The sequence below is a fragment of the Oncorhynchus nerka genome, linkage group LG2 (genome assembly GCF_034236695.1).
Source record: "Oncorhynchus nerka isolate Pitt River linkage group LG2, Oner_Uvic_2.0, whole genome shotgun sequence".
NCBI lineage: Eukaryota > Metazoa > Chordata > Actinopteri > Salmoniformes > Salmonidae > Oncorhynchus > Oncorhynchus nerka.
This window is the reverse complement of record NC_088397.1, coordinates 52,066,264-52,185,658: the sequence shown is the minus strand read 5'-3', so window position 1 is coordinate 52,185,658 and position 119,395 is coordinate 52,066,264. Positions and strand designations below refer to the sequence as shown.

The window sequence follows — 119,395 nt, the reverse complement described above, 5'->3', positions numbered from 1 at the left end:
CAATTCAGGAATACATAGACCTTGTCAATCACTTTAAAACATAAATGCTGGGTGTTATTTTAAATATTAAGAATCAATGTCATGATAAGTAAGCCAATTAGACTTGTTCTTGTAGTTTTATCATCATATAGCGTAGCCTGGCCTAGTGTCACTCATAGGCCACTTGTGTGTGTAAAAAAAGAAGGCTCCATCCAGTATGTGGTATTGAGAGGCATATGAGGCACATTGCGTTCATCATTTGAATTTCGAGGTTAATTATTATTTTCACTGTCAACAACACTAGAGTTTCATCTTTTGAATTTTCAGGCATAACCTATACTAATCTCAGTTAACCCATTTGTTCCCACGTTTTTCCCAGACATGCCACTGCAAATCGTATACCATTAGTAACCTTAACATGTATTTTCTTATATATATACATATATATATTAAAAAGTATGTTTAAAAAATATATGTTTTATTATTGATGGGAACATAAAAAAAGAAGGCAGGTAGCCTAGTGATTAGAGCGTTGGACTAGTAACCAAAAGGTTGCTAGATCGAATCCCCGAGCTGACAAGGTAAAAATCTGCCGTTCTGCCCCTGAACAAGGCAGCTAACCCACTGTTCCTAGACCAGTTAACCCACTGTTCCTAGACCAGTTAACCCACTGTTCCTAGACCAGTTAACCCACTGTTCCTATGCTGTCGTTGAAAATAAGAATTTCTTCTTAACTGACTTTCCTAGTTAAATAAAGGTAAAATTAAGTGCTCTGCTTATAATACCATTTACAGACTTGTTTTCCTATTCCTCAGCCCCAATATCTATATACCTCAGCCCACTTTTCCACACACCTAAACCCAAATAATTACCAACACACCCCAGCCCTGTTACCCCCATGCCCTAACACCCACATTCCAATACCCTAATATTGATATAATCAAGTAGCCTACCGATACACCCATCGCCTAGCCCTAAATGTAGCGTGTCCACCCGGTGAAAACTTTAGTGATGACATTTCCATATGTTATAAAATACATTTTACCAAGACAAATATGATTATTCATGTTCTGAATCGTTCAGTGGGGTCTTTCTCTGACATATCATTAACATTATATCCAAAAGTCAGATTTCGTAACCTAATACATCTGATAATAGCCAAAGCACCAAACTTTGTTGACAGGGCTTAGCAGCTTTATCATAGAAACTTTTGAGGATTTTACATTTTGTGGTTGTCGCCTTCCACGTTGTGTCAGGGGGTCGCAAATAGCAAAATTAGCATGGCACGAGCTGAATTAAATGTCAAATGCTTTGAAAATGAAAAGCTTGAGGTAAGCTCAGTGCTCCGTTGACATTTCACTGAGTACACTTGTTTTGGTGAGAAGTCTTCGAAAAAGAACAGGAACTTAGCATTAATATGAACAACGTATACTAAAATATGAAAATACTACAAGTCATGTCTCTAAATCAATATCTATCTTATCTCTATATTGTTTTATGTCCTCTGGATTTGAGAAGAAAAATTACAAGTTCAATAGTAAGTCTGTCAGGAAGCCTTAATTCTCGCTCAGCATCCAGCCTAGCTGACACGATGCTATTTTCCTGATTTATGGCCACATTTTTTCCTCTGGCCTCCATTGATTTAGTCACCCTGATTTTGAATATGCTACACGGGTAACAATTCCAATAAATTTGAAATGTATTATGAGAGAGACCTGAGATTATACCCATTGGTCAAAATATGCTTTTTTTTATTGGATAACCTACCAAATGCCCTATTTGTTACTCATAGACTCCAGTTCCTTTGCCAATATACCTCATCCCTGTTACTTGCCTATCTCATCCATGTTACCCACTTTCCTTATGGCTGTATTCCCCAAGTCACCAACAGTAGCCTATATCCAGCTATACACTGCACACCCCAACCATGTTATTTACATATCTTAGTCTTGCAACCTCTGACTTGTATACAGTAATACTTTCATAGATAAACTCATAGTACAGTGCTATAACACATGTGCCCCTGCCCCATTCAATCTTTTAGTACCAGAGATTTGAATGGGCAATAGAGGTTCATCCAGACCCATTACCCGTATGAGCCTTGTGTATCCCCACACCCCATTACTCATATAAACCAGGTAAATCCATGGGCATACTCACATTAAACAGGTCTGCCCCAGTGTCCAAGTCTCAACATTCATACAAACCAGGTCTACTCTTGTGACTATTCTGCAAAACTCACTTAAACCGGGTCTATCATTGTGCAACAAACAAACCTATTGACATAAAATGTTTGTTAAGTTATTACACTAACTCAGTGTATGGGTCTATACATGGCCGATTCCCACTGAAATAACCAAATATGACGTTTAACAGTCAAAATCACTGATTTAAACATATGTAAAGACTATGATAAGACTATGACTATATGATATTGATCAAGTATATTCATAACCCAACTCAACTTCAATCTACTGAAAAAAGAAATCATCTGCTGATGAAATATATATAATAAGTTAGAGCCAATGCATTTTCCCATTGGTCAAAAATGTGACCTCTAGGATATAGTCCTACCACAAGCATCATGGATTCAATGTATTGGAAATTAAAGGCACAGACAGTACCAGTCAAATGTTTGGACACACCTACTTTCTTTATGTGTACTATTTTCTACATTGTAGAATAATTATAAAGACATCAAAACTATGAAATAACGCATATGGAATCATGTAGTAACCATATATATACAAAATACTTATTTTCCAACATAATTTGCAAATACATTTATAAAAAATCCTACAATGTGATTTTCAGGATTTTTTGTTTCATTTTGTCTGTCATAGTTAAAGTGTACCTATGATGAAAATTACAGGCTCTCATGTTTTTAAGGGGGAGAACTTGCACAATTGGTGGCTGACTAAATACTTTTTTGCCCCAATGTATTTTATATTTGAGATTCTTCAAAATAGCCACCCTTTGCCTTGATGACAGATTTTCACACTCTTGGCATTCTCTCAACCAGCTTCATGAGGTAGTCACCTAGAATGCCTGGTAGCCTGGTTCCTCTCTAGGTTTCTTCCTAGGTTTTGGCCTTTCTAGGGAGTTTTTCCTAGCCACCGTGCTTCTACACCTGCATTGCTTGCTGTTTGGGGTTTTAGGCTGGGTTTCTGGAGAGCACTTTGAGATATCAGCTGATGTACGAAGAGTTATATAAATACATTTGATTTGAATGCATTTCAATTAACAGGTGTGCCTTGTTAAAAGTTATTTTGTGGAATTTCTTTCCTTAATGCATTTGAACCAATCAGTTGTGTTGTGACAAGGTAGGAGTGGTATACAGAAGATATCCCTATTTGGTAAAATACCAAGACCATATTATGGCAAGAACAGATAAATAAAGAGAAACGAAAGTGCATCATTACTTTAAGACATGAAGGTTAGTCAATCCGTAAAAGTTTCTTCAAGTGCAGTAGCAAAAACCATCACGCGCTATGATGAAACTGGCTCTCATGTGGACCGCCACAGGACAGGAAGACCCAGCCTCAGAAATTGCAGCCCAAAGAAATGCTTCAGAGAGTTAAAGTAACAGACACATCTCAACATCAACTGTTCAGAGACTGCGTGAATCAGGCCTTCATGGTCAAATTGCTGCAAAGAAACCACTACTAAAGGACACCAATAAGAAGAAGAGACTTGCTTGGGCCAAGAAACACGAGTAATGGACATTAGACCGGTGGAAATCTGTCCTTTGGTCTGATGAGTCCAAATTTGAAATGTTTGGTTCTAACCGCCGTGTCTTTGTGAGACGCAGAGTAGGTGAACGGATGATCTCCGCATGTGTGGTTCCCACCGTGAATCATGAAGAAGGAGGTGTGATGGTGTGGGGGTCCTTTGCTGGTGACACTGTCTGTGATTTATTTAGAATTCAAGGCACACTTAACCAGCATAGCTACCACAGCATTTTGCGATATGCCATTCCATGTGGTTTGCGCTTAGTGGAACTATAATTTGTTTTCAATAGGACTTTGACCCTAAACACACCTCCGGGCTGTGTAAGGGCTATATGACCAAGGAGAGTGATGGAGTGCTGCATTAGATGACCTGGCCCCCACAATCCCCCAACCTCAACCCATTTGAGATGGTTGGGGATGAATTGGAGTGAAGGAAAAGCAGCCAAGACTATTGGAAAATAATTCCTCATGAAGCTGGTTGAGAGAATTTCAAGACTGTGCAAAACTGTCATCAAGGCAAAGGGTGGCTAATTTGAAGAATGTCAAATATAAAATATATTTGGATTTGTTTAAAACTTTTTGGGTTATTACATGATTCCATATGTGTTATTTCATAGTTTTGATGTCTTCACTATTATTCTACAATGTAGAAAATTGTAAAAATAAAGAAAAACCATTGAATGAGTAGATGTGTCCAAACTTTTGACTGGTACTGTATGTTAACTAGATCCTTTAAACATTATATTTACAAAGAAAATATTTTAACATTTCAACAATGTATTACGTTTTTTAATCTGTTCAATATAGACCTCTGGTGCCAAATTCGTCTGTAAAAGTACACCTTGGAGGATATGCTTGTGGCCTTGTGACCATTTTGAGAAATCATATGCAACTCCTTTGAAACATACTAGATACCTTAATAATGCATAATAAATTACTTATAAGTACAACTTAACTTCTCTAGAGCCTGTAAAGTACAACAAAAATATTTCACTATTGTGACCGATGGGATTAAATGGGTAAACCCAAATCTCAAATCACACGTTGGCCTAATTTGTCAGATGCTTTACGTATAGTCTGTCCACAAGAGATTAAGGCTACACAGTCATGATCAGGGTGACCACATGTCCCAGATTTTATCAACATATATTTTTTTTAATGGTTGATTTGCGCTGTATTTCAGTCAGACATTCCAACCTGTCTCGTTGCGCTTATGGAAAGAAATTATAAGGATGTGGTAGCCTAAATTGACTGGTGATAAACACTTCTCCAATCATTGTGGAGATCTGATATTCTGTGCAATGCAAGACAAGATGTAGGCCAATGTCATAGGCCTATCATCAACCAATCATATTTCTGAAATCCTTTTGGGCTAAATTCCAGCTAAGCCCCACTAACAAAATGCATGCTTCTGAGAGCTACAAAAGAAAGTAAATAGTGAGTGAGGCTCTCCATGCTCATTACTTGCTTATTCAACATGTTTTCTGCTACTTCGCTCAATTCCATTTTAAGTCTCCCTTCCTAGCAGTGGTGTTATAAAGTAGGCTACGTGAGTAAAAAAATATGTTAAAGTAACCTGCTACACTGAACAAAAATATAAACGTAACATGTAAACATGCACCTTATGCTGGGGACAATAAAAGGCCACTTTAAAATGTGTAGTTTTGTCACACAACACAATGCCACAGTTTTTAGGGAGTGTGCAATTGGCATAATGACTGCAGGAATGCCCACCAGAGCTGTTGCCAGGGAATTGAATGTTAATTTCTCTACCATAAGCTACCAATGTCATTTTAGAAAATTTGGCAGTACGTCCAACCGGCATCACAACCGCAGACAACGTGTTAACACGCCAGCACTGGACCTCCACATCTGGCTCTTTTTTACCTGTGGGATCCTCTGAGAGGAGTATGGGTGGTGCTGAGGAGTATTTCTGTCTGTAAAAAAACAAACACTTTTATGGGGAAAAAACAATTCTGATTGGTTGGGCCTGGCTGCCAAATGGGTGTGCCTATGCCCTCCCAGCCCACCCATGGATGCATCCCTGTCCAGTCATGTGAAATCTGTAGATTAGGACCTAATAAATTCATTTCAATTGGCTGACTTCCTTATATGAACTGTAACTCAGTCAAATCTTTGACATTTTAAAGTTTACATTTTTGTTCAGTATATTTAATTTGTTTTGGGGGGTATCTGTGCTTTACTTTACTACTTATATTTTTGACTATACTATAACTCCACTACATTCCTAAAGCGAATATTTACATTTTACTCCAAAATGGTCAGGCAGGACAGTAAATTGGTCCAATTCACACACCTAACAACATTCTGTATACATCTGGCCCTTCTTTGGACACTGTGTTAACAAACCTCCAAACAAGCTTCAATGCCATACAACACTCCTTCTGTGGCCTACAACTGCTTTTAAATGCTAGTAAAACTAAATGCATGCTCTTAAACCGATTGCTGCCCGCACCCGCCCACCCGACTAGCATCACTACTCTGGACAGTTCTGACTTAGAATATGTGAACAACTACAAATACCTAGGTGTCTGGTTAAACTGTAAACTCACTTTAAGCATCTCCAATCCAAAATTAAATCTAAAATTGGCTTCCTATTTCGCAACAATGCCTCCTTCACTCATGCTGCCAAACATACCCTCGTAAAACTGACTATCCTACCGATCATTGACTTCGGCAATGTCATTTACAAAATAGCCTCCAACACTCTACTCAGCAAATTGGATGTAGTGTATAACAGTGCCATCTGTTTTGTCACCAAAGCCCCATATACTACCCACCACTGCGACCTGTATGCTCTTGTTGACTGGCCCTCGCTTCATATCTGTTGCCAAACCCACTGGCTCCAGGTCATCTATAAGTCTTTGCTAGGAAAAGCCCTGCCTTATCTCAGCTCACTGTTCACCATAGCAACACCCACCTGTAGCACACGCTCCAGCAGGTATATTTCACTGGTCATCCCAAAGCCAAAACCTGCTTTGGCCGCCTTTTCTTCCAGTTCTCTGCTGCCAATGACTGGAACGGATTGCAATAGTCACTGAAGCTGGAGACTTATATCTCCCTCTCTAACTTTAAGCATCAGCTGTCAGAGCTGTCCCTGTACACAGCCCATCTTTAAATAGCACACCCAACATCCCCATATTGTTCTTTTTTTGTTGTTGCTCATTTGCACCCCAGTATCTCTACTTGCACATCTATCACTCCAGTGTTAACACTAAATTGTAATTATTTCGCCTCTATGGCCTATTTACTGCCTTACCTCCCTAATCTTACTACATTTGCACACACTGTACATAGATTTTTTGTATTTTGTTATTGACTGTATGTTTGTTTATCCCATGTGTAACTCTGTTGTTGTTTTTGTCGCACTGCTTTGCTTTATCTTGGCCAGGTCAAAGTTGTAAATGAGAACTTGTTCTCAACTGGGCCTACCTGGTTAAATAAAGGTGAAATAAAATAAATAAAAAATAATGCATCCTAAAACATTATTCATGTAGACTATATGAATATCCCGCCTAAATCGCCCTGTTGTCCCGCATTTGGGTATTTTAAATGTGGTCTCCCTAGACATGATCAGTTACTTGATAACACAACTAACTTAACTTGATAGCACACATGGTTAACTGCGGTAATGATTACCTGGTTTAATTTTAAAAACTGAAAACGTCAATGTCATGGTAAGTTCAGGCAAATAGGCTTTTGCTTATTTTTTTATCACCATATGATATACAGTACTTTAGGGCAGGCCTACCTATAGGCCGTCGTGTCAAAATATAGCCTGCCATATACTACGGTAGTCCGGGAATTTGGGGTCGTGATTTGAAAGTGGATACTGGATACTGGGGTTTGTTTGGCTTCAAATTCAAACTGCTGGCCAATGAGCGAGCGCGTTTAGCAGAGCGCTCTAAAGCGCAGGCCTGTGTACACAAGTCTGGTTGCACAACTTTCGAGTAACCAATGCCTACTACGGATGGGCCGGAACTGAGTTCAACGCAAAATACAAATGTGCTTTTTCTAGCTACATTGTTCCACACGTATAGGAGGATCCCTTAATTGAATGGTTACTGCATATTCTAAATAGTAACATTATGGCTCAATCGCAATGTTTGGACGATTCACCTGAAAGGTGGCCGTCAACAAGACAGGGAAATTATTTGAATGTACAGGAGTTGTACAACGAAAAGCACCGATTAGCGTTAGAGGAGCTTATTTCAGGTGGAGTTGATTCCTTTCTGGATTTTCTAAAAAAAGAACAAATTCCGAACTTTCTCTCAGATGACGAGATCAAACAGATTGGCCGTGTTGCGGCGGTCCCACGCTGTGTGTCCCTTCAGGGTGAAGACGTGATCATTGAGCAGTCGGTAAGTAGCTCCATGGACTGCTCCTCGGTGACTTACTTCCCAGAGGTCTCAGACGTGGAGCCACCGCTGTTGGAAATCGGCTGGCCCGCCTTTACATCGGGCTCTTACCGAGGAGTCACTCGCGCTGTCGCACACTTCCAACCCAGCTATGGGGAATGCATCTATAGTTGTAAGGAAGCTGCGAGAAGAATGATCAAAAGTGCCAAGGAGGTAATAAATGAACAGAATATTAAAATGGTCACCAATAGGCATACCACGTGTTGAGTTTTATGTGTGTTGTTTAGTGATACATATTAATGTTATAGGCATGTATGGAAGGACCCATTTTGTATTTGCCTGAATTTGGCACACCTCCAATGTAAAATTCAAACCAGCCATGCAGGGCCGGCTCTAGCCTTTTATGGGCCCTCTTAAGCGAGATTTGGTTTAGATAGCTGGCTAGTCTTATTTACCAATCTAAACATTGTTAGCTGACATGGCTAATTGAGTGACTGACATAACAATCGAGAAATTGCTGAGAAACAATCAAATTTCAAACTTTCACATTGTGTGTTCAACTATTATGACTCACAACAGTAAGTTGAGACCCTGACTTGATTTCTCCGTTTTTAAAGCAAGTTTTTTGCAGTTCTACACATTTTACAATGGGGCGGAGAGAACATTTTTAAATATTCTACTCATTTTGGGGTGGAGAAACATTTATTTATGTTTTAAAGCTGTTGGCAATTCTGCACATTTTGCATTGACTTATGCCATGTTAATGATATCTTAGTAAGAGTGACTAACAAAATCAATGCCATGCACCCTGGAGGTCAGAGGTCACCTTGGCACGTAACCGGTGGTATTCGGCCATGTTTACTACAAGGTTAGATCGTAGGCTAGACTAATTTACCAATCTAAAAATTGTTAGCTGACGCCTATGTTTGGTTTGGGCTAAATCGAGTCCGGTCCAAAAAAACATCTGTGGTCATTGAAATCAAGGCCAGAATGGACGGACCAAATTTGTATGTCTTTTCAACATCCCTGGAGGTTGGAGTCGGACGGTGCTCCCTGGGTGATTGACAAGGTCTCGTATATAAATATTTGTGAGGTCTGGATGAACCTTTATACGGTTTGATGTTCAGCTTCTCAAAAGCATAGTTTTTCCCCCTCCTTTATAATTCACAGATGCTTATAGAAAACGATATTACCCATTTTGAAGAGCAGTAGATACTTGCTCATAAAGGTCAGACAAAAGAAAGAACCCCATTAATGTTAGTCACATGTTCAACCTCAATACATTTCTGGACATGTTGGAACTGTCAGTTTGATGCAGTTTCCTTACCATCCCGATGAGTCGACGTTCCAGAAAAGAGAATGAAGAAAAGGCTCCAAACTACCAAGTCTGTGGTTCAGAGGAGCACCTACAGTAATAGTACATCAATGAATGTGTCTGAACATGCTTTTCACAATGTTTGTGTGCTCTTTTTTTCGTGCTTAGCCTTGGGTGTTGATCTGCCTATGCGTGCAGGTGCGCTGTAGGTATGTTTACAGCTAAAGTGGAGAAATCAGGTTTGAGTTGCAGTAAATTGAATTTCTCTCTGCTTCAGGCCTTATAGTTGCGCAGCATCAGTTTGAGAATAACAATTTAGAAAATGCCCCAAAGGGCCCTTGATCTGTACGCTATTGAGTTATTATCCCTGAGAGGGCACTAGAAAATACAATTTTATCAAGAAATGCTAACATCGTTGCAACAATTTTCTAACCTGCTTCTGGAGAACATGAACTCAGCAGGAGTTCTAAAAGCACCTCACAATGAGCCTGATTGTCCCTGTCAGAGACACTCATTTGTTTGCTGACCAAGCATTTACATATGATTGCAATGGCAACAGACCACAGTTGACTGCAAGCGAGGATCATTTAAGTACACATGACAGAGAAAGTGTGGCCAATAAAGGAGTTGGCTCAGTGTTTTTTTTCCTTAATGTTTGATTAAGACCTGGTTTTTGGGCACCAGCAGGTATAAGAGCCCATTCAGAGTGACCCTGCCTCACAAATAGTAAGTCAGAAGAGCAGCCTCTTTAAAATTGTAAACCGGACCTGAATGGTGCTTTGACTAACCAATGATTGATGTACCATTACAGGTGATTGCCATAGTGACAGACTCTGACAGACCTGGACATATTCAAGGATCTTCAAGAGGCGTGCACGCAGCACAGAGTTCCAGTCTACATCCTGCTGGAACACTCCTGTGTTCCCGCATTCCTCAAAATGTGCAACAACATCAATGTGCGCCTGGACGAGCTTCTGGTATGTGGGTGTGATGACTCCACCTTTGTGTCGTATCTCCGATAAGCCATGATTACAGTTTCAATGCATACCTAGTTAAGTAAAGGTTCAATAAAATGAAACTGATGGTCATATAATGCATTGTTTTCATGATCAATGGAAACATGGCTTGTTTATGACTTACTTAGTAGCATGATCATGCTGTCTGCATGTTTTATAAGTGACCAGTGACTGGCTTGTATTTCATTCTGTTTTTGTTTCATTCCTCATTAAAGCAAATGCGAGTGAGGACCATAACTGGTGGTACGTACTTCATGAGATCAGGGGCCAAGATTACTGGAAAGGTACATGAACGGTTCATGTTGATTGATGGGAACCGAGTGGCTACAGGCTCCTACAGGTAAAGACTTCCTGCTTTACTAACAAGGCATTATACAGTATAGCATTGAAAAACGTCCCAAGCAATAAAACATTACTAAATACTTTCCCCTTGTATGAATCAAGCTACTGTAAGTGATGTAGCCATCCTTATTTGACTGAAATGGGGTATACAACAGTAAAGCATTTTGGTTAATTCTTAGGTTCAATTGGACTGATGGTAAACTAAACAGCAGCAACCTGATTGAGTTGTCTGGCCAGATCACTGAGAACTTTGATGAGGAGTTCCGCATCCTGTATGCTCAGTCCATGCCTGTTATTACCAGGGGCCCAGCCAGTGCCCGAATCAGTCGCATCTACGACCACCTGCTCATCAAACTCCCCGTCACGTCATCCCCTCAGCCGGCCAGAGAAAGGCCCCCAGTCGAGTCTGTCTGTCTGGAAGTATTGGACAAAATTGTCTGTCTGACCAGCACACCCAGCCGGGCCCAGGCTGTGGCAGTGCTGCCCCCCAGAGAGGACACTGGGGCGAGGGGCCATAAGAGCAGCCCGGTCTCAGACTCCTCCACCATAGGGGAAGACTGGATGGAGCAGCAGCACATGCAGGAGATCCTGTCTGGAAGTGCTGCCCAGTGCCTGCCTACAGGTGACCCTGCCACTGTTACAGCAGCAGTGGATGTGCTGGTCACACCCCTCGTCACTCCTTGTCATGTCTCCACCCAGACCAGCTTCACCACGGTGGACAGTGGAGTGCAGACAGATCTGACTCGGTACACTAACCTTCTCTCCCCCAACAAGGCTACAGTTACCCACTTTGCCACCACCAATAACCAGACCGACAACATCCAGAATGAAGCTGCCTCCTCAGATTCCATCTCTACCTCCCCCAGGCAGCACCTCGCCCCCCATGGGGTGGACCGTCGCCCTGCAATCCGTCACTGTACCTCGCCCCCCGATGGGAACCTGAGGGAGTGCTTCCACAAGCTGACCAAAGAGCGTCAGTATCACTACTCCAACATCCGCTCCAAGCTGGAGCACATGGGGACCATGCTGTCCCACCGCCGTGAGCTAGTAGACCTCACCAACATGGCCCTGGGGCCCGGGCTGCATAGAGCATGCAAGTCCCAGAAAGAGTGGGAACAGAGGCAGGGGCATAACCCTGGCCTGCTGATGGACAGTGTGGGCATGGACCCTTGGCCAAGGGCCAGATGTTTACAATAAAATAACTTATTGAGCTGCAGGGCCTTGGAGATGATGGGTGTTGTGGAAAGGGTTCTGTGTTTCGTAGGTATACACTGCCTGAAACAAATGGGTTTAAAGGGCCATATGAAATATCTGAGGCTTATTCTTCCTTAGTCTTAAGATTTAGAAAGTACACTACATGGCCAGAAGGATGTGGACACCCCTTCAAATTGGTGGATTCGGCTATTTCAGCCACACCCGTTGCTGACAGGTTAATGAAATCTAGCACACAGCCAAGCAACCTCCATAGACAAACATTGGCAGTAGAATGGCCCATCCTCAAGAGATCAGTGACTTTCGCCACCTTTCCAACAAGTAATTTCATTACATTTCTGCCCTGCTATAGCTGCTCCAGTAAAAACTGTAAGTGCTGTTATTGTGAAGTTGTTTCTAGACGTTTCCACAACGGCTCAGCCGTAAAAGTGGTTGGCCACACACGCTCACAGAACGGGACCGTAGAGTGCTGAAGCACGTAGCATGTCAAAATCTGTTGCAACACTCACTACCGAGTTCCAAACTGCCTCTGGAAGCAACACCAGCACAAGAACTGTTCATTGGGAGCTTCATGAAATGGGTTTCCATGGCCGAGCAGTCACACACAAGATCACCATGCACAATTCCAAGCATCGTCTGGAGTGGTGTAAAGCTCACAAATCTGGGTTTGGAGTACACTACCTGCATGAGTGCATAGTGCCAACTGTAAAGTTTGGTGGATGAGGAATAATGGTCTGGGGCTGTTTTTCATGGTCCGGGCTAGGCCCCTTAGTTCAAGTGAAGGGAAATCTTACGCTACAGCATACAATGACATTCTAGATGATTCTGTGCTTCCAACTTTGTGGCTACAGTTTGGGGAAGGCCCTTTCCTGTTTCAGCATGACAATGCTCCCATGCACAAGGGGTGGTCCATACAGAAATGGTTTGATAATATCCGTGTGGACGAACTTGACTGGCCTGCACAGAGTCCTGACCTCAACCCCATTGAACACCTTTGTGATGAATTGGAATGCCGACTGCGAGCCAGGCCCAGCTGCCCAACGTCAGTGCCTGACCTCACTAATGCTCTTGTGGCTGGATGGAAGCAAGTCCCCGCAGTAATGTTCCAACATCTAATGAAAAGCCTTCCCAGAAGAGTGGAGGCTGTTATAGCAGTAAAGGGGGACCAACACCATATTGAAGCCCATGATTTTGGAATGAGAGAGTCTACGAGCACGTGTCCACATACTTTTGGCTATGTAGAGTATGTGTTATTGTGATGCAGCCTTCCTCTTGTTATTGTCAACCTGTCCCCTTTCTTTCAACCCTGTTTGAACATGACTACTAGAAATTGACATGAAATGGCAAGAGATCGGCCACAGATAGACTGTCATTTGCCTTGACCATTTTTGCCACGAAATGGTACGTTTTTAAGCACGGACATTGTGCAATAAGACACAATCTGTATAGTTTTTATGAAAATATTTTATTGAACCATGATTGTCCAATGATTCATTTGAGAAACACTAAGTACAATTTCATAAATTGATATTTTATGGCAATTTTAAGTGAGCCATTTTGTCTGCTGTAACTAAACTTAATTATGCTGGATTCTAACATGCAGTCTAACTTAACCTGAGTACTGAGAAAGTATAGGTTTTATGATATCGATTGATGTACTTCATTGCTGACACATGGAAATAAAGGAGTACTTGATTTATATTATCTGTTTTCAGTCATCACTTTTCTTAATACTTTTACACTGTCCCATCCCCATAATGAGTACTTCAAACCAGTGACCATTTCTTAATGCTGCTTTTCATGAAATTGCTGATCGTTATATTATGCGACGTGATCACTATGGAAATGAACCAACAAGTGACAGTGGAATCACTTACATTTTTATGAATAATCATGTTGAGGGCAAAAGCACTTTAAGTCTCGTTCATCAGAATATTGTGTTTATGTAGTTATCTTATTGATTGATTGCTATACAATATCTATTAGCCATTGTGTGGTGGTTGGGTGTATTGGCACCCTCTGCCACTGGTCTCAATTTAACAGCTGGGTGTGGTGTGGGCCACTTTGCATGTGGTAGACATTCATCCAGCAAATATTTTCCGAGTATATGTCAAAGGAAGCTAAGCAACAGCACAAATGAAGTAATGACACAATAACAATACAAATATTACACTAATGTATGTCCAATATTACATCATATGTATAAGGCCTTGTACTATACTGCCATAGTTCAGAGTGCCATTTGGGTTTGGCAGGAACATGTTGTTTTTTTTCTCATCTGAGCACAAAGGTCCTGAGATGATCGAGCCAAGATCTTGGCTCCTTTAAGAAAATGCCGCCCTCAAATGTGTTACTCAGAGTTTTTGTGTGAGTAATATTTAGCCACATTCAGGATGGACACCGTGACGGGCACTATGGGTTAAACTGTGTCCCAAGATTGAAGTCTGAAGTTATAAACCAGTTTATTGTTTGGGATTTCCCATTTATTTGTAGATACTTTGGATATAGTTTAGGCAATTTTACAAAAGGAATACATTGGATGGCGTAGAGTTGCCTACAAGTATGATAACACCCCTTCATTATTTTGCGAACTGTGGCGAACATTATCACTGTAGGCCTATTGCCTCATAACTAGAATCTCCATAAAATATGACTGTATTATTGTGGTAATAACAATGAAAAAGACATTAACAGCAAAAAATCAGTTTGTATTTTGTTTATTTAGAAGCCAGCAGGCTCAATTTACTTTCCCAAAATAAGGCAGCCATTTTACCAACTCACTTTCAGGCTTGTATATTCATCCCCCACAGGGCAGCATATCAGAACCCACTCTATTAATTTATGCAAATGGTCCCAACCTAAGGGATTTGATCTGTGAGTAAATGCACTGGATGTATTGTGAGAGAAATACATGAGATTCTAATTGGGTGCTGTAAGACAACCAATGTGTTTGTAATGAAAAAAGTGGCAGGGGCTCCATAGCGTAGTGCTCGTTGCCTTTTAGGTTTTTACTCATTTGTAAATAGCATCTTCATGGCAAGATGGCGTCGATAGACATGGTCGCCCTGTTCATGGCTCCTAAGCAACTTTGCAGTATTTGTTTTAGCGTGTGTGTGTGTGTTATTTCTCACATTATTAGCTCATAAGTCTTTTCCATTAATACATACAGCCGGAAATAACATTTTAAGAAACATTTCTCTACACCCGCAATAACATCTGCTAAATATGTATATGGTACCAATAACATTTGATTTGATTTGCATATCCTGCTACACAGTGACAGTATGAATGAAATGTATATCATTTAGTCTATAATTGAATTACTTTTCAATTGCAAGTATATCCTATTTTCAAAGACTGATAGGCTGCTATTATAATAATTTGTTTGTTTTAGTACTTTGACAGGAAAGACAGGCATTCAAAGATTGAAATTAACAGTAGGCTGTGAACTGGCTCTTGATAAGCAATTCAGGTAGTGAAAGCCAGTCTCTTCACAGTTCAAATCAAAAATTGATTTGTCACATGTACTGAATACAACAGGTAGACTTTACCGTGGAATGCTAGCTTACGAGCCCTTCCCAACAATGCAGTTCTAAAATAGAATAATAATAAAAATAGTAACACGAGGAAAAAAATTGAGCTATATACAGAGAATTCCAGTCGCAGATCAATGTGCAGGGGTACAAGGTGTTTGAGGGACATGCAGTATGTCCATGAAGGCAGGGAAAAGTGACTAGGCATCAGGATAGATAATAATAAAAGTAAAATAGAGAACAGAGTAGCAGCAGCATATGATTGATGAGTGTAAAAGTGTGTATGTGTATTTGTGTTGTCGGTGTGTGTGTGCAGTGTCTGTGTGTATATATAGTGTGCTGTATGTGCCATTCAGAAGGTGAATGGGCAAGACAAAATATTTAAGTTACTTTGAACGAGGTAGGTGCCAGATGCACTGGTTTGTGTCAAGAACTGCAACGCTGCTGGGTTTTTCATGCTCCACAGTTTCCTGTGCGTATCAAGAATGGTCCGCCACCCAAAGGACATCCAGCCAACTTGACACAACTGCAGGAAGCATTCCTGTGGAACGCCTTTGACACCTAGTAGAGTCCATGCCCTGACGAATTGAGGCTGTTCTGAGGGCAAAAGGGGGTGCAACTCAATATTAGGAAGGTGTTTGTAATGTTTTGTACACACTGTGTATAGTCTTGTGAGTGTGCATAAAGTCAGTGCAAGATAGAGTTAGTGCAGATAGTTCATGAAATGGTTACCCAGACTATTTCGCAGTCGAATTAATATTTTGCAGTCTTATGGCTTGGGGGTAGAAGTTGTGACTCTCAAAGTTTGACCATGTTCAATCAAAGCATTCATTATGAACTACTATAATGATCTATCATTTCTAAGTTACTAATGACTAAAACCAAGAGTGAGTGCTGTCTGAAACAGGTATCGTGTGGGGTTAAAGGGATCTTCCTAATGGCTCATTTCATCAACAGTACCGTGTCTCTGCCACCAGAGAGAGCTCTATCCTTGTTTATATCAACATTACATACTGTATGTTGTGGTCTATTGTGTCTGTCTCCAATTTGTCTAAAAACTCGAGGACCGTTTCTTTTGTCTGGTTACCACAACAGTCCATTGATACATGCATTTTCAGAATGACCAGCTACTGTAGTAATTTATTCCGATGGAGAAAAACACTGCAATTTGTACACAATCATTGGATCTTAACTTCTTTCTAAATTGACAGATTTTTTAAATCTCAGGTAAATGACAATTAGAGTCCTTTTACATGTCCTCTTTAGGTCATTTCTCTAATCCCAGGAGGGCAGAATCTTTCCTGGTGCATGCTGGGTAATGTCATTTTGGCTGTCATAGTGTCTGACAGGAGGTGTAACGTTGTGTCCCGACACAAATTGAATTAAAATATAATCCGATTTGTAACTAAGAGTATACCATTGTCTATTACCTTGAATCACAATTATGTAAATGAGAATTAACATTGTGCTCGTTTTTTTTTTTTTAAAGCAACATCTCAATCTCCTGTATAATCACTGTTTTCAATCTATAACTGAGGCAGACATGATGCATGCATGCCAGGCATACTAATGCTTTGTGAATGAACCTTTTTGTGTCCGATAGGTCACAATTCTTCATTTCTGGTTTCATTGGTCAGATAAGGTGCACAGTGTTTGCGCGTGTGTGCTAGGGAATTCCTCTCACTCATAACATCAACAGTGTAAGTTCACACACTCTTTTGCAGGAATCTTTAGGAATAAGAGAAGTTCCCTTGTCTTTTACTTTGTCAAGTATCTCAGTACCAACCCCACCCTGTCCACCCCCCACTGATCTCTTATTGAACAGCAATGATGGGGGTGAGACAGACAGTAACAGCCATCCCCATTGATTATTGGATTGGTTTCCATCTCCCTGTAGATGTATATACGCTCCCTTGGTGCCTGGGTGCTGAGGTATTAGCTGCTCTTCTCTCTGTCGTCTAAGTCACACATTTGCAATGACATTCATTAGAGGGGGATTTGAAGAGAGCACAGCAAGGTATGTACACTCATCCTCTGTGCAATTTTACTCAAACTGTTTTAATACCCATTTCAAATTTGGGGTTTATACTGTAAACCTAAATTAAGGCCGTTTCTGGTCGCCACAACTATCTGGTTTACCCTGCTTGTGTAATGTTTATTTAATTTGACAGACATAAAATGGCTCTCCTGATGGCCAAAGTAAACCTCTCAATTACCCTGAACACTTTTGATGAGATTAGCTGTTGATTGCTTGACCTCTAGTTGGCCAGACTGTGAGCTACAGTATGGACATTCCCACAGGCATCACTCTGTATTTTGCAATTGCCACTAAATTTCATCTGTATTTTTACTGCATGTTTAACCAATTATCCCTCCCTCTCTCTCTACACACACACACACACACACACTTTCTCTCTCTTTCTCTCTCTCTTTCTCTCTCTTTCTTTCTTATCTGGTATCAGCCTGAATAACTTGGTCTAAGCATTTCATTTCAGAAGGCTACTAACTGTTAAAACACCCTGACATATAAACACTGATAAAAACCTGCTCAGTTGGCTGAATCCTGCTTTGTTTGACTGTCCCCTGTCACGATTAATCCTGTTTGTAATGCCATCTCTGCTTTGTTTTCCATGAGGGAGTGCAAGGGCGAGTCATTGCCCTGGATTGGGAGTGTTCTGCCTTGGGCTCCAAAACATAGATAATAAATGTTCAAGTCATTGGAAAATGAAGCGAGCCTAAAGCATGTAGTCAGGTTTAATGTTGTCGTTCTATGGTTGTTTGCGATGGGTGAGTAAGATAGAGTGGCATGTATTGTGGTTCAGATGCATGAAATGTTGTCACTTCCTGGTCTCAAATGCTGATGACACACTATAGTAACGCAGGCGGATGGTATTGTTGATAGACTCTCTGTGCTAACTGCATGCTCTGCATTTACAGACTGTCCAACAACAGCATGACTGCTATTTTTAGACCAGCTGCTCCTCTGCAGCACCCTTTAATCAGCTATTCACCAATGATTTATAGTAAGAGCCTATGTGAAACAGCTGTAGTGTTGGGAAAACCATACGTAGGCTTATATTTTACATATTTTGAAGTTACTACATTTTTATTTGTAATTAGGTACAGTAAGCACCAGGAGAATGCCCGCTAAAGTGGCAACGGTTGTAATGTTTCTGTTGTCCTTGCTGTCGTGGAAGTGCTGGCTCTGGTTCTGCAGATACACACTTGCTGACAGTGAACAACCATGTTTGAGACCTCTAAAACCTGGCATAGGATGTCACACAGTCAGAGTAATGGTGAGTCAACCTGGCCAACAGTACCTTGACCCAACCCGAGTCACACACTTCTGGTCATTCCATGGAATCCCACAGACAAGGCCTTGCACAAAGAGACATGAGTCAGTTAGTTAGTAACACTCACTAGGACAGCACGTTTTATTGTAACAAAGATGAACTAGAACAATATTTAAACATGCCATCTGTTTGTGTCAACCTCCACACTGGGCAAAACTAGCTGAATCAATGTTGTTTACACATCATTTAAACCCATAAATGTATTATGATGTTGTTGAATCAACTATTTTTGGACCTGCAAAAATTCATCAATGTAAGGGAATATTGTATTTCATCCAACTTTTAACCTAAATCCAATGACTGGGGGTAATTTCTGATTGATTTCATGTTGAATTCACGTTAGTTGACAAGTCAACCTAATGTAAATTCCAAACTAGACTTTGAACTGACGTCTGTGCCCAGTGGGCTCCTTCGCTCAGTGAGACCAGGATACTTGGATCACATTGGTTGGCAAGAAACACTAGATCATTCAGTTACTATCACACACACACACACACACACAATACAGTACATGCATGTACTTTCATTTTGTAATGACTCAAAGTGCAGGAAATCCAGCCATCGTTTCAGCCAAAGCAACTAGACAGCGTATTCTGTGTGTGTTCTGTGTGACACCTCCTCTGGTGTCTATTTCAACAGCTCTATCCATGTATCGATCTGTCTTCCATTGATCCAGGCATTGATTTGCCTTGCAATCCATAGCCCGTCTGTTTGTTTCAGCAGGCTTTTAAATGATCAGCTATTAAGGTAAGTCCAAAGGTTAGTGATAGCCTTTATATGTATACAGAGGCATGGTGGATAGTGCAGGGATAAAGGGATTGAGAAGAGAGTGGATTAAATTTTCAATGAGAAAAGTGGGGATTTCAAATAAGGTGTGTGATATGTTGTCACCAGTAATGTGAAATAACAAATTCAGAGGTACGCAATAATTGCTTTTATGTTGTCTAGTTTTCTTGGGCTGTGTTTGCACAGGCAGCGCAAATCTGATATTTTGCAACTAATTGGTCTGTTGACCAATCAGATCAGATCTTTTGCCAATAATAGAGAGTCCAGAGGATAAACTCTGACCCTGTTACTGAGGCCAGTCCATCCACGGGGGGGTCAAATGGTGGATGTGCCCCGTCGGATGGATTCATGGGTAATGGGATTGCTATCATTACTCCTTAGATGGTCGATTATATGTTTAATTAACTGATGGACCTTGGATAATTGAACTATTGACAGGCTTTTAATAACATTTGTGTTTTATAATAACGAGTAGGTGCCGATAAAGCTACATATTATGGGGTCATATATGTGTGGTTCAGAACAGTATGGGGTTGTTAGAGAAGCGTGAGATAATACTGAAATGTGATTCTTTTGAATGATCTGGTGCACTCATAATTGAATCAGGACCCAATTTTTCAGTGGTTTTATTTTCCTTGTACAGTTGAAGTCAGAAGTTCACATACACTTAGGTTGGAGTCATTAAAACTCATTTTTCAACCACTCCACAAATGTCTTGTAAAACAAACTATAGTTTTGGCAAGTCGGTTAGGACATCTACTTTGTGCATGACACAAGTAATTTTTCCAACAATTGTTTATTGACAGATTATTTCACTTACAATTCACTGACCCACAATTCCAGTGGGTCAGGAGTTTACAAACACTAAGTTGACTGTGCCTTGAAACAGCTTGGAAAATTCCAGAAAATGATTCATAGCTTTAGAAGCTTCTGATAGACTAATTGACATCATATGAGTCAATTGGAGGTGTACCTGTGGATGTATTTTAAGGCCTACCTTCAAACTCAGTGCCTCTTTGCTTGACATCATTGGAAAATCAAAAGAAATCAGCCAAGACCTCAGAAAAAAATTGTAGACCTCCACAAGTTTGGTTCATCCTTGGGAGCAATTTCCAAACGCCTGAAGGTACCACGTTCATCTGTACAAACATTAGTACTCAAGTATAAACACCATGGGACCACGCAGCCGTCATACCTCTCAGGAAGGAGACACATTCTGTCTCCTAGAGATGAACGTACTTTGGTGTGAAAAGTGCAAAACATTCCCAGAACAACAGAAAATAACCTTGTGAAGATGCTGGAGGAAACCGGTATAAATGTATCAATATCCACAGTAAAACGAGTCCTATATCGACATAACCTGAAAGGCCGCTCAGCAAGGAAGAAGCCACTGCTCCAAAACCGTCATAAAAAAGCCAGATTACGGTTTGCAACTGCACATGGGGGAATAAGATTGTACTTTTTGGAGAAATGTCCTCTGGTCTGATGAAACAAAAATAGAACTGTTTGGCCATAATGACCATCGTTATGTTTGGAGGGAAAAGGGGGAGGCTTGCATGCTGAAGAACACCATCCCAACCGTGAATCATGGGGGTGGCAGCATCATGTTGTGGGGTTGCTTTGCTGCAGGAGGCAAGGAATGTACGAGCTAGGATCGCCTACAAACCTGACTCAGTTACACCAGCTCTGTCAGGAGGAATGGGCCAAAACTCAACCAATTTATGGGAAGCTTGTGGAAGGATACCCGAAACATTTGACCCAAGTTAAACAATTGCAAGGCAATGCTACCAAATACTAATTGAGTAGCTAAAACTTCTGACCCACTGGGAATGTGATGAAATAAATAAAAGCTGAAATAAATAATTCTCTCTACTCAAAATAAAGTGGTGATCCAAACTGACCTAAGACAGGGAATTTTTAAATGTCAGGAATTGTGAAAAACTGAGTTTAAATGTATTTGGCAAAGGTGTATGTAAACGTCCAACTTTAACTGTATATACTGCTACATCCCCACATTTTATTATGTTGAAGGAGTTCCAAAAACAACAATGAAACAACCATTTCTAACCATTAATCATGTTCTGCTGGTTACATGTCTGCAGCTGTCTCAATAATTCTGACAATGGAGCCCGTTTCTGCCCAACAGCTCACTGCCTCTGTGTGTGAACTTGGATTTAGCTCAAGGGTATATCCACCCAGCTAATGTGACGTTGCTGGAAAAAGGAAAACAAATTGGGCTGACATCTCATACAGTAGCTTGTCTTGATTGTGTGATGGCTGCTGCTGCTAATGTGTTAGGATGGGTAGACCTGCGCAGGGAGAGGGGGGTGCAGGGATGGGGGAAGGGGCACAGACTGCAAGATCAGCACAACTGGAATTGCATTGATTCAGTCAACTGCAGAGTTGGAGCTTGATGTGGAATTCTGTTTATTGGAGTGAGGTTTACACGCTGGTCTCCATTTTGTTCTCATTTCTTACAATATAGCCATAATCATCTTATCCTCTATTACGGTAAGCAGTAGTGTTATACAGTGTGGTGTAGCTGCATACGTGATTGACAGGATTAGCGTAATACAATGATGTGTGGATGATGTTGATTAAATGTTTTTGGCATGTAATGCATTTTCCCAGGGTCTTTATTTCCTAGCAAGCACATAATTAATACATTGATTGGTTAAAGGCCTTAATCTACTGCAAATGTGCCTCTCGGTCAACAATATTTAGCATAAAGACTGTGGGCTATCCTTTATGTGTTAATCTGCAATATTGTAATTATTCGCCTACCTCATGCCTTTTGCACACATTGTATATAGACTCCCCTTTTTTCTCTACTGTGTTTTGACTTGTTAATTGTTTACTCCATGTGTAACTCTGTGTTGTCTGTTCACACTGCTATGCTTTATCTTGGCCAGGTCGCAGTTGCAAATGAGAACCTGTTCTCAACTAGCCTACCTGGTTAAATAAAGGTGAAATAAAATTTTAAAAAAATATGGTGGAAGGTCTGATACTAGTATTCTATTTCAGTTTGTCTAAAGGAGACAGAGACATTTTCAGCCTGGTCTCATAGACTACACTTAACATAGTAAACATAAATCCGGGACACTCAAATTGATACGTTTGGAATGGTTACAAAAGACAGATGGTTACTTAATGCAAAAACGAAAGTAGGGGGGCTGTTCGGGGTGGATGGGTAGGCTTAATGAGAATGTCTAGTAACCAAAAGGTTGCGAGTTTGAATCTCACCACGGACAATTTTAGCTAGTTAGCAACTTTTAAATTACTTACTACTTTTTTGCTAGTTTGCAACTACTTAGCATGTTAGCTAACCCTTCCCATAACCCTAGCCTTAACCCTTTAACCTAACTCCTAAACTTAACCCTAACCCCTAGCCTAGCTAACGTTAGCTAGCTAGCTAACATTAGCCACCTACCTAGAATTTGTAACAAATCATACGTTTTGAAAATTCGTAACATATTGTATGTTACAAAAATGTGCAACATATTGTACGTTTTGCGAATTCGTAACATATAATAGAAATTGTAGTTCATAACATATCATACGAAATGGGTGATGGGCAACCACAAAATAATACTAAATATACGAACTGTAACATATCATGCTAAAAGGTGTGTCTCAGATTTACGTACAGAATATGAGACCAGATTGACTTTTTATGAAAACCTTTCCCAACAAGCCCCCACCCCCAGCCTCCATCTACCTGCAGGGATGTTTGTTTACGCCTGAAGGTTTATTCTGATTGCCTCGTATTTTCCTTGCAGTTTGTCGTCTTGCTGATCCAAACATTTCTCGTATTTCAATATTCTTATCATCCACCAGCAGTAAAATTATCAATTTTACGTCTATCTAATAAGTGTGACTATGAGTCAATATTAATTCCAGGAATCCAGCAAAATAGAGAGGTAGCAGAGGAGGGACAGGCAATAGGAGTAGTCGTAGTGCCTGACTCTGATTTTATACAGAGTCAGCAAGGGTGCAATATCAACCATCTCCATAGGCTTCTATTGGACGCTTTAATCTTAATTGAGAGCATCACATATTGATATTCCTAAGGCCTTGCTGCCCTTCCCCTTTCAACTACACTGCACTAGAGCATGGTGGAATGCTTTGTCAGGCAGCCAAGAGGCCAAAGGCAAGGTCAACTCTTCTTTATAATGGCAGGTGACTAGGAAAGTTGGAATTACTGCTTTGATGATGCTGCTGCTTTCTCTATTGGAATGTTCTGAACTTAGTGCAAAACAGAGTTAAATGTTACTCTTCTCCTTTCTCTTATCCATTATTTTCCTCTTGTTGGAATGCAATGATGCATTTAGCTGGAATCAAATATTAGAGACTGTGAGCGTGTTTGTGTGTAATGTCTGTAGTTGCTTGAGTTATAAACAAACAGCTTTTCCCCACAACTCAAGCCAAGGCCAAGGAGAATGGTGATGTAATGCAGTGCCAGTAAAAACAAAATAATAATTTGCATCCATTTGTAAATCAAACCTAGTTCATTATAGCCGCTGGTATGATCTGATGCTAAGTGTCTGCTTTCTGTCTTTGTCTGTCACAGCTCCCTGTAACGTATTGTCACATGCACACAGTAGGCTAATATCCCAAATATCAGTTTTGTTGTTGCACTGAATAATGTATTACTTTTGAGGCTGCACAATTTCAGTGGCTGTACTGTGTGTACATACTTGAGCATGAGGTTTTAGCAGTGATACCAGCATTTAGGAGACAACTGACTGTCTTGGGTCACAAGCAGAAAGCCCTAACAGGCCCTTTAACTGTTATAAACACCACAAGGGTGCAGTTTCTGCTCTTTAATCCCCAAACGCCTCTGTGGAGAGACCAAGATCTGCTCTGTAGATCGAGGTAGTGATAAGTCACCTGTCAGACTGGGGAGTGAGGAGAGGAAGGTGTGGGACTGTAGCTCTCTCTCCACTCCTGTGGGAAGGCTCCTCCTGCCACCTTTCCAATGACAAAAACAAACAAACAAACACACACACACACAGTGTTAATAACACAGCCAAGGGTGGCAGCTGAGTTGACAGCCCCTATCTGTGAGACTGAGGACTGAGTGCTCCAATGTTTCTCAGGCGTCACAACTACTTGTGGGGGGAGTCTCTGGGTTGATTTTGACAGGTTTATCAACTGATCAGTGCCAGATAAAAGTTCAGCGGCTGCTCCTACTTCAAAGTATCTCCCCTGATCCTGTGGGAAAGCCCAATGTCCCTGCTTTCCACAAGAAACCACAACTCACAGATCCAGTCATCATATTTTTTGTTTTTTACAGAGTCAGCCATTGCCGTACAGCACCCGTGAAGCAAATTAGAGTTAAGCGCCTTACTCAAGGACACATGGACAGATTTTTCACCTTGTCCACTTGGGTATTCGAAACAAATGACCTTTCGGTAACTGGCCCAACGCTCTAAATGCCGCCCTATATGCATTTTTTTATCTTCATGTCGTAAACATATAAAGTAGCTAAAGGAGTCTCAAGTATGGACTGTAAACAAAGACGGAACTTTCCATAGCTTAAATGTTATGTTCCATTGCAAATGATTTTCACACTACATGTTGTGTTAAGTAAAAGTAGCACACTTTTTGTTTAGAGGCTGACACCAAACAAATTGAGCCATTCATGATCTTTGTCACACATGCAAATAACACTAACATCGTTTAACTTTGTGTGGGTTGGTGAGGTTTATATCAAGCATCTCAGTCAGCAGAGATGTTGCGTTATTGTGACTGGAAAGGGGATGCTGTACACATGTAAGTTAGAGCCATTTCTTTCTCTGTGGACACCTGCTCGTCAAACTTCTCATTCCAAAATCATGAGCATTAATATGGAGTTGGTCCCCCCTTTGCTGCTATAACAGCCTCTACTCTTCTGTCAAGGCTTTCCACTAGATGTTGAAACATTGCTAGGGGGACTTGCTTCCATTCAGCCACAAGAGCATTAGTGAGGTTCGGGCACCAATGTTAGGCCTGCCTCGCAGTTGGCATTCCAATTCATCCCAAAGATGTTAGATGGGGTTGTGGTCAAGGCTCTGTGCAGGCCAGTCAATTTCTTCCACACCGATCTCAACAAACCATTTCTGTATGGACCTCGCTTTGTGCACGGGAGCATTGTCATGCTGAAACAGGAAAGGGCCTTCCCCCAAACTGTTGCCACAAAGTTGGAAGCACATAATCGTCTAGAATGTAATTGTATGCTGTAGCATTAAGATTTCCCTTCACTGAAACTAAGGGGCCTAGCCCAAACCATTATTCCTCCTCCACCAAACTTTACAGTTGGCACTATGCATTTGGGCAGATAGCGATCTCCTGACATCCGCCAAACCCAGATTCATACGTCAGACTGCCAGATGGTGAAGCGTGATTCATCACTCCAGAGAATGTGTTTCCAGTGCTCCAGAGTCCAATGGTGGCGAGCGTTACACCACTGCAGCTGATGCTTGGCATTGCGCATGGTGATCTTAGGCTTGTGTGCGGCTGCTCGGCCATGGAAACCCATTATACTCCCAACGAACAGTTGCAGTTGAAGTCGGAAGTTTACATAAACCTTAGCCAAATACATTTAAACTCAGTTTTTCACAATTCCTGACATTTAATCCTAGTAAAAATGCCCTGTCTTAGGTCAGTTAGGATCACCACTTTATTTTAAGAATGTGACATGTCAGAATAATAGCAGAGAGAATGATTTCAGCTTTTATTTATTTCATCACATTCCCAGTGGGTCAGAAGTTTACATACACTCAATTAGTATTTGGTAGCATTGCCTTTAAATTGTTTAACTTGGGTCAAACGTTTCAGGTAGCCTTCCACAAGCTTCCCAAAAGTTGGTTGAGTTTTGGCCCATTCCTCCTGACAGAGCTGGTGTAACTGAGTCAGGTTTGTAGACCTCTTTGCTCACACATGCTTTTTCAGTTCTGCCCACACATTTTCTATAGGTTTGAGGTCAGGGCTTTGTGATGGCCACTCCAATACTTTGACTTTGTTGTCCTTAAGCCATTTTGCCATAACTTTGGAAGTATGCTTTGGGTCATTGTCCATTTGGAAGACCCATTTGCGACCAAGCTTTAACTTCCTGACTGAAGTCTTCAGATGTTGCTTCAATATATCCACATAATTTTCCTACCTCATGATGTCATCTATTTTGTGAAGTGCACCATTCCCTCCTGCAGCAAAGCACCCCTACAACATGATGCTGCCACCCCCGTGCTTCACGGTTGGGATTGTGTTCTTCGGCTTGCAAGCCCTTTTTCCTCCAAACATAACGATGGTCTTTATGGCTATTTTGGAGCAGTGGCTTCTTCCTTGTTGAGCGGCTTTTCAAGTTATGTCGATATAGGACTCGTTTCACTGTGGATTATAGATATCTTTGTATGTGTTTCCTCCGGCATCTTCACAAGGTTATTTTCTGTTGTTCTGGGATTGATTTGCCCTTTTTGCACCAAAGAACGTTCATCTCTAGGAGACAGAATGCGTCTCCTTCCTGAGCGGTATGACGGCTGTATGGTCCCATGGTGTTTATACTTGCGTACTATTGTTTGTACAGATGAACGTGGTATCTTCATGTGTTTGGAAATTGCTCCTAAGGATGAACCAGACTGGCTGATTTCTTTTGATTTTCCCATGATGTGAGAGGCAGAGAGGCACTGAGTTTGAAGGTAGGCCTTGAAATACATCCACAGGTACACCTCCAATTGACTCAAATGATGTCAATTAGCCTATCAGAAGCTTCTAAAGCCATGCCATCATGTTCTGGAATTTTCTGAGTTGTTTAAAGGCACAGTCAACTTAGTGTATGTAAACATCTGACCCACTGCAATTGTGATGCAGTGAATTATAAGTGAAATAATCTGTATGTTAACAATTGTTGTAAAGATTACTTGTGTCATGCACAAAGTAGATGTCCTAACCAACTTGCCAAAACTATAGTTTGTTAACAAGAAATTTGTATAGTGGTTCAAAAACGACTTTTAATGACTCCAACCTAAGTGTATGTAAACTTCCGACTTCAACTGTATTGTGCTGACGTTGCTTACAGAGGCAGATTTGAACTCAGTAGTGAGTGTTGCAACCGAGGACAGATGATTTTTAAGCGCTACGCACTTCAGCACTCAGCGGTCCTGTTCTGTGAGCTTGAGTGGCCTACCACTTCACGGCTGAGCCTTTGTTGCTCCCAGACGTTTACACTTCACAATAAAAACACTTACAGTTGACAGGGGCAGCTCTAGTAGGGCAGAATGTTGATTAACTGACTTGTTTGAAAGGTGGCATCCTAGGACGATGCTACTAAGCCCTTCCGTAAGGCCATTCAACTGCCAATGTTTGTCTATGGGGATTGCATGGCTGTGTTCTCGATTTTATACACCTGTCAGCAATGGGTGTGGCTTAAAAAGCTGAATCCACTAATATGAAGGGGCGTCCACATGCTTTTGTGTGTATATAGCCCTCACCACCACGTCCCTTGTCAGAGAGTGTTATCATGACTTTTTGACCTTTACGCAACTGCACAATGGAGACTTTGAACAGATAACTACCCAGGATGTTTTCACCAACATGGTACAACACAGCAAGCGCATTTGGTTTCTTGGAAGTTATGGGAACGTATTTCTTTCATTGCCAATTGGTTCTGAGGAAGAAGCCATACATTTCCTGACCGGAAAAAAATGAATGTTTTTGAAACGTTCTAAGAACGGAAGTGAAAATGTTGCCTGTTTTGGGAACATACATTTTTAGGTTGCAGGGCAGTTCTGAGAACATTTTATTATGGTTCCCTAAAAGTTTTCTTGGGATATTTAATTAATGTTCTGAGAACATATAGGACACATTAATTTGCTTAAGCAATCATGCAAGCACATTTAGTTTTTGTTGTGGCACGGCATCAGTGAGATTCGAACCTATTATCTTCCGTACTCTATCCATGGAATTAGTCCACTGCACCACTTCAACTCATACTAAGCTGTTAATTTTAGTCTATTCAAACAGACACCATTTCAAAGGAAAAAATCACTCATTAAAATCAGGTATAGCCAAGTAGTGGGCGTCGCCAACACACTTAACAAAATAGAATATAGAGAGAGTTTGTATGATTTTAAATAACTTTCTTAGAACATTCTTTGAACGTTACTGTTTTCTTGTGGTTTTCATGGAAACTTTTCTTAAACCTGCATAAAACATTGATGTACTGAAATTGCCACAAAAGAACATTGTTTCTGAACATTCTCTGAATGTTCTGAGAACATGACTTGAAATAGAACCATGAAGAAACCTGTAGAAAACATTATGCTGAAGTACTGAATTTCCCACAGAAGAACATTGTTTCTTTAGGTTCTTAGAGCAATTTGAGAACATGACTATAAATACAACCATAAGAAAATGTTATGCTGTACTGAAATACAGTACTGTGCAAACGTTTTAGGCAGGTGTGAAAAAATGCTGTAAAGTAAGAATGTTTTCAAAAATAGAAATGTTAATAGTTTATATTTATCAATTAACAAAAATGCAACGTGAGTGAACAGAAGATAAATCTACATCAAATCCATATTTGGTGTGACCATCCTTTGCCTTCAAAACAGCATTGTTTCTTCAAGGTACACTTGCACACAGTTTTTGAAGGAACTTGGCAGGTAGGTTGGCCCAAACATCTTGGAGAACTAACCACAGTTCTTCTGTGGATTAGGAAGCCTTGGGTGCTTCTCTCTCTTCATGTAATCCCAGACAGACTCGATGATCAGGGCTCTGTGGGGGCCATACCATCACTTCCAGGACTCCTTGTTCTTTTTTACCCTGAAGATAGTTCTTAATGACTTTCGCTGTATGTTTGGGTTGTTGTCATGCTGCAGAATAAATTTGGGGCCAATCAGATGCCTCCCTGACAGTATTGCATGTAGGATAATTATCTGCCTGTACTTCTCAGCATGGAGGAGACCATTAATTCTGACCAAATCCCCAACTCCAGTTGCAGAAATGCAGCCCTAAACTTGCAAGGAACCTCCAGCATGCTTCACTGTTGCCTGTAGACACTCATTTGTGTACTGCTCTCCAGTCCTTCGGCGAACAAACTGCCTTCTGCTACAGCTAAATATTTCAAATTTTGACTCATCAGTCCAGAGCAACTGCTGCCATTTTTCTGTACCCCAGTTCCTGTGTTTTCGTGCATAGTTGAGTCACTTGGCCTTGTTCCCACGTCAGAGGTATGGCTTTTTGGCCGCAAGTCTTCCATGAAGGCCACTTCTGACCAGACTTCTCCGGACAGTAGATGGGTGTACCAGAACCCACTGTTTTCTGACAATTCTTAGCTGATGGCATTGCTGGACATCTTCTGATTGCAAAGGGAAGTAAGCATGTGTCTTTAATCTGCTGCAGCAAATTTCCTTGGCCAACCACTGTGTCTACGGTCCTCAACGTTTCCCGTTTCTTTGTACTTCTTCAAAAGAGCTTGGACTGCACATCTGGAAACCTGTCTGCCTTGACATTTCTGCCTGGGAGAGACCTTGCTGCTAATGCAGTATAACTACCTTGTGTCTTGTTGCTATGCTCAGTCTTGCCATGGTGTATGACTTTTGACAGTTTACTGTCTTCAGCAACCTCACCTTGTTAGCTGAGTTTGGCTGTTCCTCACCCAGTTTATTCCTCCTACACAGCTGTTTCTGTTTCAGTTAATGATTGTGTTTCAAACTACATATTGAATTGATGATCATTAGCACCTGTTTGGTATAATTGTTTAATCAGACACCTGACTATATGCCTACAAAATCCCTGACTTTGTGCAAGTGTACCTACAAGAATTGATGTTGTTTTGACGGCAAAGGATGGTCACACCAAATATGGATTTGATATAGATTTTTCTTCTGTTCACTCACTTTGCATTTAGTCAATTGATAAATATAATCTATTAACATGTCTATTTTTGAAAGCATTTTTTCACACCTGCCTAAAACCTTTGCACAGTGCTGTACCCACAGAAGAACTGGTAGCCTACTGATTTCTGTGTGTGTGCGTTTGTGCAAGTAGAAAGAACATGTTGACTCACCCTACTTGTAGAGAAATGCTATTGCCATCCTCCTTTTATATTGCCTAAACGGCCTACGACTCTGTCATATAGTACACGCTTTTAGTTTTTGTTGGCCTAGGCTACCTGGCTAAAATGCTTGCTTGCTTTTGTGGGCAACAATGCGCCAGGTCAACTGGTTAACATTAGCGTACTACACATATCTACATGTTAAACTTCCATCCTCTCAGGCCATGGGTACAATGTGTGAATGTAAGATTATACAGTAGAGATAATTAAGTAACCACATGTCCAAATCCCTATCTCCATCCATAGCTAATTTTGAAATGGACAATTTTAGCTAGCCACCGGATGACAACGACACCACAAGATGCAACAACTCACACTTTTTGCTGTCAATGACGTTTGGCTTCTGATGTAATGTTATTGGTGTGAAGCCAAATCATAACTGGCTTCCCTTGACACTTTTTTTTGATGAGCTAGGACCATTCACAGCTGAGCTCAATCAGTTCAGCTCAATGCTGATTGGCTATTATTATTTTATTTTTTTATCAAGAGAGGCCAAATGTTCGCTGGCTTCACTTGCATTCAATGTCCTACGGGAGACAACATTGTCATACTATTTTTGACCAGATAGAATCAGATAGACAGGCTACACATACTGAGACAGAGGGGCACGGTTTCATTTGTTTGCATGATTTCTCCGGTGAGATACATTTAGCCTGTTGCATATTGAAGGACATTTATGAAACCCAGAGTCAAAATATAAATATTTTGTATGTTTTTGTATTTTGTATTTTAGGGAAGCCTGGATTCCCTTGGCATGCATGAATACACACCGCTGGAAAGATATGGTTCTCAGAACGTTATGTGCTAGCTGGGAACTCTCAACAGAAATGTGACATTCCTAATTAAGTTAGGGAGACAAACATTACATTTCTTTGATAAAGCAATTTCTTGATGAAGCCTTTTGTTCATTCTTTGAAACATCCTTTCGCGTGCTGATTTGGTAATAGTACTATATCTCTCTGTAGCTGAATTCTTGGACATCATTTGCGAGTGTGAGGTTAAGTGAGTATATGGGAGACAGACGGTTGGGAAATTCCCACAACAATGGAGCCCTCTTGAGCGTTCCGGAACACCTGACAGGGATAGGTTAAGGTCAAAGGGTGTGGGGTCACATGTCAGGGGTCTGTAAACCCCTGATACACAGTTACACAACATGTTGTCTGTTAGGGATGTAGGCTCACTGCTCAGCCACATGTGGGCATTGTATCCACTTAGACAGACCTCACACTCCCTTCTCTCTTCTAGCATGTCCTTTGCCATGTCAACAGATTCATATTAACACGTATGAGACTGTGTGTCTTGTGTATGTGCATGCTATTAAGTAAGATAGCATACGAAAAGAAAAGTGGACAGTGGAGATCGAAAAAAAAAAAGGAATGACAGACGATAGAGGATGCATAGTGTTTAATGATATCATGTTTCCCTTCTGTATGTTCAGGTTAGACACTGCAGACATCTCTTTACCACTTAGAAAGAACGTGGTCATTCAACCTTTAATGTTCTCACTATGGGAAAATACTGCTTGGGTTTTTTCGTTCTGTTTTTAAAATCCCAGAACAAAGTACTTCCTGTATCTCAACCAAATCAAATCAAATTTATTTATATAACCCTTCTTACATCAGCTGATATCTCAAAGTGCTGTACTGAAACCCAGCCTAAAACCCCAAACAGCAAGCAATGCAGGTGTAGAAGCACGGTGGCTAGGAAAAACTCCCTAGAAAGGCCAAAACCTAGGAAGAAACCTAGAGAGGAACCAGGCTATGAGGGGTGGCAAGTCCTCTTCTGGCTGAGCCGTGTGGAGATTATAACAGAACATGGCCAAGATGTTCAAATGTTCATAAATGACCAGCATGGTCAAATAATAATAATCACAGTAGTTGTCGAAGGGTGCAGCAAGTCAGCACCTCAGGAGTAAATGTCAGTTGGCTTTTCATAGCCGATCATTAAGAGTATCTCTACCGCTCCTGCTGTCTCTAGAGAGTTGAAAACAGCAGGTCTGGGACAGGTAGCACGTCCGGTGAACAGGTCAGGGTTCCATAGCCGCAGGCAGAACAGTTGAAACTCGAGCAGCAGCACGGCCAGGTGGACTGGGGACAGCAAGGAGTCATCATGCTAGGTAGTCCTGAGGCATGGTCCTAGGGCTCAGGTCCTCCGAGAGAGAGAAAGAAAGAGAGAAAGAGAATTAGAGAGAGCATACTTAAATTCACACAGGACACCGGATAAGACAGGAGAAGTACTCCAGATATAACAATCTGACCCTAGCCCCCCGACACATAAACTACTGCAGCATAAATACTGGAGGCTGAGACAGGAGGGGTCAGGAGACACTGTGGCCCCATCCGATGATACCCCCGGACAGGGCCAAACAGGAAGGATATAACCCCACCCACTTTGCCAAAGCACAGCCCCCACACCACTAGAAGGATATCTTCAACCACCAACTTACCATCCTGAGACAAGGCCGAGTATAGCCCACAAAGATCTCCGCCACGGCACAACCCAAGGGGGGCGCCAACCCAGACAGGAAGATCACGTCAGTGACTCAACCCTCTCAAGTGACGCACCCCTCCTAGGGACGGCATGAAAGAGCACCAGTAAGCTAGTGACTCAGCCCCTGTAATAGGGTTAGAGGTAGAGAATCCCAGTGGCGGCGGTCTGTGCATATTTGTAAACAACAGCTGGTGCACGAAATCTAAGGAAGTCTCTAGATTTTGCTCGCCGGAAGTATATTGTGATAAATTGCAGGCCACACTACTTGCCTAGAGAGCTTTCAGCTATACTTTTTGTGGCTGTTTATTTACCACCACAGACAGATGCTGGCAGTAAGACTGCACTCAGTCAGCTGTGTAAGGAAATAAGCAAACAGGAAACCACTCACCCAGAGGCGGCACTCCTAGTGGCCGGATAATTTAATGCAGGGAAACTTAAATCAGTTCTACCAAATTTACATCAACATGTTAAATGTGCAACCAGAGGGAAAAACATTCTAGATCACCTGGACTCCACACCACAAGAGACGGGTACAAAACTCTCTCTCACCCTACATTTGGTAAATCCGACCACAACTCTATCCTTCTGATTCCTGCTTACAAGCAAAAATTAAAGCAGGAAGCACCAGTGACTCGGTCTATAAAAAAGTGGTCAGATGAAGCAGATGCTAAACTACAGGACTGTTTTGCTATCACAGACTGGAACATGTTCCGGGATTCTTCCGATGGCATTGAGGAGTACACCACATCAGTCACCGGCTTTATCAATAAGTGCATCGAGGACGTCGTCCCCACAGTGACTGTACGTACATACCCCAACCAGAAGCCATGGATTACAGGCAACATTCGCACTGAGCTAAAGGGTAGAGCTGCCGCTTTCAAGGTGCGGGACTCTAATCTGGAAGCTTACAAGAAATCCTGCTATGCCCTGCGACAAACCATCAAACAGGCAAAGCATCAATACAGGGCTAAGATTGAATCTGGGATTCACCGGCTCCGACGCTCCGATGCTCGTCTTATGTGGCAGGGCTTGCAAACTATTACAGACTACAAAGGAAAGCATAGCCACAAGCTGCCCAGTGACACAAGCCTACCAGACGAGCTAAATCACTTCTATGCTCGCTTCGAGGCAAGCAACACTGAGGCATGCATGAGAGCATCAGCTGTTCCGGACGACTGTGTGAACACTCTCTCTGTAGCCGACGTGAGTAAGACCTTTAAACAGGTCAACATACACAAGGCTGCGGGGCCAGATGGATTACCAGGATGTGTGCTCCGGGCATGTGCTGACCAACTGGCAGGTGTCTTCACTGACATTTTCAACATGTCCCTCATTGAGTCTGTAATACCAACAGGTTTCAAGCAGACCACCATAGTCCCTGTGCCCAAAAACACAAAGGCAACCTGCCTAAATGACTACAGACCCGTAGCACTCACGTCCGTAGCCATGAAGTGCTTTGAAAGGTTGGTAATGGCTCACATAAACACGATTATCCCAGAAACCCTAGACCCACTCCAATTTGCATACCGCCCAAACAGATCCACAGATGATGCAATCTCTATTGCACTCCACACTACCCTTTCCCACTTGGACAAAAGAAACACTTATGTGAGAATGCTATTCATTGACTACAGCTCAGCGTTCCACAACATAGTACCCTCAAAGCTCATCACTAAGCTAAGGATCCTGGGACTAAACACCTCCCTCCTCAACTGGATCCTGGACTTCCTGACGGGCCGCCCCCAGGTGGTGAGGGTAGGTAGCATCACATCTGCGACGCTGATCCTCAACACTGGAGCTCCCCAGGGGTGCGTGCTCAGTGTCCTCATGTACTCCCTGTTTACCCACGACTGCATGGTCAGGCACGACTCCAACACCATCATTAAGTTTGCAGACGACACAACAGCGGTAGGCCTGATCACTGACAACGACAAGAGGCAGGCCTATAGGAAGGAGGTCAGAGACCTGGCTGGGTGGTGCCAGAATAACAACATATCCCTCAACGTAACCAAGACTAAGGAGATTATTGTAGACTACAGGAAAAGGAGGACCGAGCACACCCCATTCTCATCGACGGGGCTGTAGTGGAGCAGGCTGAGAACTTCAAGTTCCTTGGTGTCCACATCAACAACAAACTAGAATGGTCCAAATACGCCAAGACAGTCGTGAAGAGGGCACTACAAAGCCTATTCCCCTCAAGAAACTAAAAAGATTTGGCATGGGTCCTGAGATCCTCAAAAGGTTCTACAGCTGCAACATCGAGAGCAACCTGACTGGTTGCATCACTGCCTGTTACGGCAAATACTCGGCCTCTGACCGCAAGGCACTACAGAGGGTAGTGCGTACGGCCCAGTACATCACTGAGGCTAAGCTGCCGGCCATCCAGGACCTCTACACCAGGCGGTGTCAGAGGAAGGCTCAAAAAAATGTCAAAGACCCATTCATAAACTGTTCTCTCTATTACCGCATTGCAAGCGGTACCGGAGTGCCAAGTCTAGGACAAAATGGCTTCTCAACAGTTTTTACCCCCAAGCCATAAGACTCCTGAACAGGTAATCAAATGGCTACCCGGACTATTTGCATTGTGTGCCCCCCCAACCCCTCTTTTGTACGCTGCTGCTACTCTCTGGTTATCATGTATGCATAGTCACTTTAACTATACTATCATGTACATACTACCTCAATTGGGCCAACCAGTGCCCCCGCACATTGGCTAACCGGGCTATCTGCATTGTGTCCCACCACCTGCCGACCCCCTTTTTTACGCTACTGCTACTCTCTGTTCATCATATATGCATAGTCACTTTAACCATATCTACATGTACATACTACCTCAATCAGCCTGACTAACCGGTGTCTGTATGTTGCCTCGCTACTTTTATAGCCTTGCTACTGTATATAGCCTGTCTTTTTACTGTTGTTTTATTTCTTTACCTACCCATTGCAATACCTTTTTTTCTGCACGTGACAAATAAACTTTGATTTGATGGATACCAGGCACTGCTCATCACCTGGCCAATACCATTCCTATGGTGAAGCATGGTGGTGGCAGCATCATGCTGTGGGGATGTTTCTCAATGGTAAGGTCTGGGAGACTAGTCAGGATCGAGGGAAAGATGAACAGAGCAAAGTACAGAGAGATCCTTGATGAAAACCTGCAGCAGAACGCTCAGGACCTCAGACTGAGTCAAAGGTTGACCTTCCAACAGGACAATGACCCTAAGCACACAACCAAGACAACCCAGGAGTGGCTTCGGGACTAGTCTCTGAATGTCCTTGAGTGGCCCAGCCAGAGCCTGGACATGATCCCGATCGAACATCTCTGTAGAGATGCTGTGCAGCGACGCTCCACATCCAGCCTGACAGAGCTTGAGAGGATCTGCAGAGAAGAATTTGGAAACTCCCTAAATACAGATGCGCCAAGCTTGTAGCCTCATACCCAAGAAGACTCGAGGCTGTAATCTCTGCCAAAGGTGTTTCTACAAAGTACTGAGTAAAGGGTCTGAATACTTGTGTAAATGCAATATTTCAGTTTTTAATTTTTAATGAATTTGCAAAAAATTCTCAATCTGTTTTTGCTTTGTCATTATGGGGTATTGTGTGTCAATGAATGAGAGGCGGGAGGGTGGACAAGGCTGTAACGTACCAAAATGTGGAAAAAGTCAAAAGGGTCTGAATACTCCAAATGCTCCAAATGCACTGTACATGAGTGTACTGTATAAAGGATGGCTTAGTTAAGTAGAACTCTCATAGGCTCTATGCTGTGTCAATGAAAGCCCTTCTCCATGCAGCTAGACTACAGCACAGAGTTGGTTTGTGTCTTTGGTTGCTTTAGTTGTTTTAACCAGGCTTTAACAATGGTGAGAAAACTGGGTCTGGAATCAAAGAATGGGTGTGTGAAGGGAAAAGCAACCCTTTCAACTGTTATGACTGTAGGAAGAAGAGAAAGAGGAAGCAGAAAGATGTTGAGAAGAAACCATAGGGAGGAGTGGCCTTGAGGTCTTTTTAGCTTTTCTGAGAAACACAAACTTCTGATTAAAACAATGGAGGGAGATGTATGACACATATGTCTTGGAAGGACACACCCGACTCCCAGTTAGTATATCTTAGAACCCGACTGCCAAAATATCTTTATCTAGCTAGACCATACTCATGTTAATGATACGCATAGTAACTCACTAAATGACCTTATGGGGCAGGGGGCTAATTGTGTTTTCAGAATGGCTAACTGTCTTCTATTTTCACTCTTATTCACTCTTTATCATAAGAGGAGTAATTTTACAGTAAATATATATCACCTTTGTTTCTTCCAGGGAATAGCAGATGGTGATCAAGTAAATTGCACAATCTTCTCTTGAAAGGAAGTCCTCCCTAAATCTGGGGTTTGTCATACAAATCAAATGACGCCTGTGACTAGGCTTCTTAGTGTTCATGTACCGTATATGTGAATGTAACATTTAGGATAAACAACTCACACACAAGAAATGTAACCCAGCGTCCAGGATAGCCAACCCCAGCAGCAGAGAAGGATGTATCCCTGTTCCAAACACACTAACAGACATGCACCGGCGAGAGCATGCACACACATACATATGCCAGGCGGTCACACATACTAACATTTGTTGTGACACTCTACCTTCTTATTCATTCTCACATCATCCTAATCTTAATCAGAGTCCTACTTTATTATTGAACCTTGAGGAAACAGCTCTTTAACTTTACAACAACATCCTATTTACCAATAAACAAACTCCTCAGTGACTTCAGGATGCAAGTCTCATTACTTCAAATACTAAACAGCAGTGCATACAGCCACACAGTTTGAGACTAGCTTTGAAGTTTGTGTTGAACTCAACAGGGTGCAGACTGGCGTCTGAATGGGGAATGACCCTTAATCGTCACTGCTTTGCTAACATTACTGAGAGCTCCAACTCTGCCCTTGCCATCCAGATACTGAACCAGTGCCAAGGGCCAGAGGCTGTGAAAAGGGAAGAGGCAGTCAGGGGGGAAGAGCCTGAGTTAACCTCCGTGGCTCATGTTTCTACGGGGCACTAATGGACGACTGTCATCGTTACGGACTGAAACAGGAGGGCGCCTGCCAGCTGCGTGACCCCCATAAAACAGAGCAGGAAATCCTAGCAGGGAAATGAGAGTGAAGGAGAGAGGAACTCCTGCTCGTTTCTCTTCTCTCCTTCAACTCTACTCTCTCTCTCTTTTCCCTGTTGTCTCTCTCACATGACCAGCTTCAATCTTTGACCTCCAGCTTACTGCTGCTGCTCTCTGTTTATTAAGCACTACATGAATTAACTTCCATGTTCCCCTCTCGGCCAATAAACTGCTATGTCACCATTATGAAAAGAAAGAGAAAAAAAAGAGAAATAACTGTTTACTGTAAGAACTGTCAGGAGCTTCAGAAGAACAAGGGTGGGAATTGGACACTAGGTTATTTTAGGTCTCTGAATTGTACAATGTATTTAACCGTTACATTGTGCTCATATCTAGATTTTGAGCTAATATTCAAACAATATACATAAACTCCATTGAATTCTTGTTACAGTTGAGGGCCTTTAAACTGTGAATTACTATATGCAGAGCGTTACATTTGCTCTGTCTCCAAAGTCCAGGGTCAGTAATTGTCTCATCCCTCTCAGAAGTACTCAGAGAAACGTGATTGCTGCTTTATCAGGGGGGATCCTTATCAGATCCTCAGTGACTCACGCCTGTAAACACGCAGAAGACAGGACTGTCTCCTGGTGCTCTATTACATCAAACGAGATAGCTTGCCACCTTTATTATAGCACTGGAGCTACACATTAATCTGGATCACGAGTCTCCTCTGCTGAAGCTGTCATGTGATAAACTGGGTCATTTACGGTAGTGCCATCATAATTACAATACAACCCTTCAAGATATGCATTTTATTGTAGACCCAAGGGATTAGATAAAAACACAAGACAAAACAGTGTCACTTATGACTTGAGAGACTTGACTAATACATTTAGGATTCATACAGTACTTTCAATAATGATCCTAATGTGCATGTTTGTGAACATGTTTGTGCGTGTGCATGTGTAATCTGTGCATGATTCAGATTGGCACAACTCTGCACAGATAGGACTGGACATCCTGAGCGGAAACCACCGCTGCCCGAGCTGCATTTTCCTGCACCACACAACCCACTCTCTCAAAGAGTCACTTGACTGGACCCTCATATAGGAAGTGAAAGAGGAAGCCCCCCCCCCCATCCCATCCTCTATTCCACTCTTTGCTGTGCTGTTCACGTGAAGCCACAGATAGACAGGTCATCCATTGCACAATAACAATAGTTAAGTTGGAAATAACTGGCTCTGACTGGTAATGTCCTGCTGCTGTAGATGTCAAATGTCTGGTCAGTGGATGGTATTATCATGGAAATTTCCTCAGCAAGCAGGTGAATTATGAAAAATCATACTTTTACTGTAACTGTTGGCAGGAGAGGCATTTGCTGTGACAAATATTATACCCCTGGCCTTGCTGTTGTATGGGGTTAGCTACTGATGTATGATCTTAATTTGATCCATTTGCTACAGCAGGAAAATAATCCTGCAGCATCAGGAAATGTGAATTATTTTATGTGGATTATATTTCATGGACATTTTTGTAGGGGTTAATACATTTTCTTGTAAGGGGAAATCAAGTCTGAAATTTCAACATAGACATTACAAACTTCAGAAGCCTTTTTAAAACCCAAATACACTACAAATTAAGATCCTACTTCTGTTAAGGATGGGTATGACTGTGAGGACGGTGGATTGGCTTGAGGTTTGAGTAGAAAAGGCCCCGTTTGCCCCGCACCCCTCCCTTACTGACGCCCTGGCTGTGTTCATTGGTGACACTGCCTCTCCCCACACAATGGCGCACATCCCTAACATTCCTATGTCTGTGCCCGCTGTCTGTGGAGCAGCCAGGCCTCGGCAAATCAGCACAAAGCTCCAAGAGCAGGACTCCATTTGCCTGCCCCATCCCCCATCACACAATTACCTTCACTACAAACAAGAACAGTACCCTAAAATCATGTTGTCACCTGTGTTTATACATTTTTATTGAGCAATAGAATTTAAAGTGAATCAGTCCCTTTCGATGTATTACATTACAACTATAACTAAACCAGCAGTAATAACTGATGATAACACTTTAAAATGGTCTACTCTACTGTGATGACCTGCTGGTAGGTCAACTGAAGGTCAACTGTTTGTGAATTTGAAAGGAGTAAAGGTGGCTGATGATGCTTGCCCTCCTCTCTTTATATTTTCCTCCCTCAACCACTCGTTCTCTCAATACATCTGTTTCTCTAGTTCTTTCCATCCATATGTTGTGTTTGTAAACCATTTATCTCCTTCTCTCCATCTCTAGTCTATTTTCTCTCTCCACCATTCTCTCCGTCTCTCTTCAACTCTCTCTCGCTGACGCCACAGAGAAGCAGACACCTTTCATCCTGCTGACTCAGTAATCAGCCTGAGGCGGTGGGTGTGGGGTGGGGGTGTTGGTGGCAGCGACCGAGCGAGGAGGGGGAAGTGCTTGGCTTCCACATCAGGCACACTAGCCTATCACATGCAATGAAAAAGAGCTGGCTAATGGCTTTTAGAATGGTGTCCTGCAAGCTGTGTTACAGGAGCGCAAACCGCTGTCTCCTCTCTTTCAACAATCTACTTCATACTAAACACAGTGACTGTCACATGCAGGCAGATATATAAGCGCACATGCATACACACACAAATCCACTGTAATTGCACTGGTTATTACAGTAAATAGATGGAAATCAAAGGACTGTTACATATTCAGATCTTGGGAGTGGGTCCATGCCTGATTCACATCTTTCTGCTCCTGTGTATCACATTGGTGACGACAAGCAGAAGACACTACAAACAGACCACTTGATCCTCACCCTGGGCAGTGGAATGACCTTCCGGGAATCTGCCTACTGTTTTCAGTGGGAAAGTGCTTTTGCACCTGTGCTCTGTTTCTGAGGCAGTTCACACACTGCACAGAGGGTAAGGTCAACACTCTGAGGTCATATACTGTATGAGTGGAGGAGAAACAGTCAGCCAGGTTAAAGGTTAAAGCCATTCGTATAACACCTGCTCTTCGGAAATCATGAAAAAAAAAGTTAAAGGAAAAAAGAACACAACACTTTTATTCAACATTCAATCTATTGAAAATCTCTCATGGATGCTGTTTTATTGTGTTTACTAAACAGCTCTCAGTGAGTAAATTTAAATATCTTACCAAAAACAACTGCACAAAGTTTAGCAAAAATTATACAAGCCTATTTAGGATAAATGTTAAATACTTTGGCTGGTACAGTATGGGTACACATTGTTACGTAGTACTTACAAATGTTAAATATCTTTGCAACTTGCCCAATTTCAGAGATTTACAATAAAACTAGTGTGATCAACATTGAGGGAAAGTTTAATACAATCAATTTAAGTTGGTTTGCAATTGTAATGGATGTAAAAAAATATATATAAAAAACATTATAATCAATGTGCAGTCACACCAACCATGTTGTACAAACGTGTTTATATTGTGTAATTAAGCAGTCATATAACAGTACACTTGCTTACAGTTTGTAACCACAATATAAATACATGTTTTAACAACACTTGATATAAAGTAGGACGATAGTCCACAATTTAAATTAAATGTAAATCCATTAACATACATAAAGTATTCAGACCCCTTGACATTTTCCACATTTTGTTACGTTACAGTCTTATTCTAAAATTGAGGAAATAATATTTTCCCCTCATCAATCTATACACAATAGCCCATAATGACAAAGCGAAAACAGGTTTTTAGAAATGTTTGAATTTTTTACTACTTATTTACTTAAGTATTCAATCCCTTTGAGACTCGAAATTAAGCTCAGGTACATCCGGTTTCCATTGATCATCCTTGAGAAGTTTATACAACTTGATTGGAGCACACCTGCTGTAAATTCAATTGATTGGACATGATTTGGAAAGGCACACAGCGATCTATATAAGGTCCCACAGTTGACAGCGCATGTCAGAGCAAAAAACAAGCCATGAGGTCGAAAGAATTGTCTGTAGAGCTCCGAGACAGGATTGTCTCGAGGCACAGATCAGGGGAAGGATACCAAAGCATTTCTGCAGCATTGAAGGTCCCCAAGAAAAAAGTGGCCTCCGTCATTCTTAACTGAGCAATCAGGGGGAAAATGGCCTTGGTCAGAGAGGTGACAAAGAACGCCCAGTCTGAGGTCCTGAGAGGTCTGGAGCAGGTTTTCATCAAGTATCTCTCTGCCATTCATCTTTGCCTTGTTTCAGACTAGTCTCAGAGTCCCTGCCGCTGAAAAACATCCCCACAGCGTGATTCTGCCACAACCATGCTTCACCGTAGGGATGGTGTCAGGTTTCCTCCAGACGTGACGCTTGGCATTCAGGCCAAAGAGTTCAATCTTTTTCTCATGGTCTGAGAGTCTTTAGGTGTCTTTTGGCAAACTCCAAGCGGGCTTCATGTGCCTTTTACTGAGGAGTGGCTTCCGTCTGAACACTCTACCATAAAGGCCTGATTGGTGGAGTGCTGCAGAGATGGTTGTCCTTCTGGAAGGTTCTCCTATCTCCACAGAGGAACTCTAGAGCTCTGTCAGAGTGACAATCGGGTTCTTGGTCACCTCCCTGACCAAGGCCCTTCTCCCCCGATTTCTCAGTTTGGCCGGGTGGCCAGCTTAGGAAGAGTCTTGGTGGTTTCAAACTTCTTCCATTTAAGAATGATGGAGGCCACTGTGTTCTTGGGGACCTTCAAACGACCACCCCTCAATACTGTCAAAAACGCTCCCAAAAACTCTTCTGCGAGCAGGCCTTTCTAAGGCCTGGAAGGATATTGACCTCATCCAGTCAGTTGAGGATGCCTGGTTGGTCTTTAAAAGTAATTTCCTTACTGTCTTAAATAAGCATGCCCCTTTCAAAAAATGTAGAACTAAGAACAGATATAGCCCTTGCTTCACTCCAGACCTGACTACCCACGACCAGCACAAAAACATTCTGTGGCGTACTGCAATAGCATCAAATAGTCCCCGCGATATGCACCTTTTCAGGGAAGTCAGGAATCAATATACACAATCAGTTAGGAACGCAAAGGCTAGCTTTTTCAAACAGACATTTGCATCCTGTAGCTCTAACTCCAAAAAGTTCTGGGACACTGTAAAGTCCATGGAGAATAAGAGCACCTCCTCCCAGCTGCCCACTGCACTGAGGCTAGGAAACACTGTCACCACCGATAAATCCATGATAATCGAGAATTTCAATAAGCATTTCTCTACAGCTGGCCATGCTTTCCTCCTGGCTACCCCAACCCTGGCCAACAGCTCCGCACCCCCCACAGCTGCTTGCCTAAGCATCCCCAGCTTCTCCTTCACCCAAATCCAGATAGCAGATGTTCTGAAAGAGCTGCAAAACCGTGACCTGTACAAATCAGCTGGGCTAGACAATCTGGACCCTCTCTTTCTAAAATTATACACCGCCATTGTTGCAACTCCTATAACTAGTCTGTTCAACCTCTCTTTCGCATCGTCCAAGATTCCCAAAGACTGTAAAGCTGCCGCGGTCATCCCCCTCTTCAAAGGGGGAGACACTCTAGAACCAAACTGTTACAGACCTACATCCATCCTGCCCTGCCTTTCTAAAGTCTTCGAAAGCCAAGTTAACAAACAGATCACTGACCATTTCGAATCCCACCATACCTTCTCCGCTGTGCAATCTGGTTTCCGAGCTGATCACGGGTGCACCTCAGCCACACTCAAGGTACTAAACGATATCATAACCGCCATCGATAAAAGACTGTATTGTGCAGCCGTCTTCATTGACCTGGTCAAGGCTTTCGACTCTGTCAATCACCATATTCTTATCGGCAGACTCAACAGCCTTGGTTTCTCAAATGACTGCCTCGCCTGGTTTACCAACTAATTCTCAGATAGAGTTCAGTGTGTCAAATCGGAGGGCCTGTTGTCTGGACCTCTGGCAGTCTCTATACGGGTACCACAGGGTTCAATTCTCGGGCCGACTCTTTTCTTTGCTAATATAAAGGATGTCGCTCATGCTGTGGGTGTTTCCTTGATCCACCTCTACGCAGACGACACCATTCTTTGGACACTGTGTTAACAAACCTCCAAACGAGCTTCAATGCCATACAACACTCCTTCCGTGGCCTCCAACTGCTCTTAAACGCTAGTAAAACTAATTGCATGCTCTTCAACCGATCGCTGCCCGCACCCGCCCGCCCAACTAGCATCACTACTCTGGACGGTTCTGACTTAGAATATGTGGACAACTACAAATACCTACAGTGCTGTGAAAAAGTATTTGCCCCCTTCCTGATTTCTTATTTTTGTTGCACATTTGTCACACTTAAATGTTTCAGATCATCAAACAAATTTAAATATTACACAAAGAAAACCCAAGTAAATACAAAATGCAGTTTTTAAGTGAAGATTTTATTTATTAAGGGAAAAAAGCTATCCGACCCTTCATGGCCCTATGTGAAAAAGTAATTGCGCCCTAAACCTAATAACTGGTTGTGCCACCCTCAGCAGCAACAACTGCCATCAAGCATTTGCGATAACTGGCAATGAGTCTTTCACATCACTGTGGAGGAATTTTGGCCCACTCTTCTTTGCAGAATTGTTTTAATTCAGCCACATTGGAGGGTTTTCGAGCATGAACCGCCTTTTTAAGGTCACGCCACAGCATCTCAATCGGATTCAAGTCCGGACTTTGACTGGGCCACTCCAAAACCTTCATTTTGTTTTTTTTAAGCCACGCAGAGGTGGACTTGCTGGTGTGTTTTGGATCATTGTCCTGATGCAGAACCCAAGTGCGCTTCAGCTTGAGGTCACGAACTGATGGCCGGACATTCTCCTTCAGGATTTTTTGGTAGAAAGCAGAATTCATGGTTCCATCAATAACAGCAAGTCGTCCAGGACCTGAAGCAGCAAAGCAGCCCCAGACCATCACACTACCACCATCATATTTGACAGTTGGTAAGATGTTCTTTTTCTGAAATGCTGTGTTACTTTTATGCCAGATGTAACGTGACGTACACCTTCCAAAAAGTTCAACCTTTGTCTCGTCAATCCACAGAATATTTTCCCAAAAGTCTTGGGGATCATCAAGATGTTTATTGCCAAAAGTGAGACGAGCCTGTATGTTCTTTTTGGTCAGCAGTGGTTTTCGCCTTGGAACTCTGCCATGGATGCCATTTTTTCCCAGTCTCTTTCTTATGGTTGAGTCATGAACACTGACCTTAACTGAGGCAAGTGAGGCCTGCAGTTCTTTAGATGTTGTTGTGGGGTTTTTTGTGACCTATTGGATGAGTCGTCGCTGCGCTCTTGGGGTAATTTTGGTAGGCCGGCCACTCTTTGGATCGCGGCATGATGTCTTGCTTTCTGAGATCTTTTGGCCTACTTCATTTTGTCAGACAGGTTCTATTTAAGTGATTTCTTGATTCAGCAGGTCTGGCAGTAATCAGGCCTGGGTGTGGCTAGTGAAATTGAACTCAGCTTTCCAAAAAATGTGATTAACCATAGTATATTCATGATTTAACAAGGGGGGGGGGGGCAATTATTTTGTCACATAGGACCATGAAGGTTTGGATATCTTTTTTCCCTTAATAAATAAAATGATCACTTAAAAACTGCATTTTATGTTTACTTGGGTTATCTTTGTGTAATATTAAAATTTGCTTGATGATCTGAAACATTTAAGTGTGACAAAAATACAAAAAAATAAGAAATCAGGAAGAGGGCAAATACTTTTTCACAGTACTGTAGGTGTCTGGCTAGACTGTCAACTCTCCTTCCAGACTCATATTAAACATCTCCAATCCAAAATTAAATCTAGAATCGACTTCCTATTTCGCAACAAAGCCTCCTTCACTCACGCTGCCAAACATATCCTCGTAAAACTGACTATCCTACCGATCCTCGACTTCGGCGATGTCATTTACAAAATAGCCTCCAACACTCTACTCAGCAAACTGGATGCAGTCTATCACAGTGCCATCCATTTTGTCACCAATTCCCCATATACCACCCACCCACCACTGCGACCTGTATGCTCTCGTTGTCTGGCCCTCGCTACATATTCCTCGCCAGACCCACTGGCTCCAGGTCATCTATAAGTCTTTGCTAGTTAGAGCTCCGCCTTATCTCAGCTCATTGGTCACCATAACAACACCCATCCGTAGCACATGGTCCAGCAGGTAGATCTCACTGGTCATCCCCAAAGCCAACACCCACTTTGGCCGCCTTTCCTTCCAGTTCTCTGCTGCCAATGACTGGAACAAATTGCAAAAATCACTGAAGTTGGAGACATATCTCCCTCACTAACTTTATGCATCAGCTATCTGAGCAGCTGTACATAGCCCATCTGTAAATAACCCACCCAACTACCTACCTTGTTTTTATTTACTTTTTTGCTCTTTTGCACACCAATATTTCTACTTGCACTTCATCATCTGCACATCTATCACTTCAGTGTTAATTTGCTAAATTGTAATTACTTCGATACTATGGCCTATTTATTGCCTTACCTTCTTACTTCATTTGCACACACTATATATAGATTTTTCTATTGTATTATTGAGTGTACTTTTGTTTATCCTATGTGTTAACTCTGTGTTGTCTTTTGTCGCACTGCTTTGCTTTCTCTTGGCCAGAACGCCGTTGTAAATTAGAATTTGTTCTGAACTGGCCTATCTGGTTAAATAAAGGTGAAATAAATAAAATATATATTTTTAAATGCTGCAGAATTCTTTTGGTACCCTTCCCCTGATCTGTGCTTCGACACAATCCAGTCTCAACGCTCTACGGACAATTATTTTGACCTCATGGTTTGGTTTTTGCTCTAACATGAACTGTCAATTGTGGGACCTTATATAGACAGGTCTGTGCCTTTCCAAATCATGTCCAATCAATTGAATTTACCACAAGTGGACTCCAATCAAGTTGTAGAAACATATCAAGGATGATCAATGCAAACAGGATGCACCTGAGCTCAATTTCCAGTCTCCTAGCAAATGGTCTGAAAATTTGTGAATATTTTTTCTGTTTTTAATATTTTATACATTTGCAAAAAATTCTAAAAACCTGTTTTTGCTTTGTCATTATGGGGTATTATGTGTAGGTTGCTGATCATTTAAAAAATAAATATATTTTAGAATAAGGCTGTAATGTAAAAAATTGTGGAAAAGTCAAGGGGTCTGAATACTTTCCGAAACCACTGTAAATTCATTAACACTTCCATTGTTTAACACCTCCCAAATTTGAACTGCAAACAGCCACCATGGTTTAACAACTCCCCCCACCCCTCCCATTTTGCCAGTTACCCACTGATATGTATAAAAGGGGTATGTATACCTGCAAGAAAGTGGTAAATAAGACGCTGTTTGAAGGTGAGTCATATACACGTTACAGGTAATATACCACATATTCTGTCTGAAATGGGCATTATCTCCACCACACAGCCCCAGCCAGTGAGTCTTCAGAGTCTTCACATCCAGTGGTCCCTCAGGAAGCAACCATCAATGAAGGTCAAAGGTCAGCATACAGAAAAAAATGACACTCCACTTTCATTTGTCACAAGCCAAATTAGTGCATTTGTATGCAAAAGTGTTTATTATTAGGCCTAAGTTTTGTATAATTTAAAAAAAATATCAAGTCAGTTGATTGTATGTGAAACAAATACAATTTTATATGTTCACTATATAGCCATGCTTCCACAGCTTTCTTGGAGCCTGATATACAATGCGTATGCTCCAAGTGCAAAGTTCACACTTGTTTTCTCAGACGGAATGAATCCTAGACGTTATGGTATGGTGAAAGGAGTGTAAATGGAGAGACATTTGTTTTAATCAATCACTCAATAACCTTTTTTATAAAACACATTTGTCACAGCTTTGAATTTGGTGTTTTATGGAGCTCCTTCTTGTTGTAATGACTGTCATTCTTTCCACATCAATAAGCCTAATTAAAAGTAAGCTAGATGACTTGGTTCCTTTACATTTTGTCTGCCTGTCGCACTACACTTCTCCTTTATACAGACATGAGTAAAATAATAATCGCACTGCTAAGTGTTAAAACAATATGGCCACATAAAGCAAACCTTTGTCTCTAAAAAATATATATTCTGGAGAAAGAACATTTTACGAAATCTAAAGCCATTGGCTTCCATGATCTAGTCATGTAATCAATGAAAGGATACATAAATGAGCCAGAAAAATGTTTATAAGTGGATCCAACAATTACTCAACAGACTAACACAAAGAAGTATTAATGGCTTTATTGATCTAAAGCAGATGACAAATGATTTCAACATGGCTGGATAGGTAACAAAAAAATGATGGTCATTTGCAGGCAATAATAAATCAATAATATTTTTAAAAAATCTAGTTCTTTTTCTTGAACAATTAACAAAAATGTCTGTAAAAGAAAAACAACACAATTTTAAGCCACATCTGGCCAGCAGAACCAGGTCCTCAAAATGCAATGAGAGTAAAAGGATGCCCAGCACAAGGAGATAGATACATCATCATCAACCATGTATGCATTATATTTATTAGAATAGAATTATCACAGAAAAGCACTTGAGTGAAGATCTGAACACAAATAAGTAAAACTATTTCCAAGTGTTTCGGTGGATGAATCAATGTAAGACAAGATTGAGAGTCGGCCTAGTAGCCTACATGAAGACAAAATTAATATTCTAATTCTCGTATGTAACGTAATTTCATAAATCAGACTGGTTATTCAATTTAACAAAAGTAAGAGGAACTATTTCAAGTATGTTCATGAAGATGTGTGTGTGGCAAAGTAGCCTACAACAGCCAAGTTTAGGCCTACTAAATAGACAGTTCCATACATGTCCAGCATGCATGATTGATTATAGATTAATATTACAAATCTGACTTATTATCGTAATAACTTTAAAAGCTGAATTAGATGATAGGTTTGCATCAAGAACTAGTATTAAATCATTAATATTGTTAAAACAAACAAGCATATCAATAAAAAAAATCAGTAAAATAGATTGTGTGGCTGTTACAAAGAATAAACTCACATAAAATACTCGGGCGAGGAAGGATTGTCACTGGTAGACCCAGTTTCATGGTAACCGTTAGAACCAGTCAATTTCTCGCATTTGAGTTTATATGCGTCCCTCTCGCGTGCCAGCCGGTTGAGCTCGTTCTTTAACTGCTCCACCTGTGTGACGAGGCTGGTCTTCTCATGCTCCAGAACGTGCTTCAGCTGAACACGTTTGTAGCGGCAGGATTGTGCATAACCGCGGTTTTTCAGGGTTCGGCGCTTCTGCTTCAGACGCATCACGTCGTCCTTGGTCAGACCCCTCAAGTGCCGATTGAGCTCCCTCACTGACATAGACACCAGCTGGTCGTCGGAGAAGCCGCTCTCCGCGTTGAGTCGTCTGTCGTGGCGATTCTGCTGATGGAGGTGGTGCGCACTTAGCTGCGAGTCGGGTGAGTGCTGAGCCGAGTAGTCGAGGTCGTGCTTGTTGTGGTTATATTGATTTTGGCAGTGCATATCTTGCATATCAGGGGGACCCGAGAGGGCGTCGGGTTGACGGTTAAGTCCAGGGTACTGCTGGGCATGACCGTTGAGGTTATGTGCCGCCCCGTACCCTTCGAAATCCGATTGGAGAGCCTGTTGGTGATCGTGTGGAGAGGGTTGGTGCCCGTGGACTGTGGTACCGATGAGGGCCTCCACTGCGTCCTCAGGTGTCAGGCCAAAAGTGTTGGGATACATTTGCTGAGAATAACCTCCACTGCTGGGCGTCCAGTAAAGATCATCATCAGGGTTCCTCTGCTCACCCGGATTATAACTCGGTGATGAGGGCACCGAACTGCAAGGGGTGCTGACCGGGGTGGAGGAGACTGAGTCCGGTCTCTGGAGCTCGCTGCACGGCCCAAAGAATGAGCGGTCGATCCCCTGCATTGTCTCCTTCTTCACATCGAACTTCATCAAGTCGAACGCACTGACATAACCCAAAGGGGTTTTCGGCAGACCCAGGTTTGTATGCGATTCGGCGGTCATTCTTTTCTGGATCTATTTATCTTGGCCACATCCAAGGGTCACAAAACTCAATTCTCTCATGCAGTCTTTTGCAACAATTGCACTATTGGTACGACGTTTTATACAATCAGTAAGTCCGTCAAATGAAATCTACAGTGAAAATACGCGTGCGCAAAAATGGAAAGAAACCCGTCCTCTTCACTCAAAAGTTTAGAAACACATACTATTAATCGGACAGAAGAAAAGTGCTCAGAGTCCACGGCGGGGCCAAGAGCTCTCTGCATGTGTGTAGCGCTACTGGTTTATGCTTGCGAGCGCACTTTCTTCATAAAGAACCGTTGCATGATGTCACACGATATAGACTACACCTCCATGCTCCTCTCCAATAAAAAGACGGCGAGAAGGGCAATTTGCATAATAGCTGATGTATGTGTTTTGACAATCCAGCAGAGGTTGAATGTAGAATGTAGCCCACATTTTTTTTTTTACATAGACCTGCAGACATATTGTACACGTTTTCTAGGCTACTGTGGCCTACTTCTTTATTTAATTTGTGCATACGTTTCTCTTTCCTTCACACTTTCCCTCGCCAATTGATGTATTAAAAGTGTTTATTTTGAAAGACCATTTTGAAAGACCATTTAGGAACTGATGCTGGAATGCAAAGCATCTGAGGATTAAATAGCCTATGTTAATTCTGTAGGCTATATGTCCATATATATATATATATTGTAGTCAATAGGGCTAGTAAATAAACCTTTTTTTCGCCCTAAATTACCATATGACTTTCCATATGAATAACATAAAAGCGTCACGGTTATATTTGGACAACGGTGCTTATATTTAAGGGGAAGTTCATTCTGCAAAAAGACAATTAAGAATTCTAATAGAGCTGTTGTGCTTTTTGAATAATGCACCACCACCCATAATAAACAAATAGCCCATCCTATCTCTAATCCATGAGTAGCCCATTGAAAATAAGTGTTTATATTCCACTTGCATGTGTTATGATTTCTCCTTACATTATATGAAAAGCACAAAGGCTTGATCATAGAGCTATAGGTTCATTCTAAATAACTGTATTTCTATGGGGTTTCTCCTGAGAATGGGCAACCAAATGTTCTATTCATGGATCTATGCTGACCCCTTGAGGTGATATGAGGTAAAACTTCATTCTTGCCCCTCAGTGTGTACTGAACTGTGAATGAAAACTAGTTGTCTGATAGCTACCCCGCTCTTTTGAAATTGAAACAAAATGTGAATGTTGGCTTTTTTATAGTGACCTTGCCAAAAGAATGTAAAGAGCATGCACAGTAGCCTATACCAAGTAAGTATGATAATGGTGGCTTGTGATTTTCTCAGCACATCACATATTGTACTTTCTTGTAGCCTTCTCTCCCTCGGTTTGTGTATGTGTGTGTTTATACATAACATCTATCCAACATGGTCAGAGGGTGCTGCTGGGCACTGGTTATTTGGTAAACATACAGGCTTCTAATGAAATGAGTAGTTTTTTTCAGACCAGTGACATTAAAGGAACATGGAGAAAATGGGAAGCAGCATAAACAGAAAATCAATGGCCAGACTGCACAAGGCTAAAGTTATGATTGCTGGAGAACAACTGAGGTATGAGAGAGAAAGTGTGAGAGAGAGAGAGAGATTGGCTTTCTTTATGGTTATGCTACCTGTTGAAACGTACTGTGTCTAAATCCGACAAGCTCCTTCCAGATATAGTAGTTTGCATATTTCCTTCAGCTGACCTTCCAATTTAATGTAAACATTTAATTATAAGGGATACAATATATCATGTAGAGATGTCAACTGAAACTGATTCAATTCATGTTTGAATATATTTCTTAATGTGCCCTTGTCTAGTAGTTATAGCTGCTTTATTCAACATTTTACCTCACTGCAAGGTTGAGGCTGCATGATGGCAAACTGATCAAGGATCGACGGTACCATCTGCGCACTTACCCCAACTGCTTTGTAGCCAAAGAGCTTACAGACTGGTTAATCAGCAACAAGGAAGCTCCCGATCAGGTCACAGCGGTCTGCCTCATGCAACACCTGATGGACCATGACATTGTGCACCATGGTAGGGCACCACAATAACATTCCTCGGGGGATATAAAATGCATAGTAGCTTTTCCAAGAGCTTATAGCCCTGTCACATGACAAAGTGCATATCCAACTCCTATAATGCAGTTTCTCACAAGAGCATAAGAGCTTTGCCAAGATACTAACAATGATAATTGATATGGGAGATCCAAAATGCTGAACCATAAAGTAGGGCAATATGAAGACACTCTCAGGACGTTTCCTTTGTCTCTCTTCCACTCTGATCTCTTTAGTTTGTGACAAGCACCCTATATTCAAGGATGCAAAATTGCTGTACCGTTTCCGTAAGGATGATGGCACATTTCCATTTAACACCGAGGTGAAGGTCTTCATCCGAGGACAACGATTGTATGAGCAGTAAGAACTACTTCGTTCACCCTGGGGGTCTCTATCTGTTAGGAACAAGTGCCCTTGCTGAGGTCAAACCCATCTTAGGGTAACCACATCATCTGTATTATGTTCTCAGTATGTGCTAGTTATGGTGATTACGGACTGAAACTTGAAACTTTACCAACTGTATACACAAGTTTGTGTGTAATTGTTCCATTCATTCTGTCTCTGGAGTGCAAAATGGATGTGACCTGATTTGTGTGTCTGTTTTTTGCAGTCTAATAACAGGCAGAGACTCCATTCTGCAACTAAGGGAGGAGCAGGGTGTTGCATACCAGCGCTCCATCCCTGGCTGCCAGTTGATGGACTGGTTGTTACAGAATGGAGAGACGGAGAGTAGGCGCCAGGGTTTGGAGTTCTGCCGTGCTTTGCTAGAGCATGGCATCATTCAGCATGGTGAGTTATGTTACCTTTTAACCTTTGGCTGATAACATTGGAGGTAATACTGTTTCCATAGCCTCTCGCAGTTGATCGCCTACTCAAATTACTTCTATCAGAAAATTAGTACGATGCTTTTCCTCTCTCCTCTTCCCAATTCCCATTAGTGTCAAAGAAGTACGACTTCTTTGACAGTAGATTACTGTATCAGTTCTGCATCAATTTTCGCCGCCGGCGCCACCTGTCTGAGCTCTTGAATGAAACTGATCGAGACAAAAAGGAAGGTGCATCAGTGCATGCACTGGAGGACAACCATGCCGACAGCCCCTTTGTCCTGCCCAAGATCCCCCCACAAGAGGAAAGCAGTGGTTTTCAATCTGGTAAATGCAAACATAAAAACAAAGCAAGAGCTCTAAAATACTTCATATGCACATTTCTTCCAAGGTTGCCTATACTGTTGTGACACAGTGGATGAGCTGTTTATGCATACATGCATGCATTTATGTCTGACCTCTCATAGCAGTGCAGCCCAATAAACCATTGAAGATGATACCCAATGTGCATCAGGCCAATTTGAACTCTCTGCAGCTACATGCTAGTGGATATTTACCCCCTGCCACACTCTCCTCTGCCCCAGTGGTGAGATGCAATCCAAAATCAGGTCAGATCGTCCCTCTGTTCTTTTTTGACATAATTAGTTCTGTTCAGGCTTACAAGCAGTTAGTCTCTGATGAAGGCCATTAAGGGCAAAACATAATGTTTTAACCGAAAAGTATAACAACATTTAAAAATTGTTAATATTGAGCAAGAGCGCCTACTTTTTCTGACCTGCCAAGTCTCCCAGAGGTCAACATGGTTTAGCAATGATATTGATAAAATCATGTATTTAAACACCGAAAAGAAAACTCTACATTGGTTTTGACAGTGCTTAAGAGGAATGTAACATGTGAGGAGCTACTGTCCCCTGGTGCACCCTTCATCAAGAGAGTGTTGACGGTGAGCTATAAGGCCAATATACTGTATGTCCTTCCTCTTTCTAGTCTTGTCTCTATTGGGGAAGTAAATATGTTTTAGCCCCCTCATACCAGTGTTTTGCATCTCAGGTGATGGGAGATGCAGTGGGCTGGGGCTTTGTGATCAGAGGTGTGGCTCCAGTTTACGTGCAGGCAGTCGATCCTGGAAGCCCTGCTGCTGCTGCAGGGGTTAAGGTAACACAAACACATACAAAAATAGTTACACACACAGTAATATATGAATATGTGTTTATCATGACATTCTCCTGTACTTCTACTTCTAATGCCTAGGTGCGTCAGTTTGTGTGCCAGGTGAATGGGCGGAGCGTTCTTCACCTGGATTACCGCCAGGTCACCAGGTTGGTGATGACCGGACCTCACACTGTTGTGTTGGAGGTCATGGAACCACTGGGGTGACTTGGAGTCCCTTCAAAATCTTCCAAAATCAGCCTCCAAAATCTCCTAAACTAACTCCACTATTGTGTGCTGTGTGCCAAATGGGAAAGTTGTGGTATCTTTGGCTGCATTTAGACAGGCAGCCCAAGGATGATCTTATCCACTAATTGGTCTTTTGACCAGTAAAATCAGATCTTTTCACATCAGAGTTTTTCCAGCGCAGATCTGATTCGTCAAATGATCAATTACTTAAAAAGATTAGAATTAGGATGCCTGTCTAAACCCAACCCTTGTAGCCTACAAAAAGATCTGTAAACTACTTCCAATTTCTTAGGAGTCTTGAAATAAAAATTATCCCAGTGCATGGCTTTGTTGTTGAGCTCTGGATAGCTGAGTTGTAGATTCAGCCTGTTAAATATTATTACGTCTATTCATGATTTAGCTTCAGTAGCTAGCCTAGAGAGAAATTGGCAGTGCCTGCCAAAACTATACTGAAGAAAAATATAAACAAGGCTATATGAGCTGGAAAAAAAAGATCACAGAAATGTTCCATATGCACAAAGAGCTTATTTCTCTCTTTTTTTTTTACATCCCTGTTAGTGACATTTCTCCTTTGCCAATATAATTCATCCACCTGACAGGTGTGGCATATCAAGAAACTGATTCAACAGCATGATCATTACACAGGTGCACCTTGTGCTGGGGACAATAAAAGGCCACACTAAAATGTGCAATTGAACGTTAATTTCTCTACCATAAGCCTCCAACAACATTGTTTTAGAGAATTTGGCTGGGCGTCCAACCGGTCTTACATCCACAGACCACGTGTATGGCGTCTTGTGGGTGAGCCGTTTGCTTATGTCAATGTTGGAAACAGAGTGCCCCATGGTGCGGTGGGGTTATGGTATGGGCAGGCATATGCTACGGACAACACATACAATTGCATTTTATCGATGGCAATTTGAATGCACAGAGAATCGTGACAAGATCCTGATGCCCATTGTCGTGCCATTCATCCACCGCCATCACCTCATGTTTCAAATCAAACTTTATTTATCACAAGTGCTGAATACAACAAGTGTAGACCTTACCGTGAAATACTTACAAGCCCTTAACCAACAGTGCAGTTCAAAAAAGAGTTAAGAAAATATTTAGCAAATAAACTAAAGTAAAAAAATATATAAAAAGTAACGCAATAAAATAAGAGGCTATATACAGGGGGTACCGGTACTGAGTCAATGTGCAGGGGTAGAGGTTAGTCGAGGTAATTTGTACATGGAGGTAGGGGTGAAGTGACAATGCATAGATAATAAACAGCAAGTAGCACCAGTGTACAAAACAAATGGAGGGGGGGGGGTGTAAATAGTCCATGGCCATTTGATTAATTGTTCAGCAGTGTTATGGCTTGGGGGTAGAAGCTGTTAAGGAGCCTTTTGGCCATATTCTTAAAACAGTCTATGACTTGGGTGACTGGAGTCTCTGACAATTTTTTGGGCTTTCCTCTGACACCGCCTAGTATATAGGTCCTGGATGGCAGGAAGCTTGGCCCCAGTGATGTACTGGGCCGTACACACTACCCTCTGTAGCGCCTTACGGTCAAATGCCGAGCAGTTGCCATACTAAGCGGTGATGCGACTGGTCAGGATTCTCTCGGTGGTGCAGCTGTAGAACATTTTGAGGATCAGGGGACACATGCCAAATCTTTTCAGTCTCTTGAGGGGGAAAGGTGTTGTTGTGCCCTCTTCACAACTGTCTTTGTGTGTTTGGACCATGATAGTTTGTTGGTGATGTGGACACCAAGGAACTTGAAGCTCTCGACCCGCTCCACTACAGCCCCGTCAATGTTAACGGGGGCCTGTTTGGCCAGCCTTTTCCTGTAGTCCATGATCAGCTCCTTTGTCTTGCTCACATTGAGGGAGAGGTTGTTGTCCTGGCACCACACTGACAGGTCTCTGATCTCATCCCTATAGGCTGTCTCAGCATGATAATGCACGGCACCATGTCGCAAGGATCTGTACACAATTCCTGGAAGCTGACAATGTCCCAGTTCTTCCATGGCCAGACCTGTTTGGGATGTTAGCTGGTAGGTGTATTTACGGACATATTCAACCAATCCCTATCCCAGTCTGCTGTCCCCACATGCTTCAAGATGGCCACCATTGTTCCTGTACCCAAGAAGGCAAAGATAACAGAACTAAATGACTACCGCCCCGTAGCCCTCACTTCTGTCATCATGAAGTGCTTTGAGAGACAAGTCTAGGATCATATCACCTTCACCTTACCGGTCACCCTAGACCCACTTCAGTTTGCATACCGCCCCCAACAGGTCAATAGATGATACAATCGCCATCAAACTGCACACTGCCCTATCCCATTTGGACAAGAGGAATACCTATGTAAGAATGCTGTTCATTGACTACAGCTCAGCATTCAACACCATAGTACCCTCCAAGCTCATCATCAGGCTGGTCCTGGGTCTCGACCCCGCCCTGTGCAATTGGGTCCTGTAGTTTCTGACGGGCCGACCCCAGGTGGTGAAGGTAGGAAACAACATCTCCACTTTGATGACCTCAACACTATGACCCCACAAGGGTGTGTGATCATCCCCCTAATGTAGTCCCTGTTCACCCACGACTGCGTGGCCATGCACGCCTCCAACTCAATTATCAAGTTTGCAGATGACACAACAGTAGTGGGCTTGATTACTAACAATGACAAGACAGCCTACAGGGAGGAGGTGAGGGCACTCGGAGTGTGGTGTCAGGAAAACAACCTCTCAATTAACGTCAACAAAACAAAGGAAACAGCAGAAGGAGCACCCCCCTATTTACATCGAAGGGACAGCAGTGGAGAAGGTGCAAAGTTTTAAGTTCTTCGGCGTACATATCACGGACAAACTGAAATGGTCCACCCACCCAGACAGTGTGGTGAAGAAGGCGCAACACCGCCTCTTTACCCTCAGGAGGCTGAAGAAATTTGGCTTGTCACCCAAAACCCTGACAAACTTTTACAGATGCACAATCGAGAGCATCCTGTCGGGCTGTATCACCGCCTGGTACGGCAACTGCACCGCCCTCAACCGCAAGGCTCTCCAGAGGGTGGTGCGGTCTGCACAACACATCACCGGTGGCAAACTACCTGCCCTCCATGACACCTACAACACCAGATGTCACAGGAAGGCCAAAAAGATAATCAAGGACAGCTTGGCCATCGCTCATCCATATATTTATATTTATATTCTCATTCAACTCTTTAGATTTGTGTGTATTAGGTAGTTGTTGGGAAATTGTAAGATTACTTGTTAGATATTACTGCACTGTCGGAACTAGAAGCACAAGCATTGCTCTACACTCGCATTAACATCTGCTAACCATGTGTATGTGACCAGTAGATTTTGATTTGATGTGGATGCTCTGAATCAACGTGTATGACAGTGTGTTCCAGTTCACAACAATATCCAGCAACTTCGCACAGCCATTGACGAGGAGTGGGACAACATTCCACAGGTCACAATCAAGAGCCTGATCAACTCAGAGGAGATGTGTCGCTCTGCATGGTGGTCACACCAGATACTGACTGGTTTTCTGATCCACGTGTCGCCCCTACTTTTTTTTTATATACATCTGTGACCAACAGATGCATATCTGTATTCCCAGTCATGTGAAATCCTTAGATTGGAGCCTAATGGATTTATTTCAATTGACTGTTTTCCTTATATGAACTGTAACTCTGTAAAATCTTTGAAATTGTTGCATGTTGAGTTTATATTTTTGTTCAGTATATATCAAAAAGGCAGTAGTATTCCATGGGCCCACATATCCTGGATTATGTGGGTGGGTCCAGTTCAAGTAAAACATACTTCTAATGAAACTTTCCTTAATTATACACGTAAGGATCATTGTTGTGACCTTTGAAACAATTACATACTCAGTGCTAAAGAAAGCAAGTATGTCAGAAAAAAAAATCGTAAATGAAAAACTTCTCATCCCCAAACACTCACTTCCGTCTTTTTCTCCTCGCCATTTTGGATTGTATTGTTGATTTGGTTGGGGTTAGTTGGGAACATTCAGGAGGGAAGGATTTATAGATGATTATCAGAGTCTATTGTAACAGTCCAATGTATTTTATCTAATATGCACTAGCATGTATCACAAATATTTTGCCTGTTAGAAAGTAATCTAACATATTGCAGATGGCACAGAGATTCGGCTAGCTAGCTAAGCAGCAACACCGGCTTGGCGAGGACGAACAACAACTGCATCATTGAGTTGGATTCAATCGTTGGCCAGCTAGCGAGCTAACGTTACTTGTAAACTAGCATTTGGACTCCCAGTTGTTTTGTGGTCGGGTTCGGAGACATACCAGGTAAGATTGGTTGGAGGAAAGACCCAAAATGTGATTTATAATTAGCTAGCTAACATTCGCTAGCTACGTTATGTGAGGCAACTGTCGTTAACTAGCTGACAAACATGCATGGCTACGCTAGCTAACTGATCGGCTGGACGTTGGCTAACTACTGCATGCTAGCCAGCTCGCTTTCTACTAAGCTTAACCCCAGACGTCAGCTAGAAAGTAAGTTAAATAGTAACTAGCATCCATGATGTGTATTTTCTACTTCAGTTTACAGTCATGCATTGTGTTTAACAACGTTTTCTAAATAACCATCGTGGTTAGCAAGCTTACCAACACCAGAGATCTAACGTTAGCTGGCTTCTATGCTTGCTAAAAATGATGCCCTTTCACGGTAACAATAGCTAACGTTAGCTATATACTACCCTGGCTTTTCAGTGCACTGACATTTGGAAATAGTCGCTAGCTTTACTGTTAACAATATAGCTAGTTTAAGTACCATAAGTTCAAAAGCCTAACTTGCAGGCACAACTAAGCCAAGTTAGCTAGATAATCGTCTCAAAATCTTTGACTGAACGCTACCATTATTACCACGTTTAGCTTGCTGTAAGTCACGACATCACAACCTAGCTAGCTAGGCCAAAATATATGTTGAAAATAAATAATGTTGTGCCAGAACTGAAGTCACATCACTTCTGTGCCATCCATGCGGCTTTCTTGTGATTTAGCTATGATTTTCAACTGCAAATAATCATAACTAACTTCATAGCTAAGGCATCAGAGTGATTTTATACGAAACATGGGCATAACATTTTTTGGGGAGGATTTTCACGAAATGTTATCCATAGAATGGTCCTTTTTGGAGGAACGATTGTTGACATATTTGACATTGAATCTAAAAGCTTAATTGCGAGATAATTAGTTGGTATGTTTATTGCATTTTGGCCTTACCCAGGGCTCCTTTAAACCAGTTAAAGGTAACTAAATGTAATCGAAATGTCCTCTACAATATCCTTAAAAATAATTATTTATCATGAGAGGGCCATAAACAATAACTAGTAATGCAGCATACTCAAAGGTTAAAATCTCACCTTTCTGATAAAAAATAGTTATACATTGCTGAGGTGTAGTCACCTTTGAGGACAGAAGCTCAAGTACCCAGTACAAATATGATGAAAATATGATATTTTATTCCTATTCAACAAAACTGTATGAATACGGCTTGAAATGACTTGTATACTTTCTAAATAATGCATATTCTATTTCTAAAACAACTAACAAGATTTCACCTTCTATATAACTGTAAAATGCATATTTGTATGTTTAGTGTTAAACAAAATGTGCATATTTTATAAATGTCTCTTAATCAAAATGTATTCCCCCCGATAGCTGTGAACGATTCAAAGAGCTTTAGCTTGTCTTCCTGAACTCGTTAGGAACTCGACTTTCATCTCATATTAATCTTTTCTGTCTATGACAGTGTTTTTTTGTTTAACGTGTATGAATTATTTTAGAGTAATGGCTATAATTTGATTTCTGAATGTGCTACCGTGATGAAACCACACTCTCTTGCTGCGCTACGATGTAAGGATTGCAGGCATATGCTTTGTTGGTGATGTAGGATTCAGCCAGGAGTTGAAAAGAAAATGAAATGTTAGGAGGGACACCCCAGCTTCAAGTGGTTTCAGATTTCACAGGCTGAAAAGGGGACCTTACATCAAAGAGGCATTAAAAACTCCATAATGTTTAATCTGTAAGCAGGGCCGGCTCTAGCTTTTTGGGTGCCCTACGTGGGTCCTTTAAATAAATAAAAAGTGGCCCCCCTCTTGACAGTGTAGACAGAAATTTACATTTTAACGTTAATTTCCTGCAATATCACACATTTTTCCATGGGGTGGATAATTTTTACATTTTTATAACACATTTCAAGCAATTCTACTAATTTTGTCATGGGGCGGAGAGACCTTTCTTCAGTTTTAATCCTTATCAAGCTGGCTACACCGCGAGCGTTGCAAAATACATTTAGAAATCTATATTATTCAATTATTTCATCCGGTTGACCGTTTTGGGTGTGGATTAATTGTCGGAGTAGAGGACCTTGTGCATTTCAGGTAAAATAACAACTCAATGTTTATATCCCAGGACAAATTAGCTAGCCACAGAAAGCTAGCTAAATAGGACAAATTAGCTAACAAGTGCTAGCTAGCTAAATTGCCATAAATGTTTAATGCTTTTCGACCTGTCCCCAAATTAATGTAATTGATTCAGAGTTTTTTAAATATTTGAACCTGCGTGTTGTGATCGCGTTTGGTGTGGGTGGACAAAATACATTTATGCATGATGGCGCACGCGCACAACCTGTTTGGGTTCCGTGCTAGTTTAAGTAAATAATTAAAAATCCCCATCAAAATCAGTCAGTTTAAGCTAGAGAGAGCAGTTTTTTGAGTGCCCGGTGTCTCAGTCCGCCGCGTCCGCCTATGTCTGTTTTCCACATCTGCGGTCGAAGGTGGCCAAGCTTCTTCTCACAAAAATGTCTGTAGCGTCCGAACGGTTTGGCCTATACATTCTTTGACCACTCTATGGAAAGGAGAGACTCTGACAATCACAATAGTGTTCTTTTTTGCTCTACGACCCCCCCCCCCCCCGTCAAATGTTACGGGACTTCACATTTTGCCATGACTTGTGCTATGTTAATGATATCTGAGAGTGACTATCAATATCAATGGGTTCCCCCTGGAGGTCAGAGCCCATGGGCACGTGCTGTGCTGTAAGGGCCTGGTTGGTTTGCCCATTATTACTACAAGTATAGATAACTCGCTAGACTAACCAATCTAAAGCTTGCATTGCCTACTATGTGTGCCATGTTATAATTTTTAACTAGCTGAGATCCCACTCTGCAACTTTGATATGCCTGTAGACTGGAGTCTATTATGTTCAACAATTTATAGAAAAATGTGCCGAATCAACAACAAAATCATATTCATAAATGAATGTAAGAAAATTGTTATAGATTGGTTAGCTGACAACGTCACAAACGATGCGCGCTATTCAATGTGGCAAAAGTCTGTGTGTTGTGATTCTGGGTGGCCAGATTGCTAGCAACAATGACAAGAAGCTGCCATGCAGGGAATCTTAGGTAGCTCATTTCAGCTATTTTTATCTTATTCTTGATACCATGTCTTGTTTTGACTGATGTCATGTCTATGCGAATTTAGCTCAAATTCACTAGCTAGCTAACCATCAACTGTAACGATGTAGGCCATATATGGGTTTGACATGAGTACTAATAGAATTCTCCCTGATTTATTCTTCTTGCAGACTGGAAAGATGTATCAACTCCCTGTGAACAACCTCACTAGCATACGAAGAGCAAGGAAACAGGTGAAGAAGGCACTTAGTGACATTGGACTGGAGTACTGCAAGGAGCAAGCGGAGGTGAGCTTAAATGTTTATTTTTCATAGCTTTTACCTATCACTAAGGTTTTGGTTGAAGTGTGTCTGTGACTTCTGTGTGTTTCATTTATAATTTTGTAGTCACTTGTGCTCTCAACCATTGTGGTGGTAGAAATGAATAGGCATGTATTCCAATTTGACATGATCCAGCATACAGTTTTGTGATTTCTGATCAAATTGCTCTTCCCTCTCACATAGGACCTCAAAGAATTTTGCCCAGATGAGAATTATGTGAAGAATACTGTCTGCCTGGAACTTTGTTCATGGGATCCGTCATTCTCCAAAACACAGGTAAATCACTCGCACTAGTCAATTTAAAAGATTGGTTATTCAATTACCACTTATTTTGGGCCTTGTAATGATTATAGTGCTTCTTTGTTTGTCACAATCATAAATCAAACTAGTTTTTGATGAAGGAGCAATCATTAACAAAACAATTTACAATTTTTTGGTGCAGTGTCCAATTCTTAAACTCTCCTGGGTATTTGTGTCTTACAGGAGTACCGGTCAAAGCCTTTCTGCTGCACAGAATGCCATTTCTCTTCCAAGTACTACTCAGGCTACAAGAACCACTTTCGAAATGTCCACAGGAACAACTTTGAGAGCCGCATCCTGCTGAACTGCCCTTACTGCACTTTCACTGCGAGCAAGAAGACTATGGAAACTCATGTCAAGGTCTTCCACATATCCAGTGCGGTGCGTCAGGGTCTGGGTGCCTACCAGGGGGCTGCTATGGGCGCAAATAACAAGGTGGAGAGGGCAATGTACTATTGCAAGAAGTGTACCTACCGGGACCCTCTGTACAATGTTGTGCGAAGGCACATCTACAGGGAGCACTTCCAGCATGTGGTCTCACCCTATGTTGCCATGGTCTCAGAAACATCAGTCAAAAATGGAGCCAATGCTGTCAATGGTAACAACATCCTCTGTAAGCGCTGTCAGTTCTCCACCCGTAGCTATGAGGCGTTCGTGCAGCATGTCATTGAATATCATGAGCGCATTGGCTCTCAGGTGACAACTATGATTGGACATGCTAATGTTGTGGTGTCTAGACCCCAAAGCTATGGTATGACCCAGAAGGGTTCTGTGGTGACTGGGGGTCGTACTCTGACGTCTGAACAGGTTAGCCATATGGTGGGGGCCCATCAAAAGCAGGGGCCTTCTGGACTGAAGAATATGACCAGTCAGTCCTCTATTGCTGGCCAGCGTTTGACCATTCCTGGCCATAGTGGGTTGGGAGAAGGCAGAGCCTCCTTATCCAATAACTTAACGTCACCCTCAGGAAAGCAGGTTTCTGGTGCTAACGCTAGTCTTACATCCCAAACACAGAAGTGGAAGATATGCACGGTCTGCAATGAGCTCTTCCCTGAAAACCTGTACAGTGCTCATTTTGAGAAGGCACACAAGGCTAAGAAGGTATGGGCAATTGCAAAGTTCATCATGAAGATCCACAACTTCACCAGTAAGTGTTTGCTTTGCAACCGTTATCTGCCAAGTGACACGTTGCTTAACCACATGCTGATCCATGGGCTCACCTGCCCACAGTGTCATGCCAGCTTCAATAATGTGGAGAAAATGCTGGATCATGTGGGTCAGGCTCACCCAGATGACTTTGTTGGTCCTCCAGCTGCCTCCCCGCTAACCTTTGACCTCACAATTGGGCAGGCTAAGAACAAGATCATACAGCTTATTGTTATAACCTATAACATGAAGGAACCTGTAGCTGCCCAGGAGCAGTCTATGGCTTCCCATGCTCAGAACAGCTTCCTTGCTCCAGTGAAGAGTCTGCCTTCAAAGATGCCAGAAAGAAAGAATGACATGCTTGCCAGAAGTCAAGCCACTGTATCTGGCAGCAATGAGGTTGGCAAGACCCTATGCCCACTGTGTTTCACCATCCTCAAGGGTCCCATCTCTGATGCATTGGCACAGCATCTGAGGGAACGACACCAGGTGCTTCAGACGATGCACCCTGTGGAGAAGAAGTTGACGTACAAGTGCATCCACTGTTTGGGTGTCTACACCAGCAACATGGTGGCCTCCACGATCACTCTGCATCTTGTGCAGTGCCGAGCTGTGGGCAGGGCCCAGAAGGGTCCGGGACCAAAGTCTGCCTTAACACTCAACTCTTCTGGTGCAGGGTTCTTAAAGCGTCAGCTACCCACCCAAACCATGTCTGACTCCAAGAGGATGAAGATTAACAATGATGTTGGATATTACCCCATGGACAAGCCAGGGGAGGCTGTGGATCTAGTGTTGGACCCCAGAAGCTATGAGCACAAGACCTATGAGGCACGAAAAGCCTTCCTCTCAGCCTATTTCAATCGTCGTCCCTATCTAACCTCACAGGAAGAAGAGAAGCTGTCTGCAAGCCTGTGGCTCTGGAAGTCTGACATTGCCAGTCACTTCGCTCACCGAAGGAGGTCATGTGAGAGGGACTGTGAGACCAGGAAATTGAAAGTGCTACTTGGCTTTGACATGCAGGCACTCAAGGGACTGAAACATGACATGGATTTTGAGGAGAAAACCAAGCTCCCTGTCACCTCAGTGGAGAAAGCCTTTAAGTCTAGGCCGACACTTAACACAGACCAAAGCAAACGATGCGAGACAATTAACTGTACCCTCAAGCTAAGTACTTACACAGAAGTGACAGAACCCATATCAATTGACTCGTCTGATAGTGAGTCAGAACAAGAGGACTGTTCTGTTAAGAATGGGGAAGTTGACACACACAAATCTGTGGATGTCACATCTTAAGAGAAATCAAACCTGCCAGAAGAGAGAACTCCAAGCATTGATGGGCCTTCAAGAGAGAAGGTGCCTTGGTTTGATAACATGAGACATCAAAATGAGATGTCTAAAAGACCTGCGGTACACAAAGTATAACAGGGGTTTGGTGCAGGTAATCATTGCACACTACAATTATTCGGTTATAGGAAAGTATGAGAGACTGACGGGACAAATGGAAGACTTCATAAAGTCAGTGGGATGCGCAGTTTAAGTAAAGAACAATGACTTTGAATTAGGAACTACACAAGTATAGAAACAAACTTAACTTCTGGCTCCAGATAAACGTTTGCTGAAGTGAGCTAAACAATGGTGCAAAATAAAATGTATGGCATCTGTAACTAATTTTGGCTGTAACATTGTACATATTTAGTAGGCCTACGTTAGATTATGCATACATTCAGACTAATGTCACAGTTTTAAGTGTAATAAAAAAAACATTCACTCTTCATATAGGCATATGGGTTGTCCACCCATATGATGTATTATTGTCATTTACATTTTAGAGATAGCAGGGTAATATGTATGCCTATGTTCACTTTTGTTTAATAAAGCTGTTTGCAATTAACCTTCTCATTTGACCAACACTAGTATCATGTCATTGTGCCCTTCTGTTATGCAAATATATTCCATTGCACAATTCATTTATTAAAGTAAAAATGTTTGTTACATTTTCATTAAATGTTTGGAAAAATTTAAAAGGTCAACTCGGAGTAATATACCCTCAATGAAAGGGTAAGTAAATGATTTATAAAGAGAAATATTTGTACAAAATCTGAGGGAATACATTGATATAAATATATATATATATTTTACATTGATATAAATATCAGAACACATCATATCTGCCCTGTGACATTTTGAACACAGGTCTCAACTTCCGCTGTGCCTAGTCTGATTGGTTGTTAATTTTGTGAAAAGGCGGAACATCCGATCTACTTGAGAGAACTGGCCAATGGCCAACGTGCATTAATGGCCTTTTCGCTGCTGCAAATATGTCGATATTCTGTATGCCTTTATGCACAAAAACGAATCCACCTTTGAAAAAATCGATACCTCTCCCTTGAAAGGTGCTTCAGTCTTAGTTGCAATTGTAAGTATGACAGACCATGGTATTTTTAATGATTGGGTTATAAAATATTACTATGGAGATCGGAAGCTTGTACAGTGTGTAGCTAAGCAATATATGAAGCTGTCATTTCTAGCTTGCTAGCAACGATGCTAATTTATACGTATAACTTAGCTACATATATTCACTTATTTTATGCATACCGTATTGAGAAATTATTGCTTGGTTGGCACTTTTACTCCAGGTGATATTAACTTGATCTCAATACGTTTGTTTTTGAGCTGTGAAATCCATTTATATGGCTATTGCGCAGCAGGAAAGCAAACACATTTTGACCATTTGTTACTAGTAGCTAGGTTATGCAACTTGTCAAACGTGCCATAATGTAAACAATAGTTACATTAGCCGTTTCATTTTATCTAGCGAAGAAAGCGCATTGTTTGGTGAAAATTAAACGCTTTAGATCTGTTGCGGTCGGTGCCGTTTTAAAATGAGTATGGCCTTATTACTATTACAGCATATTGGACGACTGCCATTCGTATTCCATTCACCCAGCTCAATGTAACATCGATAGGTTCCGGCTACTACATGATACTCGAATTTTCCATATACCCATCATGAGGTTGCTACAACCTAGCCTATGAATGAAAGTTTACAACGTAGGTTGAGAGAAAAATGTGAGTAATCAAGGTGACAGTGACACGTTCAATACGGTCTTGCACACGTGCCTGCATCAAGCTGATCTAAGGTGTAATCATTAGTCCAGTTGCAATCGAGAGTTTATATTTGACAAATGCAGTGATGTTTATTCCCGTTTTGTTCCGTTTAAGAAACGTTTTTCAACAGAATCGGCTAAATTAATACACCTCTGATCAAACACAGTTCACTTTAATAGCAGCCACATCCTCCTCTCACATTTTCTCTTCATGTGTGGACTTCAGTGCACAATCAGCTGCCTGTGACCAGGTGAAAAGACTTTTCCAAGCCAAACCTTCATATCATAACTGCTAACCGCTACACACAGCCTACATTGTTGTCACCATATTAGCCAATGTCCTAGTCAACATAGCTAATGGAACTAACTTGTTACTAAACCCGCTACAATCATGCAGTACAGTGAGTGTACAGTCAGGAGGCAGTTTAGCTAGCAGTTACACCAGTGGGCCCCGGTAGCAATAAATAAACAAAACCAAACGTTTACCTTGACTTAGAAGAGTTCCAGTGTTGGATAGACACAGCTAGCTAACATAGTTTAGCCTACCCAAACAGAGGGATGCTTACTAGCTGCATTTGCTAGCTAAGTAAGTGAAAGTGAAAAAAATACAACAAAATGTATAGCTCCCTCTCTCTCGCTTCTCATTCAGTTGGGAATAAATTAATTAGTTCACTTTTAAGCTATTGTTTTTCTGAGTTGTTTTTCTCACCACATTTCATGCACTGCAATGCTAGCTAGCTGTAGCTTATGCTTTCAGTATTAGATTAATTATCTTATTCTTTGATTGGTTGGACAACATGTCAGGTCATGCTGCAAGAGCTCTGATAGGTTGGAGGACATCCTCCGGAAGGTCTCATAATTACTGTTTACGTCTATGGAAGGGGGTGAGAACCATGAGCCTCCTGGGGTTTGTATTGAAGTCAGTGTAGCCAGAGGATGATGGAAACTAGCTGCCCTCTGTGTACATTGTGGTGCTACCCTACAGAATGCTTTTGAGGCTACTGTAGTCCTTCATTGCAAAACAGTGTTTTATTCAATTATTTGGTGACATGTAAATATATTTAGTATAGTTCTATCAAAACATGTAGATTTAGATTTTTTTTTAAACACAGGCTGGTCCTCCCCTTCTTCCTCTAAGGAGCCTCCACCTCATTTAGTTAACAAAAACAGCTAGCTTGCTACCTGACATCAATGATATTAATTGCGTAATTAGTTTCATACATGTGTCAGCGGCTTATTTGGAGATGCATGTTGTTTTTTCTACCTTACCCAACAGACCTGGATTTAGCAAGACTTTCTATATTGGTTTATGTAAGGACTAGTAGATCATAACATTGATTTACATTATTTCTAGGTGATTGTGATGCTGCTGGGGCAGAGAGTTTCATTCTTAATGACAATGACCAATAGAATCCACAGTGTTTTCATGTGTTCTGCATCTGAGAATTTGTGTGTGTTTTTTTTTTTTTTCAGGGTGTGATTACTTGTTGCAGCCCAGAGGAAACTGCCAGAGGGCAAGCCTTCATTCCAGACATCCCAGTTACAGTGTTAGGTATGGCAGGAGAGCCCTGCGATTCCAAATAGTGTAGAGTCAATGGATAAAGAGGGTGCATAGAAGGAGGAAAATATGTCTTACAGTAACAGGGAACTGGTGGTGTTTTTTATAAGCTATAAACTGTCCCAGAGAAATTATCCATGTTGTCAGTTGGTGCTGGAGGGTGCAAGTGGACGGACTGAGGGGGATGAAGCCATTGCAAATGGGTCTTTGGGGAATAACAGGAACGGCAGAAGCAATTTGGGTATGCCTTCCTCTGCACAAGGGGGAATTGAGGCGGTGAAAGCAGCACTACGGGACTCAGTGGATGAGTTTGAGCTGCGTTACACCCGCGCCTTCAGTGACCTCTGCTCCCAGCTCCACATCACCCCTGCCACAGCCTACCACAGCTTTGAGAGCGTGATGGACGAAGTGTTCAGGGACGGGGTCAACTGGGGTCGCGTGGTGGGCCTATTTGCTTTTGGCGGGGCCCTGTGCGTTGAGTGTGTTGAGAAGGATATGAGCCACCTGGTGACGCGCATTGCAGACTGGATGGCCACCTACCTGGACAACCATATCCAGCCCTGGATCCAGAGCCAAGGAGGATGGGTAGGTTAGAGCTGATATTATACATTCACACATTCTATATCCTTGTTATGGAATTTTGTAATACATTCTCATTGTCAACACTATGGTGTGTGTGTGCGCCTCGTTTGCTGCACCCACTCTCTGTGAAATTGAGGATACCATGATCGACTACCATAAAAGGAGAAGCTACAGAGGGGTATTGGGATACACTGATGATTTATCTTCCTCTCTCTGTTCCCTGAAAGGACCGTTTTGCGGAGATCTTCGGCAGAGATGCAGCTGCAGACGTCCGACGGTCCCAGGAGAGCTTAAAAAAATGGCTGCTAGTTGGGGTGATGCTGCTTTCAGGAGTACTGGTCGGCACTCTCATCATGAAGAAATGCCAGTGAGTGGTGGAATAGGAGCGACATCTACTTTACCCCCAGCACATATAAACGCAAAATCAATGAAAATAGAACTGAATAGTTTGTTTACATAAGCCCAGTCTGCTTGTGCACTGACAGAAACCTGATTAGTAGCCCTGGATATTGCTGTTTTTGGGCAATCAATATGTAGCTTGGTGAGCTGTTTTACTACTCACGTCTCCTGTCCTGCGCCCTTCTTTTTAAATTTGAATAGTGATACATATAATAACATTTTATGATATTTTTCATATTGTTGGTTTTCTTTTTTTTTCTTTACGTTGGTAAAGGGTGTTGCGTTCAAGACTAGAGATGCTTTAAATGGACCTGATAAGCTAAGAGTGAATGGGAAAAATACAGCTTGTGTGATAGATTGTTTTTGTGTTTTTAGGTTTGTGTGTTACCCTGTATACCCTAGGACCAACTACATACATTCTTTCCAAATGGACACTTGACATAACATTGAAGATTCTAAAATATTGTTTTTATTTAGTGTGCTCCAAGAAGTTAAACCAAACCTGTTTTCATTTGACATTTTCTTTAAGTGTTCCGTTCCTTCCTTGCTGTGCTGAAGTTTCAGGCATGCACTAAATAATAAAACATATTCATGTTTTAAGTGTTTTTGTTTTATGTGATTCACTGACAATAGTACAACACAGAGAGTGAGAACACAGAGTAAGTGATACATTCAGATTGGCCACGCTGTATTCTCATATGCCATTAGGGGGTGCATGTGCTCAACAAATACAGTTTCTGGAGTGACTATTTTTCAGCCTCAACTCTGTGCAACATATCAGGAATACCTTGTCCTGTTTCCCAGAGAGTGTTGATCTGAAGAGTGTATCTCTAAAAATACTGCTAATGTCACATTGTCTCTCGAAGCTCTTTGCTAGTAGAGTTTGGAAATGGCTTACAACACTGATGGCAGTGAAACATCCAACTTGGCTTGGAATCCTAGTCCTGCTACCCTTGCACAATTAAAAGAAGCCATTGTAATCCCTTTGAATTTCATACTTGAATCTATAGTATGTAGTTGTAAATTATGTATATTTCCTGTTCTCATCCTACACAATGTAGTTGACTTTAGTTGACTTCAAGAGCACATACATATTTTGATAAACTTGTAGGTATTTCCAGATAATAACATACTACTGGATCTATTCTTTGGTGCCTACGATATTAAAAACACACAAAGAGATGACTTCTCAAAGAAGAAGGCTGAAAGTCTGAATGGAATAGACATGACAGATCTGGAAGGACTATATCGAGCAGGCTGGACCCAGCCTGTGGTTGCTAATCTCTCCCTGTCATTTGTTGCCTTTTCCGCAAACTATAGCTAGCCACACCAGCGGATAAAGCCAGTTAAGGAAATAAATTATGGAAACTCACCAGCTTCTCAGAGAATCTAACTCTTATTCGTCATATTCTCATGTCATATTCCCTACCTCTGCATCTGGCTTCCTTTTGAAACCTCACAAAACTGTGAGCGGAATTAGCCCGAAGCAGAGTTTTGTCTTCAAAACTATATTATTATAGAGAATATGTGTAGGGAATATACAGTATATAATATGAGTGATATTTATGGGAAATAAAGGCCTATTCTCTATACATCAGGCTTGGCCTCAATTCAGAAATTTGGAATGGACTCTCATTCAACTCATGAGTTGAAATTTGAATTTAGTTAGTCACACCCCACAGGATGTACAATTTGAGTTTTAGTAACAGGAAGAATAATTTAATTCAGTGAAGTTCAAAGAAATTCAGTCATAGCACATGAGAGTTTCATTGAATCTGACAGGTCACACTTCCATACACCAAAGAATATATCACTTTTCTCTGGAAACAATGTTGATATACTCTTTTAACCTTGTTGCTTAGAATGGACCATTATATTTCCACCAACCCTTTAATTTGTTTGGCTTATTGTTTAAGTCCTCGGGGTCAACCTGAGAGTGAAACTAATGCATTCTGGGAAATGTATTTCCCCATATTGAACAAAATGTGAATAATGAAATATAACTAAGAATAGTCACATACAGGTTTTTATTTCCTTGATCATTCATTAAGAGTTTGTCCTGAAAATCAATTGTTTCAACAAAATTTTATATGCATATACAGTACCAGTCAAAAGTTTGGACACGCCTATTCATCAAGGGTTTTTCTTTATTTTTACTATTTTCTACATTGTGGAATAATAGTGAAAACATCAAAACTATGAAATAACATGGAATCAGTAACCAAAAAAAGTGTTAAATTAAAATATATTTTATATTTGAGATTCTTCAAAGTAGCTGTTCTTGCCATAATATGGACTTGGTATTTTACCTAATAGGGCTATCTTTTGTCACAACACAGCTTATTGGTTCAAACACATTAAGAAGGAAAGAAATTCAAGGCACACCTGTTAATTGAAACGCATTCCAGGTGACTACTTTATGAAGCTGGTTGAGAGAATGCCAAGAGTGTGCAAAGCTGTCATCAAGGCAATGTAATGAACACGATGGGAGACAGAAAGCTGTTTTCAAGCGCAGGGCGCAGCAGGTGTTTGTTGTAAAGGACCACTGGAGGAGGCAGGTAGCTGGGTCCAAGGGCATGCAGAAGGTCATACACAAGGGGTCCAACAAGGCAACAGTAAAGGCAGGTAATGTCATCCGGGAGATCAGACAATAGGTTGATAACAGGAAATCCGATAGGCTAAGGTACAGGCAGGGAATATGCATCGTTAGTGAGGCACGCAAAAACTATCATACACGGGAGGATAACTTACAGGAAACCCAATGCTCCAAATAGAGGGGCGTCACAAAACAAACAATACCTCACAATGATGGGGTGCAAAAAACTGAACTAAATAGTATTTAATAATGACATACATGTGTGTGAACAGGTGATCAGAATTCAGGTGATTGGGTTCTGGAGAGTGAGCTGCGTTTAGGGGATCTATGTGTTTGAGAGTGTGAGCTGGAAAGTGACCTGCGTTCAGGGGATCTTGAGAGTGTGAGTTGGAAGCAGAGGGTGGCTACTTTGAAGAATCTCAAATATAAATGATATGTTGATTTGTTTAACAATTTTGCTTACTACATGATTCCATATATGTTTTTTAATAGTTTTGATGTCTTCAGTATTATTCTACATTCTTCTAGAAAATAGTGAGATTTAAGAAAAACCCTTGAATGTGTAGGTGTGTCCAAACTTTTGACTGGTGCTGTATATAACGACATGCTTGATGTTTTATGTACAATATGCATTTTTGTATAGACTACACCTAGAAGAGGCATTTGAATTTAATTTCACTGAATTCAATTATATTTCCTTTAATTCAAATTGAAATTGCAATTCTGTATCCTGTTGACTACTTCAATTCAAATTCAATCATTTAATTAGAATTTATGAGGCATTCTCAATTCAATTCTGAATTGAGCCCAAAGCTGCTATACATGATCTTGACACTATGGTCAGACAGCCCTGGACATAAGAGAGTCCTGGAAGTCATACTGTATGAAGTTTATTTTTTGGACATGTAAAAGCAGGCTAAAGATGATTATGACCCCTTCTCATAATGAAAGTGGATGTAAGCTTGAGCCTAGGTGGCATGTCCAGATGTTCACTGGTTCTTCTTGCAACAGGGTGGTGTGCTGACAAGGCTGAAACAGAATGTTGCATGAATAAAGACACAACTATGCAAATGAATGTTTACATCTAGATCTGGTCCATTGAATCTATTTGTGTGGATTTGTGTCCACAGCTTGTGTAGGTTGAAAGCATGACGCAGTGTGAAGTGCAAGAAATATACAGTAATACCGAAGTAAGAAAATGTCTATGCAGAGAAGTGCTCACAACTGCAGCCTTCTTTATGGTCATGCCTCATGAATAGCTTGATTTAGTTTTTGATTTAAAGTGACTGTTATCATACTACCATTTATTAGCTTTATATTATCATTGGATCACTATTACTGTAGTAATCATTATTGTTCAATTGATTGGTCTCTTTAGATTGATTAGTCTGTTTATTGTTAGATCAGGCCTATTCATTCATGCATTGCTCAGTACCTGTGTGCTCTGCGGAGCCTCTGAGTGAGTAACTGCGGGGGGAGTGTGTATGACTGGCTTTTGGCAGCAGGTGGGTGGTTTACAGTGTGTGGCTTCAGTGATAAGTTATCAGTAGTCAGACAGCCACTGTACTGAACAACCCCAACCCTACTCCCCACCGCAGACTGAAAAATACACTTTCGAGGTCACAACTTCTATATTATATTGGGTTATACTTGTCCATACCTATATGTATAATTTAGTCTAGTTCAGCTATGTTACAAAAAAAAGGTCCAGTGCGACTTACAGTTAGATATTAGCACATGATATTGATTTTGCCTTTGGCTATATCTGTAAGCAAATTTGAATCAGTATATACAACTTTGATATCATATTTGTCTCTGATTCATTACAAAGCACATTATGATTGTTGTTTATACATTACCTTTTTGCATTCAATTTTTTGAAAATGTATTAAAAATAAAAAACAGAAATACTTTATTTTCACAAGTATTCAGACCCTTTTCTATGAGACTCAAAATTGAGCTCAGGTGCATCCTGTTTCCATTGATCATCCTTGAGATGTTTCTACAACTTGATTGGAGTCCCCTTGTGGTAACTTCAATTGATTGGACATGATTTGGAAAGACACACACCTGTCTATTTAAGGTCCCACAGTTGACAGTGCATATCAGAGCAAAAACCAAGCCATGAGGTCAAAGGAATTTTCCGTAAGATCTCCGAGACAGGATTGTGTCGAGGCACAGATCTGAGGAAGTGTACATCATTCTTAAATGGAAGAACTTTGTAATCACCAAGACTCTTCCTAGAGCTGACCATCCGGTCAGCACTCCACCAATCAAGCCAAACTGAGCAATCGGGGGAGAATGGCCTTGGTCGGGGAGGTGACCAAGAACCCGATGATCACTTTGACAGAGCTCCAGAATTCCTCTGTGGAGATGGGCGAACCTTCAAGAAGGAGAACCATCTCTGCAGCACTCCACCAATCGGCCAGGCGGAAGACACTCCGCAGTAAAAGGCACGACAGCCTACTTGGAGTTTGCCAAAAGGCACCTAAAGGACCATGAGAAACAAGATTCTCTGGTCTGATGAAACCAAGTTTGAAGTGTTTGGCCTGAATGCCCTAGCGTTACGTCTGGAGGAAACCTGGCATCATCCCTACGGTGAAGCATGGTGGTGGCAGCATCATGTTTTGGGATGTTTTTCAGCATCAGGGTCTGGGAGACTAATCAGGATCTAGGGAAAGATGATGGGAGCAATGTACAGAGATATCCTTGATGAAAACATACTCCAGATTGGGGTGAAATGTTCACCTCAGGCTGGGGCGAAGGTTCACCTTCCAACAGGACAACGACCCTAAGCACACAGCCAAGACAACACAGGAGTGGATCGGGACAAGTCTCTGAATGTCTTTGAGTGGCCCAGCCAGAGCCTGGACTTGAACCCGATCGAACATCTCTGGAGAGACCTGAAAATAGCTGTGCAGCGGCGCTCCCCATCCAACCTGACAGAGCTTGAGAGGATCTGCAGAGAAGAATGGGAGAAACTCCCCAAATACAGGTGTACCAAGCTTGTAGCTTCATACCCAGGAAGACTCAAGGCTGTATATTCGCTGCCAAAGGTGCTTCAACAAAGTACTGAGTAAAGGGTTATGTAACTGAAATATCATAAAAATATATAAACAAACATTTCTTAAAACCTGTTTGTGCTTTGTCATTATGGGGTGTTGTGTGTAGATTGAGGAGGGGAAAAGCATGCAGATAGTCCGGGTAGCTATTTGGTTACCTATTTAGCAGTCTCATGGCATGGGGGTAGAAGCTGTTCAGGGTGCTGTTGGTGCATCGGTACGGCTTGCCGTGCGGTAGCAGAGAGAATAGTTTATGACTTGGGTGGCTGGAGTGGTTAACGATTTTTAAGGCCTTCCTATGACACCACCTGGTATAGATGTCCTGGATGGCAGGGAGCTCGGCCCCAGTGATGTACTTGGCCTTATGCACTACCCTCTGTAGCGTCTTGCAGTCAAATGCCAAGCAGTTGCCATATCAAGCGGTGATGCAGCCAGTCAAGGTGCTCTCAGTGGTGCAGCTGTATAACTTTTTGAGGATCTGAGGACCCATGGCAAATCTTTCCAGACTCCTTTGGGGGAAGAGGCGTTGGTATGCCTAATTCACGACTGTGTTGGTGTTTGTGGACCATGTTAATTCCTTAGTGATGTGGACACTGAGGAACTTGAAGCTCTCAACCTGCTCCACTACAGCCCCTGGTACCACATTGTCAGGTTACTGACCTCCCTATAAGCTGTCTCTTCGTCATCGATGATCAGGCCTACCACCGTCAAGTCGTCAGAAAACTTAATGATGGTGTTGAAGATGGAGAACAGTAGGGGACTAAGCATATACCCCTGAGGGGCCCCCATGTTGAGGGTCAGTATGGCAGATGTGTTGTTGCCTACTCTCATAACCTAGAGGTGGCCTGTGAGGGGGTCCGGTATCGATTTACAAAGGGAGGTGTTCAGTCCCAGGGTCCTGAGATTAGTGATGATCTTTGAGGGCACTTTAGTGTTGAATGCTAAGCTGTAGTCGATGAACAGCATTCTCACAGATGTGTTCCTCTTGTCTACGTGGGAGAGGGCAGTGTGGAGTGCAATAAAGATTGCACTCCACACATCCCCTCTCCCTAAATTCTGGGGTGGGTCCAGGGTGCCTGGGATGATGGTGTTGATGTGAGCCATGATCAGCCTTTCAAAGCATTTCATGGCAACAGATGTGAGTGCTACGGGGCGATAGTCATTTAGACAGGTTAGCTTGGCGTTCTGGGGCACAGGAACTATGGTGGTCTGCTTGAAACATGTAGGTTTCAAGCAGACCAGCGCATGTTCTGAGTACACGTCCTGGTAATCTCTCCCTGCGGATTTGTGAATGTTAACCTGTTTAAGGTCTTACTCACATCGGCAACGGAGAGCAAGATCACAAAGTCGTCTGGAACAGCTGGTGCTTTCTCATGCATGGTTCAGTGTTGCTTGCCTCAGAGCGAGCATAGAAGGCATTAAGCTCGTCAGTGGGCAGTTCGCGGCTGAGTTTCCCTTTGTAATCCGAGATAGTTTGCAAACCCTGCCACATCCACGAGCATCAGAGCCGGCATAGTAGGATTTGATCTTAGTCCTGTATTTATGCTTTGCCTGTTTGATGGCTCGTCGGAGGTCGTTGCAGGATTTCTTATAAGCTTCTGAATTAGTGTATCGCATGAAAGCGGCAGCTCTAGCTGTTAGCTCAGTGCGGATGTTGCCTGTAATGGCTTCTGGGTGGGATATGTACGTACGATGTTGTCGATGCGCTTATTAATGAAGCCGGTAACTGATGTGGTAAACTCCTCAATATTATCGGATGAATCCCGGTACATATTCCAGTCTGTGCTAGCAAAACAGTCTTTTAGTAGCTTAGCATCCACTCGAGACTTCCTTAGCATTAGAGATTACGCACCAGCTTTTCTTAACAAAGAGAAACACCCCTCTCCCTCATCTTTCCCGAGGCTGCCGACCAGTCTTGACGATGCATAGAAAAGTCAGCGATATGTATATTATCCATGTCCTTGTTCAGCCACGACTCCATGAAATATAGAATATTACACTTCTTCATATAGTTATTTTTAGTTGAGTGTGTGTGTACCAGCTTGTGTGTTGATTTTTGTTGACCTAACGGTAGGTAATGCCACATCAATCTAAATGTAGAACCTGGCACACCTTTCTCACTTGAGCTGAATGTTTTGTCACTTTACCGCTGCTTAATGGAAAACTGAGGATTTGCATGTCCGGTGCTCCCAATACAATTCCACTGTCAGTCCTTACCCCCAACAGAGCCTGGACAAAGACACCATTATATCTCAGTGAGTGAAGGTACAATGCCACTATAGTGACTCACCACAGCACCTGAAAGAGTGCAGAAAATTTAAATACCATTTACACGTTGAAAACGATAAACGTGTGCCTCAACCCCAGGAATTTGTATAGTAAATAGTCAGAAACAGTTTTCTTAATTTTACCATTCATGTTTTATTGTTTATGAGGAGCTTGTAAGAAATTACAAATATAGAAATGTAGCAAATACAAAACAATTCACATTTGAATGCCCTTTCACCTTCAACTAAAATCATAAACATTTGAAAAGGGATATGGCAACTTTAGTCCACACAATTCGGTACGTATTTACGAAATACAGATAGCTACAAGTTCATACCAGTGTTACCCGTATCAATGATTACAGTGGGAAGTTTAAACTTAACTTTTAAAGTTTTAGTTTTCATAAAAATAGAATATGCCTTTAACAAAATACAATCAAATCCTTCCATAAAAGTTTTAATTTTTTGATCTTGTAAAAATGTGCAGTATTATGTCCAGTGTTAAGACAAGATCAACTTCACACATAAAATAGGAAGGAAAAAAGTATAAATGCATTTATGTACAAGGCATCCATTGCTACAAAGAAGCTATTCCTCAGTAGGCGAGTTTGTGTCTGTACTGTATGTGCTGTATGTTGCCTTTATGGGTCTGAATGTTTCTAGGTCTGTTTCACACCAGTGTGGGCACCATGCCAGTGTTTGGGTGATGGGTGTAAGACAGGCTGACAGACGGGTGCAGGCCGGAGGGTGGGGAGAGGAAGTGAGGGGTGTGGCTGTAGGAGAGCTGTGACCCTGGACCCAGCGAGTAGGGGCCTCCGTGGTCATCGAGGGGGGGACCCTGTGAAAGGTCAGGGTACTGCTCCAACATGGCACTCTTCTTGCCCTTCTTGTTCTTGTTGGACGCTTTACGGTTTCGTGTTTGGATACCATCTTTCTTCATAGTAAGGGGTCTGTTGACCTGTCAAAAGAGAAGTGTACCTTAATTTCACATACATAAATTAGTACATTCTATTTCTTATTAACCTGATACTACTATACTACAGGGGATAGATCCAAAAAAAACTCTATTGAGGTTCAAATTTAGGGTTGAAGTTCGAATTTATGTTCAATGACTTGGGTTCAGAATCAGTAGCTTGGGGTTGTGTGGGGTTTTGCCGTTTCAATCACTGAGGAAGTGCTAGCTACAAATGGTAATAGTAGTTCTCTAGCTAATTGAGAACAGTCAATGTATCTTGTTCATTGACTCACGTTGTGCAGCTTGAAGTAGAGTCCACAGGCGTTGCACACAGGCTCACCCCTGGCGTTCCGTCTCCACAGCGTGGTGGTGCTGGTGTGACAGTTGGCACATTGAGTCCCGGCCCGCTTGCTGACAATCTGAAACAGAAAGAGAGAAAGATAAGTCAATTCTGTAGATTAAAGATGAGCTCCAATGTTTATTTGGATTCATTGTGTTTTTCGACCAATTGATTGGCATGTCAACACCATAGAATTTACAACGGATTATGATCATATCTTATCCGGTCCTTATGCCATATCATACCAGTCTTTTCTTTGGTCGGATCAGGGGACGATTTTGGCCATTCATCTTATGGTAAAGCCCACAGGCGTTACACAGGTAGTGTCCTGTTCCATCTCGACGCCATAGAGGGGTGGCAGTGGCTCCACAGTTGACACACTCTCTGGCCTCTGCCACAAATCACAGACACACAAATAATTATCTGGAATCCCACAGGACGTTCAGAGGACAGAGTAAAATTACTTAGGTGGGATAGCATGGATATGATGCATGATGCTCACCTGGGGGAGACAGCCTCATCTTATTACATAGTTTGGGGGAGTAGGAGGAGGGGCTCATCCATGCCCCTGGGGAGGAGTATAGGCCTGCCATTGTGTAGTCCTGTGGAGAGGTCATGTATGAGCTGTAAGGGCCCAGCATGTGTGAATGGGAGTGGGGAGATGGTGTGCACACACTCCCAGCAGCAGAAGTCAGATTCAGAAAACTGCTTCCACCACTTCCACCCAAAGGACTCAAGCGCTCGGCCTTCAGGGCCTCCTGAAGCCTGGGACTCTCCTTGCCATCCCTACCTGGAGAGGAGTACCCATCTCTGGAGGTGAACGAGGACGTGGCGCTGGAGGCATAAAGGGAGGTTGGGGTGTATGGGTGCAGAGGAGTCTTAGTGAAAGGATTGCTGGTCCAGGTAGAGGATGATGGGTTGTATGGAGAGCTCAGAGAGTGGCTGCCAGGGCCATCCAGCCATTGAAGGTTGCTCAGGAGAGAGGGCGAGGAGTACACCTGGCGAACTGTATGAGAGAGAAGCAGTAGAGAGGCACAGTTGTCAGGGGAGTCCCTGATTACAGAAACTGTACATTATTTTAAATTCAATATTAATTATTTCTATGAAAGGTCACCATAAATGTTTTAAAGTTATCTTGTGTTCCTCGCTTCTGACCTGAGCTCTGTCTGTAGCCTGATGGAGCCCTGCTGTGGCTGGGGTTGGAGAAGTATGAGGGAAGGCTGGTGTAGTCAGTTTCGGGGTTGGAGAAGAAGGGCTCTCCCTCCTCTCCTGGAGGTAGTAAGCCAGGCTCTGAGGAGAAGCTGGCCAGGGGATCAGAGCTGAGCAGAGCCGGAGACACCCAGTGAGACTGTTCAGAGGAATCCTCCATTCTTACAGAGATAACCACTAACTCTGAAACAACAGAAAGGATTAGGAGAAACCGAATTATTCCTAGTTGGAACCTGATTAGGAGCTATAGCAACAACCAGTACCAGCATCTCAGTAGGCTGATGTGAAGTGTTTACAAATACTGTTTTTTGTGAGGCTGCCATTTTATAGAAACACATGTAACTTCAAGACATGAAGGTCACTCAACAGCAGCAGGTTTTCAAACTTCCCTTTCAAGGATCCTCATTTGACTGTGGCTGAAAGTAGACCCTAAAAATAAATAGGCCTATCTGTAACTACAAACAGTGAACAAACGTTTTCTTACAACCAATGACCTTTATAGGAATTCCTATTTAGGGCTCACAAGTGGGGCAGCAGTCTAAGGCACTGCATCTCTGTGCTAGAGTTGTCACTACAGACACCCTTGTTTGAATCCAGGCTGTATCACAACCAGCCGTGACTGGGAGTCCCATAGGGCGGCGCACAATTGGCCCAGCGTCGTCCAGGTTTGGCCGTTGTAGGCCGTCATTGTAAATAACAATTTGTTCTTAACTGACTTGCCTAGTTAAATAAAGGTTAAATGTCAAAACAGAATGTCAGTTCTAAGGAAAGCAAATATAAATGTAATAATGAAATTGAAAACAGTTCATTAGATGACAATAATCTAGATGTTCAGCATTTAGATAATTTGATGTAGTTCAGTGACAATTTAGCATAACATAAAGTGCATAAGCCTAGTATAAATGAGTTTAGTGTGTAGTGGAGGGTAAACGCAAATAAACACAGTTACCCCCCCTACAGTTTCCACACTTTTTGCCGAAAAATACACTTAATGTATTGGAAGCGTTACTTTTTTCCCCATGACCGGCGATCACAGTTGTTTGCCCACCTATTTCTTTTTTTTTTACCACTACATCGTGATCACATGCACTGTAGTGGCTAATTGATTATATAATATAACAGAGAGTGCTTCTAACCAAAACAAATGATACATCTATGGAAATAACAGAAGTAGTGTCTGCTCTGGAACACACCGTGCATGTTGTCAGTAGTAGAGACAATGTTGACCCATATCTTTATTAACTTGTGATAAGAGGAAAGAGGAGCCTGATAGGGTCTGATAGAGTCTGAGAAAATCAGATAGAGCACATTATTGTCATACTAAATATACCCAGCACCAGTGATACGACGGAACACCAACCCTAATCTCATCTGATTAATAGAAATGTGTTGTCGCACAATTACTGCTGACTACCACCCGGCAGACCATACAAAACCACTGTCATGGAACTTCTCTGAATAACAAACGGTGCAGAATAAATCAATGCTATCACTGCAACAACAACAACAACAAAACTATTTCCTTAATAACCATGTTAGGAAAATAGTGACATTTCACTGTCATTTTGCAATGGAATTTACTCTCGTTTGTATACCAGCCATTATGGCAAAAATAATTAGACGTTACAAAAAAGTTGTAACGTAACATTTTTCTAATTAAAAAGTAAATGAATTAAATGAAAATGCTTGATAAATTCACATCCATGAACATCCATGCACCATTTCTCCACAACACATGTTGATAAGTATACTCTTGTCTGTGTAGAAATAATTCAACCATCTACTCATTGACTGTAACTGTAGGATTACAGTTGTTGTTACCAAAATGTAAAATTATCTAAAGAGGTCATTGCCACTCACCATTACCATCTCACATATGGTTGCAGCCAATCAAACAACTAATGGTCTGGAGTAATACAGAAGGCTAACTTCCACAGGTTTCAGGTAGACACCATTACACTTGTGATCCTCCACTATCATTCAGGCTGATATTGTGAACACTATTAGAAAAAAAGGTGCTATCTAGAACCTTTAAGGGTTCTTCGGCTGTCCCCAGAGGAGAACCCTTTGAATAACCCCTTCCTACACGTGGTTCTACATAGAACCCAAAGTGGGGACCTCCTATGGGGACAGCCGAAGAACCCTATTAGAACCGTTTTTTTTTTTCTAAGAGTGTACAGTGGCACTGTAATGTGACAGAAACGCTGCACCTACCTGAGGTCCTTGTGAAGAGTGGATGTCAAAGGAGAGCTGAGGATGGCCGCAGTACAGGATACCCAGCTAGGTGAGAGATTGAGAGAACACACCACCCTGAGGTTCCAGTGTCTGGATCTATGTCTGTGTGGGCAAATCGCCAGAAGAATAACTGAGGTCTAGTACCCCTGGAAAAAATGACTTAGGTTAATGTTAGAAAGGGAGCGATGGGAGGGGTTAGGAAGAACTCTTTTGAAAGACACACCTCCTGGTCCTGCTATACCAAGAGACATCTAATTTGTCTGCTTGGGTAGACTCACTATAGTCAGTCACAACTACAAATTGTCAGTAAATATACCCAGAAACTCCTTATAATCATTATATACCTCTGTGTTATTTACAGGAATGGTAAACAGGAACTTTTTAACATGATTTGTATACGATTTATGTGAAGGAACTGTTGTATAAAAAAAGGGGAGTTGACGGGTATTAAAATGACGTGTGTGTTAATGTGACTTGTTTCAGTTATATCTCGACCAATATCTTAGACTAGTAAGATATCCAAGTCAGCATTTCACTGCCTCCATTAGACTTTTGCGCTTTGGAATCTCTTCTCAGTATTTGCTCCAGAATTACAATCTTTATTGAGTCATGCAGCCAGCTTACAGCGGGGACTGTTTTTGTCTGTTGATGGATATGCATACAATGCAGATAAGACCAGACACACATGGAAAAAGGAGAGGCGGGCATTTAAACAAAGCAAGTGAAAAATGCAAAGAATACATTTCTCTGTGGTTCAGCACAGCTTAGAGTGGAGGACAGTAATGCAAATCAGGAGAGGTGCTGTAATCATGGAGAGAGATATGGTCTGGACACAGGTATGCTTCAGACAGGCCTCACTCTGTCACAGTCATTTGGTAGTCAAAGCATCCCCCACTTTCCTCCTCCTTTGTTCATTTACAGTTTTCAGGGAAATTAGGAGAGAGTTAGAGAGAAGTGAACCTTTTAATTGCACAAGAAACACGTCCTACTGTAGCTCACTGCCTGTAACTGTCTTTTTTGAAGAAGAACAGACTTTACCTGAACAACTGCTGCATAGTCCCTGTTCTATAATGGTGGTGAAAGAGAGCATTCAAATACACAATATTCAAATTCGAACAATACTGAGGAAATATATAGTGTTGATTGATGAATGAAGCATTAAATCCAAAGTCGTAGAGATCATTTTCAGCCTTATGGCTCACTCAACGAAAGGGAGAAACATTGAAGATGAGAGCGAGAGGATGAGGTGGTCCTGACTGTGTACAGCTGGGTTTGTGTGAGGAAAGGAGAGTGGTGGAGAGCGGTGGCGAGGGATGTGGCTGGTGGCACTCTGTCAGCGAGCTGCTTGTCTCTGATAAGAGGTTATCAAGATGAAAGGGGGAGGCCAGGAATTACACTGTCACCCAGTAAACACAGAGGAATAAAGGCACCTTGCAAAGCCATGCCACTCATAATACACATGTGTATGAGTGGGGAAAAAATAAAAAAAAACATTTACACACACAAATATACATCTCTGTCTTTGCACTGGCATGCGCCGTAAAACACACACACAACACACACACACACACACATAAATATATCTGAAACTGAAAAAGTATAACCTATATTATACAGTTAAGCAATTTTACCATAATAGAATTGGTTATACCATGATGATGGGGGGTGCAGGGGACACAGCGGGTGGCCATTGAGGTCAAACCTCCAATTCCCAAGAAACAGTCTTCTTTGTATGCAGTAGTCTTATCTTTACCACACAGAGGCTGCTGAGCCATTCTCAGACACTGGTATACACCCGGGACTACTGTGCCCCCACCCCCCCCTTCTCTCTTGCTAACTCTCAGACATGCTGTGTCTCTGTGTACATGAAGTGTGCGCTGTCAGAGAAAAATTGTCTAGGGCATCTATACAGTTATAACAGTAAAAACTGGGATTATTACACAAATCATTTAAAATGATTACTAATTAAATATTTACTCAATAATGGTCAATCACAAATTATAGGCTGGTACCACACCCCAACTGCCAGAAAACCCTGACACACCCCAACATATTTGTGTGTATAAAACTCTAAGCAAGGCTATTGTCAGCGCTTCATCTGATAAATACAAGATATGCGTCTTACACAGGCCCTGAAGGGCACATCTTAGCAACAGCCATATTCACAGAGCTTTGTTTTTAAGATATTTTATTGCAATACAAAAAAATACATAAATATGTGATTAAAATGTTTCACTGCCATCTTTGATTTGTTGGTTGTTGTAGTTCTCCAAGTTGTCATTATTATTCTAAATATAAAAATCAGAACAACAAATATGTGTTATACTGTTGCAAGTGCTTGAAACACCATAACATAACTTTACTGTCTAATTTGATCTTTCCTATTGGAAAAGATAAGATCTTTCCTATTTGATACTCTGATAGCCCCCTTTTTTTTCCTTTTTTTTTTTTTACAGATATTGTGATAATGATATCACATGATGAATGTATTTATCAAAGTAAGATCAAATCTTGAGTGTATAATATGATATGATATACCGTCTTGATTAATCATGGCATTGGTGATGATGACGATGGTAACAATCACCACACCTTGGAACAGTGATAGCTGATAGAACTCCTTCCAGAAATCCTTGTGTCGACCCATATATAACATCATATGACGGACCACCCTCTGGTGAAGGAACTGTTTCATTGGCTGAGGGTCTTTCATTTCAAGTCGTCTTCACTCGATGGTTAATTGGCTTCATTCACTTTCATGTAATTGGCGCCGTCGTTGAAGCACTTGCCAAGGCGCCAGGCTTCTTTCTAGCAGCTTTCTGCACTGGGATGGGATTTAAATGCAAGATTTAAATCTCCAAAAATGTAACGTCCATTGAAAGAAACTTCAGTACAAATTGTTCAAGTCAATAACCAGCTGAATAAATGTGGGCAAAAAAGGAGGAAAATTGTGTTTCGAATTGGGGTTGTGCGCACTGCCAGGAATAGGTTTTACTTCGTGTTGCCCTCTGATAAGAAACAAAGACAAACGTGAGATAAAATCTATAACATATATCTATAATTACCTCAGATATTCGATTTATTAAGTCCTTTAACCAAAGTTGTTGCCATTGTTGAATATGTTTACAGAAAGTGATGGGACATAACATAGCTGGTAAATTAAGACAGGGAAAAGGTGCACGCAGACAAGTCTGTTTTCAGATAAGATCGGCTACCACACGTCTGAACTCATTACGGAATTGGGCAAACCTAAACCTCGGCAATTCTGCATAAGTCCGAAAAATAATATTAGACAATGCTGGCCAATGTAGGTTTGTCATTATTTATAGTTGCCATATGTTCCCCTTAATGCGACTTGTCTCTGGAAAGGAGCTTGGAAAGGGTAGATCACTTTCTCTTTGGGAATCCCCTCCTTTTTTTCTGAGACGCAACATGGGGTCAAATTATGCTACTGTAAAAAAAAAAAAAAAAAAAGTTTTAAACGGTGTCAAATTACTATAAAGTTCATAGTTATTCTACAAGGTATTGTTTGTGATAGCACAGTATCAAATAACGTTCATATCACAAATGTAATTCATCAATGATAATTGCATCATTGTATCACTGTTCTGTAAAGTGAACTGTCATATAATTTTGTGTGTGACACAGTCCCAAAATGAGATGAAAGGGGAACTCAGTGTGTGCTCAGGGTGGGGAAATCCTTCTTCATGAACAGATACAGTATGTAAATTATTGCTTCACTAACATGTACCTAGCAACCACTGGGACTGACTTTCTCACCAAAGAAGTGAGCCTAGAGGGAAGTGCAGTCATTCTGCAGGTGAGTCTTGTTTGTGGTACTTACTATCAATCTGTCCCAACACATTAAATAATTCAACAGCTGCTGACAGTGGCTGCTAGTGTCTTTTCTCAGCTCATAACAAGACTCATATTAGTCTTCATTCAGATCTGAGACACTGCTGCGGTAGATAGTTTTAATTTTAATTTTACCTTTATTTTACAAGGCAAGTCAGTTAAGAACAAATTCTTATTTTCAATGACGGCCTAGGAACAGTGGGTTAACTGCCTGTTCAGGGGCAGAACAACAGATTTGTACCTTGTCAGCTCGGGGATTTGACCTTGCAACCTTACTAGTCCAACGCTCTAACCACTAGGCTACCCTGCCGCCCCGGCCAGTCTCTGGGTAAGCCCCTGTATAGGGGCTTTCACTGTTGCCTAACTATGTTTAACATCACGTCAGAGACCTCTTTCTCTGCTCTGGAGGTTTGGAGAAAATAGTGACCTGACTGACTTTCCATTCATTGTGATACGTAACAAGACTGAGCTGAGCAACAAATGTGATGTTAGTCACTAAACATTAGGGTACATCTTAATGATTTTCTGTGTTTTTTCCTCATTTTCTCCACTCCTGTGTCGACACTGATCTGATAACACAAGATAGGTGAAACATAGTAGCGGAGGCCCTGACCCAAGGCTAACCTACCAGATATTTGCCTTCACTATACACACACATACTGAAGAAGGTTGACACTGAAACGTGTCTGACTTCACTAGATATTACTTGAGTTATTTCACAATAGTGGAGGTGGAGGAAGATGAGAGGAAGCTACTGCATCGTTAGTGGAAATGTCCTCAGCCTGATCTCTGTAACCATTAAAAAGAGCTATCTGTCCAGAACAAGCTAGCCAATTGGCTTTTCCTTTTTTGTAGATGTGCCGGAAGCAAGCTGTGCTGTGAAGAGATACAGTTGAAGTCGGAAGTTTACATACACTTATGTTGGAGTCATTAAAACTCGTTTTTCAACCACTCCACAAATTTATTGTAGACAAACAATAGTTTTGTTAGGACATCTACTTTGTGCATGACACAATACATTTTTCCAACAATTGTTTACAGGCAGATTATTTCACTTATAATTCACTGTATCACAATTGCAGTGGGTCAGATGTTTACATACACTAAGTTGACTGTGCCTTTAAACAGCTTGGAAAATGCCAGAAAATGTCATGGCTTTAGAAGCTTCTGATAGGCTAATTGACATCATTTGAGTCAATTGGTGGACCTGTGCATGTATTTCAAGGCCTACCTTCAAACTCAGTGTCTCTTTGCTTGACATCATGGGAAAATCAAAAGAAATCAGTCAAGACCTCAGAATTCTTTTTTGCAGACCTCCACAAGTCTGGTTCATCCTTGGGAGAAATTTCCAAACGCCTGAAGATACCACGTTCATCTGTACAAAAAAATAGTACGCAAGTATAAACATCATGGGACCACACAGCCGTCATACCACTCAGGAAGGAGACGCGTTCTCTCTCCTAGAGTTGAACATGTTTGGTGCGAAAAGTGCAAATCAATCCCAGAACAGCAAATTACCTTGTGAAGATGCTGGAGGAAGCAGGTACAAATGTATCTATATCCACAGTAAAACAAGTCCTATATCGAGATAACCTGAAAGGCCGCTCAGCAAGGAAGAAGCCACTGCTCCAAAACCGCCATATAAAAGCCAGACTACAGTTTGCAACTGCTCATGGGGAACAAGATCGTACTTTTTGGAGAAATGTCCTCTGGTCTGATGAAACAAAAATGGTCATAATAGCCATAAAGACCATCGTTATGTTTGGAGTAAAAAGGGGAAGGCTTGCAAGCCGAAGAATACCATCCCAACGGTGAAGCACAGGGGTGGCAGCATCATGTTGTGGGAGTGCTTTGCTGCAGGAGGGACTGGTGCACTTCACAAAATAGATGGCATCATGAGGAGGAACATTATGTGGATATATTGAAGCACCATCTGAAGACATCGGTCAGGAAGTTAAAGCTTGGTCGCAAATGGACAATGAATTTTTACTTGGATTAAATGTCAGGAATTGTAAAAAAAAAAAAAAAAAAACGGAGTTTAAATGTATTTGGCTAAGGTGTATGTAAACTTCAGACTTCAACTGTAGGTGCACAGTACTGTGAGGGAAGAGCCAAGGGGGACATTGATGTGGCAAAGCCCTTTTCAAATGCAGCCAGGACAGCTTTACAACAGGTGAGCGAGTCAGCGTTAGGTCTCTTTGGGGCTTGCAGTTGTGAAAGTGATGAAGACTGCAACCACTAAGACGGGTGTTTATTCAGTAGTTTATTATCCAAACTATGGCATAAAAAAAATGTATGCAACTTTGAATCACTGTGCATTATAGTGCTAGTGTATCAAACTATCCCACAATGACTGGAAATAATGTGATGTTTAACATGTTTATTTTGATGTTAAAAGATACATTACTCCCTACAGTACAAAAAACACACATCGGGAAATACAGGACAATTCCAGATAACCTGCAAACAGCTGGAAGAAACTCACAAGTGTCAGTGCTAAGACCAGCACCTGCCCCACTGCGGGAGGTAAAGTTCTGAAAGACCTCGGCACTGTGCAAAAATAGTGACCCGGTAAAGGTACTGTGAAAGAAAAGGACACATTTGTATACCACATGAAAGGAACAAACTCATTAAATGTAAAAACATTTTTTTTTAGATCCTTCAGCTTATGGTCAAACTCAAGGCTTTTACTACTAAAATACACTGGTTGCATGCATGTATAGCTTTGCTCAACAGACACTGACACGTACAAAATCATGGATGTATATGAAACAGTGGTTTCATTATAGAAATAAATCAGGATAATCTGGAGACTAAGGTGATGCCCAGAGAAGAAATTAAACCAAGATGCAAGTACTACAATCTCAAGAGGTAACACATTCTCCCCTGACTTCACTTGTTCTCTGGTCATTTCCATTCTGAAAACTCTTTATTTCACAAACTACTGAATACAGTCATGTCCACTCCAAGATTTCCCTCTTTATAAAACTCTGTGTGATTTATCCTGAAGACAAATGTTTCGGTAATGAACCTTGCTGCGTTTCAGACAAGCAAATCTGTTAAATAAATGCAAGTCATAGCAATTGAATCAGGGAGTTTCTTTTACAAGTCTAGACACAAAAGGCAAGTGAGAGATGACCAACATGTAAAAACATTTTGGTACAGGTAATTATATAAAAATGCCAAGATGTTACTTTATTCTTGCTCTGGTACAACTAATTTACAAGCGAGTCCAAACTCTGGCTATGCTTCTTCCTTCCCACCAAAACATCCCAATTTAAAGGTATACTTTTCACAATTAACTTGCACACCTCACCTCTATAGTTGTTCAAATAAGAGCCTAAAAAAGACATGTAAATTGGATTTGGTGGTTCCTAACAGTTTAAGGAAAGAAAATCTACCACTATAATTTTTCTGTCTAACACAAGGATCACCAACTCGATTAAGCCGCAGGCTGAATTTTTTTCTTGAGTGGTTGGTCGCGAGGCCGGAATATAATTACAAAAAAATGTGTAGACTGCAAATTGACCGAAAGAAGCCCAACCAGATATGACTAAAACAATCATTTCAAACCTTGCTACATGTGTATACAATCACATCTCTATTATGCATGGAAATACTTCGGAACAGATTTCCTAAATTAAAAATCATTTGGAGCTGATTTCCTGATGTTTTTACAGTATTATGTCCAACAACAAAAATATACTCTTTTGGGGGGGGGGGCGCTAAACGTGGGCCGCCAGTTAAGGATACCCGTTCTAAAATAAATGTGCGGGAAGGGGGAAGGAGTATGACAACTGATCAGATTTTTCTTCATTAATTTTCCATGTTTGGCATACACACAGTGATACAAGCATTGAAAGATGTGGTAAACAAAGTAAAAAGCACTCCTCTCCCTGGGTCTGTTTCAAATTCCCTTCAGTCCTATTACATCTGGGGACCTAGTCAGAACAAATACAAAAGTCTTTTATTTTTCATACCCTCTGATACAACATACAACTGATCGAACCAGGATTTTAAAAATATAGTGGCTACTTCAGCACTGCCACCCGTCTTCCCACCAACACTTGAAAACAATGGAGACGAACAATAGTAAACACACAACAAAATAAAGGAGTTGACGTTTTAAAAATGCAGTGACAATGAAAAGCTTAAAAAAATACAAAAATAAACTACACAAATATCTTCTGCATCAGTGCTTGCTAATTTCTGGGGAAGATTTTTGCAAGATGTGTGTGTATGCTGCAAGTTTCAGTCCTAGAAAAGTCGGTCTCACTACATATGTTTTCCTTCGTCATTCGATTCGTTGTCCTCTTCATATAGCATCAGACCTCAGTTCTCATCTCAGGGGAAAAGCACACTGATGAGATTACTAGGAGACTGGAATCCAGTATGATATCAGAATCGATTGGTTTCTTAAATTAAGCACATTTCTCCTTGAGGGAAAAATAACCCCTTTTGTTTGTTTTCTCCATTTTGATTGTTCCTCCCATCTAAACTAACACCACCACTGCCTCTTGTTCAGCACATCCTCAAACTGTACATAAGCTCGTGTAGTCTCACTTACAACCCCCTCCCCACCAAAAAAAGAACATTAAGCTCAGGCCGGCTCACAGCTTGTGAAGCTGTAAATGTTTCTCTACAATTGTTGAACTACTGAAAGTAGCCAAAAAGATGTATAATAAAAGTAGCTAGAGAGAGAAAAAACTAAAAAAAAGTTATGAAGTAAAAGCTATAACGTGCTTTTTTTAAAAATGTGTTGCTCTAGAAATAGTGGGACAAATAGAAAAAGGGTCTTGCCTACAGAACCATATCTCTTATTGACTTCCATCTAGGGTTTCTGCTGCCATTTTGTTTATGTTGCTGGCTGGATGTAGGTTAACTTGAGAATGGGGTGAAGTCAGGATGAGGATGGAGGGATCAGTCTTCCTGGTCAAAAAGGACAGCGGGGGGTGTCATCTGTGCAATCTCACGGGTCCGTTCTTGCTTTCTTTTGACCAGCAGCCTTACTGCAGGGGCAGACAGAAAGCAAAACATTTATTGAAAATAATTTGCCATTGTTGAGAAAAATATTCATCCACAACCAGTTAGTGATGATAATGGGTGTGGAATGTAGGCTAGATTAAATGGAACCAGGTACTTACGCATCAGGCGAGGAAACTGGTCTTTTTGGGGCAAGTTTTGCCGAGGCTCCATCTTTGCTGGACTCTAAAAAGGGGGAAATCCATTAAAGAGAAACCGTACTTACAGACTTAAAAACAAGTACAACCATAATTATAGAGACGCTGCTCCATTTTGCTGAACAGCAGAATTTAAATGAAAGTTTACCCACCTTGCAGCCATCGGACTTGTGTGGCAGGGCCGTAGCCCTTCTCGTTGCGCGCAGCTATGCGGAAGATGATGGCGGGCTTGGTGGTATAGTCTATGTGGGCATTGGAGAGGCTGGAGGACTGCACCAAGCAGGAGGGGTTGGGCCCACAGTACACCCGCATGAAGGCCAGCTGGGCTGGGGTGGAGGCTTTGGGCTCAGCTGTCTGGGTGCTCTGGATGGCCAGGTACACAGAGTACTCAATTATCTTCCCTGATGTCACAGAGGGAGGCTCCCAGGTGAGGTGGGCACCATCTGGGCTCTGAGAGGGAAAGATGGAACCGTTGTTTTAACGCAAGACCAGCAGAAAAACAATCCATATTCCATCAAGACTAGAAAAACTACAACCTCTGATTATTTGTCAAGGGTAACATAAAACAGTAATTGTTCCGTTTCTAGTTTTACCTTGCTGATTTTGATGGCACAAGGTGCTCCAGGGAAGCCTGGTAAACAGGTCTTAAAAGCAGATATCTCTGAGAAGAAACCACGACCACAAGCGTTGATACCAGCGACACGGAACTTGTAGGCTGTGCCAGGCTGCAGCTCCATTTTCTTCATCTGGTTATGGTCTGGGATGGCACCCGAGTCATCCTACAACACACACATCGTTAGTGCTGCACTGAACTCTGCTCTCAAAGCCATAAAAGGCATGAATCCAGCTTTGAGGCTTACCTCCACTTGAGAATCGTCCTCTGGGATGAAGTGCGTAACCACCATGTTTGTCACCTTGACAATGCCAACGTCAAACCACTGGTTCTCTTTTTTTACAAGAGTCTTGATAGGGGCTGGTTGAGGGTTTAGCTTCTGTATATTTCCGCAACATAAAAAGGGAGTTAAAGCATGTTGTGCCATTCAACATTCCTCTCAAATTCTGATCACAGGCAGGATACAAGCAGGACATTATGGGTACTCACCCCACCCTCAATGCCATTGGCCACCTCTGCTACAGCAGCTTGCAGCTTGGCTGGACTGGCAACAGAAAATGTGCTTGAGGGGGCCAGGGCTGCAAGGGGACAAAAGGGAGAAGTCAATTTAAGACCTAGAGAAACTATTAGTAAGAACAAAGAATTACACTCCTAAAAGAGAATTTAAAGAAATACTCACTCTCAGTGGATGTGCGCGGCAGCAGTGATGCCACAGCGCTGGAGACAGCTGCAGCCATCTCGGGGTGTCCGTTGCTCTCAGACGCAGGGTCGTTGAGGCTGTCTGCGGGGGCAAGGCCCTCAGTGGGTAGGGCCTGGGCATTTCCTTGCTGCTGGGCCAGAGCCTGGGCCTGGGCCTGAGCCTCCTGGAGCTGGTGCTGCTGCTGGACCAGGGCTGCCAACTCCTGCTGGGTCAGGACGATGGGGATTGTGATGGCCTGCTGTCCGGTCGAGCCAGAATTACCCTCGTCTATACATGCAGGGGAACGCAGTTTGATTGTGAGATTGTTACAGTTGGGGAGCGGTTGTCTTCACACACATTTAAAGTATTTTGACATGAATCCATTTATCATCTACCAACAATTGCCTGGTAATAAACTGCCAATCTGAGGGCCATACTTACTCATGACTGCCTGCTGTGCTGCCTGGAGGACTGCCTGAATGGCCAGGGCCTGGGCCTCCTCTGTGGCTGCAGCCTGCGCCGCTGCCTCCGCCGCTGCGGTCACAGCCAGCTCCTCTGCAGACAGACCTGTCCCCATCTGTCCCTCTGACAGCTCTGGGGACAGCCCAGTCTCCATAGCGGTCTCTCCCCCCTCCGTGGCCGCGTCTGTCTGCATGGGCTCTTCTGTGGAACCCGCAGCATCCTCAGTGATCGACAAAATGGACTGGAGATAAAAAGGGTAGAAATTAATGAGTGCAAATTCTCAAAATGGACAAGATGAATCAATTATTTCCATATATTATTGATTTTGGGCATTAGTTGCTGATAATTTGCCTAACCATGCCAGTTAAGTAATTCTGAACTAAACTCTTACACTAGCAATTCCACAATTGTTATGCTATCAGTAGAGTATAGACTGTCAAAGCATTGTTAGTTCAGTTAGGGGTTTCTTTACAGGTACTGAGGGCCCCGGGGCTGGTGTGGACTGAGTCACAGTAGTGATGGCTCTGCTCTGGATGGTGGCTGGGGTTGTTTCTGATGCAGTGGTGGAAGGAGTCTCTGTACTGCTGGTGGCACTGTCTGCTCCATCTGCTGTAGGAAACACATGGCATTAAATATAGCCCTAAACATTCAAATAAAACCATTTTAAAAAACAGTATCTATTCTAACGGTATACCTGTGGCAGTAGTTGCCGTGTTGGTGGTGCCAGTCTCGTGGGTTTCACAGGGGGGGTTGGAACACACCCTCTGCGCCGTCCCCGTCTGGTTCCCGGCCATGTTTGAGCTGGCCTGGGACGGGGTGCTGGTGGTCCCAGTTTCGTGAGTCTCGCAGGGTGGGTTTGAGCACACCCTCTGTACAGTGCCAGTCTGCCCATTACCCATGCTGGACAAGGACTGAGTGGCAGTGTTGGTTGTGCCCGTTTCATGTGTCTCGCAGGGTGGGTTTAAGCACATCGTAGAGCCCACGGCTGGCTTGGGACTCTGCACAGTTCCGGTTTGGGCTGAGCCCATGTTGGAGCATGCCGTGGTGGGGGCGAATGTGGTGCCGGTGCTCAGGTTCTCTGGTCCCTGGTTGCCTGTGGCTGTTCCGAGGGAAGAAGAGGTGGTCGTCTGAGGAGGAGAGGACAGAGATGGGGGGTGAGAAGATGAGCTACTCTGGACAGTGCCCATTTGGTTAGACCCCATGATGGAGTGGGTGATGGTTGAGGTGTTAGTGGTGCCCATCTCGTGGTTCTCTGATGGAGGGCTTGTACACACCCTCATTGCCCCGCCCATGTTGGTGGAGGCGGTCGTTGTGGTGTTGGTGGTGCCCGTCTCGTGGGTCTCACAGGGGGGGTTGGAGCAGACCCTCTGCACCCCACCTATATCGGAGGAGGCTGTGGTTGCGGTGTTGGTGGTTCCTGTTTCGTGGGTCTCACAGGGGGGGTTGGAGCAGACCATGGTGACAGTGCCAGGGACATCCCCGACCTCAGTGGAAGAGGGCTGCTCAGAGGTGGGGGAGGCCAGGAAGGACACAGGCAGGTCCTGCACTGGCTGGGCCTCAACCCCGCTGGGGGTGGTGATGAGAGTCACCTGGGTAGGCTGGTTTGCTGACTGCAATGAGAGCACATCAGTTATTGATTATGATGGAGAAAACCCAATCAAAAAGTTATCCACATTGTACAGCATTGCATGTCCCAATTCTCAAGAACATAATTGGAGCTATAGCTACATATCTGTATTAAAGAATAGCACAGTCGGCTTACCGTGGTGGAAGCGGAAAGGGTAGTAGCTGTGGTCAGACTGGTCTGGGCTGCTGACACAGTGATGGCAGTGGGGTTGATAACTTGGCTGGACAGGGTGGCGATGGTGCCAAGGGTGGTGATTGGAGTTGCCAGAGAGGCATTGGCACTGGCTACAATGCTCCCTGCCAGACTGGAGGAGACTGTCCCTGTGACAGTCCCCAGGGTGGTGACACCTAGGGGAACGAACAAAGTACTAACTCAACAAGGGGCAGACAGCTGGAACTATGCGTGATTTTGTTTTTAGCCGCATACATATGAATTGAACAGACAGCACCTGTTAATAATTATGAAAATGTTATCCATACCAGTTGTTCCCTTGACGACCAGTGTAGTTATATTGGGCTTGACAGAAGACATCGTGACCGGGGTGACGAGTCTGACTCCACCCATCGGTACAGTGCGCAGAATGGTGCCAGGTTGGCCCGGGGCTCCCTTCAAAACCACCTATAAAAACCAAGGGGGAGGTCAAATAATATAATTGAGAAGCTAGGGGGCACTATTACACTCTTCCACTGGGGCGAGACATTTGATACAGCTATTGGTAGCACTAATCATCAGAGAAGATTCAAATATAGTCCCCAGAGGTATGCATGCATTTCAACTGCTCCAAACACTGCTGTACTTAGCCGTATGATATTTATCAAATGTAACTAAATATAAAATGCCACGTGACATTTAAAAGTTAAAAAAGGCACCAATGTCAAAACTGAAACATCTCAAATTGTTTCACATAGCCTATAAATATTATGCATAAACATATATATGCATATTCTACAAGAGGTTGTAAGGGTCATCATTTCTGTGAGGTACCTGTGTCAGCCCTTGCTGGCCAGTTGCAGTGCCAAGCTTGGGCATGGTAGTGATGATTTTGCCTGGAGTGCCAGTGGTCATCATCTTGGTGCTGATGATGGTATAGGGCGTCTTCCCTGTGCTGCTGGTCACTGTTAGCAACAAAACAAACTGTCAGCATATGGTCCTCTTGTATTGTACTGAATTGTCCCTGAAACATGAAGCCAGTGGGTTCTGACCTGTGGCTCCAGGCTGGGTCATAATAGCAGACATAGGGATGGTCTTGATGATGGTGGTACCCTGTTTGGTTATGGTGGGTGACATGCCGCTGATGTTCAGGATGGTGGGTTTGTTCCCGGTTCCTCCCGCCTGGGATGTGGTGATGATGGTGGTGGGCTTGCCGTCCGCTGAGGTCACCAGCTTCAGTATGGTGCCGGCAGGGAGAGAACCCTTGGTCTACGGGAGACAAAGTGGATTATGAACATGATCAACTGAAAGCAGGCTGAGCCTGCCCATGGAGTTTTAGCTACCTCCTTCTCCTGCTCTCATGCAGATAGCTGACCTGTATGAGCTGTGTGAGAGGGTTAGTGGAAGCCTGGCCTGTAACAGCCGATGTCTGCACTGGATTGGTTTGTACCACAGACATCATCTTGCCAAGGTTGGAGATCTGCTGACATAGGAGAGAGACTCAAGTTTATGAGTCACCAGAAAACATCACAGTATTTGGCGCCAGGAGATCAGTGTCATGTGGACAACTGAACGGAGTACGGCTGAACTGTGAGTACAGCCAATCTAACTGACCCTGACAGTCGTGCAGATCTATGAACTCAAGCTGTTCCTTATCTTGGAGGTTGCCACAGCCACATCTTCTTTCACGGGTTCATGCCTAGGCCATATAAGATTCATCTGATACGTGTGGGGGACAACAACAAAAAACTAGCCAAAGTGTGAAACTATTTCTCAGTTCACAGCATGCATATCAAATTCTTAAGGAGCGAGATCTTGTATAAGGAGAGACATTTCTCACAACCTTCTGCCTGTATTCCCTCCCCTCCGTGTCCTGTAAGACTGTCTAGTTCTCTCACCAAAGTGCCGCTGCCTCCCATTGTGAGGGGGCTCTTGACCAGGGTGATGGTCTTGGTGACTCCTCCCACCATGGTGGTAACCACCTGGTGTTGCTGGGCTACGGTAACCGTGCCCGACTTGTGCACAGTGATGATAGGTCTGTTGGGCGTGTTGGGTGACGATACGGTCGCTGTGCCCACCTGAGCTGCAGCTGTCTTCAGCATGCGAGTGGCTGGGTTACTAACCTGGAAGTAGAAAATACAAACTGTGTTAAGGGTGTAAATTCTAAACTGGGCCATGACAGAGACTACCTGACAAACCCATACATTCTGCCATTGAGTTTCATTTTTTTTTTTTTTACAGACTGATATTTGATGAGTCTTACCATGAGAGGGTCTTACCATGAGAGGAGATGCCATTTTGACTGTGGTGGAGCCAGCCATGGTTTTGACAAGGGTAGCACCTGCTGGAATGTTGAGTACAGTGCTTGAAGAGGGTGGGATCTTCTGTGTGGCTGCTGCAGCTGCAGCCAAAGCTGCCATGCCACTCATCTGAGGGCTGCTGCCGACTGGCTAAAAGAAAAACAAACAGTCCTGAGTGAGACAATACTCTTGGCATTACTCTCGAGACAACTTTTTATCCTTGAATAACAAAACCATTTCACAATTGTCCATACTGTTCCTTGGGTGGTCTGGGCAGGAACAACCATGCGAACTCCTGGAAGAAGTGTGACAGGGGATTTCCCAGCCTGGTTGGGTCGCACAGTGACAAGGGAGGTACCCGTGCCAGACGGAGGCGCTGCAACCTTCAAGATAGCTGTCAAAACAGAAAACCTGCTCAGTATATAGAGCCTTCGGGGTCTGCTTTTTACATACCATTTGGTATACGGTTATCAAAATACAATGGGCTGTAAAGATGAACAATGAAAACTGTGACAATAGTCCATAAAATGGTACAAACAACCTCCACTTAACAAGTAGGACATCCATGGTTTTACCTGGCCCATGAGCTGTGGAGGCAGCCAGCGGGCTTCTGGGAATGTTGGGAAGGATTGTAGGGGAAGAAGCCTGGGGCACAATAGTGATACCTGTGTGTGGTAGGTTCTGAGCAGAGGGAGCAGCTGTGGCTGGGCCCTTAGGCAAGTTCCCTTGCAGAGAGGTGGCGGCATTGAGGGCCGGCGAGGTCACAGCAGTGGCAGCAGGAATGTCGTACTTTTGTAGCTGCAGCAGATAGGTGTCTGCAGTGGACACAGCGCCCCAGCTTACCTCCAGGGAGTTGGTGTTGGCACGGACTAGCTGCACTCTCGAGGGAGCGTGTGGCCTCTCTGTAACCAAAACATAAAATGGTCCCATATCTTATAAGCAATCAACAGAAGCAGAGAAAGCCTCACCAAGAGCACAGTTGAGCAAATACTGTGGGCTTGGCTTTACCAGAGTAAAATAGCAAATAGGAGTTGACTCACCTGTTTCAAGGTACCAGAGGTCTTTACAGCAGACTTGGTTGTTCCATGCTTTACGGTAACCGTCACGGCCACTCCAGACATACAACCTAGAGTTGATGGCCACCGAGCAATGTCCTGCCCGGGCCCTTGGGATATTGTCCTCCAGAGTATCCATCACCACTGATTCCCAGGCCATGGAGTCTGGGGTAAAAAAGAAACATGAGGTTTACATTTGATTTTTTTGACAGTAATATAACTTGACCACCAGGTGACACTGCCATTTACCAATGAATGTTCACTCAGACTGAGTTTGTTGGAGTCAATCAATTCATAATACACAAATCAAATCTAGAGAAACAATCAGTGTGTAAGGTTTAATGCAAGTAGTAGCACCAATAACTGAAAACGGAGAGACGAACCAAGATTTAGGCAGGCCAGTGTGTTTGTGCACTTCCATTCCTTCTCATGTGTGGCCACCTTCACATCATCCATAACCAGGGGAACCCACCCCCCAAACACAAACATCCTACAATGAGGTAGACAAAGAGATGAGAATCAAGCAGTCATCAAAAATAGGCTACTGCCGAGAGATTTAACCAATTGTTATTCCAGAGATCTAAATGATCATAATATAATTTGTATAATTTCAACAGGTATTCAGGGAGATCTCACTTGTTTGTGATGGTGGTGGCAGAGTGAAGACTCCTGGGCAGAGGTGCTGTGCCATTCACTGATGGCTTAGTCCAGGTCAGGGTGTCTGCAGACAGAGCAGGATAATTTAGATAATACACCGACTAGACTGATTTATGCAAATAAGAGACAAAGAGTGATTATATACAATAATATGGTAATACTGTTAACTCAGGAGCCTACCGATGTCAAGTGTCCATAGATCTCCCAGACGACAGCCACTCATCCCTCCATAGATGATCAGGCGAGATTTCTTGCTGTCCTTTTCTGTGTACACTACGGCAGTGTGGCTCTCGCGAGGAGGTGGCAAAACACCATAAGTAATTGGTATATCCCAGCCCACAACACTGGAGCCAGCACGAAGCTCCAGGGTGTACAGATCATTCAGGTATCTAGTTACAAAATAGAGATTTCAGTCAGAAAGTATTTCGAATTGCTTACTACAAAATCTCTGTTTGCTTCCATTCCACAGCATCATTTATCCATATACCCCACTGGTCACATTTCACATCTCCTTCTTAAGGCATCCGTACCTGGGGATGTTGTTTTTGGGGTCCTCGCTGTCATTAGCCAGTCCTCCAAACAAGTAGCACTTGTTACCCACCAGCGAGAAACTGTGGCCAAGTCGAGGACAGGGAGGTGGGCCATTTTTGGGAGTCTTAGCTTTCAACTTTTTCCATTCCCATCTGCTGGCCTGAACAAAAAAAAGCATATGCAAAAGATGATAGCATGCTGTAATCCATTAATCATAATCTATTTAGAAGTACTTAAAGACAGCCATTTACCCCTGGCTTTAGCTCTACCAATGTTATAGCAAGAATGTGGTGTAAGCATTCCATTACCTGTAGCTCATAGAGATCATTGCTGTATTTTCCATATTCCACCATTCCACCAAACACCAGAAGCCGGGTGCCATCACAAACAAAACCATATGCAGCACATCCAGGGGGAATATCACCACGAACCGCAGGGATAAACCATTGGTTTGTTGCTAGATTAAATAAATAGAGGTTAGTCTGTGTATAGACAGATAGACATTGTTGGGTGGTCAAGTGCTGGGTAGGCCTATGATGTGAAGCAAATGCTCTTTTGAGTAAATATTTACTCGAGCATGTTCCAAGCATCTCTGACAAATGTAGCCTGCATCTTCTTGTTTGAAAGTTTCACATGAGAAGTGTATGTTCTATGCATTGTACTTTTATCTGCATAACCCAAAGTTTAAAAACATCAACTGAAATTTCAACTGTGTAACGTCATTGCGCTCTCAAAAACGTAACATATAATAATAATAATTTAACACTTATAACTGTGCATGTTGACTACATAAGTATTTCTTTGGAACAAAATGTTGAAATAAATACATTTGTAACTCGGGACAATATCAGTACAGTAAAGTGAAAAGAAATTGAGTGCATCCAATAATTGAGTGTTCAAAACAGTGCTCCTGTCGTCCATTTTATTTTAGCGCGCCATTTTCATTTGTGCGCTTTCCGTTCTTTGCCACCAGGCGGCGACAGTTTGTCAGGTAATGTCAGACTACATTTCTCTAAATCTAATCTCCAGCACACTACACAAAACAGGCTGCTGACAACAGCGGGCGAATGCAACATATAGAGGGGCCATCGGATTAGAAGAAGAAAAAAGTATAGTAGAATGACGCATCTCCTACAGTAATTGCTAATATCAAATAAATTATATTATGGAGAGTTGGCAATATGCAGATTCGGCTGCATGGTGAAGTTATCTTACCTGTGTTGTAGACATGCAACTCATCCACAATTCCTTCATTTCCTCCTCCAAAAACAACCATCAATTCCTTTATAGCAACGGCTCTGTGACCATGTCTGGGCCGAGGGACAGGGCCAGACCATCCCAGTACCCGCTTCCATCGTGGCTGTAGAGCTGAACCAGTCATGTCCTCTTCAGGGAAAAAAAGGGTTGTTTAAACAAAAAAACTCCAAAGCAAGATTGATGACAAGTTCTGATCAAGTCTATTGATACTTGCGAATTGAGGATAAAACTATGACAAATTGTGCAGAGTGAAAACTGCAGGTGCAATCGAATGTTGGGCCCAAACCCGATACATTGATAGCGTGCATTTGAAAAAAATAATATTGTAATTGTAAACTCCAGGGAAGTCGCCATTTTCCCGACGTTTCGCAAAAAGCCGGCAATTATAATAATGAATTATGATACACCTAATAGCTACTCACTCTAAAGATAAAATGTATTCGACATCACAACTCAAAGCATAGAAGTTATATTGCGCGTCCTTAGAATTGTTTTATGCGTTTGCATCTTGCAGTTAAAGCTTTGAAGCAACCCTAAAGTGCCACTATGGGAGCCGCCATCTTGTATAACAACCAAACAAACCTCCGCCAGCCTGAAAAATGGCGGAAGAGAAGACAAATGAAAGACATACGTGTGTTAAATTAAGCTTTAACCTACTGCTTCAACAAGCAGGTGTACTAGCCATATCCCACTACAGTCATATTACTAAATATGTGGATCAAGTGTACCACTAATAATACACGAAAAGCATTTGCAATTAGACCCGTTTGTGGATTGCGATTTTCACGCTTCTCTGGGAGTCGCCATATTTGTCACATTCATTCAATCTATCGCCGCTTCTGCTTTGCATTACAATTGTATACATCTTTCAAGTGGAATCGAATATAATTTCTCAGATGCACAATACCACGTGAAATCTGAAACTTTCACAACACATCAATTAGAAACCCGCGCATGCACTACAGAGTTATGGCTAAGAGACTATCGTAGCCAGCAAACTCACAATGTTAGCATGGCAGACTTATTAGCACAGCGTCCTTTACCAATTACATACAATAGTTAGATAAATATAAATTCATTATATAGCCAGTGTAATTTAATTCAATATGTAACATTTCAAATAAATTGTTGTTATTTATCATGCCGTCTCTGGAATCAGCCATCTTTTCGAATATCGGCCTACTTTTAAGCTCCCTCAAGAAAAATGGCCGTACAGTTCGCCACAACAAAACACCTATATTTACAAAATCTGACATCCATAAGACATATTACTTACTTCTTTCGGTGTACTATTTCCAATAAGACGATTTGGGTGTCTACTCATGAATCACTAGCCCAAATTCATTCGATTTGTGAAGAAGTATTCCCTCTCATGCCTGCCTGGAAGCTGCCATCTTCTTGACAACCAAAAGGGGAGGAAAACAGCATCTGGCGTCACCCAAAACAAACATGGCGACTGGTATAGAACCGCTATGCACACTGGACATAGATAAACGTGCGTTTTGACTTCAAAACAACCTACACAATTCAGTGTAATATCTTTGAAATGGGCATTTACATTTGGACATCAAATATTTAATTTAGTTCGTTGGAAGTTATCATACTTGCACGGGCTACATTGTCCCTTAATAAAGATGGCGATGCACACATATTTCAGTTTAGTACACGATTAAGCATATATAAGAGTTGTGCTATTTATGTTATCTAAATAACTTAAATAACAAAGCACATAATAAACTGAAATTATGAACATTTTGTTTTGGGGGACTTCACAGTCCCATTCAACACCCACTGCTAATTGCCACGCCCCCACTTTCAATAAAGCCACAGTGCGGTACCGAATTTTGGCGTATCTGAGTGTCGCATTGAATGTATGCACGAAGGCATCAACAAGGTAAATAGCCTGCCCTACAGGTACGCAGTAAGCCATATGAAGACAATCACTTTAATATTGTAAAAAGGCAATTCACACTTCTTGTCTGTATGCAAAGTAACATATGAGGGGCATATCCTGCATGGGAAAATTCCAGACCCAAAGCAAAAGACTGGCCAATGGACATGACTCTTCAGCTTCAAATGGCTTAAAGGTGCTTAACATTCATTTTGATAAGTACTTTTTCTCTCATTGCTAACTACCAGGACGTTTGAAAACACAGGCTGAGGCCTCCCGAGTGGCGCAGCGGTTTAAGGTACTGCATCGCAGTGTTGTGGCGTCAATCCCAGGCTGTGTTATTACCGATCGGGAGTTCCATAGGGCGGCGCACAATTGGTCCAGTGTCGTCCGGGTTAGGGGAGGGTTTGGCCGGGGGACTTACTTGGCTCATCGCGTTCTAGCAACTCCTTGTGGCGGGCTGGGTGCCTGCAGGCTGCCTGGGTTGTCAGTTGAACTGTGTTTCCTCCAGCACATTGGTGCAGTTGGCTTCCCGGGTTAAGCTAGCAGGTGTTAAGAAGCATGGTTTGATGGGTCATGTTTCGGAGGACAAATGACTCAACTTTCGCCTCTCCCAAGCCTGTTGGGGAGTTGCAGCAATGAGACAAGATCATAATCATGAAATTGGGGAGGAAAAGGGGGTAAAATACTAAACAAAAAACAGACAGTGGGCAGGGAGTTTAAATTGATGAGCTTGCCTTGACTGACAGCAAATGTAGCAACTTTGATGCAGTGTTGCAGTAAAATCATCTCCAGAGAATTTCTTTGATCTGGTTTCCATCAAATATAATCCAATTTAATGAAAAGCATGATTTTGACTGTTCATGTCCTTTAATGGGTTATTGCAAAGGATAAGCATTTATCTGTTGTTTTTTTCTTACAGTAAAACATAATTCCAACAAAAATGCTGAGAAACATAGATAAAACATGTCTACATTCAAAGAGCCAGCCTAAGGGGTAGGACTATTTTAGGTTATTCTGTCAGTAGGCTATCCAGGTGTAGGTAGGTAGGCCTGGCTATGAACAGCATACCTTTTATGTAGGGTAAATTAAAGTGAATTGAAATTCAATCTCAAGAATTTAAAATGAATTACTTTTCAATTATTGAATTGAAATTTAATTTCAATGGGAAAAGTACAGCATGCTGGATGCCTAACAGGGATTTAATATCACATTTCATAAATGTAGATGAAGGAACGGACAGGAGGGAAAAAAAGCACTCAGTAGGCCTTTACACCTGAGACATTTTGCTACTATTTTCACTGTTGCTCTTTTGGTTTATGGTGGGGCATAGGCTTATATTCTGTCCATCTGCCAGATGCGGGCGCTTTCCTCAATGGAACAGAACTGCATTTTCTCTTGTGCTTGCAAAAGGTTGGAAGGGGGCAGTCTAACATAGCAAAATGTATCAGGTACTTACTAAGAGTTCTTTATTTAATCCTCTCCGTGCCTTCATCTACATTAAATCCCTATTAGGCATCCAGCATGCTTTACTTAAATTGTAATTTGAGGGAAGAGCAAATGAGCCTACCTCTTCACATTGCCTGTCCAGTTCCTTATGGGAAATGTATAGGTAGTTAGAACAGGGATTTGTTTTCTCCTGTTAAGTTAATTCACATAATGTAGCTGAAGGAATGGAGAGGGTTACAGAGCAACATTTCTGCCAGCCAGCCAACCAACCCACTCACTTTCTTTTTAGCAAGCAGATACTCCTCCTTTCTCTGCATTTGATTCCTCTGTTCTCACCTCAGTGTTTAAAGTCCTCATCAGACCTGGTCCTCTTTGTCTCAGGATATATGATTAGGGTAAACCCATTTAAATTCAGCCATTTTTTTGACAACCTCCATTTTGATTTAAACAAACCTTTCCATAGATGTTTGCTCGTGGAAGAATGGGTCAGAAAGTTATTTTGGACCTGAATGCCAAAACATTCAGGAGATAAAGGTGCTCAAATTTGACCTGTTTTGCATGCCCCATACCATGAGACATCTGTCTTCATCACTGGAAAAGATAAACGGTTGAGTTTGATATTATTTAAAAGCTTTCAAACTATTTTATAATTTCTTTAAAAATATATACTGAACAAAAATATGAAATGCAACAATTTCTAAGATTTTACAGTTACAGTTCATATAAGGAAACCAGTCCATTTAAATTAATAAATTAGGCCCTAATGTATGGATTTCACATGACTGGGCAGGGGTGCAGGCCACTCCCCCCTCGTGGTCTGTGGTTGTGAGGCCTTTTGGATGCACTACCAAATGCCTCAGTTTATGGTAGAGAAATTAACATAAAATGATCTGTCAATAGCGCTAGGTGGAAATTCCTGCAGTCAGCATGCCAATTGTGCGCTCCCTCAACATGAGACATCTGTGGCATTGTGTTGTGACAAAACTGCACATTTTAAAGTGGCCTATTGTCCCCAGCACAAGGTGCACCTATGTAAGGATCCTGCTGTTTAATCCGCTTCTTATTTCAGCTCATGAAACATAACACATTACATGCTGCGTTTAAATTCTTGTTCAATGTAGTTTTATAAAAATTAAGACTTTTTTTCAATTATCTAAATACATGTAAACTCATGTTTTAAATATTTGCATATGTTGTATTTTAGACCCTACTTTACATCTGAGGTTTTTGTGTTGTGCCTGCCATCAGTTGAGACAACATGCTCTTGAATACAGTATGAGTGTTATTTCAATCATAGAAATATAATTCTTAGAATTGACATATCCCTTCAGACCACTGCAATTTAGCTGGTACACCATTGAAATGTAAATTGAATTTCAATTTTAGCTTCTAATTACTACCACAAAGATGGCCTCCGGTCCACCCACCATCGGATGTCAACCTAATTGGGCGTGTCTATTCTATTATCGATATTTCTACAATTTCAATAGGTTTCTATGGAGGATTGACAGTATAATTTAAAACAACAGTCCCATTCTCTGACGTGTGGACCTCCAACCATATTTATGCTACCATTTGAAAGTTGACCACACCCTCTATTCAAGAGCATGTTGTGTCTCAACTGATGGTGAGCACAACACAACCTCAGATTATGTAAAATAGGGTATAACATACAACATATGCGAATATGAGGACGAAAAAAAAAAAATTGGTCCAAAAATTCCCTTTCAGAGCACCTACATTGGGCAAATATGTAAAAGAGATTTCAAATGGATATACCCATTACACTTTTTTCTTATTTGACTTATCTGATTGTTTTTCTATTAGCCTAAATTTGTCCTTTCGTCTATCATATAATCTAAGATGTGAAACAACATGCATTTGCAATATACATTTGCACTTATGTGCATTTTTGTATATTGCTTGTAGTATATGCATGACATTTTTAAAGAGTGCATGCATGGCACAAGAGTAATGGAAAAGGTCAAATTACTTTGCATCAAAAAATGACTTGTAAAACATGATTTCTAATCTTAAGAAAAAAAAAAGAAGTAAACCTGTCTGATACCAGTTGCTTTTTAAATATGTCCAACATGTCATGATGACAGAACATTTTGTGACCGGCATCTGAACAAAAACGATTCTGACTTGGAACATGTCAGTATGTTTTTCAGTAATGGAGGGTAGTCTTAGCTTTAGAATAGATGTTTTAAATTGGAGGACTTGTGTTCTGCATTGACAGGTTTGGGATCGCAATGGATTTAGTGACTGAAGATCAGTTCGACTGGATAAGCTTAGCATTGATAGCTGATAGTTTGTCAGGAACAGCGGGTAAAGACTGTACAGTCGTGGCCAAAAGTTTTGAGAATGACACCAATATTACTTTTCAAAGTTTGCTGCTTCAGTGTCTTTTAGATATTTGTCAGATGTTACTATGGGATACTGAAGTATAATTACAAGCATTTCATAGGTGTCAAAGGCTTCTTTTTTTTTTTTTTACAATTACATGAAGTTCATGCAAAGAGTGAATATTTGCAGTGTTGACCCTTCTTTTTCAAGACCTCTGCAATCCGCCCTGGCATGCTATCAATTAACTTCTGGGCCACATCCTGACTGATGGAAGCGCATTCTTGCATAATCAATGCTTGGAGTGTGTCAGAATTGATGGGTTTTTGATTGACCACCCGCCTCTTGAGGATTGACAACAAGTTCTCAGTGGGATTAAGATCTGGGGAGTTTCCTGGCCATGGACCCAAAATATTGATGTTTTGTTCCCTGAGCCACTTAGTTATCACTTTTTCCTCATGGCAAGGTGCTCCATCATGCTGAAAAAAGCATTGTTCATCACCAAACTGTTCCTGGATGGTTGGGAGAAGTTTCTTTCAGAGGATATGTTGGTACCATTCTTTATTCATGGCTGTATTCTTAGGCAGAAGTGTGAGTGAGCCCACTCCCTTGGCTGAGAAGCAACCCAACGCATGAATTGTCTCAGGATGCTTTACTGTTGGCATGACACAGGACTGATGGTAGCGCTCACCTTGTCTTCCCCGGACAAGCTTTTTTCCAGATGCCCCAAACAATCGGAAAGGGGATTCATCAGAGGAAAATGACTTTACCACAGTCCTCAGCAGTCTAATCCCTGTACCTTTTGCAGAATATCAGTCTGTCCCTGATGTTTTTCCTGGAGAGAAGTGGCTTCTTTGCTGCCCTTCTTGACACCAGGCCATCTTTCCAAAAGTCTTCGCCTCACTGTGCGTGCAGATGCACTCATACCTGCCTGCTGCCATTCCTGAGCAAGCTCTGTACTGGTGGTGCCACGATCCTGCAGCTGAATCAACTTTAGGAGACGGTCCTGGCGCTTGCTGGACTTTCTTGGGCGCCCTGAAGCCGCCTTCACAACAATTGAACCGCTCTCCTTGAAGTTCTTGATGATCCGATAAATGGTTGATTTAGGTGCAATCTTACGGGCTGCAATATCCTTGCCTGTGAAGCCCTTTTTGTGCAAAGCAATGATGACTGCACGTGTTTCCTTGCAGGTAACCATGGTTGACAGAGGAAGATGATTGACAGAGGAATGATTCCAAGCACCACCCTCCTTTTGAAGCTTCCAGTCAGTTATTCAAACTCAATCAGCATGACAGAGGGATCTCCAGCCTTATCCTCGTCAACACTCACACCTGTGTTAACGAGAGAATCACTGACACAATGTCAGCTGGTCCTTTTGTGGCAGGGCTGAAATGCAGTGGAAATGTTTTTGGGGGATTCAGTCATTTGCATGGCAAAGAGGGATTTTGCAATTCATCTGATCACTCTTCATAACATTCTGGACTGTATGCAAATTGCCATCATACAAACTGAGGCAGCAGACTTTGTGAAAATTAATATTTGTCATTCTCAACTTTTGGCCACGACTGTAGGTCTACTTACAGGTCTACTTACATCTTTTCTTCCCCACATAATATCACAATATGCCGTTTGGACTTTATAATGCAGCAAACCTTTTATTTGGGTCTATTAGATGATGTTATCTGTGAAGTAGACACACACAAAAAATGGTTAGATGTTAAACAAAATTTCTCCTTTACTATTAGCCTGAGGACCTGAGCCCTAGAATCATGCTTCAGGACAACTTGGCCTGATGACTCCTGGCTGTTCCCAGTCCACCTGGTCGTGCTGCTGCTCCAGTTTCAACTGTTCTGCCTGGGCTAGGGAACCCTGACCTGTTCACTGGGCGTGCAACCTTGTCCCGGACCTGCTGTTTTCGACTCTCTCTAGACCGCACCTGCTTTCTGGACCTCAATGCTCGGCTACAAAAAGGCAACTGACATTTACTCCTAAGGTATCTGGTGCACCTTCTACAACCACTGTGATTATTATGTGATCCTCCTGGTCATCTATGAATATCTTGAAGAAGAATCTGGCCTTAAATGGCCATGTACTCTTATCTCCACTCTGCGCTGCCAGAAGAGGACTGACCACCCATCAGAGCCTGGTTCTTCTCTTCCTAGGTTCCTGCCTTTCTATGGAGTTTTTCCTAGCCACCGTGCTCCTACATATGCATTGCTTGCTGTTTGGGGTTTTAGTCTGGGTTTCTGTGTAGCACTTAGTGACATCTGCTGATGTGAAAAGGGCTTTATAAATAAATGTGATTGATTGATATACACATGCAACTAACAGTTATTAAAACATTTATGATCTCATGGTTGTTCAAGAACTTCATAGGTAAATAAATAAGTGTGTGTCTTTGAACATGTGTAAACTGTGTGTTAGAGCTGTGTGATGCGTGGGGGAGGGTAATAAATTAATTAACAAATTAACATAATTAAAAGTATGGTATGCTAATAAATGTAAACATGACATAGTTTGATTAACCATCTTGCCCATGGCTTCAGTTTCAGACATGCCTTTTAGTTATTATAATTTAAAAAGTGAAATGCGCATTATGTTTCTCTGCCAAAAATTATTGTTAATTCTTTCCACAGATGCTTTGGAATCTTTTTTATTTGAACTTCGATAGGCTTTGGTTGCCTACAATCAATACATTCTTAATTTGACATGAGCTCACTACATATACACTACATATTTTTCTGAGATGCCATTTCATTTAAAACAATATAAATAAGCATTTTTATATCATGTTCTGTTTTTGCCCTTGACATTTAAAGGATAAATGTAATTCTCAAGAGGTCAGTAAACCAAGTGTTGCTAACTTTAATCAAATCAATGTATCATGTAATTACCACAAATTAAGCCTTTCCAGGTCATTTGCAAGAATTCTGTCCAGAAATAGACCTTTAATTATGGTGACGCACCTGTGTTAATTAGCTCATGTGTTAATTACTAATGAGATTGTGGAAGTGCCTGCAGAAGCACGTTCAGTAAAAGGAGAAATTAAAGGTTGAGTAAGTTGTTTAGAAGCTAGCAAGATGCATTACTTACCAACAGCAGCAAATCCACTCAAAAACGACATCCCATTTAGAAATGTACTTTCCTTGCTTTGTCTAACTACACTATGTGCAGTTTGAGAACGATTCATTCTTTTTGAAATACTATTTTTACTGACTTGAGTCATGATTCATTTTTCAGAGTGACTCGTTCATTTTAGTAGTTCGTTTGACATACTGGCTGCAATGAATCCTACAGCATGATTAATACCTCGTTCCTCCAGCTCAGCGGCTCCGGACAGCGCATAGAATAAAAATACATGTTTAGAACTGTTAACTGATCGCATTGTGCAGGAATTCATGCAATTTATTAATGGTGCTTGCGAAGCAAAAGTCCCCACTTTAAATATTTGACATACTACTTCCTATTTTTCTTCTAGTTTTGCTTTAGCACCTACTTCCTCTTACACCGTGTAAACCAAAAAAGCCACTCAAACTTTACATTGTGTTTACGGGTCTGGATTGAGTTGCTTGTATACAACTTTGTCCTTTTTGTCCATCTTCACTTTCATAGGACTTTTCAACATTCTAAATCTCCCAATGTGACATTATCACTTCCATTTACTGTAAAGGCAACCATACAACTTTTGAAACATATCAGTTACGTTGACCACTTTGCCAACAACAGACAAAAAGTTAGAGCGTATGAAATCTTTCTCTGTTTATCAAATCTGAACAAAAATATCTTATAACGATACAGCTGTTTAGCTAACTTTTTTTTTATAAACCGCTGACATTTTGACCACTTTCCCAACAAGTTAGACAAGTTATTGGGCATGACATATTTGTCTACTTATCTGCTATTCAAATCTGTCGTCTGAACAAAAATACCTCTTATAGATCAAAGTTACAGCTGTTTTAGTAACCGCATCAATAACATTTTCTGTGAACTCTTAGAAACAACTGCCGTTTGACCACTCCCCCAACAAGTTAGACTAAAACATAGAGTATATGAAATCTTTGTCCACTTCTCTGCTATTTAAATTAAAAAATTGGAACAAAATGCGCTTTTACCAATAACAAATTAAAGCTGCTTATCGGAGTTGAGTGATGGAAAGTAACTAGTTAACGTCAGCTAACAGCTCTCATGTCCGTTGCTATGGATACTCATTCTCAGAACCATCATTTGTTTTCACAGATTTCAACACGGACTGCAATTTTTGATGGACCTTAACAAGCAGAAACAGGATGTAGAAAATGAATGAAGGAAAACAGCACTGCCCTACTTTTGCATTTGACTAACATTACACTGCATAACGCCGACCACACAACTACCAAACACAACTACTGACTGCAACCACACAACTATGGACCACAACTACTGACCACTAATGACCACAACAACTCACCCCAACCACACAACTACTGGCTACTACTGACCACAATCACACAACTATTGACCACACATCTACTGGCTACTGCTGACCACACAACTACGGACCACAACTTGAATCACAACTACTAACCACAACCACAAAACTACTGACTGAAGGTGACCAGATTTCTGAAATGAAAGCCGGGGACATTTCCAGGAACAGCTCCAGCCGGGGACTGTCCCCGGAAAACGGGGACGTCTGTTCACCCTATACTTCCTACAACTACTGACTGCCACTACTGTCTCAATCAATGAGGTACTAGGCGAAAAGGGTCCATATCAGGGGATATCTTCACATGACATGTTTTTGATATTCTAGAGAATACAGACCATTTCCAATTAATGTTTTGTGGATTTATATCATATCCTGACAAATGGGTGTGTTCTGCTATTTCAGCCACACCCGTTGCTGACAGGTGTATAGAATTTAGCACACAGACATGCAATCTCCATAGACAAACATCGGCAGTAGAATGGCCTCACTGAAGAGCTCAGTGACTTTCAACGTGACACGGTCATAGGATGCCACCTTTCCAACAATTCAGTTCGTCAAATCTCTGCCCTGCTAGAGCTTTCCCCCGTCAACTGTAAGTGCTGTTATTGTGATTTGGAAACGTCTAGGAGCATCAACGGTTCAGCCGCAAAGTGTTAGGCCACACAACCTCACAGAATGGGATCGGCGAGTGGAGAAGCACATAGAGCATACAAATCATCTGTCCTTGGTTGGAACACTCACTACCAAGTTCCAAACGGCCTTTGGAAGCAACGTCAGCACAATAATTGTTTGTCAGTAGCTTCATGAAGTGAGTTTCCATGGCCGAGCAGCCGCACACAAGCCTAAGATCACCATGCCCAGCGTCGGCTGGAGTGGTGTAAAGCTCGTCGCCATTGGACACTGGAGCACTGGAAACGCGTTCTCTGGAGTGATGAATCACACTTCACCATCTGGTAGTCCGACAGACATCTAGGTTTGACGGATGCCAGGAGAACGCTACCTGCCCCAATGCATAGTGCTAACTGTAAACTTTGGAACAATGCTCTGGGATTGTTTTTCATGGATTTGGCTAGGCCCCTTAGTTCCAGTGAAGGGAATTCCTAACGTTACAGCATACAATGACATTCTAGATGATTCCGTGCTTCCAACTTTGTGGCAACAGTTTGGGCAAGGCCCTTTCCTGTTTCAGCTTGACAATGCCCCCGTGCACAAAGCAAGGTCATACAGAAATGTTTTATCGAGATCGGTTTATAAGAACTTGACTGGCCTGCACAGAGCCCTCACCTCAACCCCATTGGGATGAATTGGAACGCCTATTACAAGCCAGGCCTAATCTCCCAACATAAGTGCCCAACCTCATTAATGTCCTTGTGGCTGAATGGAAGCATGTCCCCGACGCAATTTTCCAACATCAAGTGGAAAGCCTTCCCAGAAGAGTGGAGGTATTTCCAGCAGCAAAGGGGGGACCCATCTCCATATTAATGCCCATTACTTGAAATGTTTGACGAGCATGCTTTTGGTCATGTAATGTATGTGATATCCTATTTTCGCTCTTCATGTTAGCAAATACTGACTGTATGCATCGCATATGTGTTTTCCCAACACTTTCCTTGATAACAAAGTATATTGACTCCAGATATGCTTCTCATGCTTGGAGGTCCATATCCGGATCTTGATATGCTGAAAATAAAGATGAATTCTGATGTATTTCTGAGTTTAAAGCAATAATTTGTCAAATATGAAATTCCTCCGGATATCATTCATGGTATGGCCGGCTATTGACTTATGAGTTTGTAAGCGGTATGTGGTCGACTTGACAACTGAAGAAACAAAGAAGTGAGAAGCTGTTCAGAAAATACTTCAAATAAGTTAGAGTAGCTAATTTTAGATGTTTTATTTATCTTAGTAACTAGAATCAAGAACGTTAGCTAATTTGGCCAGCAATCAGTAAAGCTAGCTAGGCTTGATAGGGGAGTAAAAGCTAACTCATAGCCTAGCTAGCTAACTGTTATGAATAATGACTAAACAATGTATACATTTAACTATAACTAATTCAACTCTACCCTGTTTTACTATATCTGGTTAATAATGTTAGTTCATAAGAAAGAGGTTATGTAGCATGGACAAGGGCTAATTGGAAATGATAACCATTGTGGAAGAAGGAATGTATGTGTGTGCCTAACATAAACAAAGAGGTTAAGGATCCTATGTCTGAACCGACCCAGCTATAACTCTGTGGGTATAAAATAAGACAGCGAGAGCCCCTCCAGGTTTTCCCGTATTTGGGGGGGACTGGAACTGTCAGCTAAGTGGTAATAAACTGTGGTGAGACTTCAGGAGATAATCCAGATATAGTGTGTAATGTATGTGCGTTAGTGGGTTGGAATGGACTTTTGATTCTGCTTTGTCTTTGTCGAAGAAGAGGAGGGACATCTAAAAACGCGATGACGTTATATGTGGTATATAAACTGATGTACATGGTACTTTAAGTAGAGCGCTCTCGAGAATAAACGCTATTGGCAAATTTTGATTGACTGGTCTGTCTATTTTATGCAAATAAGAAGCTTACAAATTCTTATAAAACAGACAGTGTTTTAAATTGAATTGGTTAATGAACACATAAGAACTAAATTCATCTAACACTAACAAATAACATTTACTTCCCTTCAAGGATGTTTTTTTTCACCCCCTATTAATCCTCTAGGTGACAGCTAACATTTTTTAAATGTTTTAGTTTATTTTGTATTACTGGTTAAAATAAGCTAGCTAGCTAACTAGCAACTTGGCTAGCTAGCTAGCTTGTTTCAGTTCGTTTTCTCATCATGAATGAAACAGGTAGAGTAGCTACCTTTTCGGTATGGTTATGTGAAATTACATTTTCTTGCCATTTGACACAATTTTGATTTATGCATTAACAGTTTGGAGTGGATCACAGACCAACACTACCACCACCTTGGGTCTGGACTATGAGGGACTGCCGCTGACGACCCAATCTGCACCCATCACATCCACAACAACTGTGTGCAACTTGTATTTTCTGTTAAATAAAATACATTTTTAGCAAAGATCGGCCTACATTTGCGTCTTTACAGAAAACATGTTGTGATTGCAGCTTTGGCTTTGCTGTGCTGCATTAAAAAAAATGGCAGAGATGTGCTTTGGATTAAAAATGACAATGTTTGCTTTTCTGTGCCTTGTAGTCTACGACTGAATATGGTGCAAATGTATGCTCAGCTATGTCACCTTCATGTGAAGAAACACAATGATTTTTGGCACCTGAACAGGTCAATTTAATTTGGGCGCTGGACATTGATCATGAGTCAGCTTTAGTCCATTTTCAATCAGACATATGAAGATGTATATTATATATCATGTAAGGATATTTTTTAAAATTATGACTTGGGAGAAATACGGATCCATACATGATCAGGTAATGACTACATATATGATAAATATCTGAAAGTACAGTACCAGTCAGAAGTCGACACCAACTCATTCAAGGGTTTTTCTTTCTTTTTTTACACTTTTTCTACATTGTAGAATAATAGTGTTGACATCAAAACTATGAAATAACACGTATGTAATCATGTAGTATCCAAGAAAGTGTAAAACAAATCTAAATATATTTGAAATTCTTCAAAGTAGCCACCCTTTGCCTTGAGAGCTTTACACACTCTTGGCATTCTCTCAACCAGCTTCACCTGGATTGCTTGTCCAACAGTCTTGAAGGAGTTAACACATATGCTGAGCACTTGTTTGCTGCTTTTCCTTCACTCTGCTGTCCAACTTATCCCAAACCATCTCAATTGGGTTGAGGTCAGGTGATTATGGAGGCCAAGTCATCTGATGCTGCGCTCCATCACTCTCCTACTTGGTCAAATAGCCCTTACACAGCCTGGAGGTGTGTTGGGTCATTGTCCTGTTGAAAAACAAATGAGAGTCCCACTGAGTGCAAACCTGATCGGATGGTGTATCGCTGCAGAATGCTGTGGTAGCCATGCTGGTTAAGTTTGACTTGAATTCTAAATAAATCAGTGTCACCAGCAAAGCACCCCCACACCTCCTCCTCCATGCTTCATGGTGGGAACCACACATGCAGAGATAATCCGTTCACCTACTTTGCATCTCACAAAGATTCGGTGGTTAGAACCAAAAAATCTAAAGTTCAGACTCATCAGCCCGAAGGACAGCTTTCCGCTTGTCTAATATCCATTGCTCGTGTTTCTTGGCCAAAGCAAGTCTCTTCTTCTTATTGGTGTCCCTTTAGTAGTGGTTTCCTTGCAGCAAAGGCCTGATTCATGCAGACTCCTCTGAACAGTTGATGTTGAGCTGTGTCTGTTACTTGAACTGTGTGAAGCATTTATTTGGGCTGCAATCTGAAATGCAGTTAACTCTAATGAACTTATCCTCTGCAGCGGAGGTAACTCTGGGCCGGTCTTTTCCTGTGGACATCCTCATGAGAGCCAGTTTCATCATAGTGCTTGATGGTTTTTGCGACTGCACTTGAAGAAACTTTCAAAGTTCTTGACATTTTCCAGATTCACTGACCTTCGTGTCTTAAAGTAATGATGGACTGTCATTTATATTTGCTTATTTAGGCTGTTCTTGCCATAATATGGACTTGGTATTTTACTAAATAGGGCTATCTTCTGTATACCAGCCCTACCTTGTCACAACACAACTGATTGGCTCAAACACATAAAGAAGGAAAGAAATTCCACAAATGTACTTTTAAGAAGGCACACCTGTTAATTGAAATGCATTCCAGGTGACTGTCTCATGAATCTGGTTGGGAGAATGCCAAGAGTGTGCAAAGCTGTCATCAAAGGGTGGCTACTTTGAAGAATCTCCAATTTAATATATATTTTGATTTGTTTAACACTTTTTTTTTTTTTTTTGGTTACTACATTCCATGTGATTCCATGTGTGTTATTTCATACTTTTGATGCCTTCACTATTATTCTACAATGTAGAAAATAGTACAAATAAAGAAAAACCCTGGAATGGGTAGGTGTGTCCAAACGTTTGACTAAATGTAATCCGATTACTTTACTGAGTTTGGGTATTCCAAAAGTTACGTTATTGATTAGTCAATTCCACTCCGACAGTGCTTGTCCTAATATTTATATATTTTTTAACTCCATTCTTTAACACTTTGTGTGAATTGTTAGATATTACTGCACTGCTAGGAACACAAGCATTTCCCTACACCCGCAATAACATCTGCTAAATATGTGTGTGACCAATAACATTTTATTTCATTTTGATTTTGTTTGACAAAGACACAGCGGTTGAAACCAAAAATAGCACTCACTTCCGTCATCATGAAGTGCTTTGAGAGACTAGTCAAGGACCATATCACCTCCACCCTTCCTGACACCCTAGACCCACTCCAATTTGCTTACCGCCCCAATAGGTCCACAGACAACGCAATCGCAACCACACTGCCCTAACCCATCTGGACAAGAGGAATACCTATGTGAGAATGCTGTTCATCGACTACAGCTCAGCATTTAACACCATAGTACCCTCCAAACTCGTTATCAAGCTCGATACCCTGGGTCTCGACCCCGCCCTGTGGTGGTGAGGGTAGGTAACAACATCTCCACCCCGATTATCCTCAACACTGGGGCCCCACAAGGGTGCGTTCTGAGCCCTCTCCTGTACTCCCTGTTCACCCACGACTACGTGGCCATGCACACCTCCAACTCAATCATCAAGCTTGCGGACGACACTACAGCTTGATTACCAACAACGACGAGACGGCCTACAGGGAGGAGGGCCCTCGGAGTGTGGTGTCAGGAAAATAACCTCACACTCAATGTCAACAAAACAAAGGAGATGATTGTGGACTTCAGGAAACAGCAGAGGGAGCACTCCCCTATCCACATCGACAGGGACAGTAGTGGAGAGGGTAGTAAGTTTTAAGTTCCTCGGCGTACCCATCACGGACAAACTGAATTGGTCCACCCACACAGACAGCGTTGTGAAGAAGGCGCAGCAGCGCCTCTTCAACCTCAGGAGGCTGAAGAAATTTGGCTTGTCACTAAAAGCACTCACAAACCTTTACAGATGCACAATCGAGAGCATTCTGTCGGGCTGTATCACCGCCTGGTACGGCAACTGCTCCACCCACAACAGCAAGGCTCTCCAGAGGGTAGTGAGGTCTGCACAACGCATCATCGGGGGCAAACTACCCGCCCTCCAGGACACCTACACCACCCAATGTCACAAGAAGGCCATAAAGATCATCAAGGACAACAACCACCCGAGCCACTGCCTGTTCACCCCGCTATCACCCAGAAGGCGAGGTCAGTACAGGTGCATCAAAGCAGGGACCGAGAGACTGAAAAACAGCTTCTATCTCAAGGCCATCAGACTGTTAAGCAGCCACCACTAACATTGAGTGGCTGCTGCCAACATACTGACTCAACCCCAGCCACTTTAATGATGGAAATGAATGGAAAAAAATGTATCACTAGCCACTTTAAACAATGGCACTTAATATAATGTTTACATACCCTACATTACTCATCTCATATGTATATGTATATACTGTACTCTATATCATCTACATTACATTACATTTACATTTAAGTCATTTAGCAGACGCTCTTATCCAGAGCGACTTACAAATTGGTGCGTTCACCTTATGACATCCAGTGGAACTGCCACTTTACAATAGTGCATCTAAATCTTTTAAGGGGGGTGAGAAGGATTACTTAATCCTATCCTAGGTATTCCTTAAAGAGGTGGGGTTTCAGGTGTCTCCGGAAGGTGGTGATTGACTCCGCTGTCCTGGCGTCGTGAGGGAGTTTGTTCCACCATTGGGGGGCCAGAGCAGCGAACAGTTTTGACTGGGCTGAGCGGGAACTGTACTTCCTCAGTGGTAGGGAGGCGAGCAGGCCAGAGGTGGATGAACGCAGTGCCCTTGTTTGGGTGTAGGGCCTGATCAGAGCCTGGAGGTACTGAGGTGCCGTTCCCCTCACAGCTCCGTAGGCAAGCACCATGGTCTTGTAGCGGATGCGAGCTTCAACTGGAAGCCAGTGGAGGGAGCGGAGGAGCGGGGTGACGTGAGAGAACTTGGGAAGGGTGAACACCAGACGGGCTGCGGCGTTCTGGATGAGTTGTAGGGGTTTAATGGCACAGGCAGGGAGCCCAGCCAACAGCGAGTTGCAGTAATCCAGACGGGAGATGACAAGTGCCTGGATTAGGACCTGCGCCGCTTCCTGTGTGAGGCAGGGTCGTACTCTGCGGATGTTGTAGAGTATGAACCTACAGGAACGGGCCACCGCCTTGATGTTAGTTGAGAACGACAGGGTGTTGTCCAGGATCACGCCAAGGTTCTTAGCGCTCTGGGAGGAGGACACAATGGAGTTGTCAACTGTGATGGCGAGATCATGGAACGGGCAGTCCTTCCCCGGAAGGAAGAGCACCTCCGTCTTGCCGAGGTTCAGCTTGAGGTGGTGATCCGTCATCCACACTGATATGTCAGCCAGACATGCAGAGATGCGATTCGCCACCTGGTCATCAGAAGGGGGAAAGGAGAAGATTAATTGTGTGTCGTCTGCATAGCAATGATAGGAGAGACCATGTGAGGTTATGACAGAGCCAAGTGACTTGGTGTATAGCGAGAATAGGAGAGGGCCTAGAACAGAGCCCTGGGGGACGCCAGTGGTGAGAGCGCGTGGTGAGGAGACAGATTCTCGCCACACCACCTGGTAGGAGCGACCTGTCAGGTAGGACGCAATCCAAACGTGGGCCGCGCCGGAGATGCCCAACTCGGAGAGGGTGGAGAGGAGGATCTGATGGTTCACAGTATCGAAGGCAGCCGATAGGTCTAGAAGGATGAGAGCAGAGGAGAGAGAGTTAGCTTTAGCAGTGCGGAGCGCCTCCGTGATACAGAGAAGAGCAGTCTCAGTTGAATGACTAGTCTTGAAACCTGACTGATTTGGATCAAGAAGGTCATTCTGAGAGAGATAGCGGGAGAGCTGGCCAAGGACGGCACGTTCAAGAGTTTTGGAGAGAAAAGAAAGAAGGGATACTGGTCTGTAGTTGTTGACATCGGAGGGATCGAGTGTAGGTTTTTTCAGAAGGGGTGCAACTCTCGCTCTCTTGAAGACGGAAGGGACGTAGCCAGCGGTCAGGGATGAGTTGATGATCGAGGTGAGGTAAGGGAGAAGGTCTCCGGAAATGGTCTGGAGAAGAGAGGAGGGGATAGGGTCAAGCGGGCAGGTTGTTGGGCAGCCGGCCGTCACAAGACGCGAGATTTCATCTGGAGAGAGAGGGGAGAAAGAGGTCAGAGCACAGGGTAGGGCAGTGTGAGCAGAACCAGCGGTGTCGTTTGACTTAGCAAACGAGGATCAGATGTCGTCGACCTTCTTTTCAAAATGGTTGACGAAGTCATCTGCAGAGAGGGAGGAGGGGGAGGAGGATTCAGGAGGGAGGAGAAGGTGGCAAAGAGCTTCCTAGGGTTAGAGGCAGATGCTTGGAATTTAGAGTGGTAGAAAGTGGCTTTAGCAGCAGAGACAGAAGAGGAAAATGTAGAGAGGAGGGAGTGAAAGGATGCCAGGTCCGCAGGGAGGCGAGTTTTCCTCCATTTCCGCTCGGCTGCCCGGTAGTTTGCCCCTCTACTGCATCTTGCCATCTTTATGTAATACATGTATCACTAGCCACTTTAAACTATGGACCT

At 42.2% G+C, this 119,395-nt stretch overlaps 7 protein-coding genes and 1 long non-coding RNA gene across 17 annotated transcripts; 4 read left to right on the top strand and 4 right to left on the bottom strand.

Annotated features, from left to right (window-relative positions):
- The first annotated feature begins 7,607 nt into the window (after window positions 1-7,607).
- LOC115137537 (protein FAM83D-like) lies at window positions 7,608-13,678 on the top strand. Its single transcript, XM_029673861.2, is given in 5 exon segments — window positions 7,608-8,302; window positions 10,216-10,238; window positions 10,240-10,381; window positions 10,636-10,760; window positions 10,942-13,678. Coding segments are annotated over 5 exon segments (1,791 nt in total). The 5' UTR covers window positions 7,608-7,819; the 3' UTR covers window positions 11,960-13,678.
- A 34,876-nt stretch (window positions 13,679-48,554) lies between these two features.
- Window positions 48,555-50,348, bottom strand: LOC115137570 (transcription factor MafB-like). Its single transcript, XM_029673892.2, has one exon. The coding sequence runs from the start codon at window positions 50,333-50,335 to the stop codon at window positions 49,343-49,345; it is 993 nt and encodes a 330-aa protein (XP_029529752.1). The 5' UTR covers window positions 50,336-50,348; the 3' UTR covers window positions 48,555-49,342.
- A 299-nt stretch (window positions 50,349-50,647) lies between these two features.
- On the top strand, window positions 50,648-55,030 carry LOC115137548 (DEP domain-containing mTOR-interacting protein-like). 2 transcript variants are annotated; one of them, XM_029673877.2, is made up of 9 exons: window positions 50,648-51,940; window positions 52,231-52,409; window positions 52,666-52,789; window positions 53,040-53,218; window positions 53,368-53,580; window positions 53,724-53,861; window positions 54,126-54,196; window positions 54,304-54,408; window positions 54,505-55,030. In XM_029673877.2, the coding sequence occupies exons 1-9, from the start codon at window positions 51,855-51,857 to the stop codon at window positions 54,628-54,630; spliced, it is 1,221 nt and encodes a 406-aa protein (XP_029529737.1). In that variant the 5' UTR covers window positions 50,648-51,854; the 3' UTR covers window positions 54,631-55,030. The 2 variants fall into 2 exon arrangements, with proteins under 2 accessions (XP_029529737.1, XP_029529731.1); XM_029673871.2 differs by having other exon boundaries at window positions 53,721-53,861.
- A 3,602-nt stretch (window positions 55,031-58,632) lies between these two features.
- On the top strand, window positions 58,633-65,769 carry LOC115137515 (activity-dependent neuroprotective protein a-like). Its single transcript, XM_029673846.2, has 4 exons — window positions 58,633-58,974; window positions 62,278-62,394; window positions 62,611-62,703; window positions 62,911-65,769. Exons 2-4 carry the CDS (start codon window positions 62,287-62,289, stop codon window positions 65,164-65,166), a joined length of 2,457 nt encoding a protein of 818 aa, XP_029529706.1. The 5' UTR covers window positions 58,633-58,974; window positions 62,278-62,286; the 3' UTR covers window positions 65,167-65,769.
- Window positions 65,770-66,137: 368 nt separating this feature from the next.
- On the top strand, window positions 66,138-70,119 carry LOC115137504 (bcl-2-like protein 1). 2 transcript variants are annotated; one of them, XM_065028016.1, is made up of 3 exons: window positions 66,138-66,289; window positions 68,454-69,127; window positions 69,348-70,119. In XM_065028016.1, exons 2-3 carry the CDS (start codon window positions 68,608-68,610, stop codon window positions 69,578-69,580), a joined length of 753 nt encoding a protein of 250 aa, XP_064884088.1. In that variant the 5' UTR covers window positions 66,138-66,289; window positions 68,454-68,607; the 3' UTR covers window positions 69,581-70,119. The 2 variants fall into 2 exon arrangements, with proteins under 2 accessions (XP_064884088.1, XP_029529698.1); XM_029673838.2 differs by having other exon boundaries at window positions 66,139-66,289; window positions 68,454-69,123.
- A 7,454-nt stretch (window positions 70,120-77,573) lies between these two features.
- Window positions 77,574-83,455, bottom strand: LOC115137496 (GATA-binding factor 2-like). The gene is made up of 6 exons (XM_029673826.2): window positions 82,163-83,455; window positions 79,895-80,131; window positions 79,242-79,745; window positions 78,985-79,130; window positions 78,693-78,818; window positions 77,574-78,402 (listed from the first exon to the last, which is right to left on the bottom strand). Exons 2-6 carry the CDS (start codon window positions 80,106-80,108, stop codon window positions 78,115-78,117), a joined length of 1,278 nt encoding a protein of 425 aa, XP_029529686.1. The 5' UTR covers window positions 80,109-80,131; window positions 82,163-83,455; the 3' UTR covers window positions 77,574-78,114.
- A 919-nt stretch (window positions 83,456-84,374) lies between these two features.
- On the bottom strand, window positions 84,375-85,550 carry LOC115145602 (uncharacterized). The gene is made up of 3 exons (XR_003866008.2): window positions 85,249-85,550; window positions 84,722-85,007; window positions 84,375-84,471 (listed from the first exon to the last, which is right to left on the bottom strand). It is a non-coding gene; the product is annotated as an uncharacterized LOC115145602 (long non-coding RNA).
- Window positions 85,551-88,403: 2,853 nt separating this feature from the next.
- Window positions 88,404-102,009, bottom strand: LOC115137450 (host cell factor 1-like). Of its 8 annotated transcripts, none has more exons than XM_029673770.2 (28): window positions 101,826-102,007; window positions 100,508-100,678; window positions 99,601-99,749; window positions 99,292-99,452; window positions 98,942-99,150; window positions 98,741-98,825; window positions 98,488-98,594; window positions 98,090-98,269; window positions 97,625-97,951; window positions 97,304-97,443; window positions 97,029-97,199; window positions 96,648-96,872; window positions 96,125-96,232; window positions 95,802-96,018; window positions 95,584-95,714; window positions 95,079-95,217; window positions 94,735-94,946; window positions 94,247-94,582; window positions 93,667-94,099; window positions 93,445-93,581; window positions 92,952-93,213; window positions 92,511-92,798; window positions 92,321-92,409; window positions 92,079-92,210; window positions 91,812-91,997; window positions 91,371-91,668; window positions 91,183-91,246; window positions 88,404-91,047 (listed from the first exon to the last, which is right to left on the bottom strand). In XM_029673770.2, exons 2-28 carry the CDS (start codon window positions 100,671-100,673, stop codon window positions 91,008-91,010), a joined length of 4,992 nt encoding a protein of 1,663 aa, XP_029529630.2. In that variant the 5' UTR covers window positions 100,674-100,678; window positions 101,826-102,007; the 3' UTR covers window positions 88,404-91,007. The 8 variants fall into 8 exon arrangements, with proteins under 8 accessions (XP_029529630.2, XP_029529650.2, XP_029529643.2 ...); XM_029673790.2 differs by having other exon boundaries at window positions 93,445-93,578; XM_029673783.2 differs by having other exon boundaries at window positions 96,125-96,229; window positions 101,826-102,006.
- Window positions 102,010-119,395: the final 17,386 nt, after the last annotated feature.

Excerpts from the sequence above, each read along its gene's own strand:
- LOC115137496 (XM_029673826.2), bottom strand. The coding sequence starts at position 80,108 with ATGGAGGATTCCTCTGAACAGTCTCACTGGGTGTCTCCGGCTCTGCTC. Across the intron at positions 79,131-79,241 it reads GATGAGGCTGTCTCCCCCAG|AGGCCAGAGAGTGTGTCAAC; the intron begins GTGAGCATCATG and ends GATTTGTGGCAG. Across the intron at positions 78,403-78,692 it reads TCTACTTCAAGCTGCACAAC|GTCAACAGACCCCTTACTAT; the intron begins GTGAGTCAATGA and ends CTCTTTTGACAG.
- LOC115137515 (XM_029673846.2), top strand. The coding sequence starts at position 62,287 with ATGTATCAACTCCCTGTGAACAACCTCACTAGCATACGAAGAGCAAGG. Across the intron at positions 62,395-62,610 it reads ACTGCAAGGAGCAAGCGGAG|GACCTCAAAGAATTTTGCCC; the intron begins GTGAGCTTAAAT and ends CCTCTCACATAG. Across the intron at positions 62,704-62,910 it reads CGTCATTCTCCAAAACACAG|GAGTACCGGTCAAAGCCTTT; the intron begins GTAAATCACTCG and ends TGTGTCTTACAG.
- LOC115137504 (XM_065028016.1), top strand. The coding sequence starts at position 68,608 with ATGTCTTACAGTAACAGGGAACTGGTGGTGTTTTTTATAAGCTATAAA. Across the intron at positions 69,128-69,347 it reads GAGCCAAGGAGGATGGGTAG|GACCGTTTTGCGGAGATCTT; the intron begins GTTAGAGCTGAT and ends GTTCCCTGAAAG.
- LOC115137450 (XM_065027982.1), bottom strand. The coding sequence starts at position 100,673 with ATGACTGGTTCAGCTCTACAGCCACGATGGAAGCGGGTACTGGGATGG. Across the intron at positions 94,947-95,078 it reads GGTCGTCAAGGGAACAACTG|GTGTCACCACCCTGGGGACT; the intron begins GTATGGATAACA and ends TCGTTCCCCTAG. Across the intron at positions 91,048-91,182 it reads CCAGTTTCCTCGCCTGATGC|TAAGGCTGCTGGTCAAAAGA; the intron begins GTAAGTACCTGG and ends CTGCCCCTGCAG.
- LOC115137570 (XM_029673892.2), bottom strand. The coding sequence starts at position 50,335 with ATGACCGCCGAATCGCATACAAACCTGGGTCTGCCGAAAACCCCTTTG.
- LOC115137548 (XM_029673871.2), top strand. The coding sequence starts at position 51,855 with ATGGAGAAAATGGGAAGCAGCATAAACAGAAAATCAATGGCCAGACTG. Across the intron at positions 52,410-52,665 it reads CCATGACATTGTGCACCATG|TTTGTGACAAGCACCCTATA; the intron begins GTAGGGCACCAC and ends TGATCTCTTTAG. Across the intron at positions 53,219-53,367 it reads GCATGGCATCATTCAGCATG|TGTCAAAGAAGTACGACTTC; the intron begins GTGAGTTATGTT and ends AATTCCCATTAG.